Below are 144179 nucleotides of genomic sequence, written 5' to 3' on the forward strand. Positions count from 1 at the left end.
TTTAAGTGGAATAACTTCAAATCCATGGGGGGCAAAAAACTTACTTCCATACCTTAATTTTCTCATATCCCCCCTGACGGATGAAAAGTATATTCTGGATCAGCACTAGACATAAATGTTTGAGAACTACTGTTCCCGGTCAGTGGTAGTCTGTAACTATTCAACCTTAAATCCTCATTGGACATTTATTTATTTATTTAGGGGGGGATGCAGGGGGGTGGGTTAAAAGGGATCAAACCCAGGGGTGCTTTACCCCTGAACTATATCTCCAGCTCTTTTTGTTTTTTATTTTGAGACAGGGTCATATTGGTGACCAGGCTCACATTGAACTTGCAATCATCCTATCTCAGACTTCCAAGTCCCTGAGAGGACAGGCATGTGCCACTGTAATGCCAGATTCATGGGACCCCAATAGGCCACCAGGAGCCGAATCCGATGCAATCACACAAGAGTCTTTATTGCAGCCTCGAGCCTGGGCTCACAACTGTTTCCAATGCAGTGGTTCCAGGGAGTGAGCCCTGGTCCTTTGTTCAGAGAGATTTTATAGGTTTTGGGGGATACTCTATGTGTCACAACATCACACAGCAAATCATTTCACACCGCAGGAAAGTCAAACAATAACTCTTAACATTGATTAGCACATTCACTGGCGGGAACAAGTTGGGTAGGGGTGATTGGTTAGTACAAGAGGGGGATTTGTTTGAACTGATTGGTTTAAGCCACGAGGGGTGTATGTGCTAAACTACATGGTTTCCCAACATGTTATCAACCACCATAAACTACTGGGGGGTCATCTGGCATCCCAGGTATTTTCCCTGTCTCATGCTGATTGGTGGTCGCTAGGGGTTTGCTATGGGTCCTCACCTAGCCCAACTGAGTCAGGGACACCAGGCACCACAGATCTCTCCTATTATTTACAGACAAACAACTCAGCAGGGTGGATATGTGCCTAGGAAGGCTCTGTGGGTTTTTCCAAGGACAAGGGTCATGCCCCCTTCCTTGGACAGGCTTTGCTCTGAGGTAGAGACTGGTGTCTCAAAAATGGAGTCACATCAGTTTCTCACCACCATGCCCAGCCCCATTGGATATTTACAGAGTACCTACCATGTGGGAACACAAAAGTGAACAAAAGTTCTCTTTTTTAAATATTCTAGTATGATCAAATATTTAGAACAATTTACCTGTCTCACTTCAGTTTACTGTTCTGTCAATAATGTATGTAATTCTAATCATCCAAATAGCTATTTTTTGGTTTTTCTTTTCTCTCAAAAATCTAACCCTGTGATGAGTAAACAGGTGGCATGTAAATATCAAGAATGTTTTTGTATTTGAGCTAAATTTCCACCTGCTGAAAAATCAAGAAAGGTGAAGCATGAGAAAGAATATGTGGATCTTTGGTGTTATGTATGTGTAACTAAGAAGCCTGAATATAGATAAATGCATTGCGATCTGAGTAGCATGGTCCAGGAAAGCCAAGGCTTCCTATCCTTCCTCAGGACTGGAAGTATGCAAATTGATTGCCCAATTAAGGAAAGGTTGAAGGAAGGTGAGTAAGGTTTCAGTGTTCCTGCCATAATTGCTCAACCAGCTTGTTTAGCAGGCTAAATGGGAGCAGGGTGAGGGTGGCTGGGGGGCAAGAGACTGCTTCTCTCAAAGTATTATTGGACTGCTGCCAGGGACAGTTAAAGAAACAAAATAAAACTGCTCAGGCGTCTAACGACACGAAGAACAAGATTGACGTGTTGAAGCTCGCAGTTTTAGTTATAGCAAATTAGTTACGATATACATAATTTCTCGTTATGGTTAAGGGACCATTCATGCAGCACCTAGTACTTTTCATATTATCTCACTCCAGAATCTCTAAATTAATACAGGTAATTCATTATTATGGAGAAGGATTAAATGTGGTCATGATCTCAGGCACAGATGGAACCAGCTGCCCTGTAGCACATGTGGCTTTTCATGCTTCTTGGGGCCTGGTGTTCTTCATCTTCCACTAGTATTAATTTTTACTGGAGAGTTTTTGCCCTGTTGGCCTTGCTTATGAGGCTCAGCAGCCCACAGATCTGATGTCACGGCATAACACTTTCTGTTCTCTGCCAAAAGTCTTTGTTGTGAGTACACTTTCCTGATGAGAATCTACTGTGCTTTGACTCTTGACTGTATTCATCTCAAGCAGTTACCCATGTGAAAACAACTGCTTTTTAAAGCATGCAGTGTGTTTGGCTTTAAGATAATGGTTTAGTCACAAACTCTGTGGCGGCTCTACCTTGAGTAGCCCCTTTGGGAAGTAAGAAGAGCTAGGGTTGCATTTGGACTCTCTAACTACAACATTATTTTGGCTTTTATCCTGGCCTCAAAAAAACCTCTGGTCTAAACAATGATTTTGTATTTGCTGAGCAGAGTTTTCTCACTACTTACTTCTATCAGCTCAAAAGAAACATGTGATATGGGTGCACAGATAAGATCACCATATGATAATAGGTGGCCTCTGTTGTAGGTTTATTATGTGACACATACTATGCTAAGCAATTTACAGTATTTTTCCTATTTAATTTATTCCTTACAAACACTCTATGGGGAGGCCATTTTTGCCATTATTTTTTTATGGTTGAGGAAACTGAGAATGAGAAAGATGAAGGAAACCTGCCCAATGTTACTTAGCTTTGTAAGTTGTAAGTGGCAGAGGCAGGATTCTAAGCAAGGTCAATCTGGGTCCAAATCCACATTTCTAACTCTTTACACTTTCTTCTAGACAAATCATTTGTCCTTTGTGCACAGGCATCACATGTGCACACACACACACACACACACACACTCATACAGACCCCCATCCCTGAGTCTAGCTTTGCTCCCAATCATACTTGGGATTCATTCTTGTAGAGCCGACTGAGAAGTCTCTACCTCTCGAGGATGCCGCTCTCCAGAAGACAGTCCCTTCCTGAAGACTCACATGGTGGTGATGGGTCCTGATACATTGTTTTGTTCAGGCTGCTTGTTCACTCTGAGAATGGAGCTTTGCCTCTACCATGTCCACCCAAGGGCCACTCTTCAAAAGGGAGGCCTAAATCAGTTCACTAAAAGGCAAGGCCAGCTGGACATCTTCTTGGGCAAGCAATAAGAACTGTTTCCCATCTTATTCCCATTTTATGTGGAGGTTTGATGAAAGGCCTGGCTTGGAGGCAGTTGCAGCACTGGTGTAAAGAGGAAACTGTCAATTAATGCTTCTACTCACTCACTTGCCATATAAGATGGACACTCCTTACCAAATTCCTTTCTGCAGAAAATAGTGTCATGAGATTCTAGAATAGATTTAATAAACTTCCAAAGTATTTTTCTCCCGCCCCCACATTGAGAAAATAGGAAAAGTTATCACTATCACAGAATTATTTTAAGAACAGAAAACTAAAAATTAATGCATAATAAATAGGAGTTCCAAAATGACAAACATTTCAGCATGCCCTTCTGAAGTGGTAGTAAAGAAACTCTTCTTTCTAAAAGCAATTGAATACTGAAGAGACGGGGTGTGTTGAAAGTTTCCTGTTGTCTTAAAGGGTTTTGGAACTGTACCTGATTTTCCAGGGGAAGAGGGGTCTCATTTAGAAAACAGGATACCTAACAGCATCAAAATGGTGTGTTGGAATTATCTTAATGTCTGCTGAATTCTTTTTAGCTTTCATGATAACGAATGAACTGGGCAAAAAGTGCCCAGAGTGTAAGTTGGAAGTCCCTTTGATAAAAACAATCATTTTATGGTGGAGAGAAGCTAGAGTGATGGAAATTTTATTTGCTAAATTTCCTCTACTGAACTTCTCTTTAAAAAATATTCTGGAATATCTTAAAGTCATCCAGTTATTTGCCATGATCAAGTTGAGTGATAACTTTTTGGAAACTTCTTTAGCTATGACTTTCTACTATATGCTGCTCAGTCAGTGGGTTTGCCTGCCAGGACAACATGGCCAAAGATTGCAGGTCATGAATGTTCTAATAATGGATGGTGTTATAGATGATCAACTGCCTAGTATAATTTGATCTTGGGTTAATTGATATTTGGAGGGGATGTTTTAGCCTGAAATTCTGCTGTTCCTAAATTTGGTGTGAAACTGTCCACTTTCTCCATAAGGCAGCTCTTAAATTAGAAGGAGTTATCATTAGAAGGAGTTATCATCCTCTATCCAGGCCCATCCAGGTAGATTCAATCTGTAATGGGGGGAAAGGGTTTTGAAATTTCAATAAAAATGTACCAGGGAGGAAAGGGTAATTTGTGTGCCTGTTTAGGACATGGACTGGTGCTTTTAATCCCCCACCTAAAAGTAAAGTGAAGTAGAACAAAATGAGTCACAGGAATTGTTGAATCAAGTACATTTCAGCTGTAATTTCCCAATCAATCCCAAACGTGGATTGTTTTCAAAATAGTCCTTGTTTTTGTGCTTTTAAAAAGTAAAATAAGGAGGATGAGACTCAATACGAAAGATAAAATAGGATAGACAAATTGAAGCAGACAAAGCCCATCTCGTCATCTATAGCAGCAATTCTGAAACTACCATACACTACAGTTTTCTAGAGATCTTTCTGAATATGCAGATTCCTCGCCCCACTGTGTGATTTAATAGGTCTGAGAAGGATCCAGGAATTTACACTTTTAAGAGACACCCACTCCTCTGATTCAGGTGATCCTCAGGCCATACTTTGAAAGGCACTGAGCTGTTCTAGAAGGGATTCAAGTCTGTAGATGCAAGTAAAACAGACTGAATTCCCTCGGGGAGTGAAACCTGATGAAGGGTTGGGAAGACAAGTTTGAACAGAGGATCTTTGGAATTTATCTTTGGTCTCGAGTTGGCGTATTATCTCATCCCCTCTGGATTATATAAGCTACATTCAGGAGAAGGGGGCACAACAGCACTCTACACACACACAAATCTGCAATTTCTGGACTCATGGGTATCTTCTGCAGATATATGTGTGGAGATGCTTATTTCATCATTAGGAAAGCCTTTCTCTAGTCATTTTAATGAATGAACTCTTGGCTTTTGTTATTGTCTTCATGTTTGACTCATGAAAACGTTAACCAACATTGACAAGGGACCTCTTGGCTGAGCTTACACGGCTGCCTTTTGGTGGGGAGCTGCTGACCTTTTCCCCCTTTACCTGAACCTATCTCTTTCCTTAACTGAACTCCTCTATCCAGGCCCATCCAGGTAGATTCAATCTGTAAGTTCTGACCTGACCCTATATTCCATTTTGTCTGAGATAAGCAGGATATGAACAGATAAAGATTCCTCCCCCACAAACCAGTAGGATCTAATATTTAAATCATCTTCCATCCATTCTACAATATTTGAGTGCCTCCTCAATATTTGAGTGCCTACTATGTGTCAGGCACTGTTCTAGGTACTTAGGATCTATCATGAACACAACAGAAATATCCCTCCCCTTGTAGAGCTTATATTTCAGTAGGTCAAGGTGTGGGGGGACAAAAAGCAATATTCATAAGTAAGCCAGTAAGTTCTGTCAGAAAATGACAAAAAGTGTCCTTCCCCGCCCGCACCGTGTGTGTATGTGTGTGTGTGTGTGTGTGTGTAAACCACATTGTTATATAGAACAGTCAGCATAAACCTTCCTGGAAAAGTGAAACTTGTGAATGATTTAAAGGATGGGAGAGAGTTAGCCAGAGGACATTTGTGGGAGGATAAACTAGAGTAAAGAGGCAGGGGTGAGACTGCCATTAAAAAACAAAACAAAACAAAACAAAAAACAGGAAGCCAATGTAGGTGGAACCATTTGAGCAAGAAGGACATGAGAAGTTAGAGTGAAGCCAGGTGTGGTGGTGCATGCCTGTAATCCCAGGAGGTTGAGGCAGGAGGATTTGAGAGTTCAAAGCCAGCCTCAGCAAGTTGACAAGGCACTTAGCAACAGAGTGAGATCTTGCCTCTAAATAAAATACAAAAAAAGGCCTGGGGTGACCCAGTGGTTGAGCACCCCTGGGTTCAATCCCTAGTACCAAAAAAAAAAAAAAAGAAGAAGAAGAAGTAATAGTGAGGAAAGGCAAGAATATCTCCAACATTTTTGTCTCAGCTACTGTAAGATTGGAGTTGAAGGATCCAAGATGGCGGGCTAGCGGGAAGCTGCATTCTGTGTTTTTCTGTGACCCAGGATTCAAGTAGTGGGAGTACTATTTCTCTGCGAGTTATTAGAGGACCCCTGACAGATGCTCCTGTTCAGGAATCATGGCTACTGGGTGGGCACACAGGTCTCCAAGCCTCAGCGCCAGCACAGGACTCCAGGCAGCTCATCCACACAGGACCTCCAGGTGCTCAAGAAGGACCATCGACATCAGCACTGGCTCAGGAATCCTGGCCACTGCCCACACGCAGGACCTCCAGAGGCCACTCCCGTGTAGACCCCCATCTACCAACTTGGGGCTCCTCTGGTAGCTTCCATCTTGGGACACTGCAATCACTGCCATAGTCCCCTACGAGCAATAGCCTGCACCTGGTGACACCGCACAGGTCTGGAGACAGCCACCAGCAACAACACTGCACACCACAGAGCTGCATCTCTGAACATAACACCCAACGCCACCGCCCAGGCCCTACCAACTGGATACCCCATTGCTGAAAGCAGCCGCCTCCATCTTGGGATATCTTTGTCACTATATTTAGTTGGAGCTTGGGACACTGGCTGGGGCATAGAAGCAAAATCAAGGTACCTATAGTCCCCATGACCCCCTCTCCCTTGCAGCCACTAACCTGGCACAGTGCCTGCAGCTAGGTGGTCAGTCCTTAGCTCGCAAAACCTGGTCTTGAACTGCCCAATACAAAACAGCTCTCCACGACAGGTGTGCAGCACCCAGAACACGTCCCATAAGACCTCTGGAGAGAAAGTTTCCTGATTGGGAAGGAGAAAGGGAGGAGGTGAGTGAGATACAATTTAGAGACAAATTAGAGATCAGGAATTGTGAGGTCTACAGGAGATATAAGGAGATAAGACCAGGCACCCACATCAACAAGCAGGCTCCAAAGGAGATCCTTGAGGTACAGTCTCCCATCGGGACCAGCAAGGGCTATACTCCACCTCCAAGAGCTCTGCCCCCAAGACCAACCCTTCCACCCTAATAACCTTCACCACCCTGAGGGTGGAGATACCAGCAAACAACAGACAAGCCCAGCTATTGGATGAGAAGGGAAGCAGGAAAGATACTGATCTCCAACAAAAACAATCCTTGTATCTTCTTTTGAGATATCTTTTTTCTCTTTTCTCTCTCTTCTCCCACCCAACATTTGTGAAACCAAGTACTTTTCATGAATTAGGCTATTGAGGTCTGGGATGTCTGAATAGTATATTACAGTGGTATTGTATATTCTGTCATCTCCTATATTTACATATTTTATTTCTCTTCATATTTATGTTTGTTTGTTTTTTGTACTCTCTCTATTGTCTTCCCACTTGTCTGTCCAAAATCACTTTCTCTTCTGCTACTAACCAACTTCTTTCACGCTTTCTAAGATCTAATAACTCTATATCCTCACCTCCTACCCCCTCAACATCTCATCCTACACCTCACCCCCAGTTCCTTGTCCACCATCAGAAACAGTAGATCCTTTTGCAAACCTACTGTTTATATTGTAGATAATAATTGAATTTATCATTTCTGTATATTGTAACAAAACCATGAACTTCTTCATAGAAGCTATTTGGTTTAAGGCTGTATAATGTTTTTATAAGGATCTATTAATATTGTTCTTCCCCTTAAAGGAGAGGTATTGGAATCCTACAGGGTAAAAACTGTGACACCTTGGATCTTCAGTGCTAGAAGGGAAGACACACAAACAACATGAAAAGACAAGGGAAAAAAGTGCCCCAAACAAACCAAGCTACTATATTATTAGAATCCATGGCCAGCACAACAGAAGAAATGGCAGAGAAGGAGTTCAGGATGTATATAATTAAAATGTTCTGTGAAATAAAGGATGATATAAGAGAGCAAATATAGGTAGCAAAAGATCATTTTGATAAAGAGCTACATAAGCAAATATAGGAAGCAAACGTTTAAGAGGATAATTGAAATTATTTTGAAAACTTATACTCCAATAAAATAGAAGATATTGAAGGCATCGATAAATTTCTTAAGTTATATGACTTGCCCTGATTGAATCAGGAAGATATACACAATTTAAACAAACCAATATCAAGTGATGAAATAGAAGACATCATCAGAAGCCTACCAACCAAGAAAAGCCCAAGACCAGATGGATACGCAGCTGAGTTCTATAAGACCTTTGAAGAAAAACCAATACTCTTCAAATTATTTTATGAAATAGAAAGAGAGGGAACACTTCCAAACTCATTCTATGAGGCCAATATCACCCTGATTCCAAAACCAGACAAAGACACATCAAAGAAAGAAAACTTCAGACCAATATCTCTAATGAACATAGAAGCAAAAATTCTCAATAAAATTCTGGCAAACCGAATACAAAAACATACCCAAAAGATAGTGCACCATGATCAAGTGGGGTTCATCCCAGGGATGCAAGGTTGGTTCAACACATGGAAATCAATAAATGTAATTCATCACATCAATAGATTTAAAGATAAGAATCATATGAACATCTCAATAGATGCAGAAAAAGCTTTCTACAAAATAGTGTTTTGAACATGAAGAGGTTCAAAAAAACTAGAAAAACTAGGGATAACAAGAACATATCTCAACATTGTAAAAGCTATCATCAGGCCAACATCATTCTAAATGGAGAAAAATTGAAAACATTCCCTCTAAAAACTGGAACAAGACAGGGATGACTTCTTTTACCACTTCTGTTTAACATAGTTCTTAAAACACTAGCCAGAGCAATCAGAGAGAAGAAAGAAATTAAAGGGATATGGATAAGAAAAGAAGAACTCAAACTATCATTATTTGCCGATGACATGATTCTATACCTAGAGGATCCAAGAATTCCACCAGAAAACTTCTAGAACTAATAAATGAATTCAGCAAAGTAGCAGGTTATAAAATCAACACCCATAAATCAAAGGCATTTCTGTACATCTGTGACAAATCCTCTTAAAGAGAAACTAGGAGAACTACCTAATTTACAATAGACTAAAAAACAAATTAAATTCTTGGGAATCAATTTAACGAAACAGGTGAAAGACCTGTACAATGAAAACTACAGAATGCTAACGAAAGAAAATAAAGAAGACCTTAAAAGATGAAAAGATCTCCCTTGTTCTTGGATAGGCAGAATTAATATTGCAAAAATGACCATATTACCAAAAACATTATACAGATTTATTGCAGTTCCAATCAAAATCCCAATGACATTCCTCATAGAAATAGAAAAAGCAGTCATGAAATTCTTCTGGAAAAATAAGAAACCCAGAATAGCTAAAGCAATCCTTAGTAAGAAGAGTGAAGCAGGTAGTATCACTATATCAGAGCTTAAACTATACTACAGAGCAATAGTAACAAAAAAGGCATGGCATTGGCACCAAAATAGACTTGTAAACCAGTGGTACAGAATAGAAGACACAGAGACAAACCCACATAAATACAGTTATCTCATATTAGACAAAGACACCAAAAACATATATTGGAGAAAGGATAGCTTCTTCAACAAATGGTGCTGGGAAAACTGGAAATACATATGCAGCAAAATGAAATTATACTTCCATCTCTCACCATGCACACAACTCAACTAAAAGTGACCAAGGACCTAGGAATTAGATCAGAGGTCCTGAGCCTAATAGAAGAAAAAGTAGGCCCAAATCTTCATCATGTGGGATTAGGCCCCGACTTCCTTAGCAAGACTCCTAAAGTTCAAGAAATAAAATCACGAATCAATAAATGGATGGATTCAAACTAAAAAGTTTCTTCTCAAAGACACAAACAGTGGGATGAATAGAGAGCCTACAGAATGGGAGCAAATTTTTATCACATGAACATCAGATAGAGCACTAATTTCTAGAATATATAAAGAACTCAAAAATCTTAACACCCCCCCCAAAAAATACCCAAATAACCCAATCAATAAATGGGCCAAGAAACTGAATAGACACCTCTCAGAAGATGCTATACAATCAATCAATCAATTATGAAAAAAATGTTCGACATCTCTAGCAATTAGAGAAATGCAAATAAAAACTAAGATTTCATCTCTCTCCAGTCAGAATGGCAGATATCAAGAATACAAACAATAATGAGTGTTGGTGAGGATGTGGTAAAAGGTACACTCATACATTGCTGGTGGGACGGTAAATTGATAGACCAATCTGGAAAGCAGTATGGAGATTGCTTGGAAAACTTGGAATGGAACCACCATTTGACCCACTTATTTCACTCCTTGGTTTAGACCCAAAGGACCTAAAGTCAGCATACTACAGTGACACAGCCACATCAATGTTTATAGCAGCACAATTCACAATAGCTAAATTATGGAACCAACCTAGATGCCCTTCAATAGATAAATGGATAAAGAAAATGTGGTATATATACACAATGAAATATTACTCAGCAATAAAAGAGAATAAAATCATGACATTTACAGGTAAATGGATGGAGTTGGAGAATATTATACTAAGTGAAATAATCCAATCCCCCTAAAAACAAAAGCTGAGTGTTTTCTCTGATAGGTGGATGCTGATCCAAAAAGAGGGGAGCATGGGAGGAATGAAGGAGCTTTAGATAGGGCAAAGGGGTGGGAAGGGAAGGGATGGGGTATGGGGTAGGAAAGATGGTGAGATGAGATGAACATCATTACCCTAAGTACATCTGTGAAGACAAGAATGGTGCGACTCTACTTTGTGCACAACCAGAGAAATGAAAAATTGTGCTGTATATGTGTACTATGAATTGAAGTGCATTCTGCTGTCATGTATAACAAACTAGAATAAATAAATATTTTTTAAAAAAGATTGGAATTGATATCAGCTAAGATAGAGAGTGATGCGGGTGAGAAAGTTTAGGAAATGAAGAGGTTTGTTTTAGAAAGCTCAGACATCCAAGTAGAGTTGTTGAGGCTTTTAGGCATATGAACTTGAAGTTCAAGAAAGATGTAAATATGAATCATCAGCCTATGTATTTTATTTCAAGACATAGGACTACTTGAGGTTATCAAAATGTAAATGATGAAGATGTTCTGAGCTCTGGCGCATCCTAACACTAAGAGGATGAGTTAAGAGAAGCAAATAGCAAAAGAAAGTGAGAAGAAGCACCCCGAGAGGTGGAACGGAAACCAAGAGAATGTGGTATGTTGGGGTGTATTAGGAAGAGGAGGTACATCATAAGCTGCTGATAGATCAAAGTCCAAGGATTGCTCATTATAATTAGCCACCTTGTCTGGTCGTCATTGGTGACTCTGACAAAAGCAATTTCAATGGAGTTATTGGAGGTAAAACCTGACTGGAGAAGGTTCAAGTGGAAGAGAAGGGAAACAGTTGAAGACAGTAAATACAGACAACTCTTTCTAAGAATCTTGGGGCAAATGCAAAGGAAAAGAAACGGGGCAGCAACTAATAAAAGGTTGTAAGGTATTGTTATTATTGTTACTGTTAAAATGAGGGAAGTATAATCATGCCTATTGACTGATGAGAATTATCCAACAGAAGGAGTGAGAAAATTGATGCTGGAATGAGACAACGAAAAATTAATCATTTTCTCATAGAACTTACTATCTTACTTGTGAATATCATTTGTTATCTCTCTCCCGTACTAGGATGTAAGTCTGCAAGGGAAGGGATCTTTCTGTTTTGCTCACTGACATATTCCAGGTGCCTAGATCAGTGCCTGACACATAGTAGGCCCCAAACATTCCTGGAGTACAGCCTCCAAGTACAGAGAGTGACTTTCTATAGAGGACAGAAGGTTCCGCTATGGTAGAGGGAGGACAGCTAGTGGGCAGGAGATGATGCATCTGCATCTAGGGATTTCTCTTCTGAGTGCTTCAATTTTCTCAGTGAAGTAGAAAATAAAATCATATATGGAAGAGGAAGATGGGTGTGAAGTCTAGGGGATTAAGAAGAAAGAAGGTGTGAAAGAGTTGTTTAAAAGAATAGAAGAAGGAATGAACTTGAAATATATGGTATCTTTGCCTGTAGGAAACAGGGACTCCGTTGTGGTTTCTGGTCATCTGTTTATGTACAATTTACCAGAAGGTTGGGGTGTTTCTGTAGCCATATGTAGATACTCAGGCACAGAGTAGTTCAGAAGTGGATTTGAACCAAGGACTAAAGAGAAGGCACTAATGAAGGGGTAATTTATGGGCAACATCAAGGGAACTAACAAGGAAGTGAAGCAGCCAGGGTTGGTTAGAGCAGGGAGCCATTACCACCCCCAGGCTGAAAGGGCAAGAGGTAAGAGGAGTCAGCAGAACCTCCTCCAGATAGGTGCAGCTGTAGGGGAGGGGCCTCTCTTTCGTAGATATGACCTTGAAGAAACTCAGCCACTGCCTAACTGCAGCCTGCTAGCAGGGAGCAAGGGAAAATATCCCTATCTTTCTTTCTCTGCCCTCCTTTCTGCTGCTGCCTGTCATTGCCTCAACCCAATGGGTAGCTAATGGTTAAGGAGTTTTGATGAAGCATCTACAAAAGGCAGCCTCCTGGGGCACAGAGCAGATGGTGGATCTGGAGGGGAAAACAGGGAAGGATATTCAGGATGACTGGTTTTGATATTACCAAATGAATACAATGAAATGAAAGGAGTCAAATGAGTACCCAAGGGAGTGATTAGAGTGATGATGGAATTTAAGATGGGTCAAGAGGGCACCCAGGGCATGAGGGACAGTGAGACTGCAAGGGAAAACTCATGTGGTGAGAGCAAAAGAGAGTTAGCATTCAGAAAGCAGAGGGAGTGAGCTCTACAGATAGGAAGTGGTGGTCAGGAAGTGGGATGCATGGAATTGGGACGATGGAGGAACTCCATAATAGTGGTGATGACAAGGTCTAGGTATTACATGTGAGTGAGTGGGTGGGGTGAAGGACAGCCATAGAGACAGGGGAGAACCAATAACTAAGACACCAGACTCAGAAATACTGGTGGCCCTGGGTCTCAAATTATTCCCAGACCACCACGTGATATCATCAGATGGATGCTGGTGTTGCTCTGCCTGCTGTTGCTGCCTCAAATGGTGCACTGATTTTTTACCTCGGTCTTGGTTCCTAAGTTCCAACCCATCCTTCTCTGTTAAGTCGTGTTTGTCTGTGGTCCCAATGTCTTTGGAGAAGTTTCTTGACTGAAGGCTATGGCCATCCTGACTTAGGCATCTTCCTGGTTTTCTGTTTCAGAGTTCCACCACTAGGAGGAGCCTGGACACTTTCTTGGCATCTGTAGCTTTGACAGATGGGTGATCTCCACAGAAGCTGGTGTGGTTCTCACTCTCTGAGCCTCCCCCAGTTCCCCACCCTTCAAAGTCAGCCTCTGCAGCTAGGAGATCCCGCTGACAACCTGTCCTCATTCAGAACCTCTCTACCTCTCCACCTGTTCATGCTGCTGAGGCTGTTATGCCTTGAGTCTGAGTTATGAAAATACTATTGCAGGGAGTATCTATAAAGGGACACAGTAAAGTGGCAGGTATTCATCATAGGACAGTCTTTTCAACTATATTGTGTGACTATAAAGTAATCCTACATCCAAGTCCAAATCCTGCACACCTAGAGTTTCTTCTTATAAATGTTTGTTGTTGTTGTTGTTGTTGTTTTTGGCTCATAGATAAATTCTAGGCACTACATTGAACATTCTAGCAAGGGAAAATCATGAGTTATATATAAAACACACAATATGATGCAGAAATAGCTTTCCAAGCTTACTGTAAGTTTTTAGAGCTAAAATAATGGTAAAACTTGACTCCAGCTGTGCAAACTTTTTGTGAACATGCAAATAGGCTCCCACAGTAGGAATTTCCTCTTAACTATTCCCTCTATGTGGAATGCTTTTCCATGAAATTCCTACATAGCTAATGTCCTCATGTCTAACAGAGTTTGCATGATATATTCACAAACACAGTGAATAAGTACATGGGGTCAAAAATCAGAACTATTTTCTATGAGCAATATTGCCATTAACTAATTCTGCCATCTTGGGCAAACAAATAAATATTACAGTGTTCTAGTTTACTTATTTGTTAGGGAAAATGAAGAGATATTTGGTTCATTTCTTTTTGGCTTTTAAATTCTTTGATTTTTCTGATCATCAGTCAAATATGAAACATATAAAAGTCAACATGCATTTCTGAACATCTGGATCTGTTCTACAGAGAACATGACTATGATGAAATAAAAATTCCGCATAAGATGTCTTTATAAGTATGCAATGTCATTTCTGGATGGATAATAACTACCCACATGTTTGCTTCACTTACATGAGTTTGTTTGGAAACTGATCATTTCTATTGATGAAGAAAAACAAATGTTTATCTGGTAGAAGGAAGGTTAGCTAAATATATATTTCTTCAAATATGTCTGCAGGCTACTTGCTACTTACCTTATTCTATTTGCTATTAGTTTGTCTTTGGCAGGTTGGTTACGTTTTTTTAAATTAAATTTCTAAAAGTCTTTGGAAAATATTTTTAAAAAATAAAAATAAAAATAAAAAATAAAATAAAATAATGGTAAATTTTTTTTTTAAAAAAGAGAAACGTTGGTGATAATTTTGGTGGCAGAATCAGGCGAGGTACTTCCACCAAGTAAAATAAAATAAAAATATGGAGTCTGCTAGTTCCGAAGTGGAAATGGAAAAAAATATTCAGTTTATTGTGACAAAAACTATAAAGTTCTTAGGAATACATTTTAAAAGGAAAGTATAGGACCTATACTAAATAAACTGTAAAGTTTTTCTGAAAGACAGAAGATAATATCTGCAAAAATTAAGCCAGACATGGTGGTACATGCCTGTAAATCCCAGCTATTCAGAAGGCTGAGGCAGGAGAATTGCAAGTTTGAGGCCAGCCTCAGCAACTTAGAGAGGCCTGAAGCACCTTAGCTAGATCCTGTCTCAAAATAAAAAAAATAAAAAGGGCTGGGGATGTAGCTCAGGGGTAGAGCACCCTGACTTTAATCCCCAGTTTACTGCAACAGAAAGAAAAAAAAAACTGAAAGATACACTGTGGTTTGTATGAGAGGAAGACTGAGTATAAGAAAAATGTCTTTTCTTCCCGAATAAATAAGATTAATGTACTTTCATCCCTATCTATGGAAAACAGTATGGAGATTCTGCAAAAGACTACAAATGGAACCATCACATGACCCAGCTCTCACACTCCTGGGTATTTATCCAAAAGAACTAAAATCAACATACTACAGTGATACACGCACATCAACATTTATAGCAGCACAATTCACAATAGCCAAGCTGTGGAACAAGCCTAGGTGCCCATCAACAGGCTAGATGAAGTGGTTAAAAAAATGTGGTATAGATACACAATGAAGTTTTACTCAGCCATAAAGAAGAATGAAATTATGTCATTTGTTCATAAATGGATGGAACTGCAGAACATCATGCTAAGTGAAATAAGCCAGATTCAGGAAGTCAAAGGTTGAATGTTTTCTCTCATATGTGGGAGAGACAGAGGGAGGGAGGGGGAAAATGGAGGGAGATGGGGAGGGGAGAGACAGAGGAGTTTAAAAAACAAAAAAAAAGATCTCATGAAAACAGAAGGGAGACCAGCAAAGTAGAGGAAGGGGATCCAGAGAAAGGGAGGAGGGGAGGGCATGGGGTCGTACTGGGGAATGAAGTCTACCAAATTATGTTATGTCTGTGTATGAGTATACCATAATGAATCACATATATATTGATACACACACACACACACATAATGCACTAATTTAAATAATAATAATAATTCAAGGGAAAGATCTGTAAAGTAGAACAAGCAGATCAGGGGAGGAAAAGGGAAACTATAAAAATGAAATTGACCAAATTAAGTGCATGTAGAAATATGATATAATAAATCCCACTGTTATACATAATTATAATATACCAATAAAAATTTCTAGTCTTCCCAAATACATAAAATGAGTGTACTTTCATCCCTACCTGTAATGTACCAATTTATGAGGACATATGGTCAAGGATGTTTATTGTAATACTATATGTACTGGCAAAAACTGCAAAATATCTGTATGTTTATTGATAAAAAATGGTTATTTAAAAATATATATCCCTGGGCTGGGGATGTGGCTGAGTGGTAGAGCGCTTGCCTAGCACATACGAAGCCCTGGGTTCAATCCTTAGCACCACATAAAAATAAATAAAATAAAGATATTGTGTCCAACTAAAACTAAAAAATAAAATATTAAAATATATATATCCCTCATTTATCAATACCAGGGAATTCTATGTAAGAATTCATAGAATTTCTAGAGTTAAACTATAGCTACTGTCCTAGAGTGATATTCAAGATGTATTGTTAAGTGTGTGTGTGGTGGGAGGGCGGGGTGTAATTTACTTAATGCTTACAACATGACATTTTTTAGAATATTTTTTTTAGTTGTTGGTGGACCTTTGTTTAATATATCTATATATGGTGCTGAGAATCTAATCCAGTGCCTCACATGTGCTAGGCAAGCGCTCTACCACTCAGCCACAACTCCAGCCCATAACATGACATTTTTATTCTAAGTTGTGGCTGTTTTAATTAAGCCATTTAATCCTCACAGCAATTATATTACTGTTACTACTACCATTTTACAAAGGCAAAAGCTGGCATTGAGATCCCCAAAACATGTCTGAGTTTACCAGTCCAATATGTGAAGCCAGAGAGTGTGACTTTGTGTCCATGTGTGGGACTGATGGTGTAGCTCAGTGGTAGAATGCTTGTTTAGCATGCATGAGGTCCTAGATTCCATCCCTATTACTACAACAACAAAAAAGTAGTATATGTGTGTAACCACCATGCTGAAAGTCATATTTCTGATATTTGCTATCAATCCAGTATCCTAAAAAAAAAAACAGACAGGCCTACATCTATGTATATCTATATGAGCACAGGGGAGAAATGTTAATTTTGGTTATTTTAGAGGATAGAATTATAAAAGAGCAGGTTATTAATCATTTCTTAATGATTATCTGTAATATCTGACTTGTTGCAAGAAGCCTATATTTTTGGGGGGAGCAGGGGAGTACTGGGGATTGAACTCAGGGACGCTCAACCACTGAGCCATATCCCCAACTCCATTTTTTTGTATTTTACTTAGAGACAGGGTCTCACTGAATTGCTTAGTGCCTTGAAGTTGCTGAGACTGGCTTTGAACTCATGATCCTCCTATCTCAGCCTCCTAAGCTGCTGGGATTACAGACATGAGCCACCACACCCAGCAAGAACCCTATACTTTTAAAAATACCTATAAATGTTTATATACATTTTTGTGGTACTAGGGATTGAACCCAGGATTTTACCACAGAGCTATATTCCAAGCCTGTTTTATTTTAAGATAGGGTGTCGCTAAATTGCCAAGGCTGGCCTCGAAATTACAATTCTCCTGCCTCCTGAGTCTCAGGGATTACAGGTGTGTGCCACCATCTCTGGGGCTTAAAGAAAAATATTTAAACATTAAATTATAAAATTGTTAAGGGGAGAAAATAAATCTGGGAACATGATGTTGAATACTACATCTAATTATTTCACTTTAATGAGAAAAAATGACAGTGTAACTTATTACGTTCTCATCTGTTCATTCATTCAACGAAGATTTATTGAATACCATCCCTGTTCCAGGTGCTGGGGACATAGTAGGGGACATAGAGACAGACACCACCTTCAAGGAGTTTACATATAGACAGACTATAAAATAAGCAAACTAAGACATTTCAGATGGAGACAAGAGCTGACTAGAAAAATAAAACAAGATAAAGAATACAGGCAGAGTGGTATGAGTGTGATGCGTAGCTGAGTTATTTGTTGTAGAAGGGTCAGAGAAGATCTTGGTGATAAGGTACTATTTAAGAAGATACCTGAAGGCAATGAGATTAACTGCCCATGGATAAGCCATGTTGATAACTGTGGGCAGAGTAGGACAGATAAGGGAACAATAAATCTGAAGGCCCTGAGGTCAGTGCATGCTTGGTGTGTTCAAGAAACAAGAAGGCCACTTTGGGGTGGAGGTGGCAAAGTGAAAGAGATCATGGGAAGACTATGTCGAGGAAGACTTTAGCTTTTTCTCTGAGTGATATGTGAAGCCTCTGGAGAATCTTGGACAAACAATGACATGATATGACTTAGTAAACTGGTACTGGAAATATAGATGATTTTCTTGGTCATATCAGACTCGAAGGACAAGCTCAGTCCTTGTCCCCACCAATCCGAATAATGAAGACAAGGTTTTTGAGAAAAAGGAACAGGAAGTTTTATTGATTTGCTAGCAAAGAAGAAAGCCAGCAGACTCATATCCCAAAGAATGGCATGTCCCTTACAAGGAGAAATAAAGGATTTTTTAAAGGAAATACAAGAACTAGACTCCAAGTGTAATTATCAGTAAACATAATTAATGTCTAGCTGGTGGCCGTGAGAGAGCTGTTGCTCAACTTGCTGGCACCAGTTTCCAGGTCTGGTTTTCTGTAATGTGGTCAGTGAGGGGGTGAAGGACATGGTAACTTGGCCTATGATTGCAAAGTGTTCATCTTGTTTCCCCTGCTGTTAAGGAGGAGGAGACGGAGAAAAGGAAGAAAAAAGAGAGAATATAAAAGGAAACACACACACACACACACACACACACGTGCACATGCACACAGGATTTGCATTTCTTCTCTTTTTTTATTGGTTGTTCAAAACATTACAAAGCTCTTGACATATCATATTTCATACATTAGATTCAAGTGGGTTATGAACTCGCATTTTTACCCCAAATACAGATTGCAGAATCACATCGGTTACACATCCATATTTTTACATAATGCCGTATTAGTAACTGTTGTATTCTGCTACCTTTCCTATCTTCTACTATCCCCCCTCCCCTCCCCTCCCATCTTCTCTCTCTACCCCATCTACTGTAATTCATTTCTCTCCTTGTTTATTTTCCCATTCCCCTCACAACCTCTTACATGTAATTTTGTGTAACAATGAGGGTCTCCTTCCATTTCCATGCAATTTCCCTTTTCTCTCCCTTTCCCTCCCACCTCATGTCTCTGTTTAATGTTAATCTTTTCCTCCAGTTCTTCTTCCCTGCTCTGTTCTTAGTTGCTCTCATTATATCAAAGAAGACATTTGGCATTTGTTTTTTAGGGATTGGCTAGCTTCACTTAGCATAATCTGCTCTAGTGCCATCCATTTCCCTGCAAATTCCATGATTTTGTCATTTTTTAGTGCTGCGTAATACTCCATGGTGTATAAATGCCACATTTTTTTTATCCATTCATCTATTGAAGGGCATCTGGGTTGGCTCCACAGTCTAGCTATTGTGAATTGTGCTGCTATGAACATCGATGTGGCAGTATCCCTGTAGTACGCTCTTTTAAGGTCTTCAGGGAATAGTCCGAGAAGGGCAATAGCTGGGTCAAATGGTGGTTCCATTCCCAGCTTTCCCAGGAATCTCCATACTGCTTTCCAAATTGGCCACACTTAAAGCAACAAAGGAATCCCTGTTACTGTAGTATGGCATTTTTTAAAAAAACATTCTTTTTTTAATATTTGTTGATTGACCTTTACTTATTTATTTATATGTGGTGCTGAGACTGAACCCAGTGCCTCACATATGCAAGGCAAGCGCACTACTGCTGAGCCATAACCCCAGCCCCTGTAGTATGGTATTGTCATTCACTCCACATGGTACCTAGGAACGCTGCAGTGAGTATCCCCTGAAAACAATATTTAAAGAGAGGAAGTGACCTGGGAGAATATTCAGAGAAGTTTGAAAGGAGAACATTGTGGGGTTCCTGAGAACAATTTGGAAATCCTGTCCAGGTCTTACCTGAATAGACCCTGAAGATAGAATGTGCTGTTCTACGTGGTTTGATGTGTCATTCAGAATCTTGGAAGATTGATAGGGACAACCTTGTTCCTCAAGGAGCAGTTTTTATTTGTTTGATTTTGAACAAAGGGAAAATGTCCATCAGACTTATACAGTCCTGTCCAAGAGTAAAAACCAAATCAGGATTTTGATTTACTAAGAAGTCTGAGGACAATAAGGAGAAAATGATCGTTTCATATATAACCTGTAGACACTGTGTGTTAGGTCAGGTTTCCCAGAAGCAAATCCGAAGACAAAATTTATGTGAAAGTGATTTATTAGGAAGTCTTCCTAAGAATTCACAGGCACTAGGAAGGGAAGGAGCCCCGCAGAAAGGATGCAGCATCAACCACTGTCCAAAGGGAAACTGGCTCCATCCCCTAGGGATCCACCTGCAGACACACAAGCACACCTCCACATTGTCTCCATCACAGGCAAGGGTGCTGTGCTATTTATACCACACACCAACCTGGTTAAGTAAGGAGAGAAATGCTAAATGCCCATGCATGTAGATCACAGAGTAGACACCGCTGAAAATCTCTAAGGGAAAAGATCCAGGAATAAGGACATCATCTGAGTGTCAAAGGGATCTTTGAAAGCTATGAGAGGAAAGTAGATCTAACTCTTTCCTTCATGTTATTCCAATCCACCCAAATTCCACAGGAAAATAAACCTTTACCTCAAATATAAACTTTGATGTTTGAAAAGTAAAAGCAAGCTGCAGAGAAGACTGTTGTTAGCACTCAGAAGAGCTACCCTTTCAAAAGGTGGGAAGAGCACATAATACTCTCTCTGATCCCCAGTCTTCAAGAGCCAAGCTGTCCGTGCAGGTTTGGTTTGCTTCAAAAGTCACCAACGAGCGTTTAGATGCCTAACCTGTTCTCAGACTTGTTCTATTTGGCTGGCATGGTGTGTTTAAAAATTGGAATTTCAATGTTTGTCTTCATCTAAGATATTTTTTGACCACCAAGAATCTTTCAAAAGATTAGTCTTGTGTCCAGGGTGTCCATAGTATGAATAAAAGACTAAAAACCAAAGTTAAAAAAAATAATAACATACCAGGGGACAGTGAGTCTGGCAACATAAAATATCAACAGAGATAGAGATAGACAAAAATTCACATTTTTTGAATAATTTTCTTAATAAAAATAGTCAGCCAAAGGCCACACAAACTCAATCTGAACTAAGACAATAAAACTGATTCAAAAAGTATTTTGAAGAACAGCATGTTTATAGGTATTTTTAAAGGAATGATGGAATAAGATATCTAAATTACACACAAAACTCTTGAGGTTATAATTTTTCTAGTGGACAAAAATCATTTGTGTATCTACCAGAAAAAAAAAATGTTAACAAATAATATGTAACATCACAAAATATGGGCTTTTAGTCAATAGCAAATATAGCACATCAAACACCAGTGCTGTAGATTTCTCCACTAATCCTTGGGGGGTGTAGTAAATAATATCCTAGTCTAATATACGTCCTTCTTCATTGTGAATTTTGGATAATTTTTAAGACATCTATATTTAAGCCAGGAGAGATTATAATTTAGTTGATCTGAGGTAAATTATTTTTTAAGCTGTCCTAAATTCATAAAATCAATCTGCCGATCTTTTGGAATTAACTGTAAAGAACCAAGCCATGGTTAAACAAAGAGCTACCAATTAGTATTTTGCTTTTCTTTCTTTCTCTTTTCCCAGAATTTTGTGTATTTTTTCTTTTTTTATTGGCGAATTAAAATTATGCATAATAGTGGACTTCGTTTCATGTTAGTACATGTACATAATTTGATCAATCATTCCCCAGTGCCAATTAATATTTTCTGATCATATGATCAAGTACTATCGGTTTGTGTGTGTGGTATACAGCTAGGCTCACGTGGAGCCAGAATACGGAAAATAGGGCAAGGAACTGGGGTTAATTGGGGAAAGGGTTAACAGAGGACTGTTCTAGAACTTATGAAAAAAAGGAGGAACAAAAAAAAAAAAAAAAAAAAAAAAAAGCAAGAGGCAGGGTTGGTGGTACATGCTTGTAATCCCAGAAGTTCAGGAGGCAGAGGCAGGGGGATAGCAAGTTCAAAGGCAGCCTCAGTAACTTGGTGAGACCCTAAACAGCTCAGGGAGACTCTGTTTCACCTGTACCAAAAAAAACAAAAAAAGACAAGTTATAAAAATAGATGGAAGGACAACAGAAACTGCAAAGGGACCAGAATATGAATTAAGATGAAAGGAGAGAAGAGAATATGATACTATATTGTTCATATATTCTCATAGCTTCTTGTGAGTTAGAAAATCTAGACATGGAATGCAGGGGAGGAAAGTTAGGAGTATTTACTGTATTATTAGGTACTGCTAAATTGCTCTTCAAAAACACTGTAACTATGTACACTCTCATAAACTGCTGTTTCTTTTTTTTCTTTTCAATATTTTTAGTTGTAGTTGGATACAATACCTTTTATTCTATTTATTTCTTTTTTAGGTAGTGCTGAGGATGGAACCCAGTGCCTCACATGTGCTAGGCAAGTGCTCTACCACTTAGCTACAACACCAGCCCCTAAAAATTCCTGTTTCTTATATCTTTACAAGAACTATAAGAAGTACCATTTCAGTTTTTGATGTATGATAAGTAAAAAATAAGAAGGTATCATGTAGACATTCTCACACTTTAATTTACTTATGAGTTAGTGTTAAATTGACCTTCTCTTTGGGTATTTATTGAATCTTTTACCAATAGCTCCTTCTGTATTTCTGCAGTCTATTTTTCTATTGGACTTTTTTCTTAGTGATTTTTAGAAACTCTTGATTTATTAAGGAGATTATGTTATATTGTCAAGGGCAGCTTAGGCCATACTTTACTAAGTGTCTAAGTGCTTCTTTGTGAAGACAGTTAGTTACTTTTAAATAAGAAAAAGTGAATCCAATGCCCTCCCCCTTAAGATCTAAGTCAGAGCCAAGGCTCTCATCCCCCTAAAGCAAGGAGGTAAGAAGAATGTTTCTGTGGTTTAATGTGACTGCCCCAGGCTACATATCCCTTGGCATGTTGAATCAAAGATTGCTGAAACAGCCAGATAAATTTGCAGAGGCACCAGAAAGCCTCCAGGAGGTTATATTGTCACCTACCCAATTCCTTCATCTGTAGTGTGCAGTTTAAAAATATTATAAACAGAAGTCCCTCCTTTGTGCAACAGGCTGCAGGGGGTGAATTGGGAGCAAACTGGTGGCAAACTGAAGAACTATCCCTGGCTTGGGCCAGCCCTCAGAGTTGAACGTGTGAAGAACCCAGGGCCAGAGTAGGCACAGGTTAACAAACTGTGCAATGCCGGTGTTCAGCAGTGACACTATGTGCCAGCAACGAAGTGACTGAAGTGGGCAAGATGCTGTGAACTGAGTAAACTCACCATTTCTCTCTTTGCCTGCAGTCAGATATCTTTTTATTTTTATTTTTTGTAGTTGTAGATGGACAGAATGCCTTTATTTTATTTGTTTATTTTTATGTGGTGCTGAGGATCGAACCCAGTGCCTCACACATGCTAGGCAAGCGCTCTACCACTGATCCTTAGCCACAGCCCCTGCAGTCAGACATCTTTAGAGTTCTTGGACAATCCGGAGTTGGGAAAGGAAGTGATATTGGGCATCCTGGTAATTTGGTCCAAGGGATTTGTTGAATAATTGGAACTTCATACTTGAGAAACACATTCCACCAATTGCAAGATGTGTGTGGCAAAGGTTAACTTTGTCTTCCATTCTGGATTTTTTTTTTTAGCACTATTGAATGTCATATAGAGTTTAAAAATATTATCTATCAATTACCTCCTTTGTTAGTTCTGTTTTGTAACAAGAAAGTTCTCTCTACTGCAAGACATTATATGTGTGAGACATAGATATACAGATTATAACAGAAAAACTGTGAAGGACTCTGAAGGGGATGGAGAATTACTGGGTAAACTTTCAGGGAATACTCCACAGCCTTCAAGGTTACCTGAAGGACACCCGTGGAATAATGGATGCTCAGGATGGAGTGAATAACCAAGAGCTACCGTAGTAAATTAACTACAGCCTTCCAGTCTCATTATCAAACAGGTTTCTGCTTCTTGAAACTCGCCTGAGTTTCTGTTATAAACTACAGGCCAAAATCTTGTTCTCCAGCAAAGAAAGAGGGCCCCAGAGACTCATGGAAAAGGACTGTGTGAAAGCACCTTAAAGAATCGACACTCTTGGGTACAAGCTCTGATACTTAGATGACATTCAGTCTGTACCTGTGGAGCAAGTGTTTTTCCAGGACTGTTTAATCTAGAAGGAGACAGCTTTATGAAAGCAGAATGCTAATCCAAGATCTAGCAGAACAAAATTATAAGGACAAAATGACCTGAGGAGGAATATTTTATTGTAACTATGTTTTAATGCTCTATTTTCTGGGTATATAAGGAAGCCATTTATCTTTCTTCTTAAACTATCTTGAGAAGATTCAACTGACTTTGCTTTTATAAAGTGAAATTAAACATTTTTTTTTCTGTTTCTCACTGAACTCTCCTCCAGCCCTGAATGGAAAACTGCAACTGAGTCCCTTATTTTTACATAGCAATGTTTTTAGTTACATAAATTCAACTGCCTCTCTCCCTTTTCCTGCATATAATTGGATAAAATTGATTGTATTAACCCTGGCCTTCCTTGGAATGTCATATTTAAGAATTATGGTCATTTAACTGGTGTCAAACAACCCTAAGGAGTAAAGGTTGATCTTTACTTATAAAGCCAATGCCTACAAAACACTCCCAGAAAAACTGGCCTAGGACCAAAGTCATAACGGCATAACCAATAGCTTAGTTCCAAATGTAGGGTACCAACCTTACAGGTAGTAAGAATGGGAACTTCCTGGTAAGCCAGGGATTTAGCAAATTTGGGGGAACTCAAGTAAAGACGAATTTATTCAAATTTACAGATAGTACTGTTGAAATGTGGTAGTTTCTTGGGCTTGTTTTCCTAGACTTGAACTAGCAAAGAGTAGATTTTTAAATGTACAATTCTGTGGCTCCAGCAGCAATTCAATACTGCATAGTTTTAGATTGCAAGCAAACTCACGGAAGCCTATACAGTTAATTGACACTCACTGCTCCTATGCAAATAAGTAGGTCAAACTTAATGAGACCAGCCTTCCTATGACTAAGAATAATCATTGAGACTTTTATGGTAACAAAGGGGGAAGTTGTTAAGGAAAAAAAAATAGCTTTTAAAGAGGAAAAGAAAAGATTACTGGATGTACTTTAAATGAAATATTAGGTGTCTTTTCTGGGTCACTTGATTGTACACAGGTCTCCCTCCCTCCCCCCTTCCTTCCCTCCCTCTCTTCCTTCCTTCCATCTCTCCTCTTCCTTTTCAGGCCTTTGAACTACTTTATAATCCTATACTTTATAGCAAACTGATAGAAATGGAGATTACTGTCTAGGGAAACACATGAATTCTGTCGGAGATGCAGCTGATTTTCCTCTGTGGACAACTAGTTTTGCATCTATTAGCAAATTTGTTTCAGCATTCCTGATTGCTTCTATAATATATCTGCTCTTTGAATTCTCCTTTGAACCATTTTTTAAACACCTTGTTCCTTCATTAATAATAAGCTAAATAAAAAAGCTTGACACAATTATAATTTTTCATACTTGTAAAGAGTAGATCTATTACATGTCTTGTTTAAAATCTTAAATATATTTCGAGTTCTCTTTAGGGGCAATATAGAGATCTAGTTTTATTTTCTTCAAAAACTAGGCATGTTGTCCCCATTTATTAGGTAACCTTTATTTCCCCCATTGATTTAAAAGGCCACCTTTTTAGTATTATTTGGGTCATTTATGTGCATTCTATTTTGATCTATTTATTTCTATACTAGTACAAATCTTTTTTAAGTGCTATAGCTTTACAATACATTTTGATGATTTGGCAGGTTATTTTGATGTTCTACTGAACCTCCCAAGGAAGAGTAGATTGTTCTACAATTTTAGTCTAACCCTTTTCAGACCATATTAAACCAAGCAGAACACAATTATCAATCTCAAAAATAAGCAAACAGGGCCTCTTGAATTGCAAAGGTCTCACTAAGCCCATCGTTTGTTTCATAAGGAGAGGCAGGATAACCCTTATCCACCATGTATATGTTCCATGGGGCAGAATAAAGGTGTACAGTATTGGCAGGCAGGCATGAAGTGACAGTGGAAAAAGCCAGAATGATCAAAAGATATGCAGAATTCAAACAAAATGCTCAGATTCTCACTAACCTTTTCAACGTGTGATTTTTTTACCACTGCTTAGGTTTGAAAGTGATAATTACACACTTTGCCTTTGGGATTTTGATCAATTAAGAAGTAGATACAAGAGGCATGGAAGGATAAAAATATCAGCTTTATTCCCAATAAAGCTAGACTGGAGTATGTGACTTGGACTCTGTTCCTTGTTTCCACCTTGAGATGCACATGTGTGCTGATGGGCCCTGCCCCATGGGCTGTCATCATCTGAGCAGCCCAGGGAGAATCAAGGTGAGCCTCACACCCAGTTACACCAAGAAACGCCCAGCCTAGTCTTGCACTGACTGTGCTTACAAGAAGAATCTGTTCATCAGACCCTGACTGTGTTGGTCCTCTGAGAAAACTTCTCTGAGATCTTGGGATGAAACAGGTGATGGGAAGGAAAAGGCAAAACTCAGTGGTTTCTCCCCTCCTGGTTCCCAGGGAAACACAGGTGTTGGCAGAATATCCCATTTTATGGCAGCTGCAGTGTGGGTAGTGTTCCTTCTACAGCACAGGACAGAAATGGACACTCCTAAAGATGAACCTGAGTTAAAAAAGAAAACATTGTCTCCAAACTACTCTGAGTAGGAAGAATGTGACATACCTATATATGTCAGACCAAATGGGTTTCTATCAGAACTTTTTTATTTTGATGGTGGAATGAGATGGTCATCATTTTGCAAAGTTCATGTATGAAGACACGAATTGGTATGAATATACTTTGTATACAACCACAGATATGAACAATTGTGCTCTATATGTGTAATATGAATGGTAATGCTTTCCACTGTCATATGTAAATTAAAAATTAATTAATTAATTAATTTTTTAAAAAGGTGGGAATCTTAAAATATAAGCTTCCATGATCAAAAACAATGAGGAATGTGCATGTGCGCGCACACACACACACACACACACACACACACACACTTTTCTCCAGTGGCTCTAAATAGGGTATATAATACTCAACTGCCCCCCATTTCAGCACTGCATCCCCAAAGAACCAAGACAAGACTTCTAAGTACTTTTAGTTCACATTTTTACTGTTTAAAAACTATGTTAACAGAGCAGTTATAGAACAGAACTCCTTACATTTCTTTATTTACACCACACCCTGAAAAAGAAAACAAAACTCTCTATTTGCTTAACTGTGAATAGCAAAGTTTTGTGATTCGTGACCCAAATGACCCATCTGAAATTCATTTACAAGGTTTTTACATTAATAGAACAGTGGTGTGCTACACATACCAGACTCAGATGAAGTCTAAAATACACTGGACTCCAGAGAATGGATTACGAACCAACAATTAGGATTCAAGTGTTTTGGGGAAAAACACTTACATAAGAGACTATGTCGGCCTCAACACTAAAATAAAAAGCAAACATGCAACTTTCAAAACTTGATAAAATAACTTTTTTTCCCTTCAAATTTGTGCTCATAGTTAATATTCAGTCCCCCCACCCATACTCCCCACACCAAGATCCCAAAGTTTGGGAAATGTAGCAATTCAGTTTTGGGAAAACAAAAAACAAAAACATTCTCCTAACTCCTGTTTTCGTAAATACTGCATAGTGGCATCAATGTTAAACAGCAAAAGAATTTTATTAAGAAACAATCTGTCATTTAGGGTTTATCTATTTTTATATGACAGTGATTGGGGTCTAAATACTCTTGTAGCTCAGAGAACTATCATTTAAACAAGTGATTTTAATACCAGCACAAAAAAAAAAAAATCAACACAGCTATTTCTCAGACATTTCTTTTTCTAAACAATTAAGTAAGGTTTTAGGTTCCAAGTTTATTCTGAGAGAATTATGTTACCTGGGATAGAATGTAAAATTGTTTTAATTCTCAAACAAAACCACTAATATCTATGAAAACATTTATTCTTTATATGCAGATACTAGTGACTTCTATTTCAGTGTGGGTCAACAACTGCAAAAATATACAGCCTCCTATTTATTTACAATATATTTATATACAAATGAAGCATTCCTACAATAAGCCTCAGCTGCATAGATTCTTCCTTAAAAACACAAATTTCAGCCTGTATACAAATAGGCCCAGTTTTCAGGGCCTTCCTCAGAGAAAACCCCAAAGGAGGATGTCTGCATCCTTGCAAATCTTACATTGTTTTCTAAGAACTCTCTTTTGATTCTGATATTTTTCAGTTGTTAGCCACCCCACCCCCAATTTGTACCTGAAAGCCTTATATCATTATAAAAAATTCACTCTATTTTAGAGGAAGTATGTTCTGTTGCTAACAAAGTTTGAGATCTGCCATCCTTAAGGAAAACCATTTGAGTACTGCTAAATGATGTCATCTGGATTGTTGATTTGAAAGTTGCTGGACATTTGCTTGAGGGAGGGAATTAGTCTTAAAGTCTCTGCCCTTTCTAAGCCCCAAGTCATTTAAACTGAAAAATGGAGGGAAGGTTTTTCTCCAAGGCACAAAATCAAATATCCAGTATTATCACCACCTTCTACCCACCCCAATTACTAGTGCCCTCCACTGCTGGGCTACACTGCAATGGAGCCAAATTGCTACTTTTCAGAGCAGTTTGTAGTTCCTTTAGCAGTGTAGACCTATCAGGAAAGAATTCACTTTATTTATTTTTGCCACATTGTGGATAGAACCCAGGGCCTTGTGCATGCTAGGCAAGTGCTCTACCACTGACTGCGAATTCACTTTAAAAGGAGGACAGGATTGATGGCCCCACGAAACACTCTGTGGCAAACTGACTTCTGACACAAATTCAGTGTTTCCTCCAAGGTTACATTTACAAAAGGGATTTTCTTTTAATTTCCCTTAAAAAAAGAAAAAAGAAAAGGAAAAAAAGGGAAAAAAGCGCCTTACTTTGATTTCTTCACAGCTATAAAAATGTCATCCTCACTGCGCCTTACCTGAAGTAACCCTAAGTGTAGTTTTGGAGTGTGCACCTGCACTGGTAATTCTGGAGGGAGGGGGCACAGCGGGTGGCAGCAAGAGATTCCTTTGCTTTTCCTGCCATTGCAGAGTCACTGAGGTGCTTTCCTCCCCTCCCTGTCTGGGCTCCCATTTTTTTTGCCTGGAAACTATCTTCTGAAGTAGGACTCATGGAGAGAACTAATTAGTCCAGAGCGGTTCTTAAACTTGATGTGCATTAGCATCACCTGGAGGCCTTGTTCAGATTGCTGCCCCTTTCTGAGAGTGGCCAATTTCACTGTCTGAAGCCGGGCCCCGGAATGTACATTCTAACAGGTTCATGCATGATGCTGATGCTGCTGGTCTGGGGGATGCACTTTGAGAACCACTAGCTTGGAGGCTTGAGTCCAGCTCCAGGAAGAAGTCTCTCTTGGCAGTTACAGAGGTGTCCTCTAAGATGCTGAGGAATTTTACCAAGCCCTTTGCCTACCTCCACCCCCTAACTGATGTGTACCTTTCTTTTTTTTTTTCAACAGGGTGTATGTGAAAAGGAAAGTGGAGACTTTTTACCCTTCCTGCGGTTACTGGGCAATTAAACTGCAATCAAGAGTACTAAGGCTATTCCAAGTGTCATGTGCTGGCCTCCACCACACCCTGGCACATAGGAAAAGCTATGCAGCGATGTCCTTTTCTGCAGTGGGCTGGAAAGGAGGTGAATTCCCATGAGCAAAAGAAGTCCAGCCTGAGACCCCGGATGAAAGAAAAGGCACCAGCTGAGGAACACTTACAACCACCCCCCCCAGGCCCCTCATCCTGCTTCCCCTCCTCCTACCCCCAGGCTTTCTGGACTTTTTCTCCCTCATCTTTGCTGGAAACCATTATTCGGTCCAGCAGGTGATATGTGGCTGAGATGAACAGTCTAGATTCCACTAGCAACAGGCAGAGATGTTCTTGACAGCTCTGAACAAACACCCCCAGGAACCAATCGTATTTGGTGGCTTGGTTCCTTTTGCAGTCATATTAAATTATTCAATTTCAGCTAAACTATGGGTCTGATAATCATTTCTAGCTGGTCTGGGGGCCTAACCTGATTTCTAAAGGAAAATACATTCCAGGTTGCAAACAACCCACAAAGTTTCACAATATGAATTCCTTATAACTGGTGGCTACCTATGCCTAAAAAGAGTAGATTTTCTTCCTGTGCATGTTTTGCTACCCCCGCTTCCAATAAGTGACATGAAGTAAATTAGGGATTTATAGTATTCTGTGTTACCATAACCAGAGAACAGTTCTAAATCCACAGTATGAAACTGACACTGTTCACTAGTATAGAGATCCTATCTACCAAAGGAAAACGTGCTGCTTCCTCTGGCTAAGATACAGTATCTTTAGTCTACTAATTTAGCAGAAAAACATCTATAGCACTTGACTTGTGCTGCTTAAGTTCTACCTAACATCTGCAATACATGTTATTTTTTGGATACCAGTGCACTATTTTGAATAAGAATAGCAGTACAATTCATAGTGAATTCCATACAAGTCATATAATCAGTTAATATTTGACAAATTACAGTAGGGTCTATTATAGTCAGTTAACAACCAACTAAACTTACAAAGAAAGGTTGAAAAATGTGAATAACAGACATCAACAATAATGTGCTTCCTCTAAATAAATATATCTTAAATAACAAATTTCTTATACTGACACACAAAATCCAGAGATCCAAAGAATATCACTACACATCCCAGAATTAATAATTTTCTGAATTCACTTTGTGAATATAAAATGAACTGAGTAATGAAGAAAATAGAAAGATGCATAGTAGTATAGCTTGCAAACTAAATTATGTATTATTTTTTTTTAATGTAGGGTCATCCCATTCTCTGACTATTTCATTACTTGGTGTCCAGACAACTTCCAAAAGCCAACTAAATCTTGCTTTGCTCAGTTTCTAGCATTGCTCATGTTAACATGGAAACCACTTCTGAAAAGGACAAGATGGCTGTGGACTTACTAGGTTAAGGTACTGGGATCTGGGTCAGGCGATCAAATTCAGTTGCCTGAACTCTGACTCCATACGAATGTCATTCTGTAGTATTACATTAAAAGCTATGATGGTGTAAAGCAGGAAATAACCTTTTATTCTCCTCCAAGAGGATTGTGACATGTGCTTTGATGCCTGTCTTATCTACAGACATTAGTTTGTTAAAAAAAAAAAAAAAGGGGGGGGGAGGGACAGTTCCCTGTGACTGACTCTCAGTGACAGCAAAGCCCTTTGGGGAGTCAGGGTGGAAGGAACAGAAGCCAGAGCTAAGTGCCTGGAAACTCTGCCAACCATCTGTGGTTAGATTCTACTTATCTCCAGATAAGAAATCTGTGCTCGGTGAACTTACATGTTTAGAAAATGCAACCAGAATACATATAGATAAGGAATAAGCCCTGTTTCAAGAGACCAGCTCAGAGAGCATGCACATTTCTTACCATTCATAAGACAGGGACATGCCAATCACAAGTGATGGGATGGCCCAGCTTTGGGGGTTGCTATCTGGGTGTCCTTTGTGTCCCCCATTCCTGTTCCAGCTACCTTGTCACAAGCTCTCTCATTTCATCTCTTCATAGTTTCTTTTCACTCCCTTTAGGAGAGGGACTGAGTAAGAGTTTGGGGCAACTCTATGCTGCACAAACCACGCTGAGATGAACAGTAATGAGAAGAGAGACAGCGTGGGCACTGAGGCCCTCGTCTTCCCTGTGGGGAAAAGGAAGGTACACAGTGATTTCACCAAAGGTTCTTCACAAAGACTCTCTGAAAGCTTATTTTCAAGACTGGATGGAAAGTTAATGGAGAAGAAAGAGAAATGAGGCTTATTTGAGGTACAAAAATCTTGTATTTGTAATAACCTAGATTTATTATATAAAACAAGTCTATTAAAGACTCTCCTAAAGTACCCAATATAAAATAGGAGTTACCCTAGATCGTCCTTAGTTAGGGACACATTATTCTCTATGACAAAAAGCTGGTGGACATGACTAAATAAATGCTGCTGGGCTTATAAATTCAATAAAACATTTCCCTCACTTCAATGATACAGGTGTAGAGTTAAAGGCTATCTACATCAGAGGAGTATTTTCTTAGGCATCTTGAACAATCTTTTTATGGCAGGTACCAGGGGTCTCCCCCAGTAGAAGCTCACTTAGCCTAGAGGAACTCTGACCTAAGATTCTAAAAGAAAAAAACCAAAAAACTTCATTTGCAAGATTAGATAAATGTGTAGTTTAATATATTGATGAAGGTATTATTCCAACCCCTTCCTATCTGAGGACACTCACAAGGGAATATCTTTCATGGGAGCAGTATGTTGTACCTGCTAGGCAGCTGGACGGCCCTGATCTGAGCTGCCTCAAACAATGGGCGTGCTCAGATTAGGCAATGGCACGTGCCCTGTGACTCCCATATGATTAACTTGGTGTGCTATGTCAACCAAAATAGGCAAATTATTTACGAAAAACTGGTTTTTTCCTATAAAGCAAAATAAATATATACAATTCAAGATTCTTTTCTAAAAAGATCCAGATAGTGTGAGCTGAACATCAGTAGGAAAATTATCTCAGAACCTGGATATGTAATAGGTCAACACGATTGATGATCATGTTTTCAAAGTTCTAAGAGACTACAAAGCCACAAAAACAGAGTTAGAAAAAAAAAAAAAAACAGAGTTAGGAGAATGGAAAATAACTGACTTGAAAAGTACTTTATAATATAAGTGCATGAAATTTGGGGGATGGGGGGAAGGTCCACCATTCCTAAAGAGATCCCAAATGTTGGAGGGGCACGAACTGTTACAGAAACAGGTCTCCAATTTGCAACCAAAGTGCTGTTCCATTTTAAGTATCTTGTACTTTTCTGTTGTTTCTGTGAACTTGCAAAAGAAGTGATGAGGAATTGCTGATGTGTGGAGACTTGATGAGCAGCAGACCGGAATGCTTTCTTTTCCGGCTGGTCTCAGTGGCCTTCGTCACTACCGGATGAGCAGGCCCAGTCATAGATGACCAAGGGGATGCTGACCAAGGAGAACAGTACCCCCAGGCCCAAAAATAGGGCCGCCTGGAGCAATAAAAAAGACATGGATTATTTTCAATGCCGTTGACCTTTTCCATATGCACCTGGGAAAAAAATAGAAATTTTTTTCCCCTCTCCCTTTGTGTCCCCTTTTAGTTGGAGTTTGTTATAACCATTGCTGAATGGTGAGACTCTACAATTGTGTGAATCTGATTCTGCAAGAATGGGAAAATAAGAAAAATAAGCTAAGCACAGCCGTCCTCTACATTCTGTTCTTTAACTTCATGGTCACCTCAAATGTATCCAGTCTACAAATGACTGGGTATCCTTAGAGCTTTTTTCTCAAAGTAAGATTATAATTTAAAAAGAAAAAAAAAATCCAGGTCATTGTGGTACTTGTTGCCTACCAACCTAAATTATCACTGGCAGGCAGACCCTTTCTGTTTGAAAAAATGGAACAAATATAAGCAAAAGCAAAGTAGATTTGATCAAGTGAGATCAGAAACAAGTGTCAAAAACTAAATTACTTGGAGGGTTGATGAAGGCCACAGGTGGACAGGTTACTAAGTTCATCATCTGGAGAACTGGTGATTATAAGTTGTTTGGCCTTGAGAAAAGTAAGTGAGTTTTGCAGGGGAAGATGAAGCCATATGAGAGCCAAGGGCTAGCCTGGGAACTTGGAGGTAGAAGAGGTAAGGGAAGGAGATGAGGCAAATGGTGGAGCTGATCCGTCTAACTCCCAGTAGTCCCTACACGGAGCCCTTGCCTAATGCTATTTGGTAGATGCAGTTTTATCATGGGAGTGTGAATGGAGAGGCCCAGAGAATTTACAGACAACAGGGATATTTCATGATGGTGCCACAGTGAATTCTCCTTCCTTTCTGTCCTTGGGAAGATCCTATAGGTAAAGGCCTAAAAGGATTTGGAGTTTATGGCTTCAGGGATAAACTAGATGCTCTACCAACATCAATGATGTTTCTAAATGCATAGGGATGGTCCCTCCTGCCTCTGGGTCTGTTGACTCAGGTAACATGTGCAATTACAGTGCTTACACTATCTGGGAGGGCAGCTGAGAAGCCTTCTTCGAGGCCAAGCAAAATGGTGCTCCAGAAGGGACTCATGTAGCAGCCACTTCACCCCTGCTTCCCTCACTGTCTCCAAGTGCACCACCTTCAAGATGCCCTTGAACTTCACCAGACCTGGAAACAAGAATCCCAATATAGAAAGGTAGTTTTTGAATCCAGGTCTGCTTGCTCCAAAGCATTTCTGTCAAGTCATAAAAAGGCTCTTTAAACTAATTCAGACATTTCATTTAAGGCACTGCCTATGCCCTGGGTTGTAGGAAGGAGTTAGTTATGTGACTAGAAATCATGCAGAAACAGAAGACTGCATCCAATCTTTGAGTCTCTCCACTTCATATCTCGCTAAAGAGAGGCATCACACCCTATGGAGTCACAGGAGTAGAAACACCCATCTCCTGGCTAGCTGGATCAGAGTAAAAGCTAATGCACAATAAGAGTAAAAAATGGAAAAGATATTTTGAGGGAATGGAGAAGATATGATTTGAAATTTTACATATCCCCAAGGGGAAAACTATAGGGCTAATGCCTCCCTTCAAGGCTACTAAAAGTAGTTTAAGATGGTAGAGAGATGAACTATTTATTCGCCAAATTCAAATGGAAAGCTAATCAGAAAATTAGAGTGGTTGGCAAGAGACATACCCAGATTCTTTGAGTGCCTTTATCTCCATCCTGGTTTGTGATTTTTAAATAAAGAGATGAAGGAAGAATGAAAATAAGCATATTAGCAGATGTAACTCCTGCAAAGAAAAAAAAAAAAAAAGAAGGCAGGTTAGGATTGTTCTTATGCAATTTTAACTTTAAACAGCTGCAGTATGTTGTGGAATGATAGGTGGAAAGTCATAAAGCCATACCTACGACTCCAAAAATATCCTTCATGGAGGGTATGAAGATCACCAGCAAGTTGATGATAACCAAGAGTATGAAGGTAACCAAGACATGACGACATAAATTAAACTTTGTTTTCTTAGCCAGTTCAAATAAAGATGAACGAACCTGTAGGAAAAGAAAGTAAGATTCTGTAAGGGCCTAAGCAGAACACTAAACTTCACATTTCTCAGTAGAATAACTGATTTATTGCTGCACAGGAATCTGTGGAATGTTTCATAATGCCTTGTGAATTTTGAGATAGCTTAACAGTTTTGGACGTATGGGGCTTGACTTCAACTGCCAAGTATTTGCATATATGAACAGTAAGAGTTTTCCTTTGGGGTGGGTAATTTATTTGCTTTAACTAAGTTTTGAGTGTTCTCTTCTGGTCTTTCTACATCCTCTCATCATGTATGCCTGACATTCAACCATTCCACCTACAGAGGGCTGAGGTTGTAGCTCAGTGGTAGAGCGCTTGCCTAGCATGTGTGAGGCACTGGGTTCAATCCTCAGCACCACATAAATCTAAATAATAAATAAAATGAAGATATTGTGTCTATCTACAACTAAAAAAAAAAAAAAAAAGATTCCATCTACAGAGGGTACACTAGCTCACAGATCCCACTTACTGTCCCAAGAGCACGGAGCCTCTCAGGCTCTTTCAATGACTAGGGAAGTCACCTAGGCAGGCTTTTTCTGGAACAGGGTTCTGAAGGCAAAAAAGAAAGGCAAGACCCCAGCTTTTTTCAGATGACACTGAGGCCTTTTACTTACTGTGAAAAATAACACCGGCACGGTGAGGATGACAGCAACAATGACAGCTAGCCGCACTGTCAGGATGAGAATGTCATCTTTGCTCTGGTACTTGTGAAGGAGGTCTGAATGCACATTGTCTACAGGGAGGGAAAAGCAAGAGGGTTTTAGAAGGAGACAAAGGGTTGTGCTGAATGAGTTCTTGGGAACTACCAAGAATTTGTAAACCAAAGGGTAAAGAAATATCTGTTAAAACCATTTATAAAGTTGAAAAAAAAAAAAAAACACCCCTATGTGAGAGAGACATGCTCCAGCGTTCATGTGTACCTTTAGCTGAAAAGAATGCAAAGCAATCACTAGAAGAAGGTGCATGGAGCAGGGCTGCTTCACTGAAACTAATTAACCTGCATGGCTGAGGCACAAGCCCCTCCAAATCTACAGACTCCCCCGACTGAGAGCTACTCTCCAAGCTACAACGACTAGCTGCAGTCTTCCTAGGGGCCTGCAGACCACAAGAGCTTTTTCCCTTCACTCTCCACTCTTGCAACTCAACCTCCAGTGGCCAAGGAGCAGAGATACCAACCTAACCTCACCACCCTCACGACCACTGAGAAAGAATGCTTCTCCTCCACGAATGTTTTTTTTTGTTTTTTTGTTTTTTTTTTAAGAGGAGAAAAAAAAAAAAAAAGCATACAGTTGATGTACTACTTTGAATTTCTCTCAGCTCCAAATTCCAGAAAGTGTTATTTCAAAGACTACCAATGCTGGGAAAGCAGTCAGAGAACAGCATGGAAATGCTCATTCTTTTGATAAGAAATCATTTCCCCTCATGTCTCCTTTCAAAAGCTTCTCATTGAACCAATCTCAAGGTTCTGGGCCTGAAGTTCAAATTCTAACCTGTACCATAGAGCTTGTCTCAGTTTCTGGAAAAGGACCAAAGGTTATTTAAAAAAAAACAAAAACTCATTAGTTCTCATTTTCTTGATTCAGAATTCATAATCACTTAAAAATAGCTCATCTTTTTTCTTTCTTTTAAGAGTATAAAAGGGTTCAATATTCTATTATATGTTAAAAAACTGGATTTACAAAGAAAAATCATAGCTTGAAGAAGGTAACAGTGAAACCGTTCAATTAACATTACTTCTCCCTCTCTCCCTCCCTCCACCCACCCTAGTCCTATGACTCTGTGGGAACTGCAGAAACACTATTTTTATGCAAAATTAAATGTGCTAGTTATGGAGTTGTAGATAATGCTATTCTCTATTGCTTGTGAAATGGAAATAATACAACTGTATAATCAGAGTAGCCTTTCTCTCCAAGCTAAATTAATCTTTAAATGTGTTTAAATTTTGAGGCGATTTTTTATGGAAAAAAAATTCCCTAAAGAAATATCACTTAATAGAGATAATTGTGAAAATATGCCACTGAAACATGATAAACAAAGATGCAGGATAATTTGAGTAGGAGAGATTAAGTAGCAAAAGCAGGTAAACTATTTAAAAGGATCAATACAAGTTGCAAATAAAACCTTGCTTTCTTTTTCAGATTTCATTTCATTTAACTTTCTATGTCATTCCTTCTGGTCTTTGCAAGGCCCCAACTTCCGGTAAACACTTAGTGTTTTATTTTTAATTAATGTAGAGTGTCATGAGTGTGGCACTCTCCTTTTCCTCACTTCCAGCATCTGTCTCTGTCTTTTCTATTAATGGAGTCTGACCCAATTTTCAGTGTCAATTAGGAAAGTCTTCTGTGATGTAGTTTCAAACTTTCCTAAGACGGCATGCTTCTAAAATGCAATTTCTTATACTCTGGTTTCTCTTCAGATCGTATAAATCTTTTGCCTTTTACTAAAATGCAATTTCTTTTAAGGAAAACAACTACAGAATGAGAAGAAAACAACTACAGAATATTGTTTTAGTGATGATCCTATTTTGCAATCTACATAAACATGTAAAAGAAACCATCACCATTTTATGTGAAAACAGTAAAACCAATGAAAAGCTAACTTGGTTGCCCTGTTTGGTCTCCATGTCATTTTGTTATTGATTTTAACTAATTTATTTGTACATACCTGTAAGTATGCATCGACAGAGATTACTTACCATAGAATGTCAAGTAGCCAAAAATGGCGGTCAAGAAGTACATAACAAACATGGCGAAAAAGGAGATATTTGAAACCATCTGCATTTTTTTCTGTGATCGACTAAAAACAAAGATAAATGAATTTGAAAAATTAAAAAAGAAATGTATTACTGAACTGAAGTGCGGGGGCTAACACTGAGGAACATACTAATTTAACTTTCCTTCCATCAAGTTGGGGCAGATCTGGTCAGCTAGAAACCCCCAGCAATTATGCCAGTTTAAAATAACTTCCTTTAATACCAAATGGATGTTGTGAGGGAGTGATCCTTGAACTACACTCCCTTGAGTGTTCTTCCCCATGCTTTTAAAAGAATATCAAGTTCTCATCTGAAGGCAGACAGTACTTTTTAATATTTGTGTTTATTATCTCCACACTGACTGGGCAAAGGAAAAAAAAAAAAAGGCAGAAAAAATTCAAGTGCTCTTTCTCCCAGCTGCAGAGATCAGTGGCAGAGCTAGAACTTGACCTCAGGAGTTGTATCTTGAAGGCTGCTGTGTGGGCTCTGGTTGGCCCATCAAATACCCCAAGAGATGCACCTGGAAGTCTGTGTATCTCCAGAGCAGGAGGTACTCAAGAGATTGCACTGGCGATGAGGGTGGGCTCTCTCTCAGGTCCAGTCTACTCTGGGGTTGGAAAGACCCTTTTAAGTTTTTTAAACTGCTCAAATAATTAATCTACAAGACTGTATTCCATAACAGACCACAGATAGTCATAACATTTAGTTGTGTCCTAATACAGAATCTGGGATGTCATGAGAGCGTGGAAAATGAGGAAAACGAGCAGTACATACTTGAGAAAATGATAAACTAAAAGCAGACCATTAAATTGAAAAGATGATAAAGACATATTTAAATTCTCTAAATGTAGGATCACGAATTTATATGCAGATTTTAAATAAAAGGAAACATTTCAAAATTTGGCCATTTATCAATTAAATATGAAAGGAGAAGAATTGAGAGAGAAGTCAATGCTAAATGACATCAATATTTTTGTCTAAAAATGGAGATGAATAACTATATTGTATATCTTTTCTGAACCTAAGACTATTCCTTGATGACTATTTTTATATAGAATAATCTGATAACAGGAGGCTAAAAAGAAAACACCAGAGGAGATTTATAAGCTAGTCTTTACTCTTCTCTAAAAGGACAATCAAAAATAAATCCATAGAATCATCTTAATAATTTCAAACAACAATATTATTCTTCTGGGCTGGGGCTGTAGATCAGTGGTAGAAGGCTTGCCTAACGTGTCAGGCACTGGATTTGATCCTCAGCACCACATAAAAATAAATAAGTAAATAAAGATATTGTGTCCATAAAAATAATATATTATTCTTTCTAGTTTGTGGCCTTAATATTAATTTCCTATTGTCTGATTTACCAGCCTTTTCTACCCCAACCATCAGGGGAATCAAAGACAGTGCATTTAGCAGTTTCCAGATCAGTCTGAAGATTATCATTACTTGAAAACTAAGCACAAGGGACAAAAAGCAACACAAGTACTTGAACTCTCCTAAGTTAATACAATATTTGAAAATACAAATTAACTAAAAATCCCACAGGATTGGCCACTTTCTATATTTATGGCCAAAGAATACTGCAGATTTCTGGATTTTTAAATACAGTACTTAAGAATGGCAAATGTTAGTCAATGCTGAAACTGGATGATGAATCTGTGGTGGTTCATTATATAAGATTCTATTTATTTATTTATTTATTTTAGTTGTTGATAGACCTTTATTTTATTTATTTATGTGTGGTGCTGAGAATCGAACCCCACTGAGCCCCAGCCCCAGCCCATAAGATTTTATTTTAATACAGAACTTGTCCACTAATGAGGGGGCATAAAATGATTAAGATATAAAAATCAAATCTCTTACTCTTTAAGCTCACTGTAGATTGGCAGGACTGATGGGTGGCAGACAAATGCAAATGCAATGGTTGGTAAAGCATACACGGTCTATTTGAAAGAAAAAGAAATAAACATTAAGAAAAAGACATCTTTACCATAAAAATTATACAGCTCACTCCAGTGTTTCCAGAGCTGTTTTTTATCTGACAGCTCTTCAGAATCTCTGGATTATTTGGTAATTAGGAAAGTTTTGATCTCTAAAACAGGAGCAGCTTTTCTCAGAGGGCTTATCTAGCTCTAGCCATTAGGCATTTGTCACATAACGGCTTTAGATCTGGCCCGCCTACAGGGTGTTTATGCACTGCAAGCGCAGTAAACCCATGTTTACGCGGCATTAGTCAGTTACATGGCAATTTTCCTACATCACACTCTCACTGGATCCCCACACCAGCCCTGAGCAGCAGAGAGGCCATTGCTGTTCTTGGAATCCCTTGGACAGGTTAGGTGATGTGCTTAGGACTTCCACCTCTGTTTGACTGCTCTTTGGCTAGGTCAGGTGCATCAAAGAGTACTTAAAAGATAGCATCTAAAAAGAAAGCTAGTTCCATAGTTCACTACTTTGTATCCTTAAAGTGTGTGAGATAGAGACCTATTTATTCTCTTAGATAAGATTTTTTTTAAACTCTCAAATTCAATATAATTTGTTATAGAAAAGGAAATTGATAGAGAAGGGAAGAAAACTTAGCATATCTCCTGTTCTTACTTTGTTGAAGTTCTATAGGAGACCTGGTCCCACAAAACCCTGGGAGATACAGAAAAGGATCTCATTTTGACACAAGGGATATGACTTGCCTAAGGACTGAAATCCAAGCCTGACAGACCACATAGTCCATGGTTCCCCATAATATCAACCCTATTTTACACTATAAACATTTTTTACATGCCAATATGTGGTGGTAGGTCTATATTTCAACTGTGCAAACTGAACAGATTTGAGGTATTCCTTCTGTCACCATCATATAAACGCAGTGGGCTAAGGATATCATACTTTGCTTTTAAAGCATCGCCCTGTACTCTAAGAGAAAAGCTAAGATAATTACCCAGAAAGAAATTTTCATAGTGAACGCTCATGGCTTGTCTTAAGCAGATAAGAAGTAAGGGGAAATATATTTCCATACATCTCAAAGGTCTCTGAATGGACTGTGGAATACCAAAGCAATGACCCCATGTGTTCTTACAAGAACTAATATACTCAAAACAGTGTAATTTTACAAGTATGAGAAATATATTGGCCTTAATCAAGATGTTCTTGTTTATCTTTAAAGGATAAGGAAACTTACCTTGGAATTGAAAGTAACATATTTTGGCGTACACATGTCAGCATTTGTTGAATTAGCATTTGCTGTTGAATTTAGCTCTCGAATACCACAGGGAATTTGAAACTTCTTGTAGATAACCTGGTATTAAAAAAACACCAGAGAAACTATATAGATTTTACTAAAGCCAAACAATGAATAATTGTTACATGGCATTGTACTATGTCAAAATCAAACCATTTCAATCAGCACTTACCACTATTAGGAAAAAGACCATACAGCTCAAGGAAAATCCACTAGTATACCCAAGATATCCTTTAAAAAGTAAAAAAAAATAAATTGCTATTATTATTTCATCAATCATTTCATTTCTTTCAATTCATTATTTGAAGCCTAGCTTGGAACTCCAATAATATGCACACATGCCCATGTGAATACAAGATTTATTATTTGACAGTGCTACTTCATTTGGCAAAAAAAAAAAAAAAATTAGGGCTTTGAATAAAAGCATTATATTAGGTGTTTTGATTTCAGTGCTCCCTGGCACACTAGAGAACACAGATTCCCAGAATTCAGGGAAAAGGAGCCTCCCAATTTTGGCCCTAGGCCTGTGTGCTGATGTTCTCTAAGGCAGTCCTACAGGCAAATCCATTTACTCCTCAATCCTCTGTAGCTCTTCATCATGCATTTACTGTATGCACACTGAGTGTCAATTATAACAATTCTTCCCCCAGATGACAGGCACAAGATGTGAATTTCTAGGGATAAATGGCATATCTGAGGAGCTTTACTTGTTCCCCTTAGAATCCAACTGGGATTCTAAGAACTCCATCTGCCTCTCTGCACAGCCTCTAGGAAGGTGAAGTAAGTGGGCTCCTGGGAACTGCATTCTTCTCATCCCTGAGAAAGGGCCCTTCTCTGGCATCATAGAAAAGCCTATACCAACCCAGAAAGTAGAAAATTAAGTACTTAGAAGAAAACAAGTCTACTTAATAAACTTCATAGAAGCTATAGAAGTGTGACTTTTCTTTTTTTTAACAGGAGGAAAAAAACTGGTTCATAATTATTTTTGGAAGAACATTAATCCAAAATTTTGCCTTGAATTAGCCCGGATTTTAAGGAAATGCCTCTTAGAGGTTTTTGACTACACAGCAACCTGGCCTCATTACTCAATGTATGAAATTCCCTTAACAGCAGGCATACTTGTCTCCAACTCACAAGCATAGAAACAAATGTCAAAACCAAATGGATGTGACTTGGAGATCATCTGTCATTTTTGACTTTAAACTTTTCACTCTCCTTTCAGCAAGGGAAATCACTGATATTGGCTAGACTCGAAATTTAAGAGTGATTCATAACACTTTGGGGTATAAACACAAGAAACTTTCTGTCTTGATATTAAATATGAAAATCTGTCTAAATAATCAGAGTATTTATGACCTCATAGGAAGAGAATTCCATTTTCAGGACTTTTCTTAAGGCAGCCTGTATATTGTATTATCATCCCCAAAACCTTCCCTTTGCCCACCCAGCTTAGTAGAGGGACTGCTAAGTCACATACTGATGTGTTTTCCTCACACATTAACACTGGGCCTGATTAATACTTGCAATTTATGATTCACTTAATTATGACCCTGCAAGTGGAAGTACAAGACAATGTTGTTCATTTTTATGAGGCTTCTAAATCGTGTGGGCACTGTAGAGATTATGGGCAAGATAAAGGCAAGATAAAGATAAAGGCAAGATCTTTCCTTACCTAAATTCTTCAAGAGACACAGAGGGAGAATTATGCCAAAGGTAACCATCACCACCAGAACTCGGCCGTCCACATACCAGGCTCTGAAAGGCAGATAAGCAGCTAGGTTCTATGTTTTGTTTAGAAAGTGACACCCCTGCCCCAGGTAAAATTTCATGATATATTGTAATTCATGTTTATTAGTAATTTTACCATTGATATTTTTAATCATTATTCAGGTTTTATCCAAACACTTTAACCCAACCATTACTCCTTTACTACTGCCTCACTCCCAGGTAATGAAAGAAGGGGAATGAGCTTTGTCTCTCATTGGCTAAATGTGGCATTCCTCTCAATTATTTATGTAGTTTCAAAGCTGAATGCATACATTGCATTCTGTCAGATTACAACTTGTCCTATCAATTATTTAAAGAGAAAGTTCCTTTTTGTTTTGCTTGGCTGGTATCAGTGAGAATCGAGTCACCACAGGTAGGCAGTTCTCTCTCGCTGATCCCTTGGATTTGACCTTGAATCCTGAGGATAGAGCACTAGGAACTCTGGCTCCTACAATTCTCCAAAGGAAAACAGAAACTAAGACCAATAAGAACTATTAAACAAGAAAGAGTCAAAACATAATTCCTATGCCAAAAGTGGCTGGCAACATTTTCCAGGGTTAGCAACATCTTTAATGAGGTTTGTTCATATAAATTTTGCTCCCCAAATGCTATAAGCCTTTAAGTAAGAGGCTAGGGTCTTATTTTTTGTATTTTTTCATGTTCTACTTCTGTGTAAAAATATTCTATATCTGTTCTATTTCAAAGAAACTTGATATAGATTTCAGGCTCTTGGGAAAATGCAGTATCAATTGTTTGCAGCATAACAGATGATTCTGCCTTTAAACGTTCATATTCAAATGGCTCTCTCTGCTTCCTTCACTTATATATCCCCAAAGAAATTTATTGTTGAACAAAGGAAAAAAAAAAAAACAGCCTAGGAAAAACTCTGTTTCTGCAATTTTCATAAAACAAAAGCTTTGGTTAGCCTGCATTTAAATTAAAAACATTTTAGTTTTATTAAAACACACACACACACACACACACACACACACGGTCTATAACTTACGAAAATGCCTCTTCCTTTCCCATTAGAAATTTTATGGCAGAGGGTAGTTCATTTTTTACTATGAAGAGGTAGCTCAGCATTGCTGGAGGAAAATGAGAACATTTTTAGAAAGATAATACCAAGGATCATATTGCAAGCTATCTAGAAGACTACCAGCCTGTTCTTAGACTAACCTTCAATAAGACACAAAGGTAGCTTTAGCAGCCCTAGTGGGATATTTGTCTTTAAGTAAGAATGGCTATCTCTGCCTTACATTCCATGTATGATAACTGCTTGAATTGTGTGGACACCCCACTACCAGAATTAGAAAAGGCAATAAGTCACATACTTTATGTATGGAAAGTATGTTCTCTTTACCTCCAGTGTTCTGTAGAGAGGTGGCTCCAAAGATGACCAGCTTCCCTGTGGTGCCAAAGACTTGTTCTCCCAGCTTTTCATAAACCATGCAGCCTATTTAAGAGTCAAAATTAAGGACACAATCTTGTTGACCATTCCTCAAATTATTTTGTGTCTTTCTCAAACTCAGACAAATAGCAGCCAACTTGGCTATGCAAGGGTTAATGCATTACATTGATAAAATAACATCTTGACATTTTTAAAGGTCAGACATGATCACCATTTCTCCTTTTTCAAGCTGGCTACAGTAGCATTATAATTAAACTCTAGATCATATGGCTTATTTTAAAATATCTCTACCTTACTGGAGGGAAATTCCCACTTTCATCTTTTTCTCAGGTTTGGTATGTACTACTGAAGAATTGATTTAAAAAAGATCCTGGTGTTTGAGACAAAAAGATTCCTTTATGATTAACTACCTGAACAGATCAGGCTAACAAAGAATTATCTTCATAACATTCCATCAATCCCTCTTGTCCTAAATATAATGATAGGCTTCTAGTAGTAATCACATAAGAATTCTGATCATTCATAACATTTAGTTCAAAGAAAGCCGCAGACAAATCTGAGCCAAGACTAATCTGGCTATAGCAAAATTCTAAAGTGATCAAAAAGCTCATATCAGTAGATACTAAAATTGTTATCCATTTATTAAAAACAACAACAAGAAAAACTGCCTGAGTAGGGTGGCACACACATGTAATCTCAGAGACTCAGAAAGCTGAGGCAACATCAAAGGCAGCCTGGGCAACTTACAAGACCCTGTCTCAAAACAAAAAAATAAGAGCTGTGTGTATGGCTCAGTTAGTAGAGTATTTGCCTAGCATGTGGGTGGTTCTGGGTTCAATCCCCAGTACCCCCAAAAGAAAAAAAGACAGAACAACAACAAAAAACAAAACACAACGACCTGTTACATTTCTTTATGACAGTTCCAAAAAGCAATATGGATCAGGCTATAATTAAACCTTTATTTAATCTCTCATAAGACTGGTGTTTAAACTAGACAATGGGTAGATCCTAAATTTATTACAAAATGTTCCAGTCATCTGTATACAATAATAGCTGGCCAATGTGGTTTTAGCTAATGTAAAAGTCAAAGTATTACAAACATAATCCAGTGTCCCAGGAATAGAAAATAAACACTTCAGGTATTACACTGCCCAGAGAACTTGAAGTCCTTGGTAGCTGGCTCCCTCCCACACTGCCTCAGGAGTAACATTTTCTCCTTGGAATATGCACCAAAGAGGATAAAAGGTCTATTTACTTTTTAAAACCTTGGAGGTTATGATATAAAACATGCAATCTTTGTTCAGGATTTATGAAGGCCTAAGGGAAAACAGAAGCCTTGAAAATGAAGTCATCTTAAAGTAGAAAAACAGATGCAACTAAGGGTTCACTTTAAATGACAATGCTATTTGCTCATTGCTCATGACAATTTAAACTTGAGTGCCTGTTTCTCTAGGCAAATAACACAATAAGTCTTCCAGTTACTGTAGGTCAAAGTAGTCTTTCTTTTTAATAATCAAATTGCTGAACAAAGAGAGCATCATTTGTTCACAATTCACCATGAACATTATTCACCCCAGCCTTAACAAAATTAGACTTTTTCTCAGCTTACCTGTTTCCTTGGAACAGATCAATAGAAGGTTTATTGAATAGATGGACAGCAATGTTACTGAAGTCAAAAGTATCCTGAAGCAAAGAAAATAAATTCTGTTGTAATAACTAGAAAACAGCATATTCTGATCTTGCATTCTAGAAGGGCAAAGATTTATTTATATGGTTAACACTATTTGTTAATAGTATCCAAAATGTGGAAACTGTTAGTCACCCTGCTTTAGAAACCTCAATAAAAATGTCCTACCAAATAAAGAAGTGCTCATTAGAATCTGAGTAAGTCTACCAGTTCAAGTTCTTTATGTAATTCAAAGCCTAAACAGCTCTCTGGGAACATTTCAGTTGAGATGACAGTAACACCACATTGTGAAACAACACATTTTTAGTCTAGGGTATGGATAGTCTCTCTTTACATCTGGGTGAGAAACTGGTTTGGGGGTGGGGAGTGAAAGAAAAAGCTTGCAGGGAGTGACCTTCCAAGAGAGACCACGTGACTCTGGGCAACTTGCTTCACTGCTTCCATCTGTGGATTGAAGACACAAGCCAAATGATGTGACCTTTCCCCCTATGGCTATTTTCAAATCTATACATTGTACCACTTATCTAATTCCCTTGTTTTTTGCACGAGGTTCCTCTGAGATGCATACCCACCTCTTCCAGTGGGGAGATTCTGACAATCAAGCATAATGAAAAGGCTTTTTTCAATGATGAACTCATGTTTTTGTTTTAGTACATCTGGCTCATTATGAAACCCTTCTCAAGAAAATTTACAGTTAAAATGATGTGGGAGATTACATAGATTATTTCTGAATCCTTTGGTTAAAACTGACATGATACTAAAAATAAAGCCCATTTATTAAAAAGAGGGGAAAAAAAATTCCATTCCCCTAGTGAAACCACTCACTCTCTGATGTAGGGAAATATAGACCTAGAACAATAAATTACTGCAATTGATTCCATGTTTGAGTAAATAAAGGCAATTATTTTCCTAGCAAGTGCTGTTGAGAGGCACTTGGCACAACATGCTGTTCTTGGCGGGGCTCCTACTCCTGATCCTCCCCCACTGCACACCTGTTGAACTCCAGGGGCTCTTGGCCCAGCTCAGAGGCCATCTCATAGGGCCATTCCTTTGCTCTGGGTGGAATGACTGTTCCTTAGTCTCTGGTCCTATAGCATTTTGCTTCTCCTGCGTGCAAAATGCTGTGGAGGAAAACAGGAAGTACAGAATGGTCACCAGCTAAACAGATGGACTGACAGAAATTGGTCAGAAAACAAGAGAGTCAGAGCACTTGGGAGGAAAAATAGAAAACCCAACACTTTGTGTATAGGCCAAACTGTCCTGCCAATAAAGGGGAATTTAGATTAATTATGCTGATTGAGGAGATACCTTCAGATGCATATTTATTTAGCTTAAGATGGTAAGTGATTAAGGGGGGTGACTAAGATGGTAAGGTAAGTTCCTTACAATCTTTGCTGGTTAAAGGACATATAAAACATTGAGAGCAAGTGTTTATTAATCAACCCAGTAGCTTTGACATATGTAATGAAACATGATTTGATATGCTCTGTGAGCGAAAAAGATACAGGATCAAATTGTAGCTTGATTTTTTTTTCCCCTATAAGATAAATAATATTTATGTTAAAAAAGTAAACTTTGAGTTTTATTCAGAGTTTTCTCAAGTTCAGGGATCCTGAACACTAAGTGGCGACTTCTACATCTGCATATGACAGACCCTGGAGGCACAGAACAGGACAGTATGGGCTTCCCAGTGAGGACAGGATGGGTGCCATCTTAGGATTTTGTCATGTGCTATTCTGGGGTGATCATGTGCCCTAATCGGACTCTGCTGGGGCCTGATAAGAACAGTACAGGAGGTATTACTACAGACCCAAGGCTGTGGTATGACCTTGCAGAAAGATGTGCCTAGCAGGAAGTATTAATTACTTAGCATCTATATAATGATTTATCAAAAGCTCTAAACTTGGAAGAAACTAAATACTTAATAGCAAAAGAAATATTCTATGAAAACATTTGCAGTGTTCTCTTCACTAATAGCCCCTGGAACCACATGGTTGTCTCTTCACGCATTCAATAGTTGAATCTCTTAGTGGATGATGCTCATCAGTGGGCCTCTGGCCCTTGTCAAAGAATTGAAGAATTTCTTCATAAAATCCTGTTACACCTTTTCCTTTATCAGATGGGATAAGTGCTGATCAGAGAAGATTGGAGTGGGATGATTCCCGATTTTATTCCCCACTTTAAAACACAGCAGGATGAAGTGCTCCCACAGCGACGGAAACAGTTCTGCTCCCATGTTTAAAGGACAGAACACTGCACCCCACAGGAAAGGACACACAGCGAGTGTCCCAGAGCCTCTGCATTTAACCATTCAATCTGTGAAGACTCTCTTTCATCCCTCACAGAATATGAATCTTTCCTTTCATGACTGAAAACTAACATAAAACAAAACTTTTTTTTCCCCTTGTCAGGCCACTAAAAAGCAAACTGTGTATGTAAAATTCTAATAATTCTTCTAGGATACCAGAAACTAGCATTAGCAAGATTAAAATTTAGAAAAGGACACCTCTTTATTTAGATTCTTAGAAATAAGCAGTATGTTGTCTAATTGACTCTAACAGATCCCACAATGGTTTAAGAAAACCAAGTCGGAGATGCTGTGAAACACAGAAACCATGACATTTAAAGGAAAACACTGAGAGGAACAATGGGAGAGACCGTGAGGGCTTATTTAAACACTGGTGTTGAGTAGCACGATGCCCCTATTTGTCTAAATAGGTATTTGAACACATAATTATGGCTTCCTGGAAGAGAAACACTAGCTGGTATTCTTGAGTTAACAAAGGGTAACACGAGTAATTCCTTTTTTCATTTTATCTGGATTATCATTTAAGCCTCCACACTGTTAACCATTGGCCGAAAGTTTTAATACGGCTGGCACAAACACTGGTGGCTGGAAAAGGCATTTTTACATGGTACTTGGGGTTTTGAGATGTTGATATTTCATACGTGTGTCTGGCCTTGACTAGAGGGGATCTAGGGCACGTAACTACATGGCCAGTGGGGAAGGGGCGGTGGGAAGGTCAGAACTGTGAAGAATGTGATCAGGAAATTTTGTCTCCTGAGAGGATTGCTAGGGAACTCTAGAGGATTTCTAGACTTGAATCAGGGACAGACCTTTGCAGACTACCTCGGTCTAGATCTACACCCAGTACAAGAAACCGCCACACTCCACACAAACATACAGGTACCAGATTTGCAAAATATCTTCTGAGAGGGGACCCAGTAGGCAACTTGTTCTGTTTCTGGATAGTTCTGTGCTTTGGAACTGAGGCTGAGCTGAAATCACTGCTGCTATTCTACCCTTGGTCCTCACTTTACCCTCAAGATCTGTTTGAATCTACCTGAAATCTAACCCCTCTTCTACCTAACAATCCCTCCGAAGGAGACTGGACACTTTGACTTAAACACCTCCAGACTTTTCAACAGTTCATCTTGTGAGAAAGGGTTCAGATGATTTCCTCTTCCAAGGTCTGTGTGCTGAGACAAGTACAACACTACAACTTCAGTTTCTGTCCAGATAGTGCAAAGCATGACGTGATTTTCGGTTCTCTTGAGTTGGACGTCATATTTCTTTTAAGGCAAACTATTTTGGGATTCATTTTTATGGCAGTCATGTCACACTTCTCATTCTTTTTGAGCTCTGGTATAAAATGCTCCTAGGCCAAGTCTGCCTGATTCTAGCCTATCCTGTCTACTTTTTTTAAGTGTGAAATTCTACATTTATTTTTATTACATTTTATCTCTCAAGTCTTGTGCTATCTTTTAAAATTCTTTTTTTTTGGTTCTACCCATCTCAGCAGCTTCGTATCTTCAGTGTACCTTCATGAAGCCTCTGATCCTGACTGAATAGAACAAGACAATCTGCAAATGACTCACTGTCTAGCTGACTGCTCAAGCCAGAAGCCTGGAAGTCATTGTTGATTTCTTACCTATTCTCTCATTCCTCATACTCAATTCACAAGCAAAGCTCTTATCATTTCTACCTCCAGAATATATCCCAAATACATAAGCTGCTTTCCCTATCTCCACTGACACCAGTCCAAGGAGCTATCATCTTTAACTTCTGATAACTTTTACCCATCTCCCTTTTTGTACCTCCTTAGATCTATCCTTCACCCAGTAGCCAGAATCATTTTTTATTTTATTGCTTTTTTGTGTCTCCATCACCAGATTACAGGACAGGCCATGGTGACTGAATTCACCTACTTACCTGTTTACATTCAACACCAAACACACGAACAATAGACTCTTAGCTAAGAATCAGTGAACTTACAAATATTAGGATCTCGTTTGCAAGTTAGGTGAGTCTATATCAATACCTTGGTAAAATCAAGACTTATTTAGGATAGTCCCTGTGACCTACTAGTTTATCCAGATGTTGAAAGATGATGTTAGGCTGAGTTAGAAGGTGCACATCTGTAATCCCATCTAATTGGGGGAGTAGGGAACTGAGACAGGAGGGTCACAAGTTCAAGTCCAGTTTTGACAACTTAGTGAGACACTGTTTCAAAATTTAAAAAAATAAATAAATAAAGGGCTAGAGATATAGCTCAGGGGTAGAGCATCCCTGGGTTCAATCCTCAGTATCAAAAGAAAAAGTTAATTTAATGCCATTTAGGGAAGTTTTAAGTCTCTTTGGAGCAATATTTTCTGTGTTAACTGCACATAAACAAGCCATTTAGTAATTTGCTCTATAACATTGCTTGGAGTCCACTTTTTGCCACTTTTGAAAGCTGGGATGAAATCTGCCTACTTCCAATCCTCAGGGATACTCCTGCTCTCCATGAGTTCTTAAATATTTGTGACAGAGGTTTAAGATACATTTACTCTATTTGCTACTAGAAAATTTGACTCATATCAAACAATGAACTTCTACACACTTATGTTTTGAATCATATTGACAGGAATGTAATTCTTTATTCTTCCATAACTTACCCAAAGATTCTATGGATGAAGTTACAATAAATTTCATTTTAAAAATACAATATGAGAATAAGATGGAAAGCTTTGACAACAAACAGAACCAAAATATTTAAGGTGGTTGAAATGCTCTACACCATGATTGTGCGGGTGATTTCACAAGTGTAATCGGGTAAACTTATCAAATCCTCTCCTTTGAACTGGGGATTTTATTGTATATAAAGTACACCTAACAACAAAAACGAACAACCCCAGAAGACTTTAAGGGAGATGAGACTATATTTTTAAAAGCCTTGTTATACAGCAAGATTCAAGTGACATTCCCAACCCAGCATCAGAGCCCTTTCGAGGGGTGGAGGTGAAGCAGCTGTCACTGCTTTGGATCCAGAAATAGCTCAGATGGGGGTGTTGGGGGCTGGTTCCCAGCTGAGTGCTTTCAACTCCTCCAGGACCCGCTGTTTTCAAAAGAACAGAGAACCCATACCAGCCCTCTCTAGCATGACTCTCCCTTGCCAAAGCTGAAAGCAGCTAATTGGGCAGGTATGGGCTGGGACCTGACATTCTGCATTCTAACAAGCATTCCAAAAATGCTCATGCTTGCTGGTCCATGGACCACACGTGAAGGGCTGAGGTTTAAAGCCTCCCAGTTAGATGCTGTGGTGCATGCCTGTAATCCCAGCTACTTGGAGGAAAAATTTTAAAAATGAAACAATCTGAGACAGGAAGAAGACTACAAGTTCGAGACCAGCCTGGGCAACTTAGCAAGACCCTTTCTCAAAATTAAATTAAAAGCATTCCCCAGTCTTTTTAGCTTGATTGGTAGAGTGCCCAATCTGGCACTGGGTTCACCTGCCAGTTCCAAGAGAAAAAAATAAAATAAAAAATGGCTCAAGCTCTGGCCTCATAAATCTCAGTTGTTTCTGTTTCTCAGCAAGGTAGTCTGCCACACTGTCTAGGCCAGCGTGATAGCTCCATTGTCTGGAACATGGACCCATAGTTATCCAGGTCAGACTGCAATGAAAGGAAGCACCTAACCGCTGAATTAGTTGCACATTTTGGGGTTGATTTCTTTAAGCTCTCCTTACTTCACCAGGATATATATTTAAACATTATTTTCAAATTATTCTCCTCCATGTTGCTCTTTCTAAAAGTGATCTGAGGCTCAACACACTATATAATGCTTCCTCTTCTTTCTTTTTCGGTCAGCTGATCCTATATTGAAATATTTTTCTTTGTCCTTCTTAACTAGCTGGGCATCCCACTCATCCCACTGCTGTCATCTAGGAAGTCACTAGGGTGGTGGCCATCAGCATCTCAGCCCAGAGACTGGGCAGTCCCTGGGATCTCCTTAAGGGTTCCAGAAAGTTCTTTGACTAAATGTCGTTGCTATATCTGTTGGGCAATGTTGTTGGTCTCATAAAAAGTCATATTCCTATGTTTGAAGTTTTTCTATTTCTTTCTGTCTCTTCATGGTTCCTTGAGGCTTTGATGATCAAGGTAGAGGTAGAAGCCTCAATCCAGGCCTATCTGTCCTAAAGGTCAGCTTCACTATAATCCTCAGCCCTGTCTAGTCACCAGTTGCCTTGGCAATGTATCATCAACCTGTTTCGGAGGCTGATTCAGGGGTGTGATCTCAGGATCCAGCGTGGACGTGGCACCTGCCTTGCTGATAGCCCACCTCAGGCACAGAGTATTGATTTCAATGGGGTCAAACCTGGGTAGCACAGTAGTAGCAGCTGGTGCTGAATGAACCTGGATCACAACAACTTAAGAAAGTTGCACCTTCGCCTCCTCCAAAGCCAAAAACCAAAGCCTAATTCTTCCTCTTCTAAATCCAGTTGGAAGCATAAAACTTCAACCATCTTCAATTAAGTGAGCAGAACAATCTGTAAAAAAAACTCCCTAAGCTAGAATTTTTTAAATGGTCTTAATACTTGTTCTGTTTTTATTTATGTCTGTCTCCCACCAACCCACAACCCTCACTTCAAAACTCAGATATACTACTGGTTGAGCCAGAATATATATTTTTTTTCTTTCTTTCTTTCTTTTTTGAGAGAGAGAGAGAGAGAGAGAGAGAGAGAGAATTTTTTTTAATATTTATTTTTTAGTTCTCAGCAGACACAACATCTTTGTTTGTATGTGGTGCTGAGGATCGAACCTGGGCCGCACGCATGCCAGGCAAGCGCGCTACCGCTTGAGCCACATCCCCAGCCCCGAGCCAGAATATTTACAAGAAAAAATTAAAATCCAGTACCAAAGAACTAGATAAACCAAGGGAAGCACGTTGCTTTTTGGTTGATCATCTTCCTGCAGCCCTGACCCTCTGCTGCTGGCCTCTCTCTCTCTCCTGCTCCTACCTCTTACCTCCCTGCTTTCCAAACTGTCCCTGCTATCCACCTGCACCTCTTCATTCATCTTTCATCTCTGTTACCACCTCTCATCGTCTTCTATCCCACCTCCCATTCCTCCAAGGGAAATATGTGTACGAAGATCTGAACAGAGGACAGACCTTCCTGAAAGTCATGGAGGGGCTGGGCAGCGTGGAGGACTCAACTGTTGATGGAGACCAAGAACGTGAAGTGCTGTCTGTCTGCGTGGTTGGAAAACTCAGAACCAGGACAGTGTGTTAGACAGTGAAAAAGGAAGCAGGGTACGAGCAAGTGAGGGACCTTGATATTTAATCTGGACAGAGAAAGAGGCACTGACCAGAGGTTCTCCATGAGCTTCAAGGCCAGGAACAGGTCCTGTCCTGTGGAAGCCATGCCAGGTGGGAGGCTTACATGAAGAGGCAAAGGACACAGGGAAAGAATCCTTTATTTAATGAGAGCTCAAATGGAAGGAGACGCCTGAAAGTGAAGAGAGGGACGAGGGTTTTGAGTCCCCTAGTTCATATGAATATTTTAGATATTCTGAAAAATTCAAAATTATCTTTTGCATCAAGTAAGTTTCTTGAACTTTATTTATTTTATTTTATTATTTATTTATTTATTTATCTGGTACAGGGGATTGAACTCAGGAGGCACTCGACCACAGAGACACATCCCCAGCCCTATTTTGTATTTTATTTAGAGACAGGGTCTCACTGAACTTGCAATCCTCCTGCCTCAGCCTCCCAAGCCGCTGGGATTACAGGTGTGCACCACTGTGCCCAGCAGCTTTAATTTATTTTAATGGGAATTCAGTATGATTAATAAAATACTTTATTGGTTATTAGCAATGATAAATTTTAGAGTATTCATTATATGTCAGGTCTATCAAGTGCATTTTTTCTGGTGGTGGGATGTACTGGTACACTTTGGTAGTGGTACACTTTACCACTAAGCTACATCCCCAGTTCCTTTTTATTTTTTATTAAGACAAGGTGCTGCTAAGTTGCTGAAGCTGGCCTCAAACTTGCAACCCTCCTGCCTCAGCCTCCTGAGTTGATGGGATTATGGACATGCACCACCATGCCCAGCACACATTTTTTTTTCATATTTCACTTATAAATAGGACTATTACATTCCTATTTTGCAGATAACTGAAGTCCAGAGAGATTAAGTATTTTTGCCTAGGGTCACACAGCTAGCTAGCATCAGAGGATTCGCACACCGGGCTTAGGTAGCATGTGATTATTTGTAGTATTTCCAAATTGGGCCAGGAAATGAAAGGGGTGATTTTAAAACGCTGGCCCAGCAGCAGGTAGGTATCAATTATTTGTACAATTCCTTCCATTTCTTTTCTTATAAGTCAGTCTAAACTCTTTGCTGCAAAACTTCTCTTAAGCTAGCCTGTCGGTTAGGTATTTTCCCTTGTCTAGAAAAAGTATCACTGATGTCCAAATCAAATAATACCTAATGTTAATATGATCCTAAAAAGAAAGAAGTATTTAAAAGAGGTATGAAGGCAGAAATAGAAGCTTACCAGTTTAGCTTACCAGTTTAGCTTTGTGGGGTTAAAAAGTTAGCAGGAAGTCTGAGCTTAAATGAGGAAGTTGTACTAGTAAGAAAGAAAGCCGTGTGCTACTACCACTTCCTGTTTTTGCCTATAGTTGGTAAAGCACTGTGGGTTTTGTGGGTGCTTCATTTATAACTGCTGACACCTCCTCCTTCCTGTTCTTGCATTCCATAAGGACATCTGCTGGTTGCTCTTCTCCTCAAACCTACATCCTTACCCTTTAAAATGATGCCCCCCTTTTCATACTCTAAAGGTGAAAAATTCCACATACTATTAAAATAGACAAATATGCAGTTCTTGGTGGGTATTTTGGACTTTTCCCCAGTAGAATTGTAGATGTGGGGTTTCATTCATACTTTGACACTCCATTTCCATGGTAATGTTGCACACTTAAGGAGATGAGGTACAACAGCAATGCCCAATGGTCATGTTGCCATACTCACCTTATTCCAGGAATCAGTTTGATTCTGGGCAAGCCACTTAACCTCTGAGAATTTTAGTTTCTTTATAAAATGGGGATGATAAATAGGGTAGTTATAGAGAGTTCATGAAACAATGTATATATTAAAACTATCTTATTCTTTTAAAAAACCTTTTAAAAAATAAAAGCTCTTCTGAGTTAGCAAGCCACACAAAAAGGGACTGTGGGTAGCTTTGGTCTATGGGCTGTCATGTGCTGACCAACCCTTGATATAGATGTAGATCTTTGATACCATGTGCCTGATATAAGGAGAAGTCTGTGGCCATAGAACAAAGCAAAACTAACCAGTCCACATAGGAGCTATTTCCTAATCTATTAAACCAACTACCACTCTGTGAGTAATAAAAGTTCAAGCTAACCTTGCCAATCTAACTCTCTGAACTATATTTAAACTACCCTACTCTGCTGATACATACCCAGTCTCCTGCAAGCCAGAACGTGAATGGAAGAGGCATTCTACACATCATGGAGATGAATTAAGCTGTTAAAATCATGGACAGTAGAGTTGTCTTTTGCAAGCTAAGAAAAATACAGTGGACCCAAACAGAGGCCACCCTGTTGTCCTTGGGTTAGCACCAAGGTATCTGAGGTAACTGAGCCTAAAAGAAGTGAACTCTTGTGCATGGACATGTGCACACACACATACGCACACACAGGCACACACAAACGCACACACATTCCTATCTTTCCAGGCCAAGAGAATTGAATTCTTGGAACCCCTTATCAGATGCATGATAGATGACTCATAAGCTAAGTGCTCAACTTTTAAAACAATGGATGGGACTCATCTCCTACTCATGCCAACTCTTTCTGTTTACAAAATAGACACTCATTGTTAGCATGACACTCACTTTCCCACTTCCCTATTTCTGAAAAGCTTCTAAATCCAATGAATTTCAATAGAATTCAGTGGCACTGCCACTGTCCTTTTTCACATGTATTTCAACTGCTGGCAAACCTCAATGTGCCACTTCTCCCGTTCCAGGATTATTATTTCCAAACAAGAGACCCCGATGCCAATAATTTTTGCTGCCAGCTGAGGGACAGCACTTTTCAGATCATTTCTAAGGAACCATGACTATAACTCAAAGAATTTTAAAAACAAGTAACTGATTGACAAGACAGAAGACGAATATGCCCATTATCCGAGGACCTCCTAGGATCATCCGGAAGAGTAGGGTTTCCTTACTGACTCCTTTAAATACCCCATTTTTATATCACGAGATCCTATTTGATCTTTCCTTGGAATTGTGCAGAGAAAAAAAAGGACTTAACATTTACAAGGAATAGCTCAGAAAATGTCACAAAGACCATCTTTGTTACCACTAAATGCAAAATTATCATCTTGATAGGCATCACTCCAACTTTTTAGAATATATATGAAGTAACCAAGCAATGGCAGTTCAAGAACAGGGAGAAAATTTGCAAAGGTACAGGGCAATCTCAACCCAATCTGGAGTTTGCTGACAGATACTGAGAGACAGAGAGCTCTGCTGAGGTAGTTGTTTAAAATGAATATAAACCTCCTAATAAAAAGAGAACATTTCTATGATAGGACAACAAACTAGTTCCCACAATGTAGGAACAGGTACTTAGGGCCATGTGTTGATGAGTCTGTAGTTCCAATTTTATTTGTCTACCCTTAATGTGGGCGCAATTGTAAAATGCTGAATTTAAAGAGAAGAGAGACCTGGTAATCTAATCTCAGTTGACAAACACCCTTATTTTATCTTTACTACGTGGCTATTTACTGGTTTGTTTGTAAACACTAGTTACAGACAACAAAATGATATATTCTTTTATTGATAAAATAATTACAAATGGCCCACCAAGGCAAATATTGGAAGAAAGCGAAGAATTCAGCTACAATGAAAGCAAACAACACACCACAAAATGAAGGTCATTGCTGTAAACTGACAATGACAATTACTGTCCTTTTTGCAAAGAGCAATTTAACAACAAATGCCCTTTTGCAATACTAACCTCATACTGTATTTCTTAACAATCTTTGAACTACTCTGAATTTTCAAATGAAGGAGACATTCTTAAGGAAAGTAAATAATAAGAAGTGAGTTCCAGAACCTTCTGATTATTATCATTTCATCTCCATGGCCAACTAAAAATCTGAGGGTAAACTAAACCTTTTGATTGACTTTTTTTCTCCTCTGTAAGTGCAACAATGATAAGAGCCAATGTTTTGCTCTAAAGCTTTGCTTTTTGTTTTGCGAAATATAATGCTTACATAATCATTCATTCATTTCAATAGACTCTATTGAGAAATACCTATATGCAAGCACTGTTCTAGATCCTCTTGGGGGTAAGGATCACAATTTGAATGAATAAGGAAAAATTTAACATGAATCCTGTTAAGTATTACTATCCTGTTACTTATTTACTAGAAATGTAGAGATTACACTGCAAAGTAAAGGAAGAGAAATCTCCCTTCCACTTGGCAGGACCAGAGAAGCATCTCTGAAGGAGATGGCATCTGCCCTGAGTCTTACAGGACTGCCAGGATTCAGAAGCATGGAGAGATGAGGTGGGGTGAGGTGAGGTAGAGGCACCTCAGCTTCTATAGATTGGGAGATGGCCAACGTGACCAAAGCACAGGGTACGAGGTTGAAAACAGAATTTGGACCAGGCAGCACCACACTGATTTCTCATTTGAGCTCTTGTGGTCTACAGACACCAAAAATATTTTCTCAAGTTTTCTTTAGGTAAGAGGAAAAGGAGTTTTATTATATTGGTTTTAAGTTCTCTAGAGACCACTTTTTTCAACTAGTTTTTTCCTCCTAAAAGTACATTGCAAAAATAAATTCAAAGAGTATAAATTTTCCATCTCCACTCCACTCCCCAGACTCTCTCACTCTCCAGAAGTTCCCACCATCAATAGTTTTCTTGTCCAACCCCCTCAAATATTCTGGGCAATAGGTACACAATATACAGTCTCCATCCATGCTCGCTGCCATCCAATATTCAGTTTGCTTTCACATAATAATATTATAATCTACAGTAAAAGTGCTCTTGGGAAACATGTCTATTTTACTCCTTAGTAATAATCTTATATTCTATTTTATGAAACTACCATGATTATTTAACCAATTTCCTAATGATGAACTTGGTCTTATTTGTCTTTGCTACTAAGTGGTGTTCAATTTTTAATAACAGAAAAAGTTAGTTACCTCTTTGCTGGGAATTAAGTTCAAGGGCTCCTGAGGCAGTAGGAAATCCTTAAACTGCACATGAGGAAAAGCATGAAAAATACAAAGTTGCTGTTGAGCAGTTCAGCTGCTCTACTGGTTTTGTATTATACTGTATTCATATGTTCTGCTCACTGTGACCAAGAACTTGACCACCCCTGATCTACAGTTTGGTACACTTGATACTGAAAAGCTGTTTTTATTACAATAACGAGAATGGTTCTTGGTGGAATACTAGCACGATAAGTCCAAAAGAAAAAAAAAATCCGGAATACTGATGATTTTGCAAGGTGATTTTAAAGCTGAATTATATTGGAAAGTTAAAAGTATTAACTTACAAACATCCATTGATGAGGATAAAACTTCTCTCATATTGTACATTACCCACGCAGGGCTGGCTTCTGAAGGAGAGGGCAACACTAAAAGGCAGTCCAGGGCTTTTGATCTCACTGATTCTGGAGTCGAGCAAGTCTATCTCCTCTACATCCTAACTCATGATCATATGTAAGTTGTTAAGCCTCACTTAGTTCACCTGTAGAATGGGCTATATGTACCTCCTGGTGCTGTTGGGGGGTATTAAATATAACGTGGCATACATAGTTACCTACACAGTAGAAGTTCAATACATGTTAACCATTATTTAGTGTCTAATAATAACTACAGTACTTGAACAAATATTTACTGTATACCAGGTACTATTGTACCCTCTGCATCTCTTTTCTCTTACACATTAATATACGCATGCACGTGCATGCACACACATCACATACTCATTTACCCCTCACAGCAGGGATTAATACTGATTAATAAAATTCTCCTTGCCTGACACTTTTCAAAGTGTGTTTTAAATACATTTGCATTTCCACAACCAGGACCCAAATGTAGTAGAAAACAAGAGACAAAAAGGTCTGGAATTCTAATTAACCAAAATTAAAAAAAAAAAAAACTATTATTTTGTATAGATCGCAATGCTATTTGACAATATTATGTATTACATCAAAGGGATTGTTTGCACACTCACTGCGATTTCTTTTGTTTTTGTGTTTTGCATGTGTGTAAATGTGTGTGTGTTAATGAAGATTAAAGCCAGGTTTGCTCTACCACTGTGCTATCTCCACCCACCCACCCCTTTTTTTTTTAATTTTGAGACAAGGTCTCACTAAGTTTCCCAGGCTGGCCTCATGCACCACCCTGTCCAGTTACACATTCATTGTTTACAATAAACTCTAACATCTCAGAAGAGTCATGAATTTCACTGTCCTCATTCATGGTTGTAAACTTAAGGGATACATTATTTAAATATAAATCATGTATTGCTTTATCAGATTCTGTATAGTTTAATAAAAACCTCATTTACCTAGCATTATAAGGAGACGGTATGTTCTAAAGAGATAAATTTTCCATAAAATGCATGCCTTTAATGGAAATATTTAGAAAGCATGACAAAACATAACCCACCATTCTTTCATGTCGATAATAACTTTTAACTCCTACTTTTGTGATGACAGCATTATGGGGATACCTAGGAAAATAAAAAGTTACATGGGAGGAGATTTCTTTGGCACTCATTGCCTTTTCTTTGGATTCCCAATCGAAATGGAATCTCAATTCATAGGAACCCTTTGCCCTGAGCACTTGTGTCTCAGTATATCCCTCACTACTGCCTCCAGCTATGGCCCCATTTGTTTCTCACAGAAAATTATACCTTCGAAACAAGTGTAAATTGAGATTCTGCACAAGCTTACTTCCTGTTTATCAGAAGGCATTATAAGACCTCAGAAGCCACGCACAGTAGTGAACATCTGTGGCTTGAGAGGCTGAGGCAGGAGGATCTCGAGTTCAAAGCCAGCTTTAGCAACTTAGCAAAGCCCTGAGCAACTTAGCAAGACCCTGTCTCTAAATTAAAAAATGACAATAGGCTGGAGATGGGGCTCAATGGTTAAGTGCCCCTGGGTTCAATTCCTGATACTGAAAAAAAAAAAAAGCAACAAAATAAAACACCTCAGAATTTAGGAAAATGCAAAATCTAACAGCATTCTTACAATGTGCAGAACTCACTGAATCAAATTGAATTGAATTAGATGTGTGGGTTGAACAGGAATCAACAGCCATTACTCTACGGGTTTAAAAAAAAAAAAAAAAAAAAGCTAGTCCCACACTCAGCCAAGAAACCACACCAACAAGTTTCCAGATGACCCCAGCAAAGAGTTCCACCCCAGCCCCAGCGCGACACGGAGGAGCCTTGCCGGCTATGTATCTAAAGAAGCCTGCACAGTCTTGGGCTCCGTTTCCCTGTTGGCCCATGAGTCTGGAACAGGGCCCTGTACCAGATGAAATGTCCTGAACCTGCCAAATGCTTCTTGGCTTTGAGCAGCTGTGGGAGCAGCTGGTTTTACAACGGTCACAGAGCGAGTCCTTGTTCTAAGGTGGGAGAGTCCTGTGTGGCATGAGACACTTTTTAAGTTTGACTCTTTATACTACTACCTTCAGGAGCTTTCACCCAAAGATTTGGTGTGTTGTGCTCTCAATTTCTGTGTCTTGCAAAGAACTAAATGACGTAAAATAGTTTCATTCAGGGGAAATCTTTCAACTATAAAAGTCAAGATTATCCAATTCGTTGCTCATTCAGAAGCAAAAGAGTCATGAGATACGAGATCAATTATCCCTGAGCCAGTATAGTTAAAAATCAATTGATGTGAGGAAAGAGGGAAGTGATACTGGCCAAATTGTACTGTTGCACTGTGTGCATGTACAAATATGTAACAACAAATCCCATCAATATGTACAACTATAATGCACCAATAAAAAATGTGGAAAAAAAATTAACCGATTTCCAAGAAGGGTAGATTGGATACAAGGATTTACTCCTACTCCTTTCTAATATAAAAGTAAAGGGATTTGATTTTACTCTTTTCAAGGTATAAAGCTGCTGAGACAGTAAGAATATGAGGAAAGAATTGTTTCAGAACTTGGAAGGTAAACAGAACTGAATCCTGAAATGAGAGTGGACAGAGCCAAGACCAACCCAATTTTTACCACAGAATCCTCAAAACACTCTGGTGGCATTACTGGCAGTAAGGGGCAGTGGAGGGGAATAATTAAAATATAGTGAATATTTTGAGTGCTCTTGAAGGGGCAGCTAGAACCCCCAGAGCAGGCTTTTCCTCCATAAAGCTGAGCAGTCGCTCTTTTCCCATCTTAACAGAGTTTGAAGATACTGGACAGTTTAAAATACAGACTTCTGGGTGAGGAACTGGGCACAATTTGGGGATGGGGCACTGTGATGAGAATTGAGGACTCAGGGAACACAGGCATGCTGTGATATTCCCAACAGCCCCCTCCTCTAACTTGGTCCCCAGAAAGACAACACCCAGGCCCAGACCCTGCAGGAATTGCAAGATCTTCTCTGTGTGATCCAAAGAGCTAAAGAGGAAGCATCCTAGAGAAACTGACATGGGGTAGGCACATAGCTCTGTGGTAGAGGGCTTGCCTAGCATGCATGAGGCCCTGGGTTCATGGTCTCAAGAATCAGCACTGAGAAAGAAAGAAAGAAAGAGAGAGAGAGAGAAAGAAAGAGAGAGAGAGAGAGAGAGAGAGAGAGAGAGAGAAAGGAAGAAAGGAAGGAAGGAAGGAAGGAAGAGAGAAAGAGAGAGAGAAAGGAAGGAAGGAAGGAAAGAAAAGAAAAGAAAAGAAAAAAATTGATAGAGAAACTGACATTGGTGGCTCCTCAGGTAAAGGGTTATGAAGAGCACCTTGAGTGAAGCTGTTACAAACTGGCCCCATGTGCACCCACAAGGTTCCAGTTAGCCTTGCTTTTCCGCATTCTTGAATATAACAGACAAGGAAGAGCCACCTGACATCTGAGGAAAGAGTCCAAAACAATAAAACAAACATCAACTTGCACAAAAGGATACAATCCTTAGAAAATCTCTAAGACAAATGGTCCAGTTTCTTCAACAAATTACATGGAAAACAAGGAGAGAGACAGCAGACCCTGTATAGATTAAGAGACTTCAAACACATAATGACCAACAGTTGCACTGTATGAACCTTATTTGAGTACTGATTTGAAAAAATCCAACTGTTTTGGTTTGTTTAAATATAAAATCATCAGTAATTTAAATATTAGTTGGATATTCAATATTAAGGAACTGTTGTTAATTGTTGGTTTTAGGTATGACATATTATGGTTATGTTTAAGAGTTCTTATATGTTATATGTTAGTTCTTATATGTTATATATACGGAAATATTTATGGATGAAATGATATGATGGTTGAGATTTGCTTCAAGACAATCTAGGAGTGGATTGATTAAATAATTGTGGCCATAGGATGAGGGAACATGAAAATCTTTTATATTATTCTATGTTTGAAATTTTCCACAATGGAGAAAAACTATCATAAGAATCCTCAGAGAAGACAATGACCCTAAGACTTCTGACCCTAAGACAGAACCAAAATAACATTAAGAAAGGAAACATTCAGAGTATTTTAGAAAGCTCCTATAAATAAAAAACTAATAACAGAAATAATATAGTCACTAAAAAGCTGGGGGAAAAAAATTGACAAATCCCAAGGATTACAGCTAAATGTTATTAGAAATGAAAATAAAGAAAATATTTTAAAAGTTGGAGGACCAGTCCAGAAGGTCCAAAATCTGAGTAATGGTTCCAGGAGAGAAAAGAAAAACAAGAGGAAAGAATTCATTAACATAATAATTTAAGAAAAGTTCCCCAAACTGAAGACCATGGATTTCTAAAAGGACACATCAACTGCTCACACAAAAAATGAAAACAGGCCCACAGCACGGCTCCACAAGGTCACTGTGAAACTGCGCAACACTGCAACAAAGAGATTCAGCAAGTTTCCAGAAAAAATAAAGCTCCAAACTGGATTATATATAAAAGATTAGGAATCAGAAGTATTTGGAATCTCACAACAGAAAAATCTCAAAGGCAATGGAGCAATATCTTCAAACTTCTGAGGGAAAATTATCACCAATACAGAGTTCTATATCTAGCCAAACTGCCAATCAAAGACGAAGACAGATAAATCTTAAATTTGGTCTTTTCGTGTTATCCCATAACTCATGGTTTTTTACTATCCTCTCTGCATGATCAACTTTAATTTCAAGGTTATATATTTTGTCTTCTTTGCCTGAGGCTCTGTCTTCCAAGTGGTCTAGTCTGGTGGTAATGTTTTCCATTGAATTTTTAATTCAGTTTATTGATTTCTTCATTTCAAGGAATAGAGCTACGTTGGATTAGGTAGAGGGGAGTGAAGGAGGGGAGGGGTAGAGAGGTAGGAAGGATGGTAGAATGACTTTGACATTATTACCCTATGTACATATATGACTACACGACTGGTGATTCTTCATCATGTACAGCCAGAAGAATGAAAAATTATACTCCAATTATGTGTGATGTGTCAAAATGCATTTTACTGTCATTTATAAGTAATTAGAACAAAATTTAAAAAAAAAAAAAAAAAGCTTCTTCATTTGATGCAACTCCACTAATCTATTTTTGATTTGTTATCTGTGTTTTTGATATCATCCCTTTGAAATCACTGCCAAGACCACAGTCATAGAGTTTCCCCTCTTGTTCCCCCCCCCCCCAGGACTTTTATAGCCTTGGTTCTTATTTTTTTAAGTCTTTAGTTCATTTCAAGCTTTATTTTTCTGTAAGACATAAAATCTGGGTCCAATTTCATCATTATGCATGTGAATATTCTGTTGTCCCAACTCTACTGGGAGTTGTTCGCTTGGTCTAATATTGATCCTTGGTGAAGATCAGTTGACTATATATGGGATTTAGTTCTGGGCTCGTATTCTGTTCCACCAATTTGTATGCCTTTTTTTTTATGTCAGTACCATATTATTTCAATTCCTGTAATTTTATATCTTAAAAATAAAGAAAAGAGATGCCTCCAAAAAAAAAAAAAAAAAGACAAACAAAAGATGAAAGTAGAATCAAAACATTTTTCAGACATGAAACTCAAAAACTTTATTCCCATTCATGTTTTCACAGCAAGGAAATAAAACTAGAAAGGGGAAGAAATGAAATACAGGAAACAAGGGTTCTACCACAGAAGAGGGGTGAAGGGAATCTCCAGAAAGGTGACAAAGAGAGATTCCCATTGCAAGTTACTCCCTATGCCTCAGTTCCCTGTCTGTGAAATGGGGAACTGTCGATAGTATGATACCTACCTTGTAGAGCTGTCAGGATGCAGTATAAAGCAAGAGCTGCAAGAGTTGTTATCCCCATCAAGTAATTGACTTTTTATACTTTAACATATAACTTGAAACATTACAATGACTTTTTAAAAAGAAAGAAAGAAAGAAATATAATACACATTTATGAACTCAATGAATTTCTACCTTTGGAACGACTGAAAGAAGTCATAGAACCATAGGGCTTTGGAGGTTGGCAGGGTTCTGAGATCTTATCTTGTACAATTTCCTTGTCTTAAAGAGAAAGAAAGGGAAGCTCAGAGAGGCTAAGTCATTTGCTTAAGAGTACACAGTCACTTAGAACAGGAGTTGGGACCAAATGTCTCATGTCGATGCACTGGAAATCATTAAGTGTAACTACCCAACTATGCCTGCAGCATCCTCAGAGTTTCACATATACCCAAAAAAGAAAATAATAATATTAAAAAAATAATAATAATATTAATAATAATATTTTAAAAAGGCTATTTCAATAATAATATGTCATATTACTCTTAAACCTGGTACTTAAAACTGGCAACACAAACACACACAATCTGTAGGGTTGGTAGACACTGTAGTCTCTTTCCAAGAAAATGATGCTACTAGTAGAAAGACATGACAATGAGAACCAAACAGAGCAAGGTCTGTGAAGCCTTAGTGAAGAGCTGGGGAACAGGCAGGGCCAGGAGGACGCATGTGCTCCTTGCCTCACACAGGCAAGGTGCCCTGACACTCCCTGGAGGTGTGACGGCTCTGCAGGCTGGGGGAGACTTTTCCTGATATGAATTCTATGATCTGTCTTAATCATGTTCCTACTGACAACATTTGCAGAAAATCCCATTCAACAGTTGGAGATGAAGTTATTCAAAAAGAAAATTGCCATTTTCTTATCACTGAATCTCAGAGAAAGGGTACAACTCATTTCTCATCTCTGCTTCTTGCATATTTATTACAAACACCTCTGTAATTGCCTTTGGCGATAGTACATGCTCCATGGCACTCGAAATACCAAAGTGGTGTCTGACTGAGTTAAATATCTTAATATTTTGCCCATTTAGGTGATATGAAAAGAGATAAGAAGAGTACAAGAAAAACTACTATTTTCAAATGTTTTAATCTTTTTTTTAAAAGGCTATTTCAATTTTTTTAATTAATAAAAAGGTTTTCCTTCCTTTGGAAAGTCAGTCTGACGATAAATAAAAGTCTTATTGGTCACTTAGCCAAGTTAGACATAAATAAATATGAATTATTTAGAATTATTTCCAATTTCTTCTACGTAGTAACGTAAGTATACAGAAAAGTTCTAAAAATGGAAAGTTCTGTCACGCCAATACTCACAGAAAAAGAAGGATTCCAGTGTTGGCCAAGGCAAAGGCGAGTCCCAAAATCCCACTGCCCATGATGGCGTTGCTCAGGTTAAAGACGGACATGCCCAAGGAGGTCGTTCCTGGGATCTGAACAAAGAAACACACATTCCCACTAAGTCAGTCGGTCTCCAGGAAAGCCCATCAGGCCAAAGCTTTTAAAGCACTACTAGGAACCAGCATGGAAATCCTTTCTGAGTTGAGCTAGTTATTTTTTTTAAATGGGTTTCAGGAGAAATTACATAGGATATGTGAGGAATATCCTAGTGTACAGACAACTCTGTTTTTGGTACCATGCTATATGAATTAAAACAACTGTCCCAATTTATGTGATTAAAAAATAAGTACACTTTATTATAATGACACTTACATATTCATCACATTTCTTTTTTTCCAAATGGCTGTTTGTGAGACTTCTTCTACTTTCACGGTCAGAAATAAACTTGCTGTAAAGACATGCATAATATATTTAACCTTATGATAATGATTTCAAGCTTAACATCAAGACTAAAAATTTACTGCTTACCAAAACATATTACATATGAAAACTTATCAACTGGTTGCCTAAAAATGTATTGCCCTATTCGACACCCACTATTTTTTTTTTGTTGTTTGTTTGTTTTACCAGAATTACTTGCCTACATTTTTGTTTTACCAAATAATTGCTGAGTGCTCCAAAGTAGGTACCTTGCCTCATTTATTTTTATATCTCTCACTCTACCTGGTACCAAAAAATACCTGTAACAGATGCTCATTTTGAGATGAAATGAAACACAACTCTATGTTAAAACAGCTATGTATTTTGAATCATTTTCATAATAAATGACAATATTACATACAATGTAAGTTAATTATTTATGTAGATTTTCCTTTAAGTGGAAAATTAGATAACAAGAAAGACTACTATAAACCTGGCATTTTAAAGAATACTAGAGGCAACCTTTCTTCTGAGTTCATTCATACTCTAGGAGTCCAAGAGTTACTAAATAGAAATTCCCTCTCCCTTGCAGAAACGAAAACTGTTTCATAAATGGAGATTGCTCAGAAAACTTGACCATCACTTGACCCAGTTATCCCACTCCTTGGAATATACCTAAAGGACTTAAAATCAGCATATTACAGTGATGCAGCCACATCAATGTTTATTAGAGCTCAATTCACAACAGCTAAGCTATGGAACCAACCTAGGTGCCCTTCAATCGATGAATAGATAATAAAAATGTGTGTATATACACAATGGAATATTACTCAGCCATAAATAAGAATGAAATTATGGCATTTGCTGGTAAATGGGTAGAACTGGAGACTATTGTGCTCAGTGAAATAAGCCAATTCCAATAAACTAAAGGCCAAGTGTTCTCTCTGATATGTGGGATGCTAACACACAATAAGGCAGGGGTGAGGAAGAACAGAAATACTTTGGATTATACAAAGGGAAAAGAAGGGAAGGGGGGATGGGAATAGAAAGACAGTAGAATAAATCAGACACTACTTTCCTATGTTCTTATATGAGTACATGAACAATGTAACCCCCCATCATGTACAACCATATGAATGGGAAGTTATACTCCATGTATTATATGATATGTTAAAATACATTCTACTGTCATGTATAACTAAAAAGAACAAAAATTAAAAAAAAAAAAAAACTGTCTCACCGTCAAACATTCTTCTAGAACCTGCCATATGCAAGTCACAGGAGGAGGCGATGGGGCTGATCTGGGGCTACGTAATTAGTGGTGCAGGCACTATAAAGTCTAATTCCTATAGCACTCAGAAAGTTATGGCAGGGGAGGCAGGGCTCATGGTCCACACTTTAGGGGTAAAGCTAGGGCTTTGAGAAAGCATACGGGATTCAGAACTTAAGTTCAAATCCTTACCAGGTCTGGGGGCCTGGGCATGCCCCACCATGTCTGCTCAGGGTGAAATGGGAGTGACATGATGACACTGCCCTACAGCACTATTGGGAGAATTCACTGAGAGTTCATGTATAAAACATGGGTCCAGCACCTAGCAGCGCATGAGAGGGACAGAGGTTAGTCACCCCTCTCCACAGCATGGGAGGGGCCTGAGTTGGGATGGGATACATACAAATATATAGTAGTAAGAATTCAGGGCTGGAGGGGCTGGGGATGTGGCTCAAGCGGTGGCACGCTTGCCTGGCATGCGTGCGGTCCGGGTTCGATCCTCAGCATCACATACAAAGATGTTGTGTCCGCCAAAAACTAAAAAAAATATATTAAAAAAAAATTCTCTCTCTCTCTCTTAAAAAAAAAAAAAAACATTCAGGGCTGGGGTTGTGGCTCAGTGGTGGAGCGCTTGCCTCACATGTGTGGGGCCCTGGGTTTGATCCTCAGCACCACATAAAAAAAATAAACAAATAAAAAACATTGTGTCCACATACAACTAAAAAATTCAAAATGCTCTAAGAACCATTAGATTCACTGAATGCATTCAGAGTTGATATCAGAACTTGATGGCCTAAATTTCTAATTTTTAAAAAAATCTCTAGTTAAAAAAATAATTTTGTTAAAGGAGGTAAACCACTTCATGTATTCTCAAGACACATTAAGGCTGCATTTTGGTCCTTCTAGGTGTGGAGATCAATTATCTGACCATGGCTAGAACTAATCACAGTGAATTGTTCATTAATAAGTTTGAAACCACCTAAGCTGAACTATTAAAGAAGCATGTATTTTGAAACTGTGCATTATATTTCCAAACACTTTTTGAGTCATGTTGTACTTCACAACAATAAGGCATTTTTAAAAAAATGAATCATATGTTACACTGATGTTGATTTTACTCATCTCCCTTCTTCATCTTTAATCCAAGAGATCTGGTTCTCCCTGGCATTACTTCTCCAAGTTTATACTATTTTGCCAGAACAAGCCAAAGACCAGAAAAAAATATATACTACAAACTCACTCTGAAGCCATCATGTGTATAAACTGCACAATCCGCAGACCCTGCCAGTCACTGTGAAGAACCACAGTGAAAACCTGGTCTCCAGACCAGACAAGGAGTTCATGCTCCACTTGAAATAAGACCGTAGCAGCTAACACCAGTACAGAAATTTTGGGTTGAGCAAAATGAAGATGAGATAAGGAATCCAGAGAAGGAAAAGCAAGTATTGGTGGGGGGATTAGCCAGGGGAAACTAAAGGCATAAACCTGAGAAAGAGTGTTGCTTGTTTTTAACAACAGCATGGCATCATGGCATTTTTGAACTCTGACAGCTGTATAGCATTGCTGCTAAGGACTGGTTTGGCCTTTCCTTTGTCCTTAATATTCTAAATCTTTTCACAGAATTGAGATTTACAGATCTGACTGCAGAGGGGCAGGGAAAAGCAGCCTTCCCTTCCAGACTGGCAGCCCAAAGAAATGTGGGTTCTGGACTTTCCAAAATGGAACTGACTCATATTTAAGTCCTGTTGTTCCATAAATACTGAATGTAATCATGCTAATTTGAATGACCAGAACTCAAGTCTACCAAATCTTTACTTAACAAGTCCCCCATCTGCCTTTCTTGCGGAAGAAACTTGTTTTCCAAAGAGAATTTCCATTATTTTCAAATTAAGGGAAAAGCCTGAGCATTTTTTTTTTCAAATAAACCCATCAATGGACCACTTTGGCAGATCTCAATACCAGGCCTGGCCAACACTCCTCAGAGTCGATGGCAGAGGACTGGTGGGCAGAGAAGAAAAGGATGTGGGCAACCTGACATGGGGGAGGGGACATTAAATAGGGTCAAACATTGTGCAACTAGAGGAGCTGAAGACTAAGGTCCCTGCCTGGCCTCCAGCAATTTCCTGTGGAACTGCAGGAGATGAAACTGATTTACAGAGCTGTTCTAAGGCACAACCATTAAGGAATACATTAAAGCCTGTTGTTTGCTGAGTGACTCCCCAGCTCTGCCTCTGTTGGTCGGTCCACTTTCTGCAGTAAGACTTAATAGATTTTCCCCAAAAATCTCCACTGGCTTCCCCACTGAATAAGCTTCAGGTACAAATTCCTCACCATGTCATTTCAAGTGCTGCTTAATTTGATTTTGCCTCAGTGTTCAGATCTTAGGTCCCCCTGCAATCAGAGTATTCTCGCAAGTGTGGGTGGAGGCAAGACAGGGCATTCCGAGGACAGAGAATGAAAAACAAGGCGGCAGCAGGAATCCCTCTCCCCAGAGGGGCCCTTAGTCCTCCCAATAAGTCCCCTCCTGCAAGTGAAAACCCTTAGCGATCACAAGTCTTCCTACACTCTGGTTTGAATTGAGTTTTCTCACTCCAATCTACTTACTGCTTTACTCATCCTGAATTCATAGTGATTATATAGTGCACCCTGTGCCTTTCAGTTCCTTCTGTATGCCTCCACCCCCACACTGGCAATTCCCAGGAATATAAACTGAGTGTGAACTGTCTACTTAGGAATTAGGAAGTAGTTTAAGCTGCAGGAAAATTTAGCTAAAGAAGAATATCTTATTCTCTTTGTGGTGTTTCAACTTTTTCTTCCCTTTAGCGTTTCATAATAGTGCTGGGGACTGACCCCAGGGCCTCATGCATACTAGGCAGGTGCTCTGCCACCCAGCTACATCCCCAGCCTTTTTTCAATTTTACTTTGAAATAGATTCTTGCTAAGTTGCCCAGGCTGGTCTTGAACTTGTGACTCTCCTGCCTCAGCCCCATCAACTAGGTAGAATTTTAAAAATATTTAAAGCTTTTAAATCTTTGTGTTCCTATAAACTTTTTTAAAAATGGATAAAAACTAACCTTTTTTGTAGTGGAAAATTCCATTCAAAATATCTAGGTCAAGCAGCTCATCACAAGTTTCTGTTATCTTATCATTTTAAAAACACAATTGTTTGTTAAAAAAGCACTGACCTCACAATGAAATTGACTTAAAATTTTTCTTTATTAACTTAAAATGTGCCATGGGATAAAATGTCTTTGACATGTGATCTTAGGATGATGAAAGTAAAGAGTTTGCACTGGGTCAGTCTGTTCCCATAAAGCAGAATTTGATCAACCATTAGGTAGCCAATTGCTCTGTGAAAACAAAACAAAACCCTACAACGGGTGATTTGGTGACCCCTAGTTGGAAAAAAAAAATCTTTAACCCTGCAATGGGTGATTTGGTGACCCCTAGTTTAAAAAAAAAAATCTTTAGAAGGATGTAAGTATAAGTAGTGAGAAGAGAAGCAAGCAACATAAAAGCACTTATGTAAAACTAAAAATAAATCAACCACCACAACAATCCAGTTAAGGATGAGTTGTACAATGGAAAGATAATCTTCCTGTTTTAATCTCCATTGCTCAGGTTCTTACTAGATTATAGTGCTTCATTTGAGGATTCAGAACACAAAAGAGACAAGAGAGAGTTGAGTGGCTCAGCTTAAATGACCTTTCCTCAAGCAAGGAAAAAGGGATCAGAAAAATGAAGAGAAAGAATTAATGAAATAGCAGAAGCGTTTAAAGAGAAGATTGAGAAGCAAGAAAGCCTTGGTTGGTGAACGAACCCCACTAAACATGGAGAAAAGAGACTTTAATTGTAACAGGAAAGACAGAAGCAAGGGAAGAATATTTTGACATGAAAACTGAATATGGGAAGAAGTTATGGAATCTTCTTCCCTTAAGTATACAAAATATATTAGGAAAAAAGAAGAGAGAACTTTTCAAGCTTTTCAAGGGTCCTCTTCGGTGACTAAAAATAAAAAAAAAAAAGTCACTACATAAACTCCAAAAAATATATAAAGACCAAAAAAGGTTGATTTAGGGTGCGATGACAGGAGTTACCTCAAGTTCTTTTAAGAACAAATCTTAATGAAAGACTTTGTTAAATAACACCAGGTTCATAACAATGATTATCCACAGATAGAAATGAGAACAGTGGCAGAAAAGTATGGAAATATTTGAAGAGTATTCTGGATACACTTAGGATAATCTACAAATATTTCAACAAATTTAAGAGAGCAATAACCAGCAATCATCCAAAACCTAAAGCAATATTGTTGCTCTTTGGGGTGGAGAAAAAAGGAGTCCTTGCCAAAGAAAGAGGGCTGCAGCTTTATTGAGACAGACTTTTCTCATACTAAGAGGCTTACTATTGCCAGACACAGTGCCAAGTACTTTAGGTGGATTTTCTCATCTACTTTCATTAATTACATGTGGTTGGTACTGTTTTCGTGCTATTTTAGAGAAATTAAATAACTTGACCAAAGTTACATTGCTAATTACTAAAGCTGTTGTGCCAGAATTTGAACCTTAGCAGGCTGATTACAGAGCCTAAGTTCTTAACCTAAAATAGTACTCATTACACATTCCCCAACAATTCCATTATTTCTGTCTTACAGGGATGGGCCTGAGCTCAGAGTGTAAGATCACATAGATCTATGACAGAGCCAGGATTCCATATAGGTCTAATTCCACAGCCATCTACTTCACCCCTCCACCCCCCCACACACACCCTTCATTCAAAAAGTAATTATTTGGAATGTCCCGCTGTGTCTAGTATAATGATCAGTACAAGGAAGAAAGAGATGACTGAGACAGTCCCTCTCAAGAGGCTCACATCTGGAGGGAGCCTAAAGCTTGCTACTCAGAAGTACGGTCCATAGACCAGCAGTTTGGGAATCACCTGGGAGCTTGCCAGGAGTCATGATCTCAGGCCCCAACCCAGCCCTATTGAATCAGCGTCTGCATTTTAACAAGGTTTCTAAATGTTCCATATGCACATCAAACTATCTACAGCACTGATCTAGTAGACATTTTGAAAGCTTTGTCATTACAGGTAGAGATTTCTAGGATTAAAACCCCAAAATTAGGGCATGAAATAAAATAAAATAAAATAAAAACATTGAACTGAAATAACTGTAGATATTTTAATGCTCAAATGGCTCTCTTTTGGTTTTCACTTTTTTTTTTCCCCCCCAGTACTGGGGAATCAAACCCAGGACCTCGTGTATGCCAGAGAAGCACTCTACAGTCCCAGTCCATTTTATTTTTTGAGACAGGATCTAAATTGCTCAGACTGGCCTTGAATTTGTGATCCTCCTGCTTCAGCCTCCTGAGTTGCTGAGATTATAGGTGTGCACCACCCTGCTGGGCTTCTACTACATCATCATCATCATTATCATTATCATCATCATCATCATTAATTTGGTAGCAGGGATTGAACCCTCTCTAAATTGCTGAGGCTGGTCTCAAACTTGCCATCCTTCTGCCTCAGCCTCCCAAACCTCTAGGATCATAGAGCTCTACTCTATAATAACAGAGTAGAGCATGCCTGGCTCTACTCTATTATTAACTAAACTTAAAAATAATTCTTATTGTGAATTGTAATGCATTCTGCTGTCATATATAAAGAAAAAATATAAATTAAAAAAAGAAACTGAAAAAAATAATAATAATTCTTATTGTATCCCCGTGAGGAGTTTGCAGGCAAAGCCATTAGCTAGATGCCAGCTAATCTGGGTTCAGCATTGTTTTCAACATTTTCTCTAGCTTCTTAAAAAGAGTCACTATTACCTGGCAGTTCACTATTTGGGAAGGCGTGGGTTTTTTAGGTTCATATAATTGGTCCTACCTTCTTCCCACAAATGTGAGAAAGCTACAAAAGGAGTGAAAAGTATTCAGGTATAGCTTTTGCAGAAACCATAGATTACTAGAATATGCCAGCAATAAGCCAGGTCACCCATCAAGGGCCTTAAGATTGGCAGGGTTTTTTGTTTGTTTTATTATGTTTTGTTACCTTTATTAGCTTCAGTGTTATCATATGCTATTTTAAATTTAATTATCTTAGAGCCAGAAAAAAAAATAAGATTTGTGATCTATGTCAGTGAAGGAAGGGAAATAAAATGAGGAAAGAAAGAAAAGCATCAGAATGCATTGGAAACAGTGGAACCAAAGTCTACAAAACCAGTGGTCAGCACCCCACAGCTCTGAACCAGCTCACAGGCCCAGTCATAGTCTACGGGGAAGTGAGTTCATGTGGGCAAAGGGCCCAAGTCTCAGATGAGGATGGGTATTTTTTTTTTTTCACCTACTGCAAATGGAAATCACCTAAAACTTTAAAAGTTTGAGTAAGTAAAACTTTAAAAAATCAAGTTCAGATTCTAAACTGAATGTTATAAATGATGTCGAGGCTATGTTGCTATGAGAATGAAGATTTTTTAAAAACCAAAATGTCCCGCTTGTGACTGTTCAGTGAAGGTCAGCAGTGACTACAGAACACTCCAGGAGTAAAGGGCACAAAATGGCACGGAATCATTAACCTAGCTTTTCAATCAACACCCAAGTACAACCAGAGGCAGAGGGAAGAGCAGAAAGACACAGACCTAGACAGCTCTGTATGTGCCCATGAAAAAGTTATTTTATTTCTCTGAGCCTCGGCTTCCTTATTTGTAAACTGAATTTTAAAATTTTCCTCATTTGCAGAAGACAACTCGCCTTGCATCACAGTTGTAAGAGTATATGGTATCATGTAAAATACCTGGCATTCAAGAATTGGCACCTAGTATGACTCAAAAAAAAAATGAAAGTAAGTAAACTTGAGTCCAATAGTAACAATCATCATCTAACACAATAAATAATACTTACATGATTATTAAGGAAAAGGGCCTGAGTTGAGGACTTAATATTCATTTTAGAGAGGAAAAATGAAAATTCTAAGTGTTCTAAGTGACAGCTAATTCCTTTGGTGGGCTTTCAGTTACTCACTAAATGAGAACACAGAACGGACTACCAGAAAGATTTTTATAATGATATCTGGTTAATTTACAAAATGCTCTTATCTCCCCCTACCCCAATTTCCTGCTGACCTTACCAAAGTGACTTATTGGTGTTCTAATAAATAATCTGATACATACCACTCTCTCTTCTGCTAGACTTTCAGAAGGCTAAGCCACTAACTCCCAAGCCGGACCACTTCCTGCTAAGGATCCACATAAACCAGCTAAAAAATCAGTAAGTCAGAAAATGTCTCAAATCATTTAAAAGACATACTGTTTGTTCTGCTCTTATAATTAAGAGACCCAAGCGTTGGGAGGACTCACCCAAGGGCACATCTAGTGGTGGGAGCTTCCAAGCCAGCCTTCTTTCCCCTCCTGCCCCTTTATTTTTCTTTCTCTTTATGTACCATTTCTCTACAATACACTCTCATAATGGCAAATGGGCACAAGTATTTTTATTATCATTTAAAATCCACACTATAAATGGTGCTCATAATGACGACATAATTCTAGTTTTAACACAGGATCACTGGCAAATGCAACGTTGACCACTTCTTGATTCAAATGTGTACCAATGAGTGTAGTACATATTCAGATATGGGATGCAGTGAAATTCCAACAGTCTGTCTAATTCATCAGCACAGAGCTTTTGAAAGTTTGGGCTGGTTGGGGTCCAATGTATTTATACATTTTTATTAGATTCAATTGAAAGATTTGAAAACATGAATAAATTACTTTCCTATTTGCTTCATCTGCTATTGCAGACTATGCCCAACAGATGTCACATCAGAAATTCAAATTGCATCTTCAAATGGAGAATAACTTTAGTAATGAATAATTCAAACGAATAACGGAAAACCGAAATAATTTTTAAAAGCCATTTCTTTCACTGAATTGAAAATATTAGTGGAAAAATACTCACCTATTTATTTGACCATTTTCTACTTCGGTGAAATCATTGGAATCATTGCTAATGTTATCATCCTCAGGCACTGTCATGTTTTGCAACTCAGTTAATTCGAGTCCACTTTTGAAATGCATCATGTTTAGAAGTTATTTGTAGTCAAAACAATTAGTCCAAATTTCTCGTTTTGAGTGTATGTAGTAGCAGATAGCAGCAAATATATATGTGTGATACCCCTGAAATATAGCAAAATTAAAAAAGACTTAATCATGTGAAAAACACCACTGATGAAAAATGAACTATTATAACTAAACAGTAAATTTACTAATAATGCAACTTTTACATTTTGCTAGTAGAATGCATTAAGGCAAATCTTTGCACATCAAAACATAGAAGCCTACCTGTAAAGTTTATGCCTCTCATAAATTCCCCTTTATTTTTAACTGTAAAATGAGTCATATCCTATAACCTTTATGTTCACATTTAGAGGAATGCCTTGTCAGCTCCAGGCAATATAGATACTCTTTTATGAAATTGTGTGTTTAAAATGAAACCGAGTCAGTTATTTTAATGTGTCAGATCACAGGGCACATAATATAACTGGGGTGCAGGCTGCACAGGCACAGAGCACCCTGATGTAGCAATTCCAGTTAAATAAAAATGCAAATCCTCATTCAAGTGGCATCAACAAAGATTGACAGACAACTCAACCTGGTGGCCAACCAAGCAAAAGACAGATATTGTTTTGAAATTTAGCAAATAGTTTATCCATCAACTGCAAGAGATTAAATCAATCTCTTCAGTGAAATCACTCCAATGTCAGGGAATTAAGGAATTAAAAACTCATACTCAGGGGATTTTGGCTAGTCCACCTGCTACTCTATTTCCTCATCAGAAATGAAAGACTATCAGAACTCACATTTTATCCTACACGGATGATTGTGGATTAGATTTCTGAGAGGTCACCAATGAAATATCCAGGAGAGGAAGAAAGAGTTTTGGGGCACCGTATCACAAGTCAGAAAGAAGGTGGCCAGAGAGGTGAATACCAATAAACACTAGGGAGCCTCACTGGGATTCTCAGTGACATAATGGGGACCCACGAATGAGGCAGAATGTCAAAAGGTATTTTGGTTTTTCATACTTCCAAATGGCAAACACCTTGAACAACAAAATATTTTGTCTGATTCTGAATTCCGTAAGATGACTCTAACTTACGCCCATCTACACATCCTAGTATATCCCAGCAAGCATTTTACTCATTGATAATATTTTAAGGACCCATAAAAGTACCTTAGAATGATACTTTTCAGGTGTCCCTTCTTCTCTTTCCATATCCAGGCCAAATATTCCTTTTCCTTTACATGGCCTCCTATCTAGAACGACTTCCCTGGTTTCAGGGTCCTTTAAATTTTCACAACATACTTTCTAATCCCTCACGTCGCAGGAACCTCTTCCTTTTACAGGGCAGGGCCACTCCTGGAAGTCAGGAAGCCAGGACAGAGAAATATGAACCCTGCTCCTCCTAGCCTGAAGCTGACTGATCTGGCTACAGTACTAGCCTGGCTCTAACTGCTTCTAGTGCCTTCACACAGCACCAATGGTCCCCACCATCTTTACTCAGCAAAAGCTGAAATTCTTTAAACCCCATTCTCACTTCTTGGCCCCCTTTGATGAAAGCTGTTCAGAAGGGCTAACCCAGGTAATTTCTAGGACTCTTGCCAAACTGATTCTGCTTGCATGACTACCTCAAAGGCCACTGAAGGGATGCTACAGGTCTAACAGAAAGCTAATGCAGGCTTGGAGTTTCCAATCTGGGTTAAGGAGTCTTTTTCTCTCTTCAAACTGGAAGGAAGTAGGACACAAGACAAAAATTTTCTGAGGTGAAGAGACGTTGATTAATAATAGATTTGGAGACTACTGTTTGAATTTAAGCTTTCTTTTTCTTCCTTCCCAGTACTGGGGATTTAACCAGTACTGGGGATGGAACCCAGGGCTTTGTGCATGTGAGGCAAGCGCTCTACCAACTGAGCTATATTCCCAGCCCTTGTTTTTTATTTTGAGACAGGGTCTCACTAAGTTGCCAAAGTTGGCCTTGAACTTGCGATAGTCCTGCTTCAGACCCATAAATGAAATTACAGGCATGTGCCTCTGTGCCCAGAATTGAATTTAAACTTTCATATCAAATATATGTGTTTGTGTGTAGTATATAAACAGCACACATGTAACTAATTACTTAAAGAAATGAGCTAAAGACAAAAGACTACAGAAAACCTGGCCAATAAAATCAGGTCAATATTAGACAAATGTCAGTAGGAACTAATCATATGGAATAAATTTTGCTATAAAATAATCTATATGAAATCTAACTTGTTCTGGAATATGAAGAGAAAAACAAAGTTAGTGACACCTATCACCATGTCTGAGGCTACACTTGGGAAACACTATCCATTCAATGTATTTATTGAGTGCTAAGTGATGGAATGGTTCAAAAAATTTGAAAAGTATCATATTCAAGCATCTGGAGGAGCTTTGTGGAAAAGTAACTTTGGACTGAACATTGAAAAAAATTGTTTTCTAAGAGCAATATAGGCTCACTCGAGAATCTTTAGAACAATATCATAAAAGAAATCCTATTCCCTAAAAATGGGCCACTGTTGGATTTTAATGCATTTCCTCTCCACCTTTTCTTCCCCACCTTTTTCTCCTTCTCAATTTATCCACCTCTACAACACCCCACCATTTATTTATTCGTTTGTTTGTTTATTTATTTATTTTTGGCACCAAGGATTGAATTCTGGGGTATTTAACCATTGAGCTACATCCCCAGCATTTTTCTATTTTTTATTTTGAGACGGGAGCTTGCTAAGTTGCTTAGGGCCTTGCTAAGTTGCTGAGGCTGGCTGAACCCATGATCCTCCTACCTCAGCCTCCCAAGCAGCTGTGATTACAGGCGCCACTGCACCTCCCTCCACCCCCCTTTTAAATTTAACATTGTGGATTTTAGATTGTTTTCAATCTACTTTCTTCATGGAATGACATCTTATAAGCATTTTGATGAATAGAAGTATGTTTAAAAAAAACATTAGTTCTTGCTGGGTGCGGTAGTGCACGCCTGAAATCCTAGCGGCTCAGAAGGCTGAGGCAGGAGGATGGAAAGTTCAAAGCCAGCCTCAGCAACAGTAAGGTGGTAAGCAACTCAGTGAGACCCTGTCTCTAAATAAAATACAAAATAGGGCTGGGGATGTAGCTCAGTGGCTGAGTGCTCCTGAGTTCAATCCCCAGTACAACTACCCTCCCCCAAAAAAATATATTAGTTCTTTATTAATAAACAAATAGGTCTTTGTAAAAAATGGTTTTGCAAATGAAATAAAACAGGTAAAAAGAAAAAAAGTCACCTGTTAAATCAGCAAGAAGAGATGATCACTGGATACGTACTGCTGTATGGCATTCCAAGGTTCCTCTATGCGCATAGATCCGCTGCCTGGCACACTGGAGACACTCAGTAAGTATCTGTTAAATGAAAGAATGAGTATAAATTAAAAACATAAATTTACAAAGATGGAAATCATGTCAATCATTAATCTTTTAAAATATATATGTATTTTTTTCACTTGACAAGATACCATTTTCTATCCTGAGTTCTGTCAGTAAACCAGGTCTACACTATTACTACATATGCTTGATTAACTGATTGACTGTGCCAGAAATGGACATCTGACCCACTATCGCTGGACAGACTGCTTGGTGGAAAGAAGACTGACAGGTGGAGATGGGGCCTGAGCCTAGACTTCAACCCAGAGAGACAGAAAGTACAGGTTGAATTTAAAAAACAAAGAACTACATTTTCACTGAAAGATAAGAAACAATCATCAAACTATACAATTAATTAAAAGGCATGCTGGGGTCATCGTGTGAAAATCCTGGCGTTAACCTAATCATAACTACTATCTCTCAACATTTATAATAGGTTACAAATTACAATTCACTTAGCACAGAACACTTCTGATCCGTACCACAATCTTGTAAGATACTTAAGGTAAGCATGATTATCCGGGTACAGTTACTGGTACACTTTACAATGGTACTAATGTTAAATACATAAATTTACTCTCTATGTGGAATTATATACCCAAGGAAGGAACAAATACAAATTTGTCTTGCTTTAAGTCACTTAACGCCTGTTGAAGCAAGCAAGGCATCCCATATAAAAGGTGGTATGCCAAAAAAATGTTTGCATGATAGAGATCAAATTACATGGCAGAACAAAGACTATGTCCACAAAGGTTTCAGAGACATACATACACACACACATGACACACATGCATGGGTGCATGAAGGAAGGAAAACAGGAAGGTAGAAAAGGAGGAAAAATAAATAGGGCCTGGAGAAGTCAGGTAAGGCTTTCTAAAGAGACAGGACTTGAACTGTGTGTAAACACAGTTAAGATTAGACTGGAGGTGGTGAAGACATCACTTACACTGGAAACAGTACTAATATACCAACTGCTGATGGTACTGTGTGGTGGGAATGTGTTGTGGGAATGGGAATGTGTTTTGGGAATGGTAATATGTGGTGGGATGGACAACTCAGTTGTTTCCACCTTTTTCTAGTAGAGTTCACAACGTGTAGGAAGAAGTAAACTCCATTTCCCACACCCTCTTACAGCCAGGGATCTAGCAGTGATTAGATTTCACCATCAGAGAGTGGTGGTGGCGGGAGAAAGCATCCATTTGCTGAAACAACTCTAGCAGGTATAGCAAGTAGGTGGCACTAGAGTCAACAGCTGTAGTCATGATTCCTCATTGTCAGATCTGGCCTGAGCGATGTGTTCCTGGAGCATGCAATGGTAACAGTGGCTTCCTAGTTTATGACTTCCTGATGTAGGTAAAATTAGCAGTTGACCTTAGTCAGCCAGCTGAATGGTGCAGTTATGGTAATTATTCTTAGAGATCCAGCCTAGCGCCTCCTCTGTCTGCAATTTTATAGGTTCTTAATTCCTCATAATAAACTTTTTTGGTTTATCATAGAAAAATCTCAGTTAAAACCTGACTGCGGCTAAAACATGACTGATATCTTTAATCTTATCCTTCTTTTTATTTATTTATTTACTTACTTACTTACTTACTTACTTATTTTTTGGTACTAGGGATTGGAACACAGGGTCTTATACATGCTAAGCACATACTTTACCCCTGAATTACTCTCCTAACCTCTCTTTTAAAATTTGTATGGGAAATTTTAAATATATACAAAAGTAGACCAGTATAATGAACGACCATTTGCCAATTTCAAAATTTTCAATTCAGGGCAGTCTGGTTGCATTTTTATCCCCACCCACCATCACCTGGAATTTTTCAGCATTATCTTTAAAAGGTAAGCCTGTTATTTTCAACAATACCACCATATTACTCTCAAACCTAGAAATAACAAGCTGTGCGCAATGATACATGCCTGTAAGCCCAGTGGAGGCTAAGGCAGGAGGATCATAAGTTCAAAGCCAGCCTTAGCAACTTAGAGAGGCCTCAAGCAACTCAGCCAGACAACTGATTCTAAATAAAATATTTAAAAAGGGCTGGGGATATGGTTCAGTGGTAAAGTGCCCCTGGGTTCAATTCCTGGTACCAAAAAACAAAACCAAAAAACTCTAAAAAATAACAATTCCTTACTGTTACTACATATGTAGCTATACAGACTAAAATTTAAAATATCTTAGGAGTCATTGTTGTTTTTTAAGAAGAACTAATACGACCATACCTCTCCTAGCTCAACTCCCCAAAATCAACTTTTGATAGCTTGGCCAGTGGTTTTGAGACAATAGACATTTCTCCAAACAAGACACAACAGTGACCAAGTGTGTATGAAAAGTGCCCAACGGTCACTAACCAGGGAAATGCAAATCAAAATCACAAGGAGCTATCACTTCACACCTGTTAGAATGGCTATCATCAAAACCTCCAGAGATAACCAGGGTTGGCAAGGGTGTGGAGAAAAGGAAATCCTCATATATTGTTGGTGGAAACATAAATGAGGTTCCTAAAGAAATTAAAAATAGAACTACCAAATGACCCAGAAATCCCTTTACTGGGCATGTACCCAAAGGAAATGAAATCACCACCTCTTAAAGATACCTGCGCTCACATGTTCTTTCCAGCATTACTCACAAGAGTCAAGATATGGAGGAAAAAAAAAAAAAGTGTCCACTGATGGACTGATGGATGGAAACATTAAGAAACTGTGATCCACACACACACACACACACACACACACAGTGGAATGTGATCCAGCCTTAAGAAAAGAGCCGGGGGCTGGGGATGTGGCTCAAGCGGTAGCGCGCTCGCCTGGCATGCGTGCGGCCCGGGTTCGATCCTCAGCACCACATACAAACAAAGATGTTGTGTCCGCCGAAAACTGAAAAATAAATATTAAAAAAAAAAAAAGAAAAAAGCTGAAAACACATACACAGAGAATTAAACAATGGTTACAGGAGCCAGTGGGGAATGGGAAAATGTAGGCCAAAGGATATAAAGTTGCAGATAGGTAAGAAGAACAAGTCTAGAGATCTAATGTGCAACAGGAGGATGAGAGTTATATTGTATTAGATTGGGGATTTTTGTTAAAAGAGACTTTAGATCTTCTTGTCACAAAAAAAAAAGAAGAAAATGTCATATTTTATATTTGAAATATATATATATATATATATTTTAAAGAGACAGTTTTAAGCATAAAGTCCAAATGGCTCTGTTCTTCCTGGCCATCTCTTCCCATAACTGACTGAGCTTGTTCATACATGTTGGGTCCTTAGATCTCTGTACTCTTAGATGACGTTATGTAGATATAGCCATGTGCTAATATGGATATATTTCACAAAGCCTCAGAGAGGCTAAACAGGGTACCATGCCAGGTATCCTCACTTTTAGCTAGATTGTATTGGCCTGATGTGATAATCTTAGGTTCTAATTGGCAATTTCACACATTTGGGGGGGTAATAAACCTGGGAAGTGAAATAACATATTAAGTTTATGATGAAAACTCACTAAATGTGGAGCTGGGGTTGTGGCTCAGTGGTAGAGCACTTGCCTCATGTGTGTCAGGCACAGGATTGACTCTCAGCATCACATATAAATACATAAATAAAATAAAGGTCCATCAACTACTTAAAAAAAAAAAAACTCACTAAATGTTATACCTAAGATCTGGACATTGCATTGTGCATAATTTGTACCTCAATTAAAAGCTTAAAGTTGTTAGTCAAACTCTTTGAAACCTGGGAGTTAAGTAATAATAAAAACAGCCTTTAGTGGTGAAAAGGCTGGGAGCCAGCAAACAATGTCAGAAGTGTTTTATCTCCTGTTGCCTAAGGCTCTAGGCTTGCCCTCTCTGGCTTCCCTGGCCTCTGTGCTTCATTCTCTGAGCTCCTTATCTGCAAAGTAACCTTGTCTAGAACCTTGAACCACACCTCCCCCCCTTTACTGCCAACAGCCTCAGAACTCCTTGCTTTTGTTTTCATCTGTCGTCTGAAATCATGCTTGACTGTTGTACTCTGGCTCCTCCACTACAGAGCTGTGTCATTTTGAGCAAGTAGGTTAACTTCTCTTTGTCTCAGTTTTCTCATCAGTAAAATGGAAGTATGACCCATCTTGAATAGTCACAAAGATTCCATGATTTAGTCCATGGGCAGCACTTACTTTTGTGACTATGTTTCCTACTGTTGCAACCTAACCAAGACAAGTGGCTTTTCCCAGTCCTCGGTCTCTTTGAGTCCTCACCTCTCCCACCTTGCCTCTCTCTGCATCCTTCCTGGCTACTTCCTCTGCCAACTCCCTTCCTCCTCCCACCCTTAGCATAAGGATAGCTCTTAGGCCCTCTACTCTTCCTGCTCCACACATTCCAAATTCTTTCCTTTTTAGGACTTCAAGATCCCACAAGGACATCGTTCAGATCTTTTTTCCATTTTATGCAATTAGGATTCCTTTGCATTATGATATAGGATCTCCCTCTTAAATACTCATTGAGAATGATCATACCACTTAACGTGTCCCGTGTTTTTTTAATCTGTAACATGAGAGGGCAGGAGGGAGAGATGATCTCTCAGGTTTCTTCCTGCTTAGAAAAAAAAATTTCCACAAATTCTTTACCTTCTCAGGCTGCCTGCTGGACTCCACACGTGAAAAACTGACCTCACGCGCCAGCTTTTCTATGTCTGTTTAAGATAATGTACATTCTCCTGTCACCTAGATTTGAAACCTGGCTAACACTTTAATACAAACCTCCTATCTAATCAGTCACCAAGTCCTGCCAACTTTCCTTCATCCTGTCCCATCTCTTCCTCCCTTTCCTTGCAGTCCCACAACCCTCACGTGGTCCCAGTCACTCTCCTCCATTCTACCTCCCAATCCCAGGCCCTCTCCCATCTGCAGAAGACAAATCTTCCTGAAAATGAGTGTCTTGCACATTTTTCTTCCCAACTTGCCAAACATCACTGTTCCACACATCCACAGGGTGAAGTCTAATTACTGGAACCTAGAATGCAAAGCCCAGATTGCTCATCACTATCTCTTCCCCTTTCCTTCCCACCACATCCCATTGGAACCTAGCGCTCCCTCAGTGATTCTGTTCCCATGCAGCTTTCTACTTTACATTCCTCATCCTCCTGCTTCTGAACACATCTCCCACCTTCCCATCAAGCCTGGGCCACCGACTAAACAATGAATGACGTTTCTTTCAAAGCCTAGCTTGTTGGCTTTGTCTAACAACGTCCAGTCAATCCCTGTTTATTCTTCCTGCTCCATCATGCCTTTCACCAATGAGCAATCTGTGGTTGATTGTTTACTTAGGAAACCTTACAATACTGCTATGTAGATTACGCACTGGCTGACAGCAAGGGTTGCCATATATTTTAATAATTGTTTTATTTACCATTTCAACTCCTTGGGAACAGGGACCACAGTTCCCCTGGATCCCTAGCACATGGCGATAGTGGACATGTGTTAATAATAAAGAGAAGGATGAAATTTAAAAAGAAAGCTAGGATCATCTGCCTGCAGACAATGTATTCAGCAATTCTTTCAAACACAATTTCTGTAGGAAAACAAAACAAAAACAAGAACAACGTGGATAGCCCCGTCTCATCGTTTTTCGATAAGTCTACCACTGAATTTCCTGGGCATGTGGGATTTAGGTGAAAAAATACACTTGAAACTGTAAAGTACTATGTAAATGTAAAATACATGTCACTGATATTCAGGCCGCCAAACCGTGAACGTTTGGGAATTGCTGGTATGATTTTTGAAAGTCCAGAGACAGAGTTGTATTAAAGCTGAGGTTCTCAACTGAGGAGATATTTGGCAAAGTCTAGAGGCCTTTTGACTTGTCACAAGTGAGAGGGTGCAGTAGGCATCCAGTGGAAAGAATTCAGGAATGCTGCTAAACATCCATTACAAAGAGTCATCTGGTCCAAAATGTCAGTGGCAGTGCTGAGGGTGAGAAGATGTTATGGGAAGCTCACTGGAGATGAGCACTGACCATTTCTGCCAGGGGCCTGGAGATGAGCCACTAATTTGCAGGAGCAGACTGCCCACTGTGTCCTATCTTGTCCAGTGACCCAATACCTGTTTTTCTGTTCCATAATTCCTTTTCTATTCAAGTTCCTCGGAAAAATCTGTTATGAATATGCCCATCCTATGACGTCTGGGAATTAACCTTTCTATATTGAGATGTTTTGGAACTATTCTGATTTCAAGAGAGAAAATAATGATAAACTCCAGAAATTAAGTCAACCCATAACTTTGAATGTAGGAGTACAGACCATATATTACATTGAAAAATCAATAGCATTTGAAGCTTCGTTTAAACAGGGAGCATATTAGTCTACGTACTAAAAAAATTAAAAGCATTTCTCATTAACTGAAAATGGATTTCAATAATTACTAAAAACTTATGAAGTAGAAACAACATGGAATATTTCAGTCTTTGTGAAAATTTTTCTTTGTATCTATATGTTTTTGTCCTGATGACATTTCTGGTCAAGGACTGTTCTAGAACTAAAAACAATGAATAAGAGTTTTGATGGTTAGTTTTGATGGTTAGTTTTTAAGCCCTAGCTAAGCTATGACATTTACAAAATACTCTAGGAAAAATAGAAATATTGAGAAGTTTAAAGCACTATGAAGTGGTTATATATCAAGAGGATCGTTTCTAAAAAGAAACCTTTAAAAATATACCCACATTGAAAAGAAAAAAAGGAACAAAAGACACTTCATAATTCAAAACCAAGTGATGAAAGTGTTTGAACAATTCCTTTCTTCTCTCCAGGTCTCAGGAAGGTTGGATTAATGGATGATGCTTTCTCAAATATCTCCCCCAGTTCTGAAGTCCTCTGATTATATAGACTCTTCCTGAATGGTTCACTTTCAAAGATAAGATGGACCTCTTTTGAATAGTTGACTTAGTAGATAAGTAGTCCTCAATTCTGAGGCAAGCCTGTGCAGACTAAACAATGAATGATGTTTCTTTCAACATCTGGAAGTTTTGCTTTGTTTTTTTAAATAGTGATAAGGGAACAACAAATACCCACAGTTTCTGACTTAATGGGTCTAGGATGAGATCCAAACATGGGTATTTTAAATGCTTTCTAGGGGATCTGAATGTGCAACCAGCCTTAAGATCTACAGATTTAATCCCAGCAACTCAGGAGGCTGAGGCAGGAGGATCACGAGTTCAAAGACAGCCTCAGAGATTTAGCAAGGCCCTAAGCAATTTAGCAAGACCCTGTCTCAAAATTTACAAAAACATAAGAAGGGCAGGAGATGTGGCTCAGTGGTTAAGTGCCCCTACCCCCATTCAATCCCCAGTATCAAAAAAAAAAAAAAAAAAAAAAAAAAGTTAAAAACAAATTTAGCTAGTGTCCAGGCAAGCAAGATAAATGAGCAAAGCCAACTGGACATAAGAACTGAAGAACAGGTATCCCATCTCTTTCCCCCCAGCTGGCAGTAACCATGAGCCAGGTCTTTTAATTTTCTTTTTTTCAAAACATGCCAGAAATCCAGATATTAAGTGAAATTCTGATTTTTCAATGTTGGCAATGAACTCCAAACAATTTCAAAAGAAAGTGTAGGTCACACAAAACGTCCACAGGCTTAATTTGGTCCTAAACCACCAGTTTGCAACCTAAACAAACAGTTTCAATAAACTAAACTCCACCTTTTCTCCACTCTGCCCTTTCTCTTCCACCCAGTCTCTTCCTTCCAGAGCCTGGCACAACCTATCCCTTTCCTTCTCCTTTCCATTGTGTCCCTTCTTTTCTAATCCTCTTCGTCATGCCTAAGAGATGGAAACTGAGATCCACACATTAAATCTTCATGTGGCCCTGGCTGTATTACCGGACAGGCTTTTACGCCTGGGAAAATTCAGGTTATAAATTGTAACCCAAGGCTGTGGCTCCATGAGGTCAACAACTGGGTGGCTTGGTGAAATCAAGGGGAAAAGTTAGTCAAGCTCATAATTTTGCATTGCTAAGACTTCATCAAGCAACAGACTGAGGTCCTCATTGAATTTCTGATTTTGTTTGTTTGCTTTGTTTTAAATAGAAACCACCACATATTAGTGATTCCTCCTTCCTTCCTTTCTTTTTTTTCCCTTTTTTTCTTAAATCTGGTGTCTGGGCTTTACTCTACATGAAATCTGAATTTCTGGAGATGGAGCCTGAGTATTGGTAGGTTTTTACAAGGCCCCAAATGAGTCTGCTGTGAAGCCAGGATTGAGAATCACTAATATCTAAACCATTCCCCAAACCTGCAGATTAGCAGTGTGCTTGACCTCCAGATGACCATCATCTTGAATAGTTCTTTTAACTTGTTCAAGGATTTTCTCTGTTCAGTTCTCATTATATCTTCACAGTTCTGTGAGGCAGGTGGCTCAGATACTGTTATTACCATTGGGCAGATGGGAAAGTGAGGTATAAAAATGTTGAATGAGTTGCCCAAGACTAGGCAGCTAGTTATTGGCAAAGACACATTGTAGCCTTGCTGGACACAGTCTTTTGACTGCAGACCCAAGGCTAGTTCTCCCAAACCATGTTGCCACTCTGCTTTCCCAGTCATTGAGCTCCACTACCATTGATAACTAATTCTGATACAGAAATTATCACTAGAAAACCAATGAATATGCAATCAAACTCTACAAGTAAGCTTAACAGTGTTTTTAAAAGATTCAAGTTAGGGTCAGCCTAGCAAGATGTCTTTTTCCGAAGTCCATCATGCCGTTTTGAATGTGCCTACTTCTATGCACATACTTCCTCCATGCCCACCCCCACACGTCACAGACTGGAAAACTTCAGATAGTTCTCCATTAGGATATTATTTTCAGAAAAGCATTTTTAAAAGATTAAACAGAATCGCAAAGGTAAGGGGAACTTCACTGGTCAACTTTCCCCACTTCTCCTGAAAGATGATGAACCTGAAGTCCTTTCTAATTTAATATAAATGAAGTGGTAACACCATGCCAAACACATCACATTCATTATCTTAATTAAATCTTCAGGATAACTCAATAAGTTGGGCACTACCACTACCACCATCATCAGCATCCCTATTTAACAACTGAAAAACACTGAAACTTAGAGATGCTAAGGTCCTTGGGGCTAGTAAGTTGAGACCTGGTGAGACCCCAGTAATGCACCACCTGGGTGACAGTAATGCAAATAGTAGAGGATCAACAAATCCTTAACAAAAAAAAAAAAAAAAAAGGTCAATGAAGTGATCAGCAAACATTTCTTCCAAGAGGTAGAAGAATGGCATCTGGCTAGGCTGTCACAAATGATGACTTCAGTGGGCATTCCAGTCTGGAATCCACATAGCTACTGAGGAAGAAAAGTGACAGGAAGGGTATAGTGTGAGCCTGTACTGGGAGAAAGGGAACCTCAGGGAGAGAGAGGGAAAGGGGAGGAGTCAGAACATGAAGGGTCTTGCCTGCCTCATGAAGAAATTTAGATTTTATTTGTAGGCCACTGGAGGCTTTTAGAAGCAAGGTCTTAAAAAAAAAAAAAAAAGTAAACTGAATTTTAAAAATACAAATCTCATGGGAGTATCCAGGTTGAATTACAGGAGCAGAGCTTAGTATGAAGGAGGCCAGCTGGGAAGCTCTTCCTCTTCACTTGTTGGCTCCTTCCCTCCTAACCGGGCCTAGAATTTGCATCTTACTCCCTCCACCACTGGATTCTTCAAGGTACCTCCATTCTGTTTCGTGATTCTCATAGTCCAACATTCTACTTGAATTGCTACATCTAGGTCAGGTGACAGGGACCTACACTTGGGCAGTGAGGATGCAGACAACAGGACAAGTTTGAGAGGCAGTTGCTAGGGCTTAGCCACAGCTCAAAAATGGGGAGGGTTGGTGAGAAAGAAAAGCAAAGCAGAACCACACGCGGTGGCACATGCCTGTAGTCCCACTCTCAGGAAGCTGAGGCAAGAGGGTTGAGAGTTAGAGGCCAGCCCCAGAACCCCAGAAATTTGGCGAGACCCTGGTTCAAAATACAAGAAAGAAAAAAAAAAAAAAAAAGCCAGGCGCTGGTGGCGCACACCTGTAATCCCAGCAGCTTGGGAGGCTGAGGCAGGAGGATTGTGAGTTCAAAGCCAGCCTCAGCAAAAAGCAAGGCACTAAGCAACTCAGTGAGACCCTGTCTCTAAACAAAATACAAAAAAATAGGACTGGGATGTGGCTCAGTAGTCTAGTGCCCCTCAGTTCAATCCCCAGGACCACGTTGGAGAGAAAGAAAAGCAGTACAAAAAACAAACAAGCAAAACCCCAATATTTCAAACTTAGGAGTAAGGAACAGATAATGGGATATGGAAAGGAAGGGATGATTAACAATTTCATAAAGAGGTGGATAAAATGGCTTGACTAAGGTCTCAATCCAGCAAGTACTTATTAAGCAACTATTATGTGCTAGACATTAGGGGAACAATGAGTAAGATGGGTTTTGCCCTCAAGTATCACCCAGAGAGGGGAAAAAAGTAGGATAAACAGGTGTGCATATATATATGCAACAGAATATGTTTAAAGAATAAAAAAACACCTTTAAAATCTATTGACCTCATGTGCTGAATTACATTACAGCAAAACAGAGTGTAATAAGGAAGTACTTGCTGTTCTTTCTGCTGGACTTCTCCTGATAATTCAAACAGCTGATCCTTTCTCATCACTCAGGTCTTAGGAAAAATGTCACCTTTCCACACACTAGGGCCCTTCTAGTGGGTCACTCTATCTCAAGACCTGTTTCTTCATTGCCAAACAAGTTATCTATACATGCATGCATATAGTGCGCTTCCCCCATAAGAACGGAAGCATCACAGAAGCAGAAATTTGATCTTGTTAGTTGCTACCCGCTACATAGTGAGCCCTCAGGAGAAAACATATATTCATAATATATCGCATACAGTACATGGAGGGGAGGCGAATAAACCTCATCAAGATTAAGACCTCAAATCAAAATAGGCCGGTTTCCAGTTGCTTACAGCAACATACTGAGAACTTAAGAGACTCTCAAGAGCAAAGCCATTTTGAGGCAGGGGTTGAAACAAAATCCAGGGGTCCCACACGAGATCAGTGTCTCCACTTGACTATCTTGCATAGATTACAGGAGTACCCACCCGGTGTGAGATATTTGACAATGAGGCCAGCCAGCTGCCAGGCTCAGGTTTTATTTCCGTTGTCCTTCTGACGTCAGAAAAAGCACGAGTTTGCTGCACAGTTTCTTCTATCAAGGTGACAAATTACAGCCTCGCTAGGCCCCACATTCTGCCAACCATACATTTAACGTCCCACTCCCCCTTACATTAAAAAATGGAAAAACTCATTGCAGAGATGTCAAACCCCCTTCCAAATGCAAATGAATACAGTTTCCCAGCGGCCGGGTTTTTCCACTCTTACTACGTACATCACCGTAGACTGGTCTGAAAAAAGTACGTGATCCCGGGGGCAGTTAGGTTTCCACGGAAGAAACAGGCTCGTAAAAACTCCAGATCTGCGCCGCAGAGCGAGACACAAAGGACTCAATTGTTAGCACCACCTTCGCCGGCCAAAGGCAGCCTGTGAAAAGGCACTGGGAACGGCGTGACGCGGTTACCGCGAAATTCCTTTTGCCGCCATATGCACTCGTGCTTTCAGTGACTACAGTTCAGAAGAAACCCAGGGCCTGGAGATTCGGCAACCAAGCGGCGCCCAGGCAGCGCGATCGCCTGCGGGGTCCCAGTGGGTGCTAAGAGCTCCGGCGCACAGAGAAGCGGATTATTTGGGGGGGAGACTAGGGCGGGGCGCACGCAAGATCGAAGGCGCGTTTTCCTCCAGGAGAGAAGCCTGAGAGTTTAACGGCCTTTTGTGGCAACATTTTGGGACCAGAGAGAGGTGATGGGGTGGGGGGAGGAGGTGAGCCTGGAGGGGCGCGCAATCCGCGAGGGGCCTGGCTCAAGCGGTGGCCTTTTGTTAGCCGGCTCCAGTGGATCTGGGTCTCGGAAAAGAACTACCTCTTTTGCCCTCTCTCTCCATTTTGAAAGAACCTCTTCTGGGCGGGAAAAGACAATGAGTCACTGCCAGCATCCTTTGATAGTCTCCCCCCCCCCCCTCTTCCTACTTGTCCTCATTAGAGANCCCCCCCCCCCCATCTTCCTACTTGTCCTCATTAGAGACCCGCAAAGCGCGAAGGAGGGGCGACCAACGTGCTCCTGTTTACTCTGCTCCGCGGCTTGGCTCTCTAAATAGTGGCCAGTACCTAGACCCTGCCAGCCGCACGCCGGACCCTTGGGGAAAACACACGCGCTTCTCGGGGCCCTACCGACTCAGGAAATACCCTCCTCCCAGGGGATTCATACACTTCTCGGGCACTCAGCCCCCTCACATTGTCTGCTCTCTCCTTTCAGACCTGCGTGGTCGCTGAACCAAATGAAATGTAACCAGACCTGACGCCACACTCTGCCACCATAGAAACAGATCAAAAAAGTAAGCCACAGCCCCTTCAAAGGTGAAATCAGGGACCCTTGCGCTTCCTCGCATTGCCGCACCTCAGGGAAGAGCAGGGGACTAGGACTTTTCCTTTCCGAAAAGCAAAATCTGAAGACATCAGGCGCAGCCGCGCTCTACCTCCTTTCATGCTGGGAGAATTTCTACGTTTCAGCCTCCTCTCGCGGCTAAAACCATCATTCCTCTCCCTACCGCCGCTCCCCCAGCCCTCCCTAGGGTGAAAATAATCACCTTACCTTGGGAAATAAAGGGAAAGGTGGCAAAAGGCGATGTCAAAGTGTCCGCCCTTCCGGATATTCCCAACTGCTGTTTGATGTCCTTTGTGTCAAGGTCTGGCTCCCAGGGCTGGGGAAAAAAGGTGGTCCTAAATCAGCGAGGGTTGGGCTGGGAAGCTTGGCGTGGCAGATTTCCGAGGAAGGTGAAGGGCGGAGGTTCCCAGCGACCTTCAGGCGCAATGGCGTGGCTGCCCCAGGCCGCGTTCTTTTGGCTCTCTTCCTTTTGGCTGATTGAATCCGAATCTCCTCCCGCCCCCCAGCCACCGCCACCACCAACCCTCACCCACACTCTTATCGCCAGCCTCTCACTTACATCGACACGCTCTGGCGTTCAGGGTCTCGAGCCGTAGTCATTTCCTACTGGGAGGCGCGTCGTCCTTCTGCATTCAGGGGCTTAAGATGTTTTAACCGGGAAAGTCAGGCCATTCCTCCACCGTCTCCTCCCCTTCTGCGCGCCCGCTTTCAACCAAAGCTGCGTGTCACTAAGTGGTGCTTGTCACATGGTGTCATTGCTGGCGGCCGCGCCTTTCTGCCTTCCTCTAGCAGCTCTGACGTTGCAGTGACCGAGGCTGGAGGCTACTGAGCATCGGGGGAAGGGGTGAGGGAGGATGCGGGGCGCGTGCGTGAGGGGCTTACTGATGAAAGCTACGAGAGTGGAGGCTCCACGCTGCCGGGACACCTGCCCCGCGCCCTCCTGGGGACCGGCAGCGTGCTCCAAACTCGGCTGCGGTAGTGGTTGGAGAATGGGAACCTTTGGGGTTGGAGGTGGAATGGCCAACTGGGCATCCGTGGAGGAAAGGAAAGCTGGTCGCTTGGGGCGGAGGGCCACATTTTGGGGTACGCCAGAACCAACCAGGGCCTAATAAACGAGAGGAGTTGCATTGTGGGAAGAATGCAGCCTGAGGATGGCCGCAGGAGTGACTGGCGGGAATGCAGCCCAGAAAGCTGCTGGCAGCGCCTGGAGCTACCGGCAGGGATGGAGCCGTGTGTCGGCTCCTTGGGTGGCCGGTAGACGGCCCGGGTTGGCGGGAAGGGGACCGGAGTGGTTGGGGGAGCTGGGAGCGCAGAACCTTTGGAAATCCTTTGTCCCTAGCCCGCCCCAAGAGGTTCCTTCCCTCTTCCGGATCCTACCCCCGCAGACCTCGCCAGCCCTCCCTGATATCTGCGCTGTGCAGCTGTTTTGGGGACTGGGTGTGAAGCGCACCAGAAGATATGAAGGGCTGGGAGCGCGCACCTGCCTAGGCGCGAAGAGATCAGAGTGGAGTATGGAGGAGCCCGAGGACCTCATGCGATTCCGCCTACCCGCCCGGCGCCTCCCAGCGCCCAAATCGGGGATGGGTTGGGGACAGGGGGAGGCAGGCAGGGGCGACCGAGATCGTTCCCCCTTTTTTTCCTGCTTTTTCTTTGTTTCAAGCACAGCCCCTTTTAACTGGCTGGGCACTTCTTGCAGAGGGATGTGTCTCCTTAAAATGGCGACAGGAAATCCCACCTGCGAGTCAGCCAATTAGACTGTCGTTCAAGCGCGAATTTGCAGGGAGAAAATTTGAGCTTTTTATTGACAGAGATGATTTAGTCTTCGTGTTCCATCAAAACAGGAAAGGGAAGGTGAATCATAATTCAGAAATTAATCTACCTGGAGTCGTTCATGGGGGCAGACTGAGTAGTCACTGTGTGGTAGGGGCTGTAGCTTTTTAATCCCCGCTGGAAAAGTGAGATGACACCCAGATTTTAAGTTTCTCATTGTTGATTAAAATTCTCATTCTCTTCGATGGCAGGCGTTGTTCTTGGCTAGTTCGATTGGCTTCCTGAGAACCCTGTTTAGGAGACATGTTCTTGATTATACCTGAGAAAGTAAAAGGGCAGTCAAGGGGAACTGAAGGGGACCGAGGTTCAGCCTCGCTCGGCCCACCCGGGCTCAACTCTTAAGATACTTATCGCTTCCTTCGCCTGATTATCTTTTGTCCTGGTGCTGTTTTTCTAATTTGTAAGAAAAGGAGATAATAGTACACACATCACAAATAATCTGTAGGTCATCAGAAACTTGATTCTTTCTACCCTTGTTCCTAGGGGAAGTTAATTTAGAATGAAATTAATGATTTTGGGTAGTGTGTACCTTGTCTGGAACAAATAATTGTTATAAATAAGAAACCTAAGTAGGTAAAGTAGATAAACTGTAAGCCGAGTTCAAGCCTGTTGAAATGTTAACTTTTTTAAAGTTTTAACTTAATTATTAGTTCCTATACACCAAAAGACTGCAGTTACCTTGCACTTTTGAATAGGATTCAGTGGTTATGTCCTGAGGCCCTACTGTTCGCCAGCTATTGTACTAAGCACTTTACATGTACATATTTACTCATTCAATAATTTTCACCCCTCAATTAGGTATTATCCTCATTAGATAAATAAGAAATTAGGTTCCAAGAGGTTAAATTTGTCATGTTTACAAAAGATTGTAAATAGTGAAGGGGGAAGCAAGTTCCATTTGGGTCTAATATGAGTCCATGCCCAGTCTTAGCCACAGTGCTTCAACCATTGGACAATCAGGCAAAAATCTTCACCCGACCTCTGGATTTTAGTTGACAACCTGGAACTGGAGGAAACCGAGGCTGTAATGAAGGATTGTTGCTGTGTGGATGTTGTGGTGGAAGGGGGAAAGAGGCAGTGTTCAGGAAGAGTGCCTGGTAACACCACTGTGAGCCTTTTCTCAGAACTGCTTGTAGGTGAAACTTCCTTTTTGATACCCTTTCAGTAACTCAGCACCTGAACACAATCGCTGTGATCTCAAGTGGGGTCTTCAAAGGATGTCTTGACCATGGCTCCTCTCCTTAATGTGTTCAGAGACAAGCAGCAGGTTAAGCATCTTACACATGATCTCTAGTTTAATCCTCACAACCTTTCTATCAGGACACACTATCCTAATCCCTGATTCAGAGGTTAAAAGATGTATTTCATTTCAGATCCACACATTTTAATTGGCACATGCAAGTCCTGAATCCAGTGTTGACTCCAAAGCCAGTTTTCTATGCTGGCTCTAAAATGTCCCTCGATTCTGGAGTAACCCTCTTTGGAGGGTGAGGAGGTGGGAAGGGCCCCAACTCACTCAGACTTCTGATAGGAAGTACTACTGTTTTCACAAAGTCCACGGAGTCAGTTTGCCCAGTTTTAGGTTTTTGAGCTCCAAGGGCATTGTTACTAGTATTGAATGTTATTTGTAAACCTTTTCCGATTGAGCAGATTTCCCTAACATCCTTAGGAGACATTAACAAGTTTTATCATAAAAGGAAAATTGGAGAAATTCACCTGGGTGATCTCCAGTAGCACCATCAGCTATTTTTTTTATATTTATTTTTCAGTTTTCGGTGGACACAACATCTTTATTTTATTTTTTATGTGGTGCTGAGGATCGAACCCAGCGCCCCGTGCATGCCAGGGGAGCGTGTTACCGCTTGAGCCACATCCCCAGCCCTATCAGCTATTTTTTATGGCACTAGGAAAGAGAGACTTTCCAAAGTTGATTTGTGAAGGAAAATTAATTGTACCCCAAGAAAGATTGAATGTGATCTTAAGTCACATCTGCTCTCATCCCAGCTTCACCCTGTTCTCCCTGCAGTTGCACTTGCTCTCTGCCTGAATTACCCAACAGGACAGCTGCAGAAGGGGCCATGCTGGCTGCTTACAGAGAATACCTGCTTTCTTCCATGGGTTTTCAAAGTCTTTCAAATATATCTGATCTGATATTAAGTAGATTGCTTGTATAAGAATTTTGAGTAACAGGATCAAAACTATTTTTAAAAAATATTTTATGTTTTAGTTGTAGTTGGACACAATACCTTTATTTTATTTTTATGTGGTGCTGAGGATCGAACCCGGGCCTTGCACATGCTAGGTGAGTGCTCTAATGCTGAGCCACAGCCCCAGACCGGGATCAAAACTATTTTCTGAATATAGTTTTTCTTTTTAATTTGTAAAGGACTAACACAGGGCAACCTGAATTTTAACAATATATTAAAAAATAAAAAAATAGGGCTGGGTTCATTGGTGCATGCCTTAGTCCCAGGGACTCAAAAGGCAGAGGTGGGAGAGTCTAAAGTTCAAGGCCAGCCTCTGGAACTTAGAGAGGTCCTAAGCAATTTAGCAAAACCCTGTCTCAAAATAAAAAGGGCTGGGGATGTAATTTAGTGGTAAAGCGACTCTGAGTTTAATCCCCAGTACAAAAAAAAAAAAGAAAGAAAAAAATAGGGAAGTCAATTGATGAGGTTATTTAGGAATGAGTGTCCTGCAAATTTCCTGTATGTAACAGGAGCAGTGCTGCCACCAGATGTCCAAATCCTACCTCAGTAAAAACAGGTTGTGTATTCTGAGACCACTCTTTTGTTCCTATTTATATGGTCTACCCTAGAACAACAGATGGTCTTTTACAATTCCTGGTTTTTCTTGACTGATGAAATCACATTTTTTTTTTTGTCTGATTAATCCTTGTTACCATCCTCAAGGTTCTTTGGATCACATCCATTCATGATAATATTTTGACACTAAAATTGGTGGAATAGCCACAACACAAAATAAATTCACAATGAAAGGAAACAGCGACTGACTATCTTGGCCATCCTTCTACAGATACATGACACTGTGTGGTCTAATCCCCCTTGGTGGTAGCACTGTAAGAGGTCAACAACTCTTACTGACTCCAAACTTAATTTAAACTAAAATCCTAAAGCAGAGTGAGCCTCAAAAAAAAAAAAAAATCTGTTATCTCTGGTTTTGGCCTAGGTTAGCTTTCTTAGATCACGTTTGTTTGTCTGTCAGGGGAAACTGAAGGTGACGTTCATTAGTTATTGCAACTGTATGGTGATACAATCTCATTCATTCAAGTTCACTAAAGAACCAAGGCCAAATGAGCAGTCCTGGGAGTTCGGTGTCTAATTTGCCTCATGTTTATGCACCATTATGCAGATCAACTGAGTGCAGCTCCCCTAGCTATTTCAAAATGGGGTAGTGATACCCATCTCATAATCAAACGATTCAAGGTCTGCAAAGTACTTAAGCAGATGTTTGGCACAAAATAAGCACTCAATAAATGGTACCTATCATTATTTGCACACTTTGCAGAGATGAGCAGGGGGCAATGAAATGTCAAAGCACAACTTCACAGACACAAGGTATTCTGTCCTGTTTACTTCTTTCTGAAGAAACTATGAAGCCCATATCTCAGCTCAAACTCTTCCCACTGTGGCAATGGGAAAGAGAAGGTATTAGAGAATAGGTGGGCCTCCATTTCCACTCACAGCCTTAACTTTAAAGTGACAAAGTAAGCTTTGGGTACACATGAGAATACATTAATTAAAAAGTAGAAATGTTTCAAACTAGAGCATAACATCTACACTTACTAATGGTACCAGTGTAAATTGACACAACATTTGTGAGGTAGCAAATTTAGTAACTGTGGGCTCTGGAGACAGATCTTTGAGTTCTAGTTTTGGTGCCACAACATATTAGCTCTGGAACTTTAGGCAAGTTACTTAACTTCTCTGTGCCTTCAGTTTCCTCACTTAAAAAGGGAATGCTAATACCTACCTCACATGATTTTGTGAAATATACATGTTAATACATAAAATGCACTTTAAATAGTTAAGTATTTCATAAGTAGCAATTATTATTATTGGAAAACAGTTTGGCAAGTAGTAGAAGGAGGCCAGCATATGTATCATTTCTGGAAATCTGAACCCTAGGAATAATGTACAAAGGAAGCTAAGGGCACAGGCTTTGGAATGAGGCAAGTAAAGATAAGAACCATGTTTAAATACTTCATTCAAAACAAGGATAACTTACGAAAGACAGTGGAATGAGATGGACATCATTACCCTAAGTACATGTGTGTAGACACAAATGGTGTGACTCTACTTTGTGTATATGGAAAAGTGTGTTCTATATGTGTAATATGAATTATAATGCATTCTGCTGTCATATATAACAAATTAAAATTTAAAAAAAACAAGGATAACAAATTCATAAATGATAGATCACATTAAATGCTCAGAAGTCTAGTCTTGGGAGAGCTTTGAACCTTAACCTGCCATAAACCCTGAGAGGTGCTTTGAGAAACAAGATACAGGGCTGACCATTCCTTAGTTCTGATCTAATGTGATCACTCTTACTGTCTTCCCAGGTTGAACATCCAGAAGTAATGTAGCCTACATCCAAGATCAGGAACTGAAAGTGATATCAAGGAAGTGATGAATGGCTTAAGGGAAGTCAGCATATAGATAAGAAAACAGGAAAATAAACGACAAGATCAAAACCCAAGGAAATCTGAAACCCATCACATGAGATCCCAGGGAAGGATGGGACTGACTGTTTCAGGATGCGGGAGGCATGATTTCAAGTGGTGCTATTTGATACTACAATCTTGCTGAGCAGAAATAAGCTTTCATATTTTCTACTAAAAAGGTAGCTTTTGGTTGGGGAAAATGTTGTGTTTTCTTTTCTTTCTTTCTTTCTTTTTTTTTTTTTTTTTTACTGCTGACAGTATATAACGGGAAGAATCCTGTTTATACCTTGAGTAGAGTAACATGCTTTACAAAAATAAACTTTCATTCTAGATGATTGTTCTTAAAATAAGAAACGTCAAATAAGTTTTAGTGCAGTTGATTTTTACATTTGCGGCATATGAAGCTATTACAAAATCACAAAGGGTAATTTTAATGACAGATTTAAAATTGACAGTCTTCTTTTGATCTATATTTATAGTTATTTATGCACACACACTTATGTGCTTCTAAAATAAGATGTTCAAAGTTTTTTATTCCAATGTAATATGTCCAAAATTAAGCTCATTGTTCTTTTCCCCAACTCAAACCCTCTTCTCTGATAAACCTCATCTTGGAAAATAGCACCACATGGGCACAGATGCTCAAACCAGAAATATGGGGGGATCCTGGCTCCTCTCCATTACTCTTTGCATCTAATTAATTCATTCTTCTAACATTTACTAAGTGCCAGGCATTCTGCTAGTCTTTCATGGAGCTTGGAGTTAAAGTATGAGATCAACATTACTCAGATGATATTGCCAGTGAAGGTACTAATTACAGATGGAGATTAGAGCTCTGAGGAAAGGAGGAGTCTGACTCTGGAGGAATGATGGAGGACTAGGTACCAACCTGGGATCCAGGGAAATCTTCCCGGGAGAAGTGACCCTTGTTTGTACTCTATCATCTGCATTTATACTAAGAGTTTTAATAAAAAGTGAGCAATTGGGCTGGAGGTATAGCTCAGTGGTAGAGCACTTATTTAGTATGCACAAAGCCTTGGGTTTGATCCCCAGCACTTTGAAAACAAAAAGAAATAGGGTGAAGGGAGAGCAGGTGACAGATTCGATCCAATGTGCATTTTTAAAGGAATATCACCAATCCTATTGCCCCACCTCCTAAATATTTCTGGCATTTATTTTTCCCTTTCCTCCATGCCCATGATCATTGCTAGTGTAAATCTCCTTTAACTCATTCCCAAGCAAACACTCCCCAGAGAGAGTTAAAAACACACCCCAGGTTAAAAACATCTTCATTATACCTGCCCAATATAATATGTCTATGCATGTACTGGCAATAATATGTATGTAGTACTATTTATTATATACATTAGAAGTATTCTTAAAAATGTGAAAATTTAAATAGGATTTTACATTTTAGATTTGTTAATAATAACTTATTCTATCATCATATTTTTCTTAATTTTTAAATTGTTAATGTTTTGGTGAGATAAATTTGGTTTGGTATAATTTATTATTATTTTTTAAATCTTTAATGCTCTGTGATACAGCAATTCACAAGTCTGGTTCCAAATTTGGCTTATTTAGATTCTTGAGTTTAACCACTGTTGTAGCTGGATGTGTCACACAGACACGTAGACACATTAGAGAAAGGGCCCCATAGGGTCCAATTCCAGATCAAGCCATCTATTTCTCCATCCTATGCACTAACTAAGACATGATTTTTGTTATTTGTCTACACTTAACTGAGGGCCATCGTTAATGGAGATGAACCCAAGAATCCTTCTTCATAATCCTGAATTGGTTTTGGGTAGACTTCTTATCACATTTGAATAGATGGTCATTGTTTTACCTTACATTGTGGCCCATCTAAGAGCTCTTCCTAGGGGTAAAAGTATTGACTCTACTTTTGCTTCTTTCCTTATGCCTGTGATTGATTGATTATTGATTGATTGATTGATGCAGTGCTGCAGATTGAACTAAGGCTTCTCCCATGTTAGGCAAGTGTTCTACCACTGAGCCTCATCCCCAATCCTATTATTTTGTATGTACAGTATATTCAGAGCAATCTTTTTTATCTAATTGACCATCTTGGAAAGACAAGTGCAACTAGATAAATCAGATAATATGATTTATAAATTGACACAACTAAATACACTGAAACTGTAGTACAAAAGGTCACAGATCAACCAGGTATCACTGCCATCCCTGTGCCCATTCCTTGAGAGAGCTTAAGTGCTGTGAGTGACAGGGGCTTATCTGAAATGTGGGCTGAGGCAGGGCCATCATCAATCTGTTAATCTGAATAGGCGTTCTAGTATTTTCTTCCTGAAGTCCATTTTGTGACCCTGCTTTAACCTTTCACAGGTCATTTGTTGTTCATTTGTGTTCTCTCTCTCTCTCTCTCTCTCTTTCTACCAGGGATGTAACTCAGGGGTGCTCAACCACTGAGCAACATTCCCATTCCCAGCCCCCCCCCTTTTTTTTTAAATTTTGCAGCAGGTCTTCCTAAATTGCTGAGGTTGGCCTTGAACTTGCAATCCTCCTGCCTCAGCCTTGGCATCCATGAGTCTTTTAACTGGACTCTCTCAACCACTCTAGACCACCTAATCCTTCCAGTACAGATTAGAAATTACTTCTTTTGGTGGCCATTTTTGTTGGTGTATTATAATTACACACATGGTAGAATCCATTGGCAGCCATTTTGAAATCCAAATTAGCTAAGGTTTCTATACAATGAAACTATTTATACAGAGACTGTCTTCCCTATCAGATTGTAAGCTTTGTAAGGGCAGATGCCAACTTCATATTGGTTTCCAAGTACATAGCACATAATAGAAGTATAATAAATACTTGTTGGATGAATAAATAGATAATATATCTTTACAGTTACATAGCTCTAATTCATTAATATTTAATTTATATTTCAAGTCCTTCAAATAAAAGAGATATGAAAAAAGTATGTGAATTATCAAAGTTACATTTCGCCAGGTTCTTAAATTTTAGTAGCCTATATATACAAATCAAATAAATAGCTATTTTTAGAACTCTAACTATTTTGGGGATCTTGTATAAATAAGTTACAATTTTAAAAAATCAATATTAAGTGTCTATTGAATGTCATTTTTGAAAAGAAAAAAGGAATATAGCTCAGCCTATATTTAAAAAGTAATATATTTGGTTTAACATTTTTCTACCTTACAAAAAGTACCTACAAATCCAGAGCCCCAACTTCCTAAAAATTACCCTTCCTCAAAAGCAAGTGTGTTTTTTGGTTTCAGAAATATCTGGATAAGTGCCAGCATTCTCCAAGTCATATTCTCTGTGTGAAACGAACATTTGCAAATGGAGTCTAATTAAATGTTGTGCTGTAAAAGAAGAGTTACAAGTTAATTTGTTCTGTTGTTTCTACTTGCTCTTGTAACAAATAGTATTTAAGCATAATCCTGTAGTTCAGATATGAACCACTTAGCAATATTAATTTAATAATGAATACAAACAATTCTGTCTCTGTATCCAATACTGTTACTTTAATGAAAAAAGAAATGCACTAATCTTTCCTTCTTAGTGTTGAATCTTACCACTTGACATCATTCATTCATTCACTTGATGGATGTGTTCCCAGTGAATTTCTTCTGCAGCATTCTTTATTTGGTTCTCATCTCCTCAAGAAACTTAGTCCTACATTCATTTTTTAATTTTTTTATTTCTGTATTATTATCCTTTGTGGACAGTAAAGCATTCAAACCTCTTCCGTGAATAAAAAAGAAAGAAGGGAAGAGGAGAGCAGTGGGGATGGGGATTTTACACTTCCCTCAGCAGCTCTCATCTTTTGTTTAAGAGGCAAACTTCTCTGAAAAATCGTTTAAAATGTTTCTAATTCTTTACCTTGCATTCTCTCTTTAGACACACAAATATACTTGCAAAATTGTTTTCTCACTGTAGAAAACTTGAAAAGGCAGTACAACCAAAACCGTTCATAAACACTGTTGACACTCATTTTGAACCCTTTCACACCTTTTTGACATTCAGAATCATGTCCAGTTATGTATTTGCATGTGACATCAAATTATGATCATTTTACTTTATCATGAGAAATTCTTCCAAAAACAAATTAAAAAATAACTACAAGATAATCAATCATATGGTTTTACAATAGTTCTCATTAATTTCGGATTTTCATTTTTTAAAAATCTTTTCAGTTGTAGATGGACATAATGTCTTCATTGTATTTATTTATTTGTTTATGTGGTGCTGAGGATAGAATCCAATGCCTCATGCATTTGAGGCAAGTGCTCAACCAGACCCAGATTTTCTTTTTTTATATATGTGTATGATACTTTGTCCCCATATCTGACTATTTCCATTAGATACATTTGTAGAAGTATAATTTCAGTGTTAAAAATGTAACAACATTTAATAATATTTCAGATAAATTATAAAACTACTTTCTAGAAAGAGAGTATGCATTAAAATCCTCATTTACAGTATAAAAAGATGCTTATGGAATTAATTGCATTATATTGAGTATTATAATTTTGCGCATTTTATTAATTTAGTAGGTCAAAAAGAGTTTCTGTATTTAATTTACATTTCTTTCTCATTGGTTGTGTTGAACTTTTAAAATGTGCATGTATTTTTTTATGTTCAGCAGTTCAAAGTTGTTATGTCAATGAAATGTTTTTTTCTTAAACCAGTCAATTCATTTCTTATACAGAGATAATATTCCCCAGAATTTGGTTTTAGTTTTTATGACTTAGATTTCTTTTCTCTCCATTTAATTCTTGAATCCTTCAAATTAAAGATAAGAATCTAAATTGATTTTCTCCAAATCATTAACCAATTATTCTAGTGCCAATTGTGAGAAACTCTTCGTTTTTCTCCTCACTCAGTGGTGGCACCTCCTCTAGCAGATGTTATTAATTAAGAAAAAAGAAAAAAGTTCTGCTCCCGATCAACTAGTTTGTTCACTGATCTATTCTTTATATACTAATTCATTTATCACACCTCTGTTTCGTGTTTTAACAATGAGGGTAAAAGCCTTTTCATATTTTTCTTAGCTATTCTTATCTATTTATTATTCCAGATGAATTTTAGGATCGTGACTAAGCCAATAAAGCAAAAACATTGTAACTGAGCTTTTGTTATGCTTAAAAATCAATTGAAACACCCACAATAAAGTGTTTGCAGAAAAAAAAAAAATTGTATACCTAAGTAGTCTCTTTCTTTCTTTCTTAACTTTTTCTTTTCTTCTTCTTCTTTTTTTTTTTTTTTTTTTTTTTTGTGTGTGTGTGTGTGTATGTGTGTTGGTGGGGGGGAGGACAGGTTGCGGTACTGGGGATTAAACCCACGGGCACTTAACTACTGAACTACATCCCCAGCCCTTTTTATTTTTTATGTTGACACAGGGTCTTGCTAAGTTGCTGAGGTTGGCTTTGAACTTGTGATCCTCCTGCTTCAGCCTCCAAGTTACTGGGATTACAGATGTGAACCATGCACCTGGCTATTTTTTTTTAAGTATAAAGCTTTGCTAATACATAAATGAAAATCTGAATACATTGAAAAATGTATCATGCTACTGAACAGTTTGAAAATGTCGATTTTTACTGAATTAATTTATAGAAAAGTAATCCTATTTGTTTTAAATTTAAAAAATGAATTGTGTTCATGATGCTTAGAGAAGACAACCATTTTTAGGTAAGTTATATTTCTATATTAGGCAAGCATAAATACAAACTCCTTATGTGCTTAATTTTTAACCAACTACAATTGTTGACATTTTATAGGTAGACATAAATGACAATTTTTGTTTGCTATATGGAGTAAAAGAGAATCTTGGTTTCAGCTCAAATGTTTGAAAATTAACCAATTAGGCATCTGTTATAGAACAGATTCTGAAGTCAAGATTAATAAACAGAAAATTTATTAGGGAGTGCTTTGGGGTCTGCACTTGAGAAAGAGAAGAAAAGAACGCCTTATGGGGAAGAGAGGGAAGTCAGCATGCAGTCTCATTGAAGGCCTTATCCAACCCCAAAGGGAGTGTGGGGCTGCTCAGTTGTCCTGTGTTAGAGGAAGGGGCCAAATATTTTATTCCCATCTTGCCCAGTGGCCGGTGTGGGTTGCCAAAGTGACCTTGGGCAAAGCAGTTAACTTTGGCTGATGCACTTCCCTAAGAGGGTAATTAAAAGAGGCCTTCTGCAATTCCAGCTGCTGTCCTCAAGGGGAACATGAGCCATGTCCCAGTGTCTACTAGAGTATAAACTTAAAATAGTCTTTACGATTTCAACATCAGCATTGTGTATTTAGTATTTGTAAAAGTAGATCGCAATTATTGAGTTGTTTCTAAAAGCATACATTTTGTATTGTGAGCAGATAATAAATATATTTTAAAAAGGGGGATTCTAGGATTCTCTTTTTTTTTTTTTAATTTGTCCAACTCTTGGAATTGAAAAACTTGGGTAGAAGAATTTGACTCTCATTTCATTTACTCTCCATTCCATTCTTTAGTGAAGCAGCATAAAAAAAGAAGACAAGGGTTTGGAGGTGTAGCTCAGTGGTAGAGGGCTTGCCTAGCAGGCACAAATTCTGTGTTAGAGAGAGAGAGACAGAGAAGGAGAGGAAGAGGTGGGGCGGGGTGAGGGGGAGGAATCTCAAGGGACTAAGATATACCATAGATTAAGTAGAGAACAGTCATTTTGATAGTAATATATCTATACTAAGAAAAACATCAGTCGGGCTGTGATTCTGGAGGCTGCGGCAAGAGGATTGCAAGTTTAAGGCCAACCTCATTAACTTAAGGAAACTCTTAGCAATTTAGCAACATCCTGACTCAAAATAAAAATTAAAATGGACTGAGGCTATAGCTCAGAGGTATATATAGCAATCCTCAGTGCCAAAAATAAAAAATAAAAAAACAAAACTCCATTTTCCTTTGATGATAAAGGATTCCAGGTGAAGGGCCAGAGCAAGTAGAGATAGAGGGAGGACCCAGAGGTGCAGGTGAACATGCCCCTGCTGAGGAAAGTCTCAGGGGAAGGCAGAGCAGGAGGAGTCCTGAATACCTGCATGCATCCACCTCTAGGGCACATGTTGGCGTATTTCCTGTTTCACTGTCACAGCAAACTTCGAGATAGATCTGTTATTCTCAATCTGCAGAAAGAGGATTTGAAGGGCAGAGAGGGGCTATAACTTAGATTTCCTAGACAGTCACTAAGCTAGAATTCAGAGATTGTCTGCTCTCAATGTCTCCCTACCATATATTGTAATATGAGTGATAAAACAGGACAAAGTAATTAGAATAATTTTATTTTCATCATTCTTTGGTTTAATAAACATTCATGGAGTGATTATCAGGTACTTTACTATTTACTGGTATTAATAACAGGTAAGTAGAATACAATTTTACTCATATACAGCAATTGACTTATCTGTTCCATTCATTATTGGGGTGTTATTTTCACTATTTCACTCCTATCCAAGTGGCAAAGTAACTGAAATAGTTATCCAATTAATGTCTTTGACTATTTGTCCAGTTACAAATGTGTGTGTCAAGTTGGTATTTGGACACAAGAAAGGCATAGAGTATGCCTTGAGGTAGGTTTTTGGAAATGGAAAGCAGGATATATTGGCAAAAAAAAAAAAAGGAATGAAAGGGAGTAAAAATTCTCCATAAGAGAGGCTTTCTTGAATTGTTTGTTGACTTTAACGAAGAACCTAAAATAGTAAGTTAGTTATTCTTTCCTTTGGCATAGGGTCCTGGATACAAGCATGAGCTTTGCTACTAAATATACATAAATTCTAGTTTTGCCCGTGTGCCAAATGCAAATATGGGTAAGTAAATTAACCTCCTTAGTCCTGGGTTTTTTCACTTGTGAAGTATGGATAATAATGGTACCTATCTCATTCGATTGTTTTGTGGATTACATGAGATACAGGTTTATATATCTTGTATCTAATACATAAGGTTTAAGAGAGTAGAGCTCAATTAAGAATAGAGCTTAATACTTATGACTTATCAATAAGAATTAATATTCTTTACCAGAATCCTTATGAGGGACAGTGTAGCATGGTGGTTAAGAAACTGGGCACTAGAACAGATGGCCTGGGGCCAAACCCAGGTTCTGCCCAATGCTGGCAGTGTGACTCTGGGTAAGTTGCTTAACTAAGTTGTCTCTCAATTTCCTGGTCTACAGAATGGGGATTTTTAACAGTTCCCACTCATAGTGTTGTTGAGAAAATTTAGTGTGTTAATGTATTTAAAGATTCTAAACAGGGGAAGAGCCATGTGACAATTAGCTACCACCACCACCATTACTACCACCATCTTTTCTGAGATCTGGACGCCTCCAGATCTGTTGAAGTTACAAATAACAGAAACCCTCAGATGCACATGAACACCCTGGTGTGTGCACGCATGTGCTATAAATAGTCCATGCAGAGACGCTCCCCTTCCCTGGGGAGACCAGCAATGCACTGGTGAAATCCTTTCCACTTCAGCTCTTTTCCCTGGGAGAGGGTGCCAACTTCTGTAACAGAATCTAAGGATGAGATAAGAGAGGAGGAATGCCCAGGCTGGGTTATAGCCATCTCTGCACAAAGGGTGTCCCAAAGGACTCCTCACCTTTTGCCAGCTCCTTTCCTTCCTTCTGCCTCTTTCACCTTGCATTGCCACCCCGGGCCTCTCTTGTGTCCACTCTCTGGTTTCAGTGAATTTCAGCAATGAATCCTTGCTCAAGTGTGAACTTCAGGGCATTTACTGGTAACTTCAGGAATGAAACCTCACAGGGGTCTTCCTCTTTTTAAAGGAGAAAGGAGCAATGTCTGCTTTATTGCTTTCATTCCCCCATCCCTCCCCCTCTCCTGAGCATCTGCCTCATGGTGGTGAGCATGTGGCAGCCTGCTTGCTGCTCTCTGGAGCTGCTGAGGTTATGTGAAGGGGCATCACGGGACAGACCAATGCCAGCTGCCTGCTTCCATACCAGAGTTTGAAGCAAAGTGGGGCTTCTTTTTTTGGTTTAGAAAATGTTATCATCAGGCATCTTGTCTGTCTTTCTTCACTCCTGTCCTATAAGACATTTTCACACTTTAGCTGGAGAAGACAGGGGGCCGGGCCCCAGAACACATTAAAAAGAGGAAGGGCAAAGGGGTTTATGTGAGTGGGGAATTGAACCTCAGGAGGTTTGATGAGGTCCCTGAATGGATTGGATTGGCCAGTGACAATTCAGGCATCAGCTAAAACAGGAGTCAGCATTGCAGGGCTGGAATTTCCCCCCAGAACATACTGCTCCCCAAGAGAGTTTCCTAGCATAACTTCCTGATAAGTGGTCTCATCTCTTAAGGCTAGTTATTTCATTTCAGGTTATTTCAGTTTATCCTCACTCTGTTCTTTCCCACTTCCCTCCCTTTCTACCCAGTTCAGTCTTCTGCCACGTGACAGGCATTCCATTTTGGGAGCAGCTACTCATGCATTCTCTCCCCGTCAATATACCCAGGCCTACCCTCAGCATAAGGACTTTCCATGCCCTAGACCATTCCCTGGGTGTTGACAAGGTGTCCTGTGCTTTAAAATTTCATATATGGTCTGCTCACTTTGGCCATCCCATTGTCAGACCACATGTCCCAACATTTGTTTTTTGTTTAGAGATGTGGCTCTGGACTACTGCCCAACTCCCTCCAGGTGTCCAGTTCAGACTCCTAATCCTATGTCTTGTCTCCTTGTCCAAACCACCACAGCTTCCTGTAAAAGTTGCTGACTTCTGAAAACCCCAAACGTTATTCTAAAATATTGGTGAGCATGGAACATATGAATGACCAGAAAGCGCTAGGAGGTTACAAGTCATAAGAGGTAGACAGGTACAAGAGAACAGAGTAGAGTTAGGTCTAAAGAGAAGTGCATCCAGTCCAGCTGATACCTTAAATCCCTTACAATTTTGGGTCTTCCCAAAGTTGTCTCTGTACATTATTTTTGTTTTTCCTCTCTTTATTAATTAACATCTATCTATGGTCCTCAATTCTTCCATTTCTCCCTTGAGAATGTCTACTCAATCCTTGCTACTCAAAAATTAACGGTATCAGCATCACCTGTAACCTGGTTAAAAATGTAAAATCTTAGACTTTGCCCTTAGGTCCACTGAATCTGCATAGTAACTGCTTCCCAGGTGACTGCTCTGCACACCACCGAGAAGTCCTGGCCTGAACCATCATAGGCACCTTGGCCATCTGTACTGTGTTTCTTTGTCAGTGAAAAATCTTAAAATGATGTTTTGTTCCAACATTCCATCAACCTATACTAAACTAATGGCAATGTTGATGAAATGATAAAATGCGCACTGTGTGCTAGGTAAGATTCTAGAAGTGCTTTACGCCGGTAATCCTCATGAGGTAGAAACTGTCATTGCCAATTGTCAGATCAGTACTGAGGGACAGAGTGGATCAATTACTTGCAGAAGTTGTCACAGGTAGAATTCAAAGGCTCAATGTGACTTCAAAAGCCACACTCTTCATCTCCATACTATTCCACTACAGGGACTCCAATGAAGACAAGGAGATGTGTTTGGGGGAGAAACAGGGGAAAAAGGCAGAGTAAAAACCTGGCAGATATACCTGCATGTGGTCTCTGCACAATTCATAATAGCTAAGTTATGGAACCAGCCTACATGCCACATCAATAGATGAAACATAAAGAAAATGTGGTATATGTACACAAAGGTGTATTGTTCAGCCATAAAGAATGAAATCATGTCATTTGCAGGAAAATGGATGGAACTAGAGATAATCATGTTAAGCCAGAAACTCAGAAGAAAAGCTCACATATTTTCTCATATACGGAATCTAGCAGGGGGTGGGGCATGACATGTTTCTTAAAGGGAAACTATTAATGAATAGGAAGGGGATTGGGGCAGAAGAGAGAGAGAAAGGGTAGGTAATGGTGGATGGACATGATCAAAGTATGATGTATGCATGCATAAATTTGCCACAAATAAAACCACTAGTCTGTATAACTAATATATATAACTGGGGGAAAAAAAACTCTAAGTAGGGAAAAACCTAAGAAGAAACTAAACATTGCTTGGGAAGGATGTGGCAATATGTGAGCAGACAGCCTGGCATGCATATAAAAAAAAAATCAATAATTTCTCTGAGCCCATGAGCAGAGCCCAGAGGACAGTGGCAGTGTTACCAAGAAGAAGGTGTGTTTTGCATTTGTCTTAACATCCTTGTCATGTTCAAGGTTCAATCAAAATCTCTTGGGTCAATTTGGAGCTATACAAAATTTTTTTAGAAATAGAGGATTTCCTTTGCTCTTTGAACAAGGAATACTCGGAACTAGCCATTCACCTGCAGCCTGTGGGTCCAGTGATTAGTTCTGTACATAGGTAAGCTTTTCTCTCAAGTAGCGTGTATTTAAAGAGCACAAGTGCCTTTTTTTCACACCCCATTTAATTTACACTGGTTTTACCTTCCTGCACAGATGGCCTGCTTTTCCTCTTCCTGTGCTTAATTCTCATTGAAGCCAGAGAGTGTTAAATGCCCATGAGGATTCAGCGGAGTTAAGGAATACAGGAAGAGGAGTCAGATGGTGCTAATATTACAGCAAAACTGCTGGGGAATGGTTCCTGAAGTTATGATATCATGCATAAAACATTTAAGATATTTTTGTAGCATAGTTAATAAAGGGGAAGGTGTAAGTAATGTTAAATGAAAATAAAATAGGAACCAAATATACCAATGCTTCTCAAATAAAAGAATTTAAAAGTGCATATAAGCACATTTTGAAAAAAAAAATGTATCTCATCTTTTAAAGGCCAGAATTCTTTCTTTTTTTCAGTACTGAAGATTGAACCCAGAGGTGCTCTTACCACTGAGCACCATCCCCTTCCTTTTATATTTTTCATTTTGAGACAGGGTTTTGCTAAGTTGCCCAAATGGCCTTGAACTTGCTAGTCCCTGCCTCAGACTTTCAAGTAACTGTGATTACAGGTGTGTGCCACTACACTCCCCAAAAACCAGAATTTTTTTTTTAATTGTTATGCCTATGTCTAGGTGAAAGATTTGGGTCAATTTTATTTTATTCTTTATTATTTTCTTAAACACATTTTAATTTTTCTTACATTAAGTGTTAATTTTATAATCGGAAAAAAAATCTTGTAATTTTAAAAAAGATAAACAGTACTAAGCATGGTGGTATCTGCCTATAAACCCAGCTACTGAGGAGGCTGAGACAGGAAGATAGCAAATTCCAGGACAGTCTGGGCAATTTAGCAAGATCCTGTCTTGAAATAAAAGATAAGAAAGATGGGGATGTAGGTCATTGGTAGAGTACCCTGATTTTAATCCCCAAGACCAAAACCAAAATGAAACAAAACCCAAAAAGCAAATGACAAGCAACATTCAGAGTTTCCATTTTCCCTAAGTGTTCTGGTCTGAATTAAAGCTGCAGTTTCTGCTGAGTGTTTTGCCCAGGGGATCAGGATTAGTCCTCAAGACTTCTGCAGTTGCCGTATTACCAGCTGGTTTGGGGGAGCCTTCAGCATAGGGAAGAAGTGAGGTGCCTCATCCTTCACTGGCTGGTAATTATTTAGCACAGTAAATAAAATAGTTCCTCCTATTAAGTAGAAAAGGGAAGTCAGCTTACAAAGACATAAAAGGGTGTTGGTGAAGGAGAAATCTTCAGAGGAGCCTTCCTGTCCAGCATTTTTCAGGGATGATTATTCCCGGGACTCAGCCAGCTGCAGTGTGCAGCTGTGTTTCCAGCTGTGCCGAGAGCGGATGGATATTGCTCTTTCCTAGGGCAGGTAGACTTGCCAGTAAATATGGTAACGATGGTGCACATGGCAAAATGGTGGCCACACTGAGTCTATAGGGAACTGGCTTGCTGGGCAACTGTCAGATGGTTGAAGTTCTACCTTTTAGGCCCTGGAAAGATCAAGTGAGCCCATGTACATATAATTGAGACCTCCAAAATACAGTATTGATGAGTTTATGTGAGATTATTATTATTTCTCTGTAAGTGCTACGGCTTTAAAGCTCAATCACTATTATTTCATAAATGTCATAAATAGTATTTTCATAGCCTAGCATATTTTAAAATTGAGAAAGAAACATCACAATCACCATAAATAATGTTTTAGAGTGAGAAAAGAATACTCCATCATTTGAGAACACAATTATTCTCACTTTAGGGTTTTAAAGTGCTTTAGCTTATACTGTAGAATAATTTGAGTGGAAATTAATCCCTTTAAAATTCCACTATTCTTTTTTTTTAAAATTTTTTTAGTTGTAGATGGACCTTTATTTTATGTATCTATATGTGGTGCTAAGGATAGAACCCAGAGCCTCACGCATGCTAGACAAATGCTCCACCACTGAGCTACAACCCCAGCCCTTAAAATTCCACTGTGCTAAGACAACGGTCATCAGTTCTGTGATTTCATTTCTGAGGGTTTTGTTGTTGTTTTGGTTTTTTTTTAGAAGAAGTGTCTTTAAGTTTAAATTTAAATTTCAGTGGATATAAGAATTTAGTGACCAGGTGCAGTGGCACATGCCTGTAATCCCAGCAGTTTGGGAGGCTGAGGCAGGAAGATTGCAAGTTCAAAGCCAGCTTCAGCAACAGCAAGACACTAAGCAACTCAGTAAGACCCTGTCTCTAAATAAAATATAAAATAGGGCTGGGGGTGTGGCTCAATGGTCGAGTGTTCCTGAGTTAATCCCCAGTACTGCCCCCCAAAAAAGAATTTTGTAATCTAATGCCTTTTGACTATCTGTTTAGTCTCACATTAAATGGGAGGCGGTTTAAGGTACTTGTTAAGTCAGGACGTGGAGTCATCTAGGAGCTTCTTTAAGGAAGCTATTGACTAGGAAAGTGAAGCCAACCTGGGTGGAGAATGGGCAGGGGCATTACTGTGTTTGGATCAATACCCTTCAAAGCTATATGTGTTAGAGGCTTGTTTGCCAGTCTGTGGTGCTATTGGGAAATGGTGGAGACTTTAGAAGGCAGAGCCCAGTGGAAATTATGCCATTGGAGGTGTGCCCATGAGGGGGATATTGAGGTTCTGGCCCCTTCCTCTCTTTTTGCTTTCAGTCACCACAGAGGTGAGCAACTTAGCTCCTCCATACACTCCTTGAGATGATGTTCTGCCTCACCAAAGGCCCAAATTGTGCTAGGCAGCCATGGCCTCAAACCACTGAAATGGTGAGACAAAAGAAATCTTTCTTCCTTTTAAATTGTTTATCTCAAGTATTTTGTCATAGTAATGGAAATCTGACTAACACAGGCATGAAGGAAGAACATTTTTAAGAAACTTAAATAGGGATAGTATCTTTTTTAACAAAGTTATTGTGAGACAGAAATTAAGTAATGTCCATAACATATTTAGTCTATGGGTTGGGACACAGTAAACACTCATTAAATGGTGACTAGTGTATCATATACACGTCATTAAGTAGACTTTATAAGTAGTTATTTTAATATTGATATAAAATTCCATCAGAGAAATTTTCTATATTATCTTTAATCTACTGTTGACCTTTAATTTTTAAATAATTTCAGCATTATAAATAATGCAGGACATAGTTTTTGTCACATTTTAGATTTATCTATTGAGACTATATGTAATTTGATGGAATTGATATGTTAGTGAGCGTTTTCATAATTCTTGGTACATTTGCTGCATCACTTTTGTAATATTTTCCAAATTATAATATCATTATCAATATTTGAAAGTAATAATTTTATTGCAGCATTGTCAAGGTTGAATATTAAAGTTAATGTGTGAGAGTGTGTATGTGTGTGTGTGTGTATGTGTGCAAGCTCACTAATTTGGTGGAAAACTAACGATGTAAGAATGTTTTTGCTAAATCAGAGCAAAGCATGATAGGTTGGCATGTGGAATTAGGAAGCACTGCCCCCCAGAGGTCATCTGCATAATCTGGGCAAACCAATTTTCTAACTCCCTTAAAAAGTTCCAGAAATTTAACTTCCATGGAATATTCAGGACAGTTACCCCAATATGTCTCCTGATTTACATTAGTCCAGAACTCAGTCAGAATAAACTAGAATTCAGGTCAAAAATGGGGTTTCCAATGTGTAGAAAATTTTAAAGGTGAAAGAACCTCCCACAAAAACAAAAAACCAAATCATTAAGTTTCAGGAGCCTTTGAGGAAAAATTCTCTTTGGGTAAAAATATATTCTGACAGTGGTTTAGGTTCAGCATCTGGGTTCCAGGAAGGAGTTGGTATTTTTCTGGGGTCTTAGAAAGTGAAGATAGTGCTAATAGAGTAGGAGAAGACCTTTATCACGTGAAGCACATCTCTGCTGTGGCAACCTTTTGTTGGAAGAGCTGATCAGGAAAAGCGTATGTCTCCAACCAGCAGAAAAGTGAGAACCAATCTACAGTGAGTAGGACAGGCCGTGGTTTGTGGGCAGCACAGCAACAGCCACCAGTTGGACCAAGAATGACTGACACATTGAGTCAGGGAGGGCGCTGTAACAGACACCGCTCAGTATTGAGGCAGTGGCTGGTCTAATGCTGTCTGCTTTCCTCTTTCTGAATTGCTGCTACCATGGGCTTAGAAAGCAGATACTCATTCTTGTTGGAATTGTTTGTAAAATAACAATAAAAAGAATCTGAGAGGAGAATTCTGGGAAGATGTCAGCAAAGGAAGTACTAGGAATCTGTTTCCCCACCTAGACAACAAGTGCACTGGCAGAACCTGTCTGGTAACTGTTTTGGAACTCTGGAGTCTGCTGAAGGCTTGCAATTTCCAGGACAAGGTTTGGAAAGAAAATTTCAGTCAATTTCAATCATTGCAGTTCTCAACACAATGAAGTTCCTGTCCCCCCACCCTCAGCCCCACGGCAGGCAGCTGTGCCCTTGATCTTGAAGCAGCTTGTATACAACTTGAGGGGTTCATGGAGGCAAAAACAACAATAACAAAGAAGCCCTGTGCTCAAAATATTTGGGATCTGATTGCTGAGTGATGCTTCTGTTCACGTGGGTGCAAAGAAGCAGGCAGACTTCGTTGTTGCACCTCCCTTCATTAGTAAGTTCCCCCTCCTCCCTCCCACCTCCTGGCTTCCAGGGTATTTAAAGGGTCAGCACTTTTTCCCTCTTTATTTTTCTCTTCTTTCTGTTTTGGATCAGATACTAAAGACTAGAACTCTCAAAAGCAGCTACATATAAAGGAGAAATTAAACAGTCACGGTGCATGCCAGGGAAAGGTGTAGGCTCAGAAAAAACCTGGGAAAACTTCGTATTTATGCCTTAGATTGATGCTCAACACAGAGATATTACAACCAACTAAACAAGCAAACCAAATTTAAAAACTCAAATTCTAGAGGAAGGAGATCTGATTTCCAGAGTTACCATATTATTGAATTCAAATGCCAGTTTTCAAACAACAACAAATCACAAAGCATATAGGAAACAGGAATGCCTCATTCAAAAAAAAAAAAAAATAAAAACTATCCAGAAAAAACTTAATGATGGATCTACCACACAAAGACTTTAAAACATTTGTCTTCTAAATGTTCATAGAATTAAAGAAATACATGTGGAAAGTATTTGAAAGCAACAATATATGAACAAAATTAAAATATTAATAGACAGAAAAATTTAAAAGAAACCCCAAAGTGCAGGATACTGAGATGGTGCATGCCTGTAATCCCAGCTCTCTGGGAGTCTGAGACGGGAGGATCACAAGTTCAAAGCCAGCCTGGGAAATTTAGTGAGACCCTGCCTCAAAATAAAAAATAAAAAGGCCTGGGGATGTAGCTCAGTGGTAGAGCACCCCTGGGTTCAATCCCCAGTAATGGGGCTGGGTGCAGGGGAGGGAGTGTAAAAGAAAAGTAAATAAAAGGAAGAGAAAAAAAGAAAAATAAGCTCTTGAGCAGAAAAGAACAATAACTAAAATGAAATGTTTACCAAAGGGACTCAAAAACAGATCTGAGCAGGCAGAAGAAAGAACCAATGATTTGAACATAAGACAAAGGAAATTGTCAAGTCTTGGGAACAGAAACAAACATGCTCAGGAAAAATGAATAGAGAGTGTGGAACTTCTGGGACAAACTCAAGCAGACCAGTATGTGTACTGGGGAGTCCTGGAAGGACAAGAGGAAAAGGAACAGAGAAAACACTTGAAGAGACCAGGCGTGGTGGCGCATGCAAGGAACTCAGTGAGACCCTGTCTCTAAATAAAATGGAAAATAGGGCTGGGGATGTGGCTCAGTGGTTGAGTGCCTCTGAGTTCAATTCCCAGTACCAAAAAATTTTCAAATTTGGCTAACTTTGGATATGAATATAAGCATCCAAAAACCTAGAAATGTCAAATATGATAAACTCAAAGACACATACACCAAGATATATTATAATAAAACTGTTGAAAGACAAAGAAGAGAGAATTTGAAAGCAACAAGAGAGAATTGACTTGTCACATAGCCAGATCTTGTCACTAAGATTATTAGGAAATTTCTCATTCAAAACTGGAGGCCAGAAGTCAGTGGGCTGATAAGAAGAATTTTAAGAGAGTACTATGAGTAATTATATAGCAACTTAGTGGCTAACCTGGATGAAGTGGATAAGTAAAAAATTGATTTATCATGTGATCCCACAATTCCTCTTGTGAGGAATGCCCAAAAGAACTGAAAGGAAAGTCTTGAAGAGATTGTGCACCGATATTCATTATTCACAATAGCTGAAACATGGAAGCCACCCAAGTGTCCATGGGTGGAAGAATAGATGAGCAAAATATTAGATACTTAGAAAGGAATACTCTTCATGGTATGAAGTAGTGATATATTCTACAATATGGATGAACCTTGAAGATATTGTGCTAAGTGAAATTACATCAGTCATAAAATGATAATTAATATATGATTCCACCTAAATGAGATTCTTAGTCAAAATTATAGGGACAAAAAAATAGAATGGTGGTTGCCAGGGTGGGAATAGGGAGAATGTGGAGTTATTGTTCATCAGTACAGAGTTTTGGTTTCCTAAGATGAAGAGATTTGGAGATGGTGGTCATGGCTGCACAATATAAATGTGCTCAATACCATTGAACTGAATACTTAAGTATAAATTTTATATTTTATATATTTCACAATTAAAAGAAAAATCTCCAAGTGAGAATTTGAGAAATTATACTATGAGCCATGTGTATGAATTTCAGCATATCAAGTTTAAAATCTATTTTAACTACCTATGAATTCCTTCCCCCCAACCCCAACTCTCAACTGTATTTTACGAAAAATAGTTTGCCAAATAGCTGAGTTCTAAATAGGTGGGGTCCGTTGGCAAATTGTCTTATAAGTTTCTTTGCCCTCATCTATGAATGGAGTCAGACCTAAAACTCAGAGATGTCTGGACTTGAATTTGAACTCCACAAGTGACTTTGGGAAGTTATGCATCCTCTACGTCTCAGTTTTTTTATCTATGAAATAGAGATAGTAAGTTACCTTTGGGGGTCTCTCCTGATAATAAAATGCACAGGTAAAGAAGAACACAGTGCCTGACCCCCATAGAGAACCAGTGCCTGTTGTTATCCTTATCCTGGGAAGTCCCAGTGGGACAGGGAGAGAATTTACACTTCCTAATTCTGTCTGGTGATGAATTGACTCTATCAGTGAAATACAGCCAGGGCACTTTGCAATGTGGAGTGGGAATTTTGCCCAGAGCATTGCTTTATCAATAGAAAAGAAAATGGGAATTTGTGATGCATTTTATAAAAGAAAGAATGATTTTTCAATTAAATGTAGGAAATAGGCAAGTGAAAAATATGCTTATTTCACCTGAGTTTATCCTATAATTACAAACCAGGCCAGAGTAAGCACATGGCTATTTTGAACAAGGGTGAAATAAAGCCTTTCAAGACTGAGTTGTGCAAAACTAGTTTTCCCCAAAGGACCCAGAAGTCAGAGAATCAAAGAGATACTTTTAAAACAACATTAAATATCTACAACTAAAATTCTTTTAAATAACTTTTTATTTTTTTTGCCCTTTAGATGAAACCTATGTACACCCTTACACACACACACATACACACAACCTCTGCAAATATTGTAAAACCCACTGAATCATACACTTTAGAAGGGAGAAATTCTTTTAGTTATGTTGATTAAATCTCAGTGAAGATGTTAAAAAAATAAAGAAAAACATAAACTTGGTTGGTCATATATGGGCCCTGATATAACTGTTCTAACTTTCTTCTTGTATCTTTTCACCATAGAAGAGCTATAGCATTTTAACAAATAATCTAAAGGTTATTTGCATAAAACCAACTTTTTCTGGAAATATCCTCACCTTGGGAATTAGAGTTTTCCTGGAAAAGCAGGGAACATTGACAACCAATTTGCTCAAACCCGCTTGGAGGATTATGGAAACATTTGTACTGTCTATTCATTCTCACCCGTGGAAGCTTCTGAGGCAATGTTTGCTTTCTGAACATTTAGAGTTTCCTGGAGAGGGTGAAGAATTCTTATTATTAAGAGTGATGCCAAAACAGCATTATATATTTGGCATGAAGAATTAAGGAGATTGACTAATGGAGTCCTAGTAAAGCTACTTCTGAATTCTATCTCAGTTCTCTACCAGTATGTGTGAGTCTTGTTTTCCTATGGCCAATTTTTAAAAATAACGAATTCTTCCAGAAATTGAGAAACAGGGAAACAGTGATAAAAGTCCACTCTGAAAACAAATTTGAGTTTTTGACTGTTTTTCCCATTGTTCTTCTTCAAGGATTAAGATGAACAGTGTCATCAATGTGCTAAAGTAAGGAAGTAGATGGAAATAATATTACAGGGTTTAAGTTATGAATGTTTTTCATCTTACAGGTATGGCAACTGATATTTTGAAGCTAGGCATCATTTCTTAATTATCCGTAGTAAACTACATATATGGAAAAAATACATCATGTAATTAGATACAGAGCTTATTTGGATCAAATATTTAATTATACTTATTAAGAAAAATAAATTCTAATCTATAAAACAGATTAGAAATAATAGCATAAATCTCCTTAGCCTGCCAAGCAGTATTATTATCAGTTATTGTCAGAAATTAACTATAATACTCAATGAGCTAATCCATTGCTAGCTCCTTTGGGAACACAATCTCTAGAATAAAACAAAAATTAATTAAAAGAAAGAGACAGAGTCAATTCATGACAAGCTCTTGAAAGTCAAATGAGCTGATTCCTTCCAGGGTGCAAACAGCCCTCCTTTCAACTGACAAACAGTTGCTGAACAATTCCATGCCCAGCAATGCCTGAGGGCTACTGTGGAAGTGAAGGGCAAAGAGGTTTACTTTCCAGTGACAGCTGCATGCCTTCCTGATCAGAGACATCTGAACCCATGGCTACTCTCCTGCAAGTCTTCATGGCATGTTCTAAAACTTCTGCCTCAGTCTGAAGTTTCTCTGGTGGGCACACTTTTGATGATAACCTGTATCGTGGCTAACTTCTAGTCAGAACCTAAGGAAATGCTGTGCCCATGTCTGATACCCTGGGACTAACAACAGTGGACTTTCTTTCTTTTTTTTTTTTTAATCAGTGCCATTCCCATACCATTGTAATATCTCTAGTTCATCAAAGTGACATACACACACTCCTCCCCCAGAGAGCAAATCTACATGCTCCCCTTCTCACTATTTTTACTTTGCTTTTAAGGCACACTTTTTTTATTCATAGTTTCCATCTCTCCAAGATTGCCCTGTTTGCATTCCAGTTTTGAAAAAATTCTTTCAAATCCTTCTAGTAACTATCCACTACGCACAGAGGACAGAGCATGTTAGCCTGGGCCTAGCATAGCAGCCCTGTTTGTTGCTTGACACTTTGTAGACAGTTGGGATAGCCTGAGTACCAAGTAGCTCTGGGATTTGCCAATGAGTTACTACTTCTCCTGCCATGCATAAGCTTCTGTATCTACTATTCATTCTTCCCCCACAGCTTTCCTGAACTCCCCAGTATCACAATTTCTCCAGTACCTAAGCAGTATCTGGAAGAACCATGGACAACTCTTGAGAATTTCCTGAATATCATCCAGTGGTCCAAAGAACACAAGGCATAAAACAAATGTCTGAGATAAATGGAAGACTGTTCGACTCTCCTGCCAACACAAATATCCCTCTGTAATCCCAAACTACAAGAACAAAGTATAGAAGTCATCAACTTCATCACCTACCCAAACCAAATAGCCCAGTCTATGTGAAACTGTCCTGAATCAAACCTCTGCCCAATGCCTTTACCCACCAATACCTCTATTCCTGTCATATCTTAGAGCCCAGCCCTCAATAATCTGATAGTAGAAACCTATGTATGTTATTTAAAAAGACACCAAAAGAGTAGCACTTAAAAAAAATGGATAATACAACTGTTGATGAGGAAACGGAGATATTGAAATACTCATATGTTCCTGGTGGAAATATAAAATGATTCAAACTTTTGAAAACAGTTTGGCAGTTTCTCAAAAAATTTAAAAAAAAGAGTTGCCATATGACCTAGAAATCCTAATGCTAGGCATATACCCCAAAGAATTGAAAGCATGTGGCGCACAAAAACTTGTATGTGAATGTTCTCAGCACCGTTACTCATCATATCCAACAAGTAGAAACAACCAAATGTCTATCAGTTGGTGAATGGACAAACAAAATATAATATATCCACACAAGGAATATTCAACTTTAGAAAGAAATTAAGTAGTCTTAATACAAATAAATGATAATTACCCTGATTTGATTACATGTTTTATCCATGTATCAAATTGTCTCCTGTACTCCATAAATAGGTACAATTATTATATGTCAATTTAAAATTTTTAAAAATGAAGTACTGCAATATGTTACAACATGGATAGACATTGAAAACACTGTGATAACTGGAAGAAGCCAGTAACAAAGGTCACACATGATTTTATTTCTTTTAAACAAAATGTCCAGAATAGGCAAACTTTAGAGACTGAAGTTAGATTAGTGGTTGCTTAGGGATAGGGGAAGGAAGGATGAGAAATGACTGCTAATGGAGATAGGGTGTGTTTTTGGTGTGATGAAAATGTTCTGAAATTAGGGCTGGGGTTGTGGCTCAGTGGCAGAGTGCTCGCCTGGGTTCATTCCATAGCACCAATGAAAATAAATAAGTAAAATAAAGGTATTGTGTTCAACAACAACTAAAAAATATTTTAAAAAATGTTCTAAAATTAGATAGTGGTGATAGTTGCACAACATTAAAAATATACTTATAATCATATAACTATACACTTTAAAAGGATGAATCTATGATATATGAATTATGTATCAATTTTTTAAAAAAAATGCTAGACTCCTGGTGACACGCTGTTCAGCTCTGACAATTGATTCATGGAGAAGAATATGGGCCAGACAAAGAAATGGGATTTGCTTCACCCAGGGAAAGTCTTAGAATGCAAAAGTCTTAGGATGTACTAAGACAATCTGCCCAAAACATGCTGAACCAGAAAAGTACCAGGCCACATATGACAGAGGTTACCTCCATGTAAAAAATCAGCTATGGGCAATAGCTAGCTCCTATTTCATGAATTTGCCCAACTCTACGTTCCCTCTTTCTTCAACCCAACCATGCTAATTAGTCCTCCCGTGCCTCACTCCCAAATTTAACCCATTATCTTTCCTTTTCCCCACCCTGGACTGTGACTCTGAAGGTAGGCCTTCACCAATAGATCTGCTGGGCTCTCTTACCTTTTGGAGTCTATTGGGGTTTGACCAAAGGAAGGCACCACATGTCAGACTGGAGGGTGAAAGCAAAGAGGGTGGATTCGGGTATTTATTCTTCTGGTCCTCCCAGCCACTTAGTCGCAGCCCTTATGATACCGGCAGTAGCAGCATTCCCCTAGTGCCACAGCTGCTGTCAGGCAGTCCCCTTCTACATCTCTCGAGCTCCCTGCCCTCTACCTTTCCTTGCCTGTGCCCTTTCAGACCAAGGGATGATAATGGCTTACTGCTATTGCTTGTTCCAGATGCTTCACCACCCTTTGTCAGTTTCCTTTCATCCTGTCCAGCTTTGTTTCTTGATGGGACAATGGCTGATATACTACCCTTCTTTGTATCTCCCTGACTCTGACCCTAAGGCTTTTGGGTGCATCTCCCAATACCCACTTCTGATGTCCTTCCATAGTCTCTGGGGATAACAACATCATCAGATGGGGGAGTGGGAAAAGATGGCATGCTTACAATTCTTTTCCCTTCTATCTTATTTTTCAAATATTATTGAGAGATGACAACTATTTGGGACACAGTTCTATCTAGGGTATTAGTCTTAGAGGGACAGAGATAGAAAGGGTCTCAAAAGACAGCTTTGTTGTATAGCAACAGAAACTTTGGAGGTGGCTTGGTACCTAAATAGCCTTGAAGTATTTAGAACTCCAGCTTTCAGCCACTGTTATTTCTCAACCCAGTAGTTTTTTATGAATGACAGCTTGTATTATTTAGATCATCTGGCTTAAGTTTTCTGGGCAAGGAGTAATCTTCAAAAAGCTAGGATAGTTTAGGGTCAAGGCAGGAACTGACAAGAACCTATAATTATTTTATTATATAAAATACACATTTTCAAATGTCAAAAGTTCACAGTGAGTTGAATACCCTGTCTTAACCCATTCAGCCCAAGACCACTAAAAGTGAACAATCTGTCAGACAAAATTAGGTTCATTGATCCATTGCAATGAAGGAGACACACTATAGGAACCAGGAGGCAACAAAATTAGAATAGATAAAATTCTGGGGATGGATAGACTTTAGATGAAATTTTAATAAAGCCATGATTTGATAGGCTCAAAGCAAAGCAGGACTGTGTATAGTGGTAAATAGCATATCCAGGCTGCATACAAGACCTGGGTTTGAGCTTCCCTGGAAAAAAGAAAGTTAAAACGGCTGTGGAATGCTGTGTACAGAAACCCTTATCTGAAACTGTGCACCTGGGTTGTAAACAGAGACTGCTCCTCTGTGTCAAAGGAACTTAGATTTCCCCAGGCAAAGCGGGATGTTTCCTTCTTACCGATGTAATTTCAAACAATTTTAATCCAATCATTTAAATTTCTGATACTCTCTGGGTTTAGAGAAAAAAGCTCCTCAGTAAGAATGCAGTAGCCACTTAAAGAAGTGGGTTGTTATGACACTGCAGCTGCAGGCTGTCCTGGGGGGACATATTGTTTCCTGTTAACTTTGCAGCTGGCTTTATCTGTGTCTTTTATTCCAATCTGATGAATGGTAGGGCAAACTTTTAGAGTCCAAGCTAATTTTTTCTTTCTCATTCCCCTTTGAGGAAGTGGTAGAGCATCCCGAGTTCAATTCCCAGTTCCATAAAAAAAGAGGAACTCAGAAAAGAATCAACCAGTTTGCAAGCCAAAGGAATAGAGAATGTCCACAGATTTGGGAATTTATTAGTGTTGCAAAAGACAATCATTTCTGAGCCTCATATAATAAAAGGTAGCACAGGAAAACGTTCTGATAACAAAGTCTGATTAAGACACTGCCCTGTAGCAAAGATCAAGTCCAGGTGCAGCCACTGAACACATAGTTAAAACCTGTGCATGAATTAAGATGGGACCTGCTCTTTTTAATAGGTTGAAATAGCTCTGAGTGAAAAACTAAAGATGTGGTTCTCCCACTCACGTTAGGTCCAAAGCAACTGCAACTGAAAAACGGGTGGGAGGAGAAGGAGAGAAAAGTAATAAAGAAATATGGCAAATTCATGAAGCATGACTAAAAAGAAATGAAAACATATGTCCATATAAAATCCTGTACATAAATGTTTATAAGTGCTATTCAAAATAACCAAACTGTAGAAACATCTCCAATGTTCATCAACTGATAGATAGAGTGGATGTACTCTAGCTATAGCTATACACTGGAATAGTAACAGTAAAAAAATTAAGTACAGGGCTGGGGATGTGGCTCAAGCAGTAGCGCACTTGCCTGGCATGCACGGAGTGCTGGGTTTGATCCTCAGCACCACATAAAAATAAAATAAAGATGTATCCACCAAAAACTAACTAAATAAATATTTAAAAAATAAAGTACAGACATATACAACAACATGGATGATCTTTGAAAACATTACACTAAGTGAAAGAAGCCAGTCAGGTCATATATTGTGTGACTCATTCATGTGAAATGTCCAAAATAGGAAAATCTATGGAGACAGAAAGTAGACTGGTGTTTACCTAGGCCTGGGGGATTGATGTTGTGGGTGGGGGAAGGTAGAAACAAATGGAGTGACCGCTAATGAGTATAAGGAGGGTTTGTTTTCGGGGTGACTAAAATGTTCTGTATCCAGTGGTGATGGTTGCACAACTTTGTGAATACACTAAAACCCACTGAATTGTACACGTCGTATGAATTGTATGGTATATGAATTATACCTCAATTCATATACCACACAATTATGGTATATGAGTTATACCTATAAACAAAGAAATACTCATGGAAAAGAACTGTGGTTGTGGCTATTGAAACTGACTCAGATGAGAAGTTGCTGAATTTTTGAGAGAGTTAAACTGCTTAAGGGTCCACTAGTCTAGAAAAAGTGAAACTGCTCACAATTTAAAGCAATTCTTGACCCCAACCTTCTATGAACAGAGAAGTGGACTAAGAAATCTTCCTAAACCCCAAGGAATACATATTTAAGAATCCCCACTTCTGATGAAGCTAAGACAAGATATCAGAAAAAGAAGAATCTTACAGAAGAAGCCTTGCTCAAGAGCTATGGAGATAAATGGATTGAGGAGTCCCCACTGGAAAGAGGGGCAGAATTGGAGCTTAATTAAGGGATTCGTCCCATCTCAGTGTAGGAAGCACTCCTGAAGTTGGCTCAGCAGAGTTTTAGAATTATTAGAGAGCTTCCAAATGGTAGTGCTTAAGCCATTTGTCCTGCCCCTGATCCGGCATTTTGTAGTGTGATAAGGGCTAATAACTTGTCTTTTCAATTCTGAGGACTGACATGATTACTTTTGTTCTGTGGAAAAATTGGTCCGATTACAGTATGGGGAATGAGTTGTAGGGGGCCAGAGCTAGAGTTCAGGGTAGAGCTCAGAAATGCCAGTGACCTAAAACTATCAGAGAACTGCAAGTGAAGGGCCACAGAAAGGTTCCTGTCACTCAAGAGACATAGCACAGATGCCAGAAAGGAGACTGAAAGCTCAAACAAAGGTCAAAGATAGAGTCCACGGCCAGGTTGAGCAGGAAGGCTAGGGGCAGATGTGGGCATGGGGAGTGGATTCCAAGACTGGGTCCTTGGAGGTCTGCAGAACTTTTAGTATCATAGAGGAAACCTTAAAGCAATGAGATGTGTCTCCTTATTACAAGGGGAAAGACTAGGAGGAGCCAAATTTGGGGGTCCTGAGATTTTTTTCTAATGCACCTCTATGTGCATAAGTCTCCTGTATCTATTCTGTACCCAAATACAATCTTCTAATTGAATTACATTGAGATTTTGAGAAATCAGATTCAACAATTATTCAGCATCCCATCTGAGCCTGTCAGTTTGAAAGAGCCCTTAGGATTTGGAAACCAGTAATTGGGATTGGATTAGAAACCACCTGCCTTCCTCATTTTGGGGACAGGCGAAGCTGATGAGCTCAGAGTGCTGTGGGATTCTGTGGGAAACTTATCACACCTAGCAAACTAGAGAAGGGGGGGGCTAGAAGAAACCAATGCTTATTGATATATATTAGATAAAACTATAGGAAATTTCACATTTTTAGGTGAAAAAAATGATTGATAGGAAGTTAGCATTTTGCTATGGTTCTACCTATGTAAAAATTCCTTTTTAAAATGAACTTTGGAAGTACATCATTGGTGTAATCAGTCTGGTTCACAGTACACTCATCTTTGGTCAAAGTGGGTCCTCTTCTGTTTTTCTATCAACTCTCCTGTCTTTGCCCTTGAACACCAGAAAACTAGAACATTGACAGCCACTTCCATCTGCTTCTGCACCCTTCCCCACACTCCCCTTTCCAAACTAACCATGATCTTGAATGTTGCATGTGTCATTCCCTTGCTTCTTTCTTTAATTGTGTTGGGAAATATATTAGTATGCTAATAAAGTCATTGTTTCGTTTTAGTTGTTTTGAACTTTAAAAAGGATATAATGCTAAATACATGTGATATTCTAGGACTTATTTATTCAAACTTTTTTTTAAATATTTATTTTTCAGTTCTCGGCGGACACAACATCTTTGTTTGTATGTGGTGCCGAGGATGGAACCCGGGCTGCATGCATGCCAGGCGAGCGCGCTACCGCTTGAGCCACATCCCCATCCCTCAAACTTTTAATTACAAAAATGAACTGCAGTTTATTTTCAGTGCTGCATAATATTCAGTTCTGTGATACACCCAATGACAGGTCCTTGGGTTACTTCATTTAATATCCAAAACAACCCTACATATGGGGTTTTTATACTTATCCTTACTTTCAAAGGAATAAATTAATAGCATAGGATCAGGATCAGGGCTTGAGACTCAGCTGGGCTGAGTCACTCAACCTTCTAAAGTTGAGGCTCAACTAATAAACTTCAATGTCTTCTTCAGTAAAAAGGGATTAAGAAGTACACACAATCCAGGGATTGTAGTGATTGTTCTTTGTGCAGAACCTGGCACATAGTAAACACTGGATCATGTGAGTTATGCTAGATTTTATTACATAGAGAGCAAACTGAGGCTTGGGCAGGTTCAGAATTTGCTGGATATCACATAGCTAATAATGGCAAACCAGAACTTGAACCCATCTTTGCAGGGCTACAAGGTCACACCCCCACACACCAGGAGAGCTTTCCAGAAACAGTGCAACATATTGAAAACCAGTGTGGAGCAATTACTGACCCTGTTAGTTATTAACTCTTCTTTCACAAACATTGTAGTAAAATCTGTGATAATTTGTTGGCAATCATGGTCTTTTAAGTGAATTGTTTGCATGAGGTTTTGTTTTGTTTTGTTCTAGAACAAAAAGTGCTTTTTAAAAAATATAATTCACTGGTCTCTCCCCCACAAGCAAGAAAGAATGTTCTCCCGCCTGCTTCATTGCCTTCAATATGGGCAGTACATACTAAACATTTCTTTTTGGAGCAGTTTGTGAGAGAAGAATGTTTCCAAGTTTATGAGACTCTCATGCATTTTGAGAAGAGATCTTCATATTCCACATATTTCCTTCTTTGGATCTTTCTATTTAGAGATCAGTTTAAAAATACAATTCCTCTATCTGGAGCAGAAGGGTTGTGAACCATGAATTCCACATCTCTTTTGAGAATTCAGTCACTTTGAAGGAAATACAAAGAAAATGAAAGGAAATTTTTAAAAAAAGAAATACAGTTTATTTTGGGCTTGGAATATAATACAATTCCATGCTAAGCTGTAATGAGTTGGAGACACTGGAATAAAATTTATCACTTAGTAAACTTAAGGCACATTTCTCCTTGAGAAAAATAACTGCTTGTTGAACTTAAAATAGGCATCCTTAGTATGTTTTGTTCCTTTTCGTGCCTATTGATCAGATATCCCACTTTAAAAAAATTACATTGGTGTGTGATTTTGCTACATTTTTGGTAAGAAGGTGTGATAACATTGAAAGTTTAATTTATATATTTAGAACTGAAATAATTCCCAAACTCCTGAGAAAATGAATGAGTCAAAAGATTAGTTTATGATTCATAATCACATCTGCAGAACTAGGTCTAACCAGAGGTCAATACCCATTTTTTCTTTATTTTTTCCCTCTCTTTCCTTTCTTCCTTTCTTTCCCTTTCTCTTTCCCCGTCTCCCTCCCTCCCTTCCTTCTTTTGGGAGATGGGATCTTCTGATGTTGCCCAGGCAGGTCTCAAACTCCTAAGCTAAAGCAATTCTCCGCCTCAGCCTCCCAAAGTAGATGGGACTACACGCACACACCACTGCACTCATCAACAAATTTGGGGGGCGGGGTGTCTCTTCTACCATATTTTAAAAGACCATGATTTCCTTCAGCCAAAGGCAATGCTCACCAGGCACCATGTTGACTAGAGAACTTGTCAGATTATGTGACATCTGGGTCTATATTTCATTCTGATTTCTTCACCTCTCTGCCACAGATACCTATAAGAACCTGAGTACCTACTCAACAGTACATTCTTAGTCAGGGAGACCTGGCTTCTCTGTGAACCTCATGTCAACATTGTGGTTATTGGGTTGGGTTGAGAGGATAATTGGGTTCAGACAGGAGGTTAAGACCATTCTCAGAAAATAGGAACATAGTAGCATCCAGCTAGTAGAACTGTCATTGTGGGAGTTCATTCTCTTTAGAGACATGTTTTTCAAGACACATTCGGTAGGGCCCTAGGTTAAGGCAGCACCTATGGGCCATTATGGAAGGAGGTTGGGAGGTTGAGCTCTCAGTCTTTAGACCTCACCCATCACCTTATTTCAACTAGTAAAGCTCTGCTTCTATCTAAATTATAGAGTGGGTTCTCTCTACTTCAGATATTTTCATTATAATCAGATGACAAAATTGAATTTACCAGAATCCCTTTCAATGTAAGTATTGTAAGTGGTTAGAAAAGAGAGAAGTCACTTAAAAAGGGTGGGTATAGGAGTCAGATCTTCAAGGGCAGAATGGAAATAAAAACACATGGACAGTAAACCATCATCTCAGGAAGGTAAATCCTGATGACAACTTCAAAGCTTTTGTTTTCCTGAGAATAGGCAAGTTTGTAGATAAAGTTGGGCTACTTATGAGAATGGGCTGTGTGTGGTATGGGAGAAAGGGTAGGTAGAAATTCCAGGTCACTGCATGGCTGGGGGAACATGTCAAATGGGACTTTATGAATAGTGTGTGCAATGTAAAACCCACGTTTGCTGTCTCACCCTCCCAACCCCCAGACATTGTTGAGTAAAGTTTATTTCATAAGGCTTTGAGGATTTCACTGAGAAAAAAAAAATCCTTCCTGGAAAAGAAGAGAATGAATATCATAAACTGATGGTATAGAGGAGAGAGAGAGAGAGAGAGGGTGGGGGGGAACGAAAATACATATTTCATTTACTGATTAAGGAATCCCAAGACTCAATAATGGTCAATCCCAAGACTCAATAATAATCAACTGCTAAGATTTTTTATAGGAAAGGACACAGAACAAAAGCAACAGGAAAAAGATATTAACAGTGGAAGCCAAAGGTGTCCAGCCCAGGCTTCCAATATCTTCTTTGCCTGAGACCACATAGGAAAGCTTTTTCTGGTAGTGAACTACAGAGATGTGGGTGAAACCTCTGTCCGAAAGACCAAATGAGTCTTAGAGGCCAAGACTTTATTTATAGAGTGGGGGTGGGAAACTGATCACAGAGGCTTATCCTGCTATGCAAATATCCTAGGCCACCAAAAGTCAGGACCCCAACAATAAAACCAGGTGCACATCATTAATCTTGGTGTTTGTGTAAAGCAACCTGACAAACCAGTATGGCATGGTCCATTGCTCCTGGTGAATATAACAACATCATCAGTCACTAACATAAAGAACATTCTGATGGCCATGTTCCTAGGAATTGGCCAAGGGTTAACGATCAGACTTATGGTGTTAACTCTTTCCTCACAAATGTGGGGGACAATCAAATTTGGCTAGGATTTGAAAAGAAGGGTTTCACTGCCACAATATCATTTGGGTGGTTGAGATTAAAGATGGCTTCTGCCACCCGGAGGCAGACATAGGTGAGGCAAGAAAGCCTTTCCTGTTTAGGTCTCTTGCAGAAGGTGAGTAAACCATTAAATCACATGCTGTTTTTATATCACAAGCACTTAGCAAATTCTTGTTTAAAAGCATGAGCCTCTTTTCACCTGTTGTGTAGGAAATAAAAGAGAATGTATTCACTTAGCAATTATACGGAAGAGATCAGGGTGAATACTTGACTCATTACTGACCAATTGGTTTATCTGGAGAAACTGAAGAAATTGAAAGCTCAGAATTGAATTGCACAGCTCTACAATAAAGCTGTACACACCTTTGATATTTGAGGTCTCTAGGGCGAATAGTTTTCAACTTTTGGGAGCCCATTCATCTTTTTAATTTTCTGAGGCATTCCAATCTCTATTTTAAGTTCTTTCCATCTGCCATATTTACTTAAGCTATTTTTCACTGGTTTTATTTTGTTATCAGAAGTTTAAGCCAACTCTCCAGGTAGGAATATTTACAAATCAAGACGAACAGCTTTGGTTCTCTATTTGGACGTGTTCCTCAAATATTCCTCAGGCTTCAAGGAAACCTGATGGAAATAGCTGGTTTCCTGGCTAGGGAAATTTTCATTTGGAGTAGGTCTACCTATCAGATATATTTCTATTTTTGGATTAATATATTGGCATTCTGGTTTGTTTGGGGTATTATTTTAAAATGGTTTAAAATAGTATCTTAAAATTAGCATAATTTGAAGTGAGTGGATTCTGTTAGGCACGCTTGCCCAACGTGGTGGGTGCTTGAATACCTGAAAACTCCACAGGTCCTTTTCTCTTCTATTCAGATTTGTTGCAAATTCTGTTGTCCTTACTAATCATAACCCCTTCTCCTTTGCCATCATTACTAAGTGGGTATTAGTTTCTTGGAGATTTGTCTTCAGATCCATTCCCAAGCACACCTGCTTTCCTGTATTTCCTTTGTTTTAGTATTTCATTTTGTAAGCCTCAACCTTTTAAGGCCATTAATAGGCCACACCTGAGTTTCTTGGCCACCCTTTGCAATTCTGTGCTGTTACATGATACTATCAGCTTGTCAATCAATGCTTCCTTTCATGACCAGTTCACCAAACTAATATTTCCAGGCCTCAGTGATCCTTAATTGTACCTGCATTAGGGGCTTCCTGAAACTGAACACAAACTGGGTCCTGGGCTTTACTCCAGCCATACCTATACATTCAGAACACACAGGCACATATGGGAAACAATTACTCTTATGGTTTCTGATGCATTTTTGGCCTACTTATTCCATCAGCAGGGTGAAGTCTGGGTGCTTTTGATTCCTTTTAGCATCTTCCCAACTTGTCTTTTCATTCTTTTAGTTTGTAAACTTTGGAACTTACATTCATTTTTCTGTTCATTATAATCACTAACATATAACGACACCAACTGCTAAGTGTTTACAAAATGCTGCTAATCCCATTACTTCAAAGGAAAAACACTACTACTCAGGATTAAGCATGTATTTATTTTAGTTCAGTTAAAACATACATTGTTTCATTGAAACGGTGTAGCACTCCTTGCCAACAAACCACACTGGAATTGTTGGCCTCTAACAGTACAATGGGGATATTTACATTAATATACAATGTCAATGCACCCAGGTTCTCAAAGGTCTTTCATTATACTAGATCACATTTGATTTCATTACACTATCACATTTTGATAACTACTGCATTTTGAAAATTTAGGCTTTATTTAAAATTTAAATAAGAGATCTGAACTTGCACCAAGTTTTCATGAAAAAAATTTGATGTCCAACCAGTTTATTGCAAATACAGTTTAAACAAGTATTTTAAATGTTTAGTATTTGTACACAACTTGAGTCTTTCTTTTATATTGAATTCTCTGTACAGGTACTTTGGGGACTTATACATAATGTGAATTCATCAAAATGCAGTTAAGAAACTTACAGGAATATATACATGTGAACCCAAGACCCAATACTGACATATTATATACAACCTATTTACAAATACATATGGACAGACAATGTATGTACACAGATGATCATAAATATTGAAAAATAGGTTAGCTTTAATGGATTAATGCTGTTCTATAAATAACATTGCAGTTATAACTGAAACATCCACGGAAGACAGTAATGCAAAATGAGGTGACAAGACAGTGGTTTTAATACTGAAGACTGCTCATTAATGGGAATTCACTGTTTAGGAACCTCAAGGCAGACAAGATAGCTCCAAGAAAACCATGCAATGGAATTTATCCTAGGAATTGATTTTGAACCTTAACCAATGAGGATTAGGGGGGAACCTCTCCAACATTGATCTGCTGTGAGAAGAGGATTCTTTTCTTCCATTCTTTCCGGGTTGCCAAGGCACTTTCTTCTACAGAGAAGGTGGTGAACGTAGAAAGCAACTCTGTACTTGGAACTCAAGCAGAAGTGCCAATTCTTGGTCTCAACTACAGGTGAGGTTCTGAATTCAAATGGAGTGCCCAAAGCCAATTAAATGAAAGCAGTGCTGTGCAATTTGTCTTCTCACTGCCTTTCTATTTCTAGATGGTCCCTAATTATTTTATCTTTGTAGAAAACAAAAATGGACTTCACCCAACGTAGCACTACAAGACGTCTTCCAGTTCCGTGAGGGTCTTTAATCACAGACACATTGCCTGTAAATTAGTCACATATAATACAAGAACATGTAACAAAAACCATGTCTGCCACATTTCTGGCTCTTGTATAAAACTCAAAAAATGTTTAGTTCAAAAGAAAACTTTAGAGCCAGATAACCAATTGATGATTCCATTATTTGCTTCCCTCAACCACTTAATGGAATTATGTATATTAGATCTTAGACATTATGCCTGATGAGCAAAGTACCACATTATTTAATAATATATTCACCATACACCGTATCGTACAATAAATGTGCTCTTAAAGCCAAGTTACAAAATAATGTTTTCACCTCTAACTGGAATTGAAATGGAAGGGTGAACATGCAGTTGGACCAAAACAACTACGTACAATTAGGTTGCACTGTTTTTCCTAGCTAATCACGTTTTTGGATGTAAACAAGTAATTTTATATTATATAAGATTGAGATGACAACCCAGTGCAAACAAATTTTTAAAAAGCTTACTGCATGAGAAACCCAGTGGCCTATATGAAGAGAACTTATATCATATCAAATATCGGTGTAACCTATGGATTAGACCTCTACTACAAGACAAAACATGAATACAACTAAGCCATACAAAGTCAAGTAAATCACACTTCCAGTAGATGAGCATTTTGAAAAGTTGTACTCTCTGGATAGAATAGTTCTGGCCTATTGCCATCAAGTGCCCATTTTTCACTGCTGGAAGCAATGTCAAAAAAGGGCTGGCCCAAAAAGAGACCCAGAGCTGTCAATACAACTCTGGAGACAGATGCAACTGAATAAACCCTGTTTTACCCAATTGCACTATTTGGTACCTCAAAATTAGCTATTTTATTTCCCACAGAAATATCTACATTATCTTCCATTCTAATAGGCTGAAGACTTAAAAAATTTAAGTCTGAATGAACCACATTATTTGGGGAGAGAAGAAAAATGATGAACATGGTTCATCTGATTTGGTGTAACAACAATCAATCAATCATCCTATATGTAAGGTGAAGTTTGAATGGAAAAAACAATGCTTCCTAATTCACGGTACAATTTTTCATAACATCATTTACTCTTAAAAATTATTTTGGGTAAAAAAGTATTTGGCTTATAATGCCTACAAAAAAGGCAAATCATTTCATAATACTAATATTAATTTTTAAATACCAATGAAATTATTTTACGGAATTCATTGACAACTGTTTCTGGATAAAGTTAAAAAAAAAAAGCAATTCCTTAAAAGTAAAATAGTGCTTCTGAGGTCTTTAAGTATTTTTGGTACAAAAAATAATAGTGTTTTCTCAATGGTTATTTTCAATACTTTGCTGTAAATAATTGTTTCTCACATCGAATGGTTCCATTAGGCACATTCAAGTAAAATCATAAAATATCCAAGTTAAACAATGACACAGCCAAACATGTGGCTTGATAAAAGTTAAGAGTTCGTCCATTCTCTGGAATGGAATAAAATTGTCACTCCCCTTAACCCGAGACTCGTGGTTTTGTTGTTAATATCCATTCCTAACATACAGATAAGTTTCTTTAAAATAGAAAAAGAAAAAGTAAAGAAAAAAAGTTCACTTATTCTGCATTCAGAAGAACCAGCGAGGAATCTGCACTTCAAAAGGAAGTGAAACTGAAAACATCAGGTGAAATTTCATAGTAGTTGAGTTGACTCAACACTGGCTTCAGATGGACTATTCGAGTTTGAGTGGTATCAATTAATGGCCACCTCCAGGAGCATTGTGTACCCAATCCAAAACAATCAAGGCCATGCTTCCGATCATCACCACTATGCCACTGATCAGGAAAAACAGAGCCTGCAATGAGCAGAGAAAACTAATCAGCAAGCAACACATATGCTAAACATTCCTTACCTTTAATTTAGGTTCATGCTTACTAAAGTTACATCTGTATAATGTTCTATACTAGTTTTGCTTTGTTAAATATAAACTATTTCCTGTGATCAAGGGGTTATTTTTAGTATAAAATGACTATACTTATAAAACTTCCTGAATTATACTTTTTCATTATTGTCACTATCCAATTTTGAATAAAACAAGGTGACAGTTGTTGGTGCATAAACAATTCCAGACCAGAATGGTAATGGAAAATATTGAGAAGCAATTTTTTTCCCTAAACAGACCAGGATTCTAGCTCCAGAACCACAATACCTGTCATGCTCTTGGTAGTCAGTTATCACTACATCTCAAGTATACAATGGTCAACACTTTGGCCCTACTGAACTTTGCTTTGAGGACGGTTAGTTTCATTCAACTAAACACCTCGGCCTTTTCTCTTTATATACTCAATGTCCCTTTAAGCACCTATCACACAACAATCACTGGCGAACGGGTGCTAAAAGTTGGGTGTCTTTACGCTATTCTTTATTCCTATCTCTAAAATGTCTAATAACTCTCTTCTAATCAAATTGAGTATCTGTGAGATGGCAAATTATCTTTTTACTCCCCTCCCCAAACTTCTGTCAAGTTGTATTATTTACTGAAATGCTTACTAGAAATAACTATGATGGCTGAGAAAGTAGTTAAAATCAACTGGGGGAATCTCTGATGTTAAAAAAAGTTGTTAGTTTTTACAGCTATCATCTTTCACTCACCCCAATCTTTTGTACAGACTTCATAGATTCTTTCTTCACCAACTTGATATAGAAGGCAGATGGAAGAATAAAAATCAACATAGCAGCTGCAGACGCACCTGTAAAAGAATATTTACCATTTCTTGAGAATTCAATGAGTCATATTTTTTAAGTCTTAACATCCCTTCAGGGATGTTAAATTCAAATTCCATTTGAATCAACTTTGATACTCTAAAATACTTACCAATAAAACCAAAGATATCCCTAATAGTTGGGACAAAGATAACAAGCAAATTGGTAAATGCCAAGATAGACACTGTAATAAGGCTGTGACGCCACCAACTGAAATCTTTTGTTGCACATAACAACTGTGTTACAGAACTCCGGATCTGAAAAAAAAAATATATATATATACTATTTTAAAATCCAGCTTTAATTAATGCAAAAATAAAAAATCCCAAGTAATAGTGAATATATCTGAACATCTTACAAATGTTCCTGTCTAAAAATACGTTTACTCAAAAGGCAATTGATTACTTACTGGGAAAATAACTACTGGTACAGTCAGGGTGACGGCCACCAGCACAGCCAAACGAACAATGAGAAGAAGAATATCAGTTCCCATAACAGTAGAATAGGTATGAAGCAATTCTGACTCCACATGTTCTGTGGGGAAAGATCAAAAAAGCTTTTAGTGTGCTGTTTTCTCTGAAGATCAAGTAGAAAACCTAACTTATGGTGAAATCTGTACTAAAATATTAGCTACTCACAAAACGAATAAGAGGCTAATAAGATTAATTTGGAATTATGGCTAATGCAATTAAAATAACATTGAAGGAGAGTTTTTCTAAATACCAAGTAGAGATTTAGCCACATGACCTGTATTAAAAACAACAGGAGCTAAATAGCTAAATCCCATGGTTTGGCTTAGTTTGTCTGTTATACAGTTTAAAGGTGACAGGAGAAGAAGCAGACAGCAGGTAAGAATATCATAAAAACCTGCCATAAAAATGACTAATGTTGTTCAAACCTGGATTCTAAAAATTACTGTAATACACTATAGGAAATTCTAAACTCTAAATTCAACTTTCATCTCAACTATGAAAGATTACAAACCAGTCTGAACTTTTTAAGTGATAAAACTACACACAGAAAAGTATCAGCTTAGTACAATAAATTAGTCTTTTCCCCTCAAGTTAGGCATTATTTACCATAAAATGTCAGGTATCCAAAGAGGGCAGCAAGCAGATACATAAGAAACATAGCAAAAAATGAAATCTTGGACACATTCATCATTCTTCTCCGGCTGCGGCTATGTAAATTTAAAAGAAAATGCAAACATGTATTTTAGCAACAGTTACAAACCATTGTTTAATATTTTCACAGTAAATTTATATAAAAGCAAAGGACTCACCCTTTCAGCTCTTCATAGATGGGAAGAACAGCAGGATGACAGACAAATGAAAATGTCAGAATTGGCACAGCATATACAGTCTGAAAAAGATGTAAAAGCTTATTTAATATCCTGATGTGAGACTGCCTATCTAGTGTGGACAATATCCTAACTTCTAAATCTCCCCATTATTTATCACCACACGTTTATTTCATTTCTTAATCTATTAAGATATAAACCCATATTTTCTTCACAACTCAGTAGCTAATTGAATGCTTTCTAAGAAGGACTAATTTCCCACCCTTCCTTTACTTTAGGAATTAAGTTACCTGGGAGTTGAAGATAAAATAATGTGGTCTGCAAGAGTCAACTTCAGTCATGTTAAACATCAAATTAGGTATGAAAGTTGTTGGCTCTGTTAGGGTGCTGTTTACTGTTTCATTAATTATCAAAGCAGCTTCCATAGGACAAGGAATCTGAAATTTCTTGCAAATCACCTGAAAATATATTATTTTGCCTTTGTTAAGCTGAACAATGAGACAGAGGTTATAACCAATATTCTCTGAAGAAAAACCATACCTACCACAATCAGAAAGAACATCATACACAACAAGGAAAGGCCACTGGTATATCCCAAATATCCTGTAAGAGATAAGAAAAAAATCTAAAAACCTAGTTTAATAAAATAGGGCTCTGCAGGTCAAATGGAAGTCAATTCTTATGGGAAGACTTGAGACACTAAAAAGTGTAGTAGATAACAGTATTAAATTTCTAATTCTAATATACTAAGACACATACTTGTTATAATAAAAATCATGAAACAATTATTGTGCATTACTGCTTATAAGGGACAAGACATCAGTTATGTCAATGAAATATTCTGACTCTTTGGGAGCCATCCTACTAAGATTTTAAATAACCTATAGGTCATGCATGCTACAATTAATATAGGGGTTCAGGGCCTTTCAGCTTTCATAAATTCTAGCAAAGAAAACCATTTCAATTTTCTTTAGAAACAGGTTTGCTCACCTAAATTTCTTAGCAGTGACAAAGGAAGAATGAGCACCAATGACACCAGCAGAACCAAATAGTCACCATTCAGATACCACAATCTGAATTAAAGAAAAGAGAAGCAAGGTCAAAACCAGCTACAGAATGTACACATCTTCTCAGAGGACTCTACAGAAATACCTTAAAAATAAACACAGGAAAAAAAAAGTTTTGGAAAAAATATCCCTTATTAAAGATAGGAATAACTTTTTAACTTTGTATGCTAGATGAATATTCACTCAGGTTAGAAATAGGGTATAAAACAGTCTAACTTTTGTCCCTCTATTTGCTCTAGGAAGGCTGCCAGTTGATTCATAACATAAAATGCTTCTTGAAGGCTTGATACTAACATAGGGAACAAAGCTGCTTTGTGAAGCCAGTAAGCTAATCTTTAAGCACTTTTAGAAAAATTGTACACCAACTTTGTTATAGCTTTAGCCTGTAATTTCTAATGCTGGAAACAAGTACATTTTACAACAAGCTGTATTTTTTTTTTTTAAAAGACATTTGTTAGCAAATACACTTATTCAACATTTCAACAAGGAAAGTTTTTATACTTAGATTAAAATGCACAGGCAAAACCAAAAGCCAAGCCAAAACCTAAAACAAGAGGGAGTGGGGGAGGCCCAAATCTAATTCTCCAAACCAGTACTTGTTCCAGATTATCAATGTGTTGTTAACACCTTGACCCACCATGACTCCCAAAGTAGTCAAAAGATCCTTTCTGAACTTACAGGACACAAAAAAGTTTTATGTATATCCCCTAAAAATTATGTTTTTTCCTTTTTAGTTAAGAACTATACCTTTCTTTAAATCACGATTTTCAAACTCTTAACTGCTTATAAATTCCATTCTTCTCACTTTGGCAACAAGGACCCCACAGACAACTAATATTTAAAGATCAGTTTATCACATTACATTTCTAAAGCCACACCAAAGATAACCATACCTCTCTATTTTGAGGTAATATGCTGCCTGTAAGTTGGGAAGTAAATGAGCCTTTCTGTGTTTACTTCAGGTAAAAACCTGCTAGTTCACTGGGATGAATAACCTTGTAAGAAGAAAAAGGCTCCTACTATGTGGTCATATATTTTTTGATATCCTGCTTTAAACAGTAAGGTTTAAGACTGACTTCAAAGCTGGGGTCCATATTATATAATGATAATTTCTCAAATGTGAATATAAAGAGAAACTTCTAGAAAACCTGTTTTTACACACAGATTAGATATAGGTATCCAGAATTACAAAACTAGCTACTATGTTTGGCCTTTCATTTTCAAAAGTTCAAATCAGTTTATAGGGGGCTTCTTGGTCAGTTTCATCAGGAGCATTTTATGGCTAATTTACTAATAATCATTTTATCTCCAACTTGGGTCAAATGTATCTAACCATTTTAGAATGTAATTGTTTAGCCATTTTAGACTATAATTGTTTCTTAGGAGTAACCTTACTTAGCACCTACCCAGTTGTATCTTCAATGTTCATTAATGCCTGGATCACCAAAGGTAACTCATATTTCACTATGAAGAGGTAGCTTGACATAGCTGGAGGAAAACAAAATTATACCATTACAAGTGCAAAATGTGGCATGTGACACGAAAACTCATGTGTCACCACTGTGCTACACAATGAGCAAAACGTCTATCCATATCACCTTTTAAAACTTACCTCCAATGTTCTGCATTGTAATTGACCCAGAGGCTGCAAGCTTTCCAACCAGTCCAAATGCCTTATGTCCCAACTGTTCATATAACAAAGACCCTACAATTTGAATAAAACAGGATGGATCATGAGCAAGCCCTTTTTAAGAAGAAAATCATGATAGGTATAAATTATTTTAGGGGGAAAAAAAAAAAAAATCAAGGGATGTTTCCTTACCTCCTTCATTGGCAGTCTTCAAAAGGAGATGAACAGAATATAGAGAAAATATTGACACAAATGTCAAAAGAATTCTGTTGAAAGAAGGAGAAGGTACAAGGTTATAAACAAGCAGGGCTATCTTAAAGATAATGCTTTTTGATTTTTTAAATATGGAGTATATCTTGTTTGTGCCAATATGTTCTCAAGAATTGGCGTCCCCTTTTCTGCTAACCGGAATGTCAATTTCACCTCTTGACAGACAATAAAAATTCATAACGAGATGTTTCAGATGCTAGTTCCATAGTAACTATGGTTAAGAGCAAGGATGTATACCCTGTACCAATTGCAGCAGGAGATGCTGGAAAAACTTCCCAGTGGAGCATTCTGATTTTGGCACTATAAAAATTAGATGTCTGCCACGTCTGTGTCTTAATGGTTCCCTTTTTCTATAAAATGTCAGTAAAATTTGTCATTAAGCCCCACCCATGATTTTTTTTTTTTTTTTTGGTGAAATCCAATTGAGACAGGTTCAGGAAAGGTCTTGAGACCACATGGACTGTGTAGATAAGGAGAGGAATGGGAAAGGGGAAATGATACTAACATTTTAAGTGGCAGGCACTACAAACTTTACTAACAACTGGGCACGAATCAGAGAACTAATGACCATGAAGATATAATAAACTGTACCTCAAGGTGAGGAATACAAGCTGTCACATACTTAAATGCCTATGCTAGAACAAGCAGGCCATCAAGTTTGACAGTCTAAACTATCCTTTCCCTTAAACTTTTCACTTTGATGAGGGGAAAAAAAAAAATAGAATACAGGTTTTCTCTCATCCCAGCTACACGTTCCTTTCACCCAAGCCGGATAGGATTTTTATTTTTAAGAAACAAATGAACAACAATAACAACAAAAATCAAGGAAACTCATAGAAAACCCTGCAAAGACAATGGTCATGTGAATTTTGTTCTGTATGGGCAAACTGCACACAGTATGATGTAGATGTAAGGTGCTGGCAAAGAAATTGATGTCTAGGAATTAAATGTAGGAAATGGCAATTCTAACACCAGAAATTTAAGGTGACACTACTAGCTTCACTTCTAACTGGAGAAAAGATGTTGGTTTAGTTAAAAACAAAACAAAGTAACAATGAAAGATAAAATGACTTCATCTCCTTAGAGGTCACATTCAACTTCAAGACTGATTCCAGTTAAAAAGGTCAGCTAGAGTTAAGTGAACCATCTTGTGGCTTTTGGCCCACTTACCTCTATACCACTGAATATAATGGAAATACTGGCAAATAAAAACTCAAGCAATCTTGATATCATTTAGCCACTTATTATAAAGGTTAATCAAACATGTAAACTTCTATTGAAATAGGAGCAATCCAAAAGTGCAAGGGTAACATCAGACTTTTCCTTTCACTTCGGAAAGAGTTGCCATTTTATCTCATTTAATTTTTTGCACTATAACCAAAGTCAGTAGCATTTTAAAATTGCTTCCAGTTTAATACCAAGAGCTAGGAAGGGTTTTTAGTTTCCCACTAAAAACTTTGAAATTATAGGATCCCGTCTATGTAAATTCCTGGTCCTTCACCTTAGCAGGAGATCTTTAATGTCTCGTTCTAATAAAGCATGTCCTATGAATCCTAGCTTCCAGTTCCCAAAACCAGTTTAACCACACTATGGAGTTTCACAAAGCAGAGCTTTGCAAAAGTCTGCTTTTCTTTTCACGAACATTCCATCATGCTGGGGAAAATAAGAACTTGAGTGTAAGGTACCAGTCAGTTAACTAAAACATATTTGTCACAAAGGAACAGTTGCATGTTATGTATGTATGTATGGTTACCTCATCTAATACAATGAAAATATTAAGTACTGGCTCCTCCATAGCAACTGCTTTAGCTAGGAGTCCACAGATACTTAATGGTTATGAACCAAACATTGAAAAATACATGCTCAAACTTGCATGTACGTTAGTCAGGTATTTTCCTGGAAATACAGTCCATATTTTTCTACCATATTTCCAGGGTAAAGATGCCTAAATAATGGTCTTCTCTAAAGTTTTCTGTACCTCCAAAATTCTATCCAGGGATTTATGGTGAAAAGCATAAGACTGACCAATTCTAACTGAGTAATTAGGGAGAAAAACTATTTAAAAACAGGTATATGTATTTATTTTTGCCATGCAATGGTAAAGATCTGAAAAAACAAACATTGAAAAAAGGAGAAAAAAACCCCTCCACACATATGAATCGCTTTTCAGCAACCAGAAGATTATGACTCACTGTCCTAAAACAAACATGCTGCAGGCCAGGTAAATATCACCACACCTTACATGTTTAGAATTTTCTTTTTCCTTATACATTTAAGGGGCCCCAAGTCCTTGGGGAGACCTTGTCCATTTTTCAAGCTGATATGGAGACACTTATTTATATTTTTGACTTTTCCTTTTACCAGAACAGAAATTGCAGCCACTCTGGATTTATCAATTCTTTTTTATTATCCAGTATATGCTAAACTTTATGCTAAATTTGTCAGTTTGAGGGGGTGCCCTATTTTTTTCTACCTAAATGGCTTTCTTGGTTTTGTGCAATACGTAGAATAATAAAGATTTTATGATTTTATATACTTTTAACTTGAAAGAACTAATTTTTTAAGTCAATTATTTAAACTGTAAATTTGATTTCTGGAGCCAAAACATGTCTTATTATCGTATTAACTGCCCCGTATGGCAGATTCACTACTTACACATACTTACATAAAAAGAGCAATTCCAGTATTAGCCATGGCATAAGAAAGCCCAAGGATTCCACTGCCCACAATCGCATTGCTCAGATTAAATACTGACATTCCAAAGGAAGTAGTACCTGGATGCTACATAAAGGGAAAACGATAACCAAACATATAACAATAATTAAATGGAGAAAACCAGGTTTGGGCAAGTTAGATTTGAAATCTAAAACTATTCTTTTACTCCATAAAGCCACAGATAAATTATTCTTTAACTTACAAAGTCTGTTTCATACTTCTTCTTCCCCAGATTTGATTCAAGTAAAAAGTTCTGGTTTTCAGGATCTACATCTGCGTAATGACTGCAAAAAAAAATATGTATACATAAATGTCAGATATATAAATTATACACCAGTCTGCTTTAATATAAAGTAGTTCCCCTCCTTTTGCCAGAACGCCTTAATATATAAACATTAACAGGGAGACGAACACAAGATAAGGACTTTTACAGGATACTGTCATTGCAATAAGGCAACTGGGTAACTCATATGAGTTTCTGCACTCTCCAAATGCTACAGTAAATTAAAGCAACAAAAGCAGAGTCCGAGGTAACTCCCAGACCTGTTTTTTGGTTTTTTTTTTTTTAAGTGCACAACTTCTCCCACCTTTTCAGAGCAGCTTGCTTGGTGGGATAGGAGTAGTTGAAATCGCTGTTGGAACTGTAGCTGCTGCTGTCTTCATCCGGGGAAATATTGAACCTTCCCATTTCGGCTTTCTTCATGGTGAGCATCAGGAGGAATCAGGTGCGCAGAGCAGCTCTGGGTTCCTTTTGTCCTTGGCGGTGCACCGGCCCCGCAAGGCTGCCTGAGAAGGTAAAGGCGGCGCGTCAACACTGCAGCGCCCGCCCGCCACCCGATCACGTGACGCCGCCGGGCGGTGCAGCGCGGCTGATTCATCCCAGTCCAGGCGAGTGGAAAAGTACCAGCCGAGCGCGAGGGGCGGGGGCGCGCCGAGGGGCGGAAAAGTACAGACGGCGGAGCCGCCGAGAACAAAGATGATCCCACTACAGCACTGCACCCGCAGAGGCCCCTTCGCTGGCAGATTTTAGTATTTCACCTTCTCCACTGTCACGAGTCTAAGCCGGGGAGAGGGTGGCGAGGGGGTCTGTTTGCTTTCCTCCAGCCGCCCCAGTTTGCACAGGCATACGAGACACTCGTTCCGCCCAGGCACTGCCTAATGTGCTGCCAACCCTGGCGCACGGCTCCTTTTTTAGCATGTGGAACAACAATATCACGTAATCCGTCCCTTACAGACCCGAGACCCCCAGAGAGGGTAATGTTTCTGTGGCAGCTAGCAAGCTTCCCAAAGGCAGCGTTCAGGTCTGACACTGATTCTCCTCTCACAAAAAGGGGCGAAGGCCCAGCCCCGGACGCGCCGAGGGTTTGTTTACACGCGCACACCGTGCCCTCAAGCACACCCGTTCACAGGCATTCGGCCCGCCAGCGCTTCGCCCGGCCCTGCCCCTCCTATGCCCGGAAAGGAACTGATGCAATATCGATCCTCGATTGTCAAACGTTCCCGGTCCTTCTTCCCCAATCTTGGCTCCTGATATAATAAGAGCCCGAGCCTACATCCGCCAGCCCTGGATTCCTGGACCCCTGGACTTAATTATTTTTATGAATGCAAATCAGTCACAAGACTTGCCGCAGCGGAGCCGCGGGATCGGCGGGCTCCCATCCCCCTAACGGGAAGATGCGGCTCCGCGCCGGGCGGGCACGCGGCCCTNCCGGCGTCCGCCGTGTCAAGGGAAAGGCACGAGTGTGCGGGATCGCGTGGTCGGCTGCGGACGTCGGTGCGGGGGAAAGGCGCTCGGGGCGGCGGCGTGGCAAGGCTCTAGAGCAACCCTGCGAGCCGCGGGTTATAGCGGAACCCGTGGACACGTCAGTGGGCGGGGCGCAGCCGCTGGGGTGCCTGCCTTTGTATATCAACACCACCTGGGCTCCGCCCCCCGGCCCGCCCAGCTCCGAGACTCCACCCTCGCCCCCCGTGCCCGCGCGCTTCCCCCAGCGGCCGCCAGGAGCCCGCGGCGCCCCAGACCCTTGTGCAAAAAGCGACTCTTAGCTTCCTGGACAGTCAGGAAAGGTCCCCCGCGTGCTTCTCTGCGCCTGTTCTTTTCAGCCCTAATCCCGGGTCTTTGAGGAGCCTTCTCTTTCAAATTCCCTACCGTCCCAGTCACCACCAGTCTTAGCTTTTGGGGGAACACATCCGGCCCACCAAACCCTTTCTTGCCAGTGAATTTTGAGACTTATTTTGGGGTTTTCGCTCACAAATTTCGCTCGCAAACTTGGTCCAACACAGCAACGTTGCCTTCATGGTGGGTTTCTGTTCTCGTTCTTTCTTTTCCACCTAGATCAGGTTTCACTTTTACAAACTATCCTGGTTAGGTCGGTTGGCAGCATCGTTTTGGGATATACCTTTTGTACGGACATGGAAAATCCTGCTAGGGAAAAGTTACAATTTGACCAGCAAGCCAGAGGGGCCTCTGTTGGGGGGCGTCAGCTCATCTGAGGACGTTTAGGAATCCCCAGTTTTCCCTTGGCTGAACATTTCATTATTTCACCACCCCATCCGCAATTTGAGAGCTCTTCTCTCCCTCCTCCTCTTTACAAAGGCGCTGCCTGTGTTGGAATGCTGGTCTGAGAAGCTTTCTCCCTAGCCTTGTCCTTTCCTTCAGTGGTAAGGTGGTCTTGCTGGGCCGGGCAACTAAGGGGCCCCTTCGCTGTGGAATACTTGGTGTTGCCGG

At 39.0% G+C, this 144179-nt stretch overlaps 2 protein-coding genes across 8 annotated transcripts; both read right to left on the bottom strand.

Annotated features, from left to right (window-relative positions):
* Window positions 1-27234: 27234 nt before the first annotated feature.
* Slc38a1 (solute carrier family 38 member 1) lies at window positions 27235-92644 on the bottom strand. 6 transcript variants are annotated; one of them, XR_007347377.1, is made up of 19 exons: window positions 92484-92643; window positions 92132-92240; window positions 79280-79394; window positions 75900-76117; window positions 66630-66705; window positions 66234-66349; window positions 46063-46136; window positions 44406-44498; window positions 44049-44130; window positions 42948-43030; window positions 41448-41506; window positions 41216-41332; window positions 39904-39983; window positions 37981-38081; window positions 35900-36018; window positions 35110-35251; window positions 34898-34995; window positions 34229-34375; window positions 27235-33221 (listed from the first exon to the last, which is right to left on the bottom strand). XR_007347377.1 is itself a non-coding variant. In XM_015493246.2 (18 exons), exons 4-18 carry the CDS (start codon window positions 76019-76021, stop codon window positions 33120-33122), a joined length of 1464 nt encoding a protein of 487 aa, XP_015348732.1. In that variant the 5' UTR covers window positions 76022-76117; window positions 79280-79394; window positions 92132-92240; window positions 92484-92644; the 3' UTR covers window positions 27235-33119. The 6 variants fall into 6 exon arrangements, 5 of the variants coding, with proteins under 5 accessions (XP_015348732.1, XP_048658543.1, XP_048658541.1 ...); XM_015493246.2 differs by lacking the exon at window positions 34229-34375 and having other exon boundaries at window positions 92484-92644; XM_048802586.1 differs by lacking the exons at window positions 34229-34375; window positions 44406-44498 and having other exon boundaries at window positions 92484-92644.
* Window positions 92645-130583: 37939 nt separating this feature from the next.
* On the bottom strand, window positions 130584-142242 carry Slc38a2 (solute carrier family 38 member 2). 2 transcript variants are annotated; one of them, XM_015493247.2, is made up of 15 exons: window positions 142042-142242; window positions 141657-141738; window positions 141405-141520; window positions 138662-138735; window positions 138452-138544; window positions 138246-138327; window positions 136763-136845; window positions 136317-136375; window positions 136063-136230; window positions 135755-135834; window positions 135552-135652; window positions 134882-135006; window positions 134585-134729; window positions 134362-134459; window positions 130584-133564 (listed from the first exon to the last, which is right to left on the bottom strand). In XM_015493247.2, exons 1-15 carry the CDS (start codon window positions 142164-142166, stop codon window positions 133466-133468), a joined length of 1530 nt encoding a protein of 509 aa, XP_015348733.1. In that variant the 5' UTR covers window positions 142167-142242; the 3' UTR covers window positions 130584-133465. The 2 variants fall into 2 exon arrangements, with proteins under 2 accessions (XP_015348733.1, XP_048658544.1); XM_048802587.1 differs by lacking the exon at window positions 141405-141520.
* Window positions 142243-144179: the final 1937 nt, after the last annotated feature.

Source organism: Marmota marmota, unplaced genomic scaffold (assembly GCF_001458135.2).
Source record: "Marmota marmota marmota unplaced genomic scaffold, marMar, whole genome shotgun sequence".
NCBI classification, from domain to species: Eukaryota; Metazoa; Chordata; class Mammalia; order Rodentia; family Sciuridae; genus Marmota; species Marmota marmota.

Excerpts from the sequence above, each read along its gene's own strand:
- Slc38a1 (XM_015493246.2), bottom strand. The coding sequence starts at position 76,021 with ATGATGCATTTCAAAAGTGGACTCGAATTAACTGAGTTGCAAAACATG. Across the intron at positions 41,333-41,447 it reads TGGTCTTTTTCCTAATAGTG|GTTATCTACAAGAAGTTTCA; the intron begins GTAAGTGCTGAT and ends TTTTAATACCAG. Across the intron at positions 36,019-37,980 it reads TGGCTACTTGACATTCTATG|ACAATGTGCATTCAGACCTC; the intron begins GTAAGTAATCTC and ends CCCTCCCTGTAG.
- Slc38a2 (XM_015493247.2), bottom strand. The coding sequence starts at position 142,166 with ATGCTCACCATGAAGAAAGCCGAAATGGGAAGGTTCAATATTTCCCCG. Across the intron at positions 136,376-136,762 it reads GTCACTGCTAAGAAATTTAG|GATATTTGGGATATACCAGT; the intron begins GTGAGCAAACCT and ends TATCTCTTACAG. Across the intron at positions 134,730-134,881 it reads TACCAGTAGTTATTTTCCCA|ATCCGGAGTTCTGTAACACA; the intron begins GTAAGTAATCAA and ends TTTTTTTTTCAG.